General features: G+C 41.0%; 5 protein-coding genes across 16 annotated transcripts in view; 3 read left to right on the top strand and 2 right to left on the bottom strand.

Annotated features, from left to right (window-relative positions):
- Positions 1-41,472, top strand: part of ESPL1 (extra spindle pole bodies like 1, separase) — a gene marked incomplete at its 5' end in the record, with an annotated part of 44,497 nt that extends 3,025 nt beyond the window's left edge. Inside the window, 28 exon segments of the mRNA XM_083356603.1 lie at positions 29-64; positions 66-160; positions 163-227; positions 2,017-2,210; positions 4,670-4,912; positions 5,475-5,619; positions 7,247-7,403; positions 8,769-8,908; positions 12,275-12,409; positions 14,340-14,459; positions 16,222-16,393; positions 17,487-17,615; positions 18,476-18,632; positions 19,191-19,300; positions 20,723-21,873; positions 24,114-24,516; positions 25,645-25,797; positions 27,055-27,268; positions 28,023-28,210; positions 30,443-30,570; positions 30,664-30,786; positions 31,389-31,544; positions 31,777-31,950; positions 32,205-32,309; positions 33,261-33,376; positions 33,553-33,636; positions 40,446-40,604; positions 40,947-41,472. Coding sequence (XP_083212729.1) covers positions 29-64; positions 66-160; positions 163-227; positions 2,017-2,210; positions 4,670-4,912; positions 5,475-5,619; positions 7,247-7,403; positions 8,769-8,908; positions 12,275-12,409; positions 14,340-14,459; positions 16,222-16,393; positions 17,487-17,615; positions 18,476-18,632; positions 19,191-19,300; positions 20,723-21,873; positions 24,114-24,516; positions 25,645-25,797; positions 27,055-27,268; positions 28,023-28,210; positions 30,443-30,570; positions 30,664-30,786; positions 31,389-31,544; positions 31,777-31,950; positions 32,205-32,309; positions 33,261-33,376; positions 33,553-33,636; positions 40,446-40,604; positions 40,947-41,148 — 5,254 coding nt within the window. The 3' untranslated portion in view covers positions 41,149-41,472.
- Positions 41,473-46,577: 5,105 nt separating this feature from the next.
- On the top strand, positions 46,578-58,785 carry PFDN5 (prefoldin subunit 5). Of its 2 annotated transcripts, XM_083356711.1 has the most exons (6): positions 46,578-46,761; positions 53,750-53,852; positions 55,374-55,405; positions 57,244-57,318; positions 58,158-58,263; positions 58,392-58,785. In XM_083356711.1, exons 1-6 carry the CDS (start codon positions 46,690-46,692, stop codon positions 58,469-58,471), a joined length of 468 nt encoding a protein of 155 aa, XP_083212837.1. In that variant the 5' UTR covers positions 46,578-46,689; the 3' UTR covers positions 58,472-58,785. The 2 variants fall into 2 exon arrangements, with proteins under 2 accessions (XP_083212837.1, XP_083212838.1); XM_083356712.1 differs by lacking the exon at positions 57,244-57,318 and having other exon boundaries at positions 55,374-55,465.
- A 204-nt stretch (positions 58,786-58,989) lies between these two features.
- On the bottom strand, positions 58,990-66,805 carry LOC310636677 (zinc finger protein 589-like). Of its 3 annotated transcripts, XM_083356703.1 has the most exons (4): positions 65,023-65,179; positions 64,596-64,704; positions 63,227-63,682; positions 58,990-62,259 (listed from the first exon to the last, which is right to left on the bottom strand). In XM_083356703.1, exons 1-4 carry the CDS (start codon positions 65,089-65,091, stop codon positions 62,249-62,251), a joined length of 645 nt encoding a protein of 214 aa, XP_083212829.1. In that variant the 5' UTR covers positions 65,092-65,179; the 3' UTR covers positions 58,990-62,248. The 3 variants fall into 3 exon arrangements, with proteins under 3 accessions (XP_083212829.1, XP_083212828.1, XP_083212827.1); XM_083356702.1 differs by lacking the exons at positions 58,990-62,259; positions 65,023-65,179 and adding an exon at positions 66,637-66,805 and having other exon boundaries at positions 62,292-63,682; XM_083356701.1 differs by lacking the exon at positions 58,990-62,259 and having other exon boundaries at positions 62,292-63,682.
- A 48-nt stretch (positions 66,806-66,853) lies between these two features.
- Positions 66,854-88,158, top strand: ASB8 (ankyrin repeat and SOCS box containing 8). Of its 8 annotated transcripts, XR_014491764.1 has the most exons (5): positions 72,672-72,764; positions 77,096-77,256; positions 83,086-83,190; positions 84,219-87,765; positions 87,842-88,158. XR_014491764.1 is itself a non-coding variant. In XM_083356706.1 (4 exons), exons 2-4 carry the CDS (start codon positions 77,140-77,142, stop codon positions 84,846-84,848), a joined length of 852 nt encoding a protein of 283 aa, XP_083212832.1. In that variant the 5' UTR covers positions 66,854-66,974; positions 77,096-77,139; the 3' UTR covers positions 84,849-88,158. The 8 variants fall into 8 exon arrangements, 7 of the variants coding, with proteins under 7 accessions (XP_083212832.1, XP_083212831.1, XP_083212833.1 ...); XM_083356706.1 differs by lacking the exon at positions 72,672-72,764 and adding an exon at positions 66,854-66,974 and having other exon boundaries at positions 84,219-88,158; XM_083356705.1 differs by lacking the exon at positions 72,672-72,764 and adding an exon at positions 72,141-72,310 and having other exon boundaries at positions 84,219-88,158.
- Positions 88,159-89,153: 995 nt separating this feature from the next.
- PFKM (phosphofructokinase, muscle) lies at positions 89,154-125,483 on the bottom strand. 2 transcript variants are annotated; one of them, XM_083356671.1, is made up of 23 exons: positions 125,265-125,483; positions 119,547-119,620; positions 117,429-117,506; positions 112,943-113,132; positions 111,940-112,105; positions 107,602-107,646; positions 106,336-106,444; positions 105,836-105,931; positions 104,558-104,650; positions 102,523-102,648; positions 101,143-101,207; positions 100,438-100,501; positions 99,463-99,609; positions 98,333-98,403; positions 97,569-97,656; positions 96,366-96,518; positions 95,126-95,290; positions 93,293-93,354; positions 91,787-91,898; positions 91,458-91,557; positions 90,975-91,080; positions 89,706-89,869; positions 89,154-89,377 (listed from the first exon to the last, which is right to left on the bottom strand). In XM_083356671.1, the coding sequence occupies exons 1-22, from the start codon at positions 125,347-125,349 to the stop codon at positions 89,722-89,724; spliced, it is 2,343 nt and encodes a 780-aa protein (XP_083212797.1). In that variant the 5' UTR covers positions 125,350-125,483; the 3' UTR covers positions 89,154-89,377; positions 89,706-89,721. The 2 variants fall into 2 exon arrangements, with proteins under 2 accessions (XP_083212797.1, XP_083212796.1); XM_083356670.1 differs by having other exon boundaries at positions 89,154-89,869.
- Positions 125,484-137,137: the final 11,654 nt, after the last annotated feature.

Genomic DNA, 137,137 nt, shown 5'->3' with positions numbered 1-137,137 from the left:
GTTTAATGAGGTTTATTACAACATACAGTTTCCTTGAGGAAATACTAGTTAAAGTAGATTTATTAATCATTACAAATGTTTTTTGTTCTTCTTACAGCATACTGTGTATCCCGATTGGCCTATAGATTCTATTCTCATAAGATGTATATAGAATCTAACTCATAATGGGGCAATTCTGTGGATGGCTAGTCAAAAAGGCCAAATGTACAGACCTGCCCCCAGAAAAGGTAATTTAAGTATCCTTATAGTCTGAATGAAGGCTATAGCATGAAATGAGAGTGGTGTGTTGGGCACAGGAACTACCTTATGAAATAAGACTGTTGATTTGTATTTTTGAGACAGGCTCTAATTTTATATCTTAACCCTACTATTTTACTAAAGAAATGAATCCTAGGTTTTCAACTTAGTGAAGGGTTTTAGGAAATCACTCTTTTCTAGGCAGAACCTGTGGATGCTTACTTAAAATGTAAGTCATATTGCTGTCCCCGCATATACCAAAACAAATTCGAATGAATTTATTTAGAGAATTTTTAATTTTATCTTAAATATATAACTCTATATTTATATGGCTAACAAGATGTTTTAACTATTTTTACTGTTAAAACTGTTAAGTGAATAATCACGGTCGCTAAGCAAATCCAGCTTTCTCAAGTGATTTTGCTTGTTGGAAGCTGACTGAGAAAGTTACAAATTGCAGTCACGTGACCACAACTGCAACTGTTGTAAATATGAGTCCAATGCCAAGCAGCAGAATTGTGATCATGTGATTGTGGGGGTGGAGCAGCAGTTGTAATGTTGAGGACCCACCACCCCTCACTTTTTGTGAGGCTGTTGTAACTTCAAACCATTGTTAAACGAATGATCGTAAGTTGAGGGCTACCTGTACTGAGAAAAATGCTTCTAGGAGGCCTCTGATTATTTTCCAGTCATAATCAGTTTGGTTAACCATATCCCTCTTCAATACACTGTCCATTACTTTCCTGGATAATTTTCTTGATTTCATTTCCCTGGACTAATTTCATGGGTCTGCCATTGCATTATATCTATATCTAGTCATTCCCTTCACTCTTGTATTTGGATTCGTTCGCTTGCCTGGAATTCAGTGATTTAACTAATACGGTAATATCCAAAGATCTTTTGGCCAAGACGGAAACTCTGACATAGTTGCTTAAAGTCTAATCACCATAAAGAGCTTGAAATTCCTTAGGGCTTATTAATTATTGTTTTTAGTATGGCTAAATGATTTTTATTACGTTTTTAGTTTTGTTTTATTGTGATTTTATGTTAACTGTGTGCACTGCTCAGAATCATGCATGTGAGATGGTCAGTTATGTAAATTTACCAAGTAAATACATAAAAATTGGCATAGCTACCTCTGCCTGACATCCCAATCCCATTTCCCTACATGGCTTAGGCCCGGGATACTTGCAGGACCATCTGCTGCCGGGAACGACTTCCCATTGCCCAGTGCGCTCACACAGAGAAGGCCTCCTCAGGGTACCGTCGGCTAGACAATGTCAGCTGGCGACCCCCCAGGGGGAAGGCCTTCTCTGTGGAAGCGCCAGCCCTATGGAACCAGCTCCCCCCTAAGCTTCGGATGGCCCCAGATCTACAGTCCTTTTGCCGCGGCCTCAAAACACTCCTTTTCCACCTGGCTGACCTGGACTGACAGGGATTTTAATTATGTTTTTAATTTTTAACTGTAATTTTTAACTTATTTTAATTTTAATTTTAATTTATTCTACAGGGGCCATTACTTTAATTTTCTTTTAACTTCTGTATTATTGTATGTTATTGTTAGCCGCCCTGAGTCCTTCGGGAGATAGGGCGGCATATAAGTCCCAATAATAAATAAATAAATTAAATTTCATTGAGCACTGAATTCCTAGAGCAGCTTAGCAATTTAAACAAAGGCTTATAATTCACAGTTGTTTGATATGCGGGGAGCTTCTAATGTTCTGGGCAGCTGGAGGAGTCTCTCTTTGCCACCCTGAATGTTTGTCTTTCTCTTTCCAGCTACATAACTGCTTTAAGCTGCAAGTAGAAAACTACAGGAAGCTGGACTTACTAGAGGAGGGTCTTCAAACTGTGGTCCTATGGTTGGTTTCTCATCACAGCAAGATCACAGAACAGGTGGTGGAGCCTGTCTGTTCCTGGGTCAAAGTCAAGATGGATGCCAGTAAAAATGGGGCTGATAATTTGAGGCTGAAGTAAGAAATGATTTAAAGATTAGGTCTCTTATTCAGAACTGGCAATATCGGAATAGTTTATATATATATTTTATTAGGAATTGTTATTTTTTGTTTCCTGCCATCCTAGTAAACTGAAAGTAATGAGGCTGATGTTTCCCTCTCTTGCCATTTAAAGTTTTGTTCTGTGGGAAGAGTCTCTTGTTTTCCTTTTTTAATAATTAAAAATATACTTTATTTATTTTGCACACTTCTGTACCATCCATCTCCCTCAAAAAGAGGGAGATTTTTTATCATTCAAAATTGGCCATGAGCTGTGCACAAAACAAGATTCATTTTGTTTTCAAACCCAGGATAAATCACTATGTTTTGAAAATTCAGCAGACCTTTTTCAAGTCCATCATGTTTTCCTGAAATAAAACTTGGGAATGTTTTGGTGGTTCCAGATTTCAGTCTTATGAAAACTTAGAAGGGATCCTGGAGTGATTTTACAGGTCAGGTAGGGCAAGGCTGATATGTGCTTCCCCTCCTCCTTTCAGCAGCTTCCAGTGTAACATTCCACTAACTTATCAGCCTCCTAATTTTTCCAGCATTTTCCCTCCCTTGTCTCTCCTCAGCTGCTGACTTTCCAACATGGCATATTTCAGACTTCCTTAGCCCCAAGTCTTCTGATATCTCTTCTTCCTTTCTCCTCGTTAGCTCCATGCTGCCACTTTCAATGTCCCAGCATAGTAGAGCTGACTGTCTTGTTCCCATAACTTTCTCACTGCCGTCCTCCCTTCAGTTGCAAATAATATCTGGCTCCCTCACCCTCTTTCCCCCCCCACAAAAAGCATTTCTGCCACAAATAACAGCTTTTTGAGTGTCAAAGAAATACCTTTGTTTTGTTCTACGTATGAACCCAATACATTCAAAATATATGTGCACAGTCCATCTGATACTAATATTCCATGTTTGGGATGTTTTGCATTTTTAGAATGAGTCATTCTCCCTTCAGGGCCTATCCAGCAAAAAGAAGCCGCCTATTCATGGAAATGCCATAGGACTGAGGAAGTTATACTTGAAAGGTCCCAGATTCCAGTGTCCTTCAGCACTGGCCATTTCAGTTGAGGCAAATGCGAGCTGGCAAGATAAATTTGGAAAGAGTGCTATTTGGTGCCTTAACTAGCCAGATATTTTTATGGTGGATTGCTATTTAATAAGGCTACTTAAGAGTAGACCATTCTTTCTATTTGTTGTGGGTAGAGAGCCATGCAAATAAATTCATGTTTGGTGGAAGAAGATCCCTTCCCAGTACTTTTTAACAATGGAGTGTTCAGAACTGATTGCCTTTTGCATCAAAAAGAGCAAGAAGTGGGAACATGGGACAGGTGGTTTAATGCAGTGTCAAATGCCTCCTTGCAATTGATTCCCAAGACTTTCACCACTTTTTTTTTCTTGCCTTTTCCATTTCTCTTCCAGAATTCCCTTACTTCTCCAACATTTGCTTATCATGTCTTTTCATTACTTTTTTGCCTTCTAACCATCTAGTCTTCCCAAGTTTTCTTCTTCCTGTGATTTCTTATACGTTTTTTTTCTGTAGCCACGCAGAATCATTAAAGTCAGGCAACCTCAAAATTGGATAAATAAATATTGCCTTTCCGGAATCCACACATGCTTATTGACCTGGTCACAGAGTGAAGCTTTTCTTTTGTTTTCAAAAATTAAACAAGGGAAAATTGCAGCTTTAATTATTAGTACCCTAGGAGTATGACATTAGGATTATTTTGCATGTCATAACCTCTCCTGTGTCTGAATCTGTCCTTTTGAGCATGAAGCAAACTCGGTCTCTGTTCCCTTTTTGAACCTCTAGGCAAGAGTTCAAGAGGGAGTCGTAGTTGCCAACTTCTGGAACATCAGTGTAACCTATAACCCTATGTTTTTCTGAGGGCTTTCCATCCAATTACTAGTGAGATCCAAGTCTACTTGGCTTTTTCAAAGTCTGCCAAGATTGGCTAGAGTCACTGCTATCTTCTGTCACTATAGGGAGGGGACCCTAAACTGAAAGTTTTTATCAGTAGAAAAAGCTGATACTGAAAAGTATCAGTTTTAAAGCACTCTCTTGATGAAGAAAGCTTGTATCTTAAAAAAATAAGTGTTATAAAAAAATCCATAAAACAAACCAAACGGACAAAAAATGTTTTACAGCAGGGGTCTTCAAACGCGGCCCTTTTATGACTTGTGGACTTCAACTTCCAGAATTCCTCAGCCAGGCACGCTGGCTGAGGAATTCTGGGAGTTGAAGTCCACTAGTCATAAAAGGGCCAAGTTTGAAGACCCCTGTTTTACAGTGAAATGAGTATCCCTGTCCATTTATGACATGAGGCCCTCAAAATGTTGCGTGAAGCACAGTGTAACTGTGCAGTTGACAGAAGCTGCATGTCTTTGCTTTTTACACCTTTTTAATTTCTGTTCTTGTTTGGTTTGTATATTCATTATAGGACTCTGAAGGAAGGTCTTGAAGAGTATCACTTAGATGATGAGATCCTTGTGAAAGTCCTGTTGGAGGAACTAAAGACATACAAAACTCTGCGAGTTGACACTGGCCAAGAGCGTTTCAATGTGATCTGTGACCTCCTAGATATATGTTCAGAAGGGAGCCAATGGGTCCATGAAAGAGCTTTTATCCTAGTAGAATTGGCACAGGTGCTGTGTTATCATGATTATAATGAGCAGACAGAATGGTGAGTATTTAGTATGATTTGATGGTAGCTTTATAATTTACCTCAAGTCTTACTTTGGATACCTCTTTATTGAAGTGTTGCTCAGTTTTAAAAACTGCCAGAGCTGCAGTATCTTGTTTCTCCCATCCTGTCATTACTGGAGATGAGTTGGGAGAGAATCAACCTTGCTTGCTAATTAAGGATTGCTGACTGATGCTCCAAAACTGATAAATGTAAGGATCCATTGCCACTTCAAAAATACTAATAATTAGGGTACTGTATGGACCCTTACATATTTTAAGTGCTGCTGTTGCCATACTTTCTGACTAAAGTACTTGAATCTCTAATGAAAAAAGGGAGAAGGATTTTATCAGTTATTTATGTAGGGATTGGATGATTTAGATACAATAATCTACAAGTGATGAGAATGCTGGCTAAGCTAATTAGAAATGAACAAGCAATCTTCTGACCGTATCATTTATGTTTTCTGAGTATATGAGAGCCCAGTTACAAAAAGAATTCTCAGCAATTGTCTGTAATTATGTCTGAAATGATTGTTAAATTTAGGTCTTCTCTCTTGTAGTTCTGCTCTGGACTCTATAAATGAAGCCCTGCAGTTGTTAGAATATGTGCCAAAGAGCCCACAGAATGAGGAACAGCTCCAGGATGATAAGGCCCAGGCTTTACTCTGGCTTTATATCTGCACAATTGAGGACAAAATGCGTGAGGTATGTGACTAAAAGCAAAATAGCACAGAACTAAAAGAGCTAAATACTGATTTGTGTGTATTCTGTACTCCAGAGAGAGGGGGAAAATAGCTAAGAAAGCCGCTGGAAGGAACATAAGCTTATTTAATTGAAAACGAGAATGCAGAAATATTTACTTCACTATATCACTATATAATTTAAGGTTATCCCAAAATATACAAATTCAATATACATTATATAACAGGAAACAGTGATAACCTTTTAGAAGCAGCTACAGTCAGTGATCATTCAGATTTCCCCAGAGAATCAAATTTCCAAATTTTGATTCCCCCCCCCCAGTCATGTGATCACATTTTGGGCGCATGGCAACCAGACTGCATTTATGACTATTTGCAGTGTCCTGCAATCAAATGGCCACAATTTATAACTTTTTGCCAGAAACTGGCATTTACTTTTGGTTTCTGGCAAAAACACCCATTGGCTCAAGGGGTTTGCTTAACAATGTTTGCATTTTGTTTGAACTGTCTCATTTATCGGAACCATGACGCACAGTGTATGTTTAATAACTGCGGCATTCACTGAATATCCTCTGCAAAATTGTTAAAATTGGACAGTGTTACATGGTGACCTGCTTAACGACAAGCATGACTTATGGCCATAATTCTAGGCTCAGTTATGGTCGAGGACTATCAGTATAAGAAATCACAAAGCAAAGAGCCCAGTGAAATTAGAATAGGTCATTTAAAGGCCTGGCAACTTATTTACTGGCTAACTTTCAAACTAGTACAGTTCTCCAAGGATTTCAGCAAAGGTGTTTTACATCATTGCTTAACCTTTCATGATTGGAAATGTTGATTACAGTAACAAGTAGATGCTCCATGCGAGGGGTATACGCGGTCCCCAGAGCTGTTTTCCATCTTCTGTAAACATTGAACTATTTCAATGGAGTGGTCAATGTAAGAACTTGTTTCCATGGTACCAAAATCATATATACTATATAGTAATGGTCTAAATTCTAAAAGTTTGTTAAAGGATGAAAACAATAACTTTGGTGTAGTGCAGGGGTGTCAAACTGCTGGCCGCTGGGCCGGTTTCATCAGACCGAAGCGATGCCCACCCTATTGCCGGCAATGCAAAAAGAGTCTCAATACTTCGTGACTACGTCACGTGACGTGCCAAGTTTGACACCCGTGGTGTAGTGGGTTCAGCTGCTGGCCTAGAAAGCAGGAGGCTGTGAGAACCTATGACAGCTGCCTATCCCAGGTTCTTGGGAAGGACTCGATGTATAAAAATGCCAAATCCAATTTAAACATCTGGCTGACTGTGTGACCAACCATAATAACAATAACCACCATTAAAAGCGGACTAACCACTACATTGTTATTTTGTATTAATTGATGGTAGGAAATGATATGTCTCAAGAGTTCATTCACAGGTGGTTACATGAAATCCCCGCTATCGTATAAAATAATGCATATTGCAGGATGGGCTCAATGAAATCTCTCTCAGATAGTTTTGAAGTTCTCTTATCTAAAATTGTGGCATAAGGGATGGAACAGAGACAGTAAGAACAGTGTCTGGCTTACATACTAAGGATGCTGTTTGCAATACTTGGTTCGTTTAATGTTAGTTCTCCTCTCTCAAACAGAGTATCAAGCAAGAGCAGAGAACCAGAAATACTCAGGGTCAAAAAGACACAGAAGTTCTTCAGAGCTTTGAAACCAATGATCTCGCTTATGAGGATAAATCCCACGATGACAAGTTCCTGTATCTTGGCATTGCATTTAATCTACATGCAGATTCTGGTGAGGATATTTATATTGCTATTGGACTGAATGGAACTGTTAAATTGAAAGAGATATTAGTCTTCTTGGACTACTTTACCAAATATAATTTTTCATTTTAGTTTGAAAACAATGTCATAAAGCAGGGCTGGTCCCAGAACACAGCCTGTTGGGAACCAGGCCATGCAAGATGCGAGCGAGCACCTGGAATCATCCCTTATTGGTTTATTATTTGCTCAAAGTTAAGATAAGACATTATGTTGTAATAGTCTGGCAACCCTTTTTCTTCTTTTTCTTTAGTTCTTTTTTCCCCATTCTCTTATTTCTCTAGTTTGGGTTACTTTTAACTACGGTACTGTAATTATAACAACTTTGCATATCCAGTCAAGATTAAAATCAGTGATGCTTTTTAGAGCACTTCAATATCATTCTGAACCTTTATAACTAAGCAAAATAGTTAATCTTGCTTGGGAATTTTCTATTGGAAACACTTAAATAGCAAACAGGAAGTCTAAATCTAGGCTCCATAAACAAGTTCTTCCAGTTTACACAATATTACAATTGTTTCATTTCTTAATTTCAGTTTTTGCTCTTTGTAGGAGTTCTTTTGCGGGAAAGAATTAAAAACAAATGAGCATAATATAAAAGCATGCAATTTGTAGCAACAATAACAATAAACACAACATTTTTTTTAAAGAAAGGTGTTTGATACTGCAGATTCAGGGCATTTGCCAAGGAACAGCATTCCATGCTATAATTAAGAAGTACATTGCTTCAGCTGTTAACCCTGTTACCTTACACAAGGGTATTAAAGGAGAGTTTGTTACTACCCTAGTGTTTTTATCCATCTGATATCCAGGTTGGAAAACACCCAAAATAATTGAATTTCAAGCTGTGTCCAGTGGACATATATCTTGTTTCCCTGTGTCTTGCAGTTGAGGACATTAGACAAATGTCTTTAGCAGTTCTATGCTGCTCAAGGAACGATTTTACCTGTGCTTTCTCAGATTGCTTAGGATGCAGCAGATGAGCTCCTCAGAAAGATAAAAGTAGGGTTGGGTCTGGCTGTTTGTAGAAATGCACATATTCTGGCACTTAACCTGTCATTACTTGATTAGCAAAAAACAAATATAGTCTTGTAATTGTTCCAAGCTTTCCTCTCCTTAGACTACTTTACCAAAATTTAGGGATAGAATTGTAATAGATATCAGACATGACTCGGTCTCTTTCAAAACAGTTTCTCTTCTGTTGAGATGGGACATGTTTTAATAATAATATACTCTTGAAGGTAGGCTGGGTCCTGTACAGGCTGAAGGCACAATTGAGCTAAAATAATCCTATTAAATTTGCAAACTGTCTTTGCCTAATCCTTTGCTTTCTTTGTAGTGCAATCCAGATGTTTGGATGATGCCCTGGCCTTATGGAAACAGCTCCTATCAAAAGGCAGGACTCCAGCAGTACGGAGCATTGAGCAAACAGCAGCATCCATGCATATCATGGCAGCTTTATACAGAATGATGGGGAAGGTATATTAAATGCTGGACATTCTGTTCTGGGAATTTTGTATAACTTGATTTTGCTTCTTTAGCTTCCTTGATGCTTGCTCTTTTTTTTCCCCTTCCTATTCCAACCCTCTCTTGCCTGTCTGGGATACTTATGTAAAGCCTTGTGCCTCAGGAATTAGAGAAGATGAGAGATGACAACTGTTTATGCACCTCGCAAATGTGATGTATCTTTTCTGCTCTTCTAACTACAAATGTTAACTTTCTTCCCAATCAGATTATAAGAGAAAGAGTGGCCTTCAACTGTTGCTGCTTATAGTAATTCATGTTTGTTCTCAAGCATGTAGTGTTAGCAAGTAGAAAATTTCTAAGCAAGATTAACTATTTTGCTCAGTTACAATAACCAAGTTGGAATGATATTGGATTGAGGTGCTCTAAAAAGAATCACTGATTTTAACCGTGAGTGGATATGAATTGCTAGGTTAGTGAAGGAGTGGAGAATCCCTGGCCTTCCATCATAATCATTGGGGGAAGGACTGGGAGTTATAAATAGGAGAACAGTTGAAGCTCTGCAGGTTTCCCAAATGTATGCATGGTGGAAATGTTAATGCTGGTTGCAAGAACTAAGTCAAAATGTACAAAAGGGTTTGGTGAGGTATATTAATGAAGTACAGGTAGTCCTCATTTAAGCAACTTCAATTGGCTTTGGTGAAATGGCCGCTAAGCAACATGTTTGTTACTCTTCAGCATACGTTGTTGTGAGGCACAGAAATTTGGGCATAAATGCGGGTATTGGTCAGAAAATTATTTTTTTACTATTGTTTATTACCACTCTATTTGTAAACAAGGCAGTTGCGAAACAAGGATTACCTGTAGTTTTATTTGTAGCATCCACCTCTACTTTTTCACCCACTGGCTGTCATAAAAGGATGCTAATTGGCAGTGTGGTATCTCTAAGTAGCTCCTCTTGATCTCCAGGCTTTTTAAAATAAAAATGTCTTGAATTTCTGTAGCATTCCATGAGGTATTTTTTGAGATTGTAGTCTGTCAGTATATTCATTTTTTTTTTAAAAAAACCCACAGTGGGAACATTACCGTATTTTCCAGTGTATAAGACTGAGCATAAAAGACGACCTCCTACATTTCCTGTTAAATTATAGGGTTTGGGCTTTACTCGCCGTATAAGACTAACCCTCTTCCAATGCACACCAAATAAAAATTAAAAAACATCAGATTTGTTTTTAATATGGTAATTTTAATTCAAATGCTTATGACATGCAGGTACTTAGTAGGAAAAGTATCACTTATAAACATAAGGCTGTTTGTTATCAAACATGTAAATATAAAACAGTGCAAGTGGATTAAACTTCGTAATTCACTCTAAAGCTTTCCCTGCGCAGACCAAATGGGAGATCCGCTCCAGGTTTTCCAGCCAGCCTGCCCAGTTCCTGAGTCAAATGTGTCCCTAGAACTTAGCAGCTGCTCTGGCTGCTGCATTCCCCACCTGCCTTTCAAGTTGGGATAGACTGCAGCTGCTCTTCAACTTTAGAAGGAAAAACTCCCAGACCCCAGCCTGTAAAAAATCACAGACTGCAGCTTCTTCTCCAATTGGTCCCGCTTTCCCTGCGCAGACCAAATGGGAGATCCGCTCCAGGTTTTCCAGCCAGCCCTGTCCCTAAAGTTTCAGCATTCGGCATATAAGATGACCCCTGACTTTTGAGAAGATTTTCATGGGTTAAAAAGTCGTCTTATACACCAGAAAATACGGTAGTCATAAAGATTTTAAAGCCCTGTAAAAGTGAGTAGCAGATGCTTAGAATTATGGTTTTCCAATTTCTTGCTACTGTTCCTTTTTCTTGCTCTTCTATAATTTTCAGTGCAGGAACAATAGAAAAAAAGAGCCTTGGTGGAGCAGTGGGCTGATGCCTCCTTAAGTAACACCAGCTGCCTGCAATTAGTGCAGGTTCGCATCCCACCAGGCTCAAGGTTGACTCAGCCTTCCATCCTTCCGAGGTAGGTAAAATGAGGACCCAGATTGTTGGGGGCAATAAGCTGACTTTGTAATAATGCCGCTTGGGGTGTGTGTGAAAGCCCTAACAAGCAGGCATATACATAGAATGAAGGCTACTGCTAAGCTTGTAAGCCGCCCTGAGTCTTTGGAGAAGGGCGGGATATAAATGTAATAAAAATAAAATAAAAATAAATAAATAAAAAATAGGTGATGCAGCTTTCTCAAAGAAAGTACCATCATACATATGTATTTCAAAATGGAACACCTTTCCAAAACGTTGAATCAGCATTTTGAATGAATTCTTGCAATTGAATAAAATATGATACGCAGAATGTATGATAGTTCTCTTTACGATTTCTGTTTTGTCCAGGTTTATGTTTGAAAGTTTTTCTCCGATCAGAAAGAAAGCAAAGTAGATGGCCAGCTGGTGACCAATGGCTATGGCAGCTTTATTTGGAAGATAATGGCCATAAAATTGTTAATAAAGTAGAGTTTCAGTTTTTGTTCAGTTTTAGTGAAATGAGAGTCTCCAGCAATACACTGTATGCTTTGCTTGCTTTGTAAGCTTATGCACTGGCTAAATTTATTTATTTATTTATTTATTTTAATACTATTTCTATACCGCCCTTCTCCCGAAGGACTCAGGGCGGTGAACAGGGCAAGAATAAAAATACAGATTACAAAAGTTAAAACAAGATTAAATAAATGCCCACATACTAAAATACATCTTTAAAACCCAATAAAATAGCCATAACAACCCCCCCCCCCCAATCCCTTCATCAGGCCAGGCCAGCTTGTTCAAAAAAGTATGTTTTTAGGTTGCGGCGAAAGGAGCGAAGGTCGGGCGCCGTCCGGAGCTCAACCGGTAGCTGATTCCATAGCTCTGGGGCGCCCACAGAGAAGGATCTCCCCCTGGGGGCCACCAATCGACATTCTCTGACCGGTGGCACCCTGAGGAGGCCCTCTCTGTGGGAACGCACAGGGCGGAGGGAAGTCGATGCCGGCAGCAGGTGTTCCCTCAGGTACTCCGGACCCCTGCCATGTAGGGCTTTGAATACCATTACTAGTACCTTGCAGCTTCGGTTTGTTCCTGTTCAGGGAAAAATGGGAAGAGTAGATTATTCAACTCCAGGAATAATTTCCAAACTGCATATTGTTTTTAGTTTATGAATCTAGGACCATCTTTCTGTTTAAACATTAGCAACTTTTACTACAGTACCTCAGTTCTACAGGAACAGGTTTGGGCCATCAGAGTTTTCCAGAATGTTATAGTGCTGTCTCTATTCCACATATCATATTATCATCCTCTACATTTCCTGTTGTACCTTTCCCTTTCAAAGTTATATATCTAAATGTTTTATTCTGCTTTTATTTTGCAGCCGCTAGAGGCTATAGAGAGCTTCTTCCTCATAACAGCTCTTTCTGATGCACTTAAAGATTTTGTTGGGAAAACCAGTGCCTTGTGCCAAATAGTTAAGCTCCTTCTCCAGCTGGAGTGTCCCAGTTATGCTGAGGTGAGTATGAGGTGTGGTCGCAATGCAAATATGAGCACATCACAAGCCCATATCTTTGTTTATAGCCCATTGTTATGTCCCAAAGGTGCATTTTCAGGAGGCAGCTGGACTTTCCTGTTTTTCTTTGAAGACATTTCGCTTCTCATCCAAGAAGCTTCTTCAGCTCTGACTGGATGGTGGGGAACGGAAGGATTTATATTCCTTGCAGAGTATAAATGGATTTCCAGAAAACATTGCAGGCGACAGGAACTATTTGCACTTCAGTTTGAGATGCATACAACACAGACTCATCCACAACTGCCTGCGCCTGTCTTCCACTGAAACGACACAAGGCAAAAAACATCCTGCAGCCTAGAAGGCTCCACACACACTTGCACTACTCAGGTGACCTTGAGGACACAGGTAAACCTCCTAATGGCCTCAACGACTCTCTAAAAGAATGCAAACGACCAGCTCTCTGCAAGCAATATAAATCTTTCCATTCCCTACCATCCAGTCAGAGCTGAAGAAGCTCTCTTTTGGATGAGAAGCAAAACATCTTCAAAGAAAAACAAGAAAGTCCAGTTGTTTCTTGAAAAAGCACTTTGGGGACAACCATAACCTGGATGACAGAGAATCTCCATAGATATTCAGCCCATTATTATTCTGTTGGTCCACTTAGGTCTGCCCCTGCATACAACTAAAATTCGGCAACAGGAGAATTCTGGAATTGGATCTTGAACTTTATGCACCCAAAATACATAGTTTGCTAAAATGACATCCAGTATAACAAACATGGAGTTTAATGGATTTCTCCTGATGTTATCACATGCTGGTTTACTATTTTTTATTTTCTTTAAAATAATACAAAATAACATCGAAAGTGTAAAAAAATCAAATCAAATCATAGTATAGCAAAAAGCCAGATTCAGAAGTCATAAAGGAATATTTCCTGTCTTTCATGAAGGGAGGAATAAGGAGGAGGAAAGTAGACTATAAATGCCGGATTTTGTTTGTTCATATTAAACTAGGACAGCCATGAAAGCAATAGATTGCCATATGTCTCCCAGTGATCCTGAGCGGTTCACAACAATCAATAAAGAAATTAAGATATGATCAATAAGATGTAAAAGATAAGAGATGGTAAGTGGAAAGAAGCAAAAGGTGTCATTCTTCCTTGCCAAAGGCCTGGTGAAGAGTTAGGTCCTGTTTGCTCTTCTAAACAAAAGCTGAGTGGAGGCCACCCAGATTTCACAGGGAACCTCATTCCAGAGGGCAGCTGCTATTATAGAGAAGGTGCAGTTCTTGGTCCTGAGAGATGATGATGTTTAATTAAGAAACCCAGCACACACCAACCCTGCCAGACTGGATTGACTGGGCAAAGGCTATGGAAAGCAGGTGGTGGTAAGAAACAAGGTTCTGTGCCATGTAAGGGTTTATAGGTGGCACTCTGAATCACATCTGGAAGCAAACTGACAACCAGTACAGATTGCAAAGCATAGGTGTTACAAGTGCATACCAAGACATGCCCGTTACTGCTCGTGCCGCTGCATTCTGGACCAGGTGAAGGTTCTGGGGGGTGTCTTCAAAGGCAGGACCACATAGAGCGCGTTGTAGCATCACCTTTGCTTCTATTATATAAGCTTCTCGAGAGGAAAAGTCTACCTTACGTTCTAGAGGGGAAGGTATATGGAGGAACAGTCTCCTCCTTTTAAAGGATTTTTCACAACTTAAGAGTCTTTGTGACTTCATGCAATGTATCAGAGCTTTTTCCCCATTGCCGGCAATGGGGTGGGCGTGGTTTCCTGGTGATGCATCCGGCCGGCAATTTGACACCCCTGCTTTAGGCTGTTGAGATGAATTGCTAATGCTCAATCATTAGCTACATTCTCTTATTAAATGCTAGTGGCCTACCTGTTCCAACAATGTCCTTTTCCCCCTTTTATTTTAGACTCTTTTAAGGGAAGCTGAACTATGCCTGAAAAACGTGGATGGAAATAATAGCTCCTACTCGCTGATGAATCAAACATTGGCTGTGCTCCATAGCAAGCTGTATTTAGCAAACTGCAAGGTATTTGCTGTAGAATACCTTTTTTATTGAAAAGTTTTACAATACATTTTTAAATACAAAACCCCAGCCCTCCCTCTCACCTCTCCCCAAACCTCCCCAACTCTCCCCTCCCCTCCCCCCCTCCCCTCCCTGACTTCCCAGAGCTAAATACAGGGTATAAAAATACAAACAAACATCTAAAATATGCAAACAACAATAAAATTCTATCGCACTTTAACTCTTAATAAAATAACTACAAGCTAATTATACATCATATAAATCCGCTACTTATTCAAATGCTAAGTGAAACTTTTTAGTCCCATATTTATTCTGAATATAATCTGTCCATCTCTTCCACTCCACAGTATATCTCTGTTGCGATTGATCTTTCAAATACGCTGAAATCTTTGCCATCTCCGCCAAGTTAGAAACTTTTAAAGTCCATTCTTCTATAGTCGGCAGTTCTTCCTTCTTCCAATATTGCGCTACTAAAAGTCTCGCTGCCGTAATTAAATTCAACATCAATTTAATATCTACAACGGTGGTATCTGTGATAATACCCAATAAAAACAATTGCGGAGAAAACTTTATCCTTTTCTTGAATATTTTTTGCATATTCCACCAAATTTTAATCCAGAAAGCTTTAACCTTTTTACATGAATGCCTTTTTATATGTGTTGGATTAATAAGCTGGTGTGCTAAAAAAAAAGTTGAAGTACCTTGGCCTTCATCGATGTTAGATCTAGCCTCTGTTGGCTGAGTTCACCTCTAGTCAAGGATAATCATTGATTCTAGTTGTATCTCATATGACATACTAGAAAGCAACATGGATATCTTGCTTCTGTAGAGTCCCAAAGGGAGGCTGTTGTAATAGTTACTATTTGGCTCTGCTATCGAAAGTTAGTTAACCTTCTCGTTTAGTTACCCTTCTTGCCTAGATATTACTTCTTCAGCTATGCTTATGGCAAGGAGATTCATCATAGCTAGACTATCATCTTGTTGTCTTCAAGACATACAGTACCCAATTGACTCCCTATACAGTAAATAGCAGTGGCACCTTCCATACCTAGAATGACCATAATTCTACTACAAATGGTGCACCCTGTCCCTACAGATGCTGCTGAATTACCTCCCGGTGCGTTGAGCAGAGGTGAGGGATACTTGGAATTTTTGTGCAGTAACAACTAGAAATTAAATCATGAAAAAACATTATTCTTTAGGACTGTACAGTAGTCATTGTAAGCTTGTAATTGTAAATTTAGTGATAATTGTTAGTAAACCTTGTTAGTATTTTCATGGTCACGTTATTCTATTTTTAACATTTTATCCTTTAGAAAGATTGTTGGCATACTTTTGTGAAAAGATTATTAAAAATATTTTCAAGCCGGCAATGATATATAAGGTTTTCCTCCAGAATAACAAGAAGTATCATTCACTAGATGATAGAACTGGTGTAGAAGAGAGTCATCTGCCTTAGCAGAAAAATAAGGAACCAATCTCTTTGGCCCCATGAGCTTGGTACTTCGAAGGCCCCAAGTGACCAACTTTCTGGGAACCAAACTATTGCAGAAAGCAAGAAATTGACCCAGTCCCCTTTCTTATTCAATCTACTAACAAATATTGGATGCAATCTGCACTTTGTGATTCTCAAGAAATTTCTCTGGAGTTGGCAAATCATCTGCAATCTGAACAATGAATTACTGAAAACGGCTGGCTAGTTTCCAGAATAGAGAACTATCTTCTTAGCAACTGATGTTTCTTCCTCTTTTCTTTTGATGAACAGACTGAAGAAGGCCTCAATCTATTAGTAGAAATCCTTCAAAATCCAGCTTTGCAAAGATCCTCCAAGGTCTGGTATCTGCTGCGAGCCAGTGCTCTCCAGCTAACTGCTGCTTATCTTATCTTACCTTCTTCCACTCTCCCACTGACACTCCGGCAAAAGCTCTCTGTTCAAGGTGAGTGTGAAAATCTGTGTTCCCCTTTTTCTTTCACATGCAATATGCTTCATCCTTTATAGGTACCACACTGTAAAATGGCAGTGCAATCCATCCAAGGAGAAAGTTTTACCCTATGGTTTTTAAGTTCCTCAATTGGTCCAGAAATTGACTTTCAAATCTAGAGACCTGACTTTCAAACCTAGAGCATATGGAGCAAAAAGCAGAATTATAGATGACTGCTCTACGTTCTTAGAGAAGCTGCATCAGTAGTGGCCATTTGGAAATTCCATCTTGCAGGGGAAGATAGATAATTAAAGAGTAAGAAATGGGTCTTGCCTCCTGGAAGCTTTCAGCTCCCATTGTCATCCATCAAATGTTAAAAACTGGGGTATTTGGGAAGGGGTTTACAAATAATTTCATTCTTTCCTATAAAATTCAAAAAAAAATTGCTTCTAGAATGCTTCACTGTTTCATTGAATGGCCTTTTTGATTCTCAGAAGGTTGGAAAACTGTAGTGGTGGATTTACCACTGTGAAAACCAGCTTATATCTTAAATGTGCAATCTTGGAAAATATTGTAGATTGCATTCTTGTGACTAAGGTTTAGTGTGTGGATTTCATATGTGCCTGTGGACAGTGTTGTATGGATCACTATGTTATGATGTAAAGGCAGACACTGTTCTCCCAGATAAAATATAAATTAAATACATTACTAAAAGGAAGAATACTTTTGTGGGATTTTGTTTATTTGTGTTCTTAATTTTAGCGCTTGCAGAAATTAAAGAGTGTCTGCAGCTATGGTCCCAAGCCACAGGTTGGGAAGAACGGTCCTCCACAATACTTATAACCAGTGCTTTTTTTGTAAAAAAAAAAAAAAAAAAAGTGCCGGAACTCACACACATCATACAACCTGCCTTGCCTACCCTACAAAGTTCCATCCAAAAAAGGTGCCGGAACTCCGTTCTGGGCGTTCTATGACAAAAAAAGCCCTGCTTATAACACTCCTCAGAAATATCAACAACACAAAGATCCCATTACATGGATTTCTTGAGAAAAGTTTCTCCAAGCCAAAGTGTTTGAACAATGTAATATTTTTGTCTTCTACCATGCAGGATGGAAGACCCCTGAAACGGCTCTAAGTGATGCACACAGACTGTACCGTAGCATCCTCTTGAACTTTTCACTCATTACCAGTGATGCATCAACAAAAGAGTCTCTTGAGCATCCATTTATCGATCAGGGTAAATTATTGTTGCTTTTCTATGTGTATAAGAACTCTTGCTATGGCTAAAAGCCTGTGATCTTAACGCTATTAGCTATCTATGGCTTTTTAATTAAATTTGCATAGTATAAAGGCTGAAAAAAATATTTTTGTACACTGTAAGTTTGGCGACTCCTTAGTGATGAAATTCCCGTTTCTAAGGATTTGAATAAAGGGTCAACAATCACTTTGCTTGCTTCTTTGTTCTCTTGCTCCATTTGCATATTTAAAAATGTAGGCTTAAGAATGTGTGGGTAATGCTCACCTAATTTTTAGAAATCTGAAAAGTCATTGTGAAAAATCAAGATACCGCTATATTCCAGAGGGAGCCTGCCCTGTTTCACATTTAACTATGATTACTTTATATTTAGTAATTGCCTTGTATGTCTGTTTTGGTTAAACCAATAATTATTGGGTAAACTTAACATTTAGGGAAAAATAAATTACCAGAGTAGGTTTGGAGATGATGCAAAGTGGAAGGACTACATATCCAGGCAACTATTTCCTCTCTTTTTCTTAGCTTTGGGGAACGGTTTGGTGGTTTTGGAGTTTCATTTAGTATGTTAACCTATCTATCTGTAAAGTATGTACCATAATTATAGCATATATTGGCTTCAAAATGGCACAAACTTATTTTTGATAATGATTGGAAGAGACTTTATGGAATTTCAAAATGGGTATTATGTGACCCAACTGTGAGCTAAGTGGAATTTTGCTCATGTTCCAGAATGCTTTATATTTTTCACCGACAGGACCACTTAATATCCCAGCTTATGCTCATCTTTGCCACCTCCACCTAAAGTGTTTCCTTTCCCTTTTTGTTTCTCTCTTCCTTCTCAGGTGATAACCTGGTGCAGAAATGGGAAGTGCTGGCAGATATGTTTGTTTGTTCAGAGCGTTTTGTGTCTCTCCTTAGCAAGATTGAGACTGTAAGTGAAGCCAAAGCTTTCTGCCTGGAAACACTCAAAATTTCCATGAAGGTGCAATCCATTCGATGGTAAGAAACATGCAGATAAAGCAAAAGGGGCAGAATTATGGGAAATTACAGACTTCGAATTAAAATGAACTTCTAACCCTTCACTAAAACATAAGACGATTTCTGGGTCCCCGGTTTGCCTTGACATATAGAACTAATCATTTAAAATACATTGGGATTCATAAAACATTATACTTGTTATTGTTGCTGTTGCTCTTATTACAGCAAGAATAACGCTAACGAGAGGACTATGAATGATTTCAAAGGAATTGTGGGTGGTGTATATAAGATCCGGTGCATCCAGTGCTTTTTTTTAAAAAAAGAAAAAGGTGCCGGAACTCACACATGTCATACAACCTGCCTTGCCTACCCTACAAGTTTCCATCCAAAAAAGGTGCCGGAACTCCGTTCTGAGCGTTCTATGAGAAAAAAAGCCCTGGGTGCATCTATTAGTGAATTCCAGTTGCAAGTCAAAAAATTTGAAATATTGACTAAGTGGGCCGCTAAGCCCACTGAAACAATGGAGGATGCCATCTTGTTACAGAGGATAACCAGGTGGCTTTTTACTTTTCCTCTTAGGTGTGCTCGCTTTCTGGTTCTGAAGAGCGAGCTGGAGCTCCAGCGCAACAATCTGGATCTTTGTGGCTCAGATCTTGAGCAGGTCTTCTTTCTTCTCGAATCGGGCACAGGTGATAAATCTAAGCAGGGTTGAACTTTGTTTATTTTATTTATTTATTTATTATTTTATTTTATTTTAATTCCATTTATATCCCGCCCTTCTCCGAACACTCAGGGCGGCTTACAAGCTTAGCAGTAGCCTTCATTCTATGTATATGCCTGCTTATTAGGGCTTTCACACACACACACCCCCAAGCGGCATTATTACAAAGTCAGCTTGATTGCCCCCAACAATCTGGGTCCTCATTTTACCTACCTCGGAAGGATGGAAGGCTGAGTCAACCTTGAGCCTGGTGGGATGCGAACCTGCACTAATTGCAGGCAGCTTACTTAAGATATTTAAATACCTGCCCATTTTCTAACCGACTCTTGGCAGCTCCCAATCAAAAGTTAAAACAACACATAAAGCCATATTAAAACTATTAAACTAAACACATCAAAGCATTAAAAACAACCATAATCCTGGCAGAGCAGAGGGCTTTTTGTTGCAAGCAGCATGTCGGTTTGAACGGGTCGATCAACCACTCTATTAAAAATTCAGTCTTACTTGGAGCAACCGAGGTTCCAGGGCGATAGACTGTTATTTCATTTCAGGCTGCAGTTTATTTAAGCTGTGTTTCAGGAATAATGAAGGGTTAAAAAAAGTGTTGGTGAGGGAAGAACTATGTTATGTTACCCTCCTGATGAGCAGTGCCATATTGCATCAGCTCATATTGTGCAAAGGAATCCGGAATTTGCAGGACAGGATTCATTGTCAAATTATGAAGCAATAAATTGAGAGCCTGTTCTTAAGATTTGTGTTCAAATTTCAGTAATCTTCACAACAGAAATAAATATCAGGAAGCAAAACTCTCCCATGACGAAACCGAGTTGTTTGATCAAAAATTACAGATTTTTTTTTTCCTGTCTTGCTTCTACCAGCATTTCATTACTTAAGTTATTTCTGAAAAAAGGTACCTTGGTCAGTTTTTGAGGACCGTATGCATGGCATTTCAGACTTTAGACCTGAACTTAGTTTCTTTAGAAACATAGTTTTTCAGTGAAATGATTTTGTTTTTTAGGACTAGCCAAAGAAGTTAAATGTGGTTGAGTCTTGACTTTTTTTCCTCACTCCCTTCTCTCTTTCAGGGCTTAAGTTGCTGTTTACATAATTGCTCTTTGTACTTCTCTACATCTGGAGCCCAAATAATTGGGCTAGGCATCTCTTGACACAAACTTGGACAATGGGTTCTACTCAGAGTCTGTTTCTGAAAAGGTCTTCCCTAGAGTAGGAGAATCTTTGCAAGCCTGTCAAGATTCGTGGGAGGAAATACATTAGAATAGTAGCAAACGTGTTAAGCATTTAAGGAAAGGTTGTAGATTTTTTTCATTTTGTTCAGTTCGTTGCAAGGGGGAGAAATTACTAAATGAACCTTTTTCTCTTTTGTTGCTAGTGTTTGAAACCAAAGAAGGAAAGGGGAAGGTGAAAATCAAGCCCAAGAAAGGAAGCCCTAAGGGCAGGAAGCCCCAAAGCCCGCACTTGGAGTCTCCCGAGGAAGAACAGTCATTCTTGAAAAAAGCCTGCCTTGAATTCATTGATACGGTCCCTGTGCAAAAGACTTTAACTACCTCACCAGTACTGAGGCCAAAGCTGAAGAAACAGCTCAGCTTCCTGAGCCACTCAGATAAGTGCTGCTGTCTGCTGTGTTCCGACGTGTTCCTCTCCACCGTCTGCCTCCGCTGGCTGATCACCTCTGTGGATGGAGAGCTGACCTTTGGGAAAAGAGTGGAAGGATTTCGTCTCCTTGAGGCTATTCTGCAACGGTGCGCCAGTGTGGCTCAGCGGATCGCCCACGTGGTAGCACGTGTATCTCAGCAGGAAGAGAAGAAAGTTGTTGGTCCATGTCAGTCCACCGTTGGGCTCCTTGATGGTCTCGTGGCCCACACCTACGTGCTACTGACGAAGCAAAGCATGAACAGCAGGACACAAGGGAAGAAATTCTGGCAGTTTCTTGAGAAGGGGTTGACCTTTCTTTCCTCCAGGGGGCCTCAGCTGCTTGAACTTGAATACTGCAGGGCCCAACTACTACTTGCCAGAGCTGTGGCTGCAATTTCTGTTCTCGCCTCCAGACAAGACAGTTATACAGAAAATATCCTGTCTAGTACTTGGTCGTGGAAGTCCCCATTGCCTCTTACTGGAGACCAAGAAATCAAGCAGGGAACAACAACAGAAGAGACTTTCAATACAGTTTATGCAATGTCTCAGAAAAGCAGAACGAAGAAGCAGCCAGGACATGTCTCAAAATCAAAGTCTAAGAGAATCCAAGGGACCAAACCTCGGCCTGTGATGAACCCAAATGACCCCTTTGCCCTTGGAGACTCTGATTCAGACACTCCTTTCATTGTTCTTAAGCCCCCTACTGAATCCTTCTGTACCCCAGCACAAAAATCCCTTCCAGTCTCCAAGAAAAACCTGTCCTTAAGTGCCAGGTCCGTCATTACTCACAAGGCTTCGTTTGTGGTGTTTGAGGAATCCTCTCCAAAACTGAACACTGAACTTCCAAAAGCTCCCAAAGTAACCAGGAGAATGAAAGCCCGAATTAAGGTAACTTAATTAACATAAGGGTTGGGGTACTATGCAGTTAAAAGGATGTTTGACCTTGTAAATGAATAAAGATGTTATTCTAATAAAACAAAATGATATTTTGCTTAGCTGTGGATGTCTTGATACAAGCTTGTTTTAGAGATAATATCCTCCATACAAGGATGAAAAAAGAGTTTCTACTTCATGCAAATATAGATCATGTATGTGCTTCTTGCGGGTTACCTTGATAAAAATGTAAGAGTTATTAATTGCAAATGCATTACATTGGTAATCCTTATGCGTATTGATATAGTGGTGGTCTCAAAATCTCCAAGAACCTTAACCAGTGGTTGGGCAGGATGACAAGTTAATGGCCCATTGCATTGTTTAGATTAAATATGGCATTTTTATCAACCTATCGAGCCCTTGCCAAGGACCTGGGATAGGCAAATGTTGATGTTTGTTATATTCTCTAGTTCTTTCTCTTCTGTTGTCCCCAGGTACTGCCACGTCGGCTTTCCCCCCCCCTCTTTCTGATCAACAGTTTTTAAATCTGAGGTGCCTGTCTGTTGAATTCTAAAGTCCCAGAGCACTTTAACTTCTTCCATTTTCAATTATTTTCTCTATTTTGTGCTTCCATCAGTTCTTGCTTGCAGAGCAATGATATTTCTTGCATATTGTCCAATGCATCATTGCTGCTACTTTGTCATGCTGTTGCCTGTAGTCCAGGGGTGTCAAACTCAATTTCACTGAGGGCCGCATCAGCATTGCGGTTGCCCTTAGGGGGCTGGGTGGTTATGGCCAGGGTGGGCGTGGCCTACTGGGTGGGCGTGGCTAGAGTGCATATGGCCTACTGGCTGGGTGTGGCCAGCTCTACATCGTTCGCATCAAGGGTTCCTATGGGGGCCTGGGCAGGAGTGGGGCAGATCTGAGGGTCTCTGGCAGAAGGAGGGTCTCTGGGCCAGGGCCAAGGCAGCGGGGGCCGTTCCCTCACTGTTTCCAGGATGGCTTCGGGGGCCACATGAAACCACTTCGTGGGCCGGATCTGGCCCCCGGGCCTTGTGTTTGACATGTCTGCTGTAGTCAGTCTGTGTGATCTTGTAGCAGCTAAACTAGGTGGTCTACTGTTTCTTCAGGTTCTTTGCAGAAGTGGCACTTACTGTCTGTCACTGTCTTCTCAATTTCAGCTTTGTATGCATTTGTCCTTAAGGCTTGGTCTTGTGCAGCCAGAATTAGCACCTCTGAGACTTTTTCTTCAGCTTTCCTACTCTTAGCCATTGCCAGGTCTTATTATCTGCTTTGCCTGCTTTTTTTTTAACGTACTGACCATGTAGTCCTTTGTCTTCCCATGTCCCTTTTCAGTTATTATTTTAAGATATTTGCCCCAACATTTAAAAATATATTTTGGTCAACTCAAGGCACTTAACGTACCTAATATTCCAGCCTCCTATTTTCTCCACACCAACAGTCCAATGAAGTAGGTTGGGCTGAGAGAGAGAGAGCAACTGGTTCAAAGTCTTCTAGCTGGCTTTCATGCCTAGGTGAGGCCAAGAACGCAAAATTGCTAAGCACATTGGTTTGTGCTTAAATTGTAAGCCGCCCTGAGTTGTCGGAGAAGGGCAGGATATAAATGGAATTAAAATAAATAAAAAATAAATAAATTTCTATTCCAATTCTATTGTGTTTCCCCGAAAATAAGATGCAACTGAAAAATGAGCCCTAGCATGATTTTTCAAGATGCTCGTAATATAAGCCCTACCCCCAAAATAAGCCCCAGTTAAAAATCATCAGCCAGACGGATGCATGTAGTACCTTATTTCCCCCCAAATAAGACCTAACCGGAAAATAAGCCCTAATGTGTCTTTTGGAGCAAAAATTAATATAAGACCCGGTCTTATTTTCGGGGAAACACGGTACTTGAAAAGCGTACAAATCTCTTTGTTTCTAAATTTTTTAAAACGCAGGCACTTCTTGCTTAACAATCCTAATTGGGACCAGAATATCCATCACTAATATCCATGAAATCATTAGGCAAAACATCAAATGACTACATTGCTTGGTGATGGTGGTTTTGACAGTCATTAGGTGAAGACCTCATGCTTCTCCTACCTTGCAGCCCTCGCCTCCCCTTCAAACCCACCCGCCCACCTAACTCCCTCCATCTCTGACTCTTTTGGCCACCCTGTACTATACCATCCCTGCTGCTCCCTTTGCCTTCTTTTCCAAGAAAATGAGAAATCCCATCCCTTTGTTATCCCCAGATTCCCTTCAGCGATGACAGCGATGCTGAAGGCCATCCGGAAGCAGGGCCAGAATCCCAGCTCCGTGTTGAGAATGAACCAATGTCTGCTCCTCGCAGGACGGGACGGAGGGTAGCATCTAACAGAAAACCAGCTAAGGCAAACTTTGCTAAAATGGAGACGTGCAGTGCTGGCTCTTCACAGGAGTGCTCCAAAATGGTAAATCCCCAGCTTGGGAGGCCAAGAACTAGGAGATGCGCTAGACAAGAAAAGCAAGAAGAAACCCAGAAAGCTTCCAAGGAGAAAATTCATCAGGAAGATGAAGGAGGAAGAGAAAAGAAAGAGATTCTAAAGACAAACAAGAAGAGTTCAGAAGACAACATTGAAGTCTTGCGAGGTTCAGATGAGGAGAAAGCTATTAAAGGTAGGCTTTATGTTATGAAAATAGCAAGCAAAAATCAAGGGCTGAGCAGACTGTAGATTCATATTAATATCAACAAAAATGCAGAACACTGAGAAAATAAGAAATAGAGCTGAGACTGTAGGGATATAAATAAGCCCTATCTGACCTAAGGAACTGGAGGACACGTCGTTTCTGTCAGTCTCTTCTTCTCCCCATTGGCTTCCTTCTCTCCCTTCTTGTCTTTCATGCTTTGAAGCACAGCACATACTGTGGGGAGATCTGTTAAACGCAAATTCTTAAGGTATTTCGAAAAACGTAAAGGCAACGAGAAAGGGAAGAAGTCAACAGAAAAAAAATCTGTTGACTTACACCCAAAGTTTACCATTGGAAGTAGTATTGATTCCTGATTCCAACTTCCTGCTTACTTTAAATTCTTCTTGTCTGCCTGGCCAAACAATTTGCGGTAGCCAAGTAAGAAAGGAAATGTTCTAAATATTCTAAAATGTCTATTTGGGATTTGTAAAAAACTGATTTTTATGAGGCTCAGCATTATCACCTCTGTCCATTGAGATTGGATCATAATATCATGTAGCTGAATATTTCAGCTTGCCTGAGCAGCAGCTGAGAATGGAGCTCAGGCCTGCATTTCACCATCAGGCCTTTCCGGAACCGAGAACCGACCCATAGATCGATCCATGGCAGGCCTGACTGCAATGGTAAGCTCCACCCGCCCCCTAGCTTGATTTTTAGGCTTGCGCCTCACCTCAAAACTAGGGCTTATTTTTGGGGTAGGGCTTATATTAAGCCCACCCAAAAATCAAGCTAGGGCTTATTTTGGGGGTAGGTCTTACTTTTGGGAAAACATGGTATATTTACTGTGGATTTGCAGCAACAGGCTGAAGTCAGTTATAGCCCACATAGATGATGCACAGTAAATCCAAAAATCAACTGTTTCTAGATGTTTACTGTCCAGGTTAACAGCAGCAGCAGCCCTGACTTAACACCAGTAGGCATCAACTGTTGAATTTGCAGTCTTTGTGGAGTTACAACGAAGGCATAGATTATGATCATAGTCTCAAAGGCAATATTTCACATCTGATTTGGACAAGATGGAAAAGTTTTGGTGTTCTGTTTCTTTATCCTCTGCAGAAACCCAAGGACAACCAAGCACAGAAGATCAGGAGGTCCTCCGGAGAGATTTTGGCACTGTCTTACAGGGAGGATTTTCAGCTACAGAGAATAAAGTTTTGGAAGATCCCTTCAACTTCCATGCACTTGCCTCTTCACTAGATGCACCGTCTGGTAAAGAGCCATTCAAATCTGTTTTCTCTCAGTTCTTCCTTTAAAACCACTATTGTTGGAAAGATTTACCTAACTATGGCTTCCACAATATACTGCATGAAAACCCTTGCAATTTTTTTGACAGAGAAGTTTGAATTCTGATATTTTTCTGGATCATTTATTTTTAAATTTCTATCCCAGTTTTCACTGCTATAGTTGACCAAATTCAATCTATTGCCTAGGGATCTTTTTTAGAAGAGTGCCCTTAGCTGTAATTTCTTGTGGTCCCGTAGCCATTAGTTGTACTGACTATGGCTGATGAGAAACTAAGCATCATTCCAAGGCACTGGCTGGGAAAGGCTGAGTTAGAATATCAGCAATCCTTTGTGCAAGCTGGCTTCACTCAGAAGTTTCCCCAAGGAAAAATCCATAGAATTTCAGCCTATACTTGCTATGCTCTTGACTCAGAATTCTTAGATTACTAAGAAATTATCTGCTTTCTTGGTATCGACTTAGTAATGCTGAGATATAAATAAATTTTCTGGGTGTCAAAAGTATAGATTGTAGGGCTGTAAGACAGGATGATTGAAACAAAAAGAGATGGCTTATAAGTCTACCCAGTTCAGCCTTATATTTAATGATTTGCTTGGTTAGCAAAGGGCACTACAGATATCCTAATGGCCCCACGTGGTTAGGGAAGTTTCCATGATAGCCATAGGCAAACTAGCTAAGGAGCGATGACTCGGTCAAAATGGGTTTCATTCTAGCAAGAGAAAAAGTAAAATTTGTTTCCCCATGACAAACACAGGAATAGAGTTGGTTACTTGAGAAAAAGTATTTAAAATTTACTGAAATGCCAGTTTCCTGCCTTCAGGGGGTGTACTTTAAATTACCTTGTAGAGTTTTGTAATGTTAAAAACGGGAAATGAATAATTATCTATCCTGGCTTGAGCTACTAGAAGGAGGTGGAATGCAGATATAAAAATGGAGCTTTATGAAATTAGAACTTATTTCTGAATGCATTCTGGCTGGTGTAGTCCAGATGTGTTGCCTTCAGTTCCGACCATGCCGACATGGAATCAGGACAGTTGAATTCCAGCACATTTGGAGAGGGAACCGTGGCTAGAGGAATTGAGTAAATAGATGAATATTGCAAATTCAAAAAGAGAACTAACACTGCTTGATTATGAAATAGACTGACTAATCTTAACATAACTGCATTCAGGTTTTCACTGACTTTTAGGTTTTATTTTTCTTCCCTAACTTGCATTATTACAGACATCTTGTCCATGGACTCAGTCTATGGCTCCCTGCAAGCCGCTTTTCATTCAATTGCCCATTATCCACTGGGTGCCCTCTACCACCATCTCTGCCAACTCATGGCACTGTGTATTGGGAACCGGGACCCCATTGCTACTGCCTATCTGGTTTCTGAGTCAGTCTCTATCACTCTTCGTCATCAGAAGATGGCCATGATTCATAAAAAGCTCAAGTAAGTTCATAGTGGTGGAGGGGGGAAATGGGAACATGTTATCTATCAGTTTGATGAGCATGGCAAGTGCAAAAATGTAAAAACGCCCCCCAAACAATCCTATTCTTATTCACCATGCTGGTGGATCTGAACAAGGCTCCTCATTGGAAGGAGATAATCCCAGAACAGGAGTTCGTGAAAGTACTATCAGACAGCCTCTTTCAGGGGTTTTGCTGTGATTTTAAACCAAAGGGAAGAAAAGTTGCAAGAGATGCAGCAGAACTGTCTATTACTGTGAATCTTCTGGAAAGTAGATTAGTAAATCATGCAGAGATACAGTGGGTAGCCTCCCTGTGGATATATATATATTTGAAGTTCCCCTGATGCTTGAATGCACTTGTTTCCCATCACAGCTTTTAGTTGAACTTTAAATGAACCGGAAGCTTGCAAAACTTCATGGCCTAGAATTCAAAACAAAACTTGCACGGTCCAAACTGTAAATGAAATAGTTAATACTTCATTAAATAAGGCCACTGGAAATGGGCGGGTAATGCATTCAAATAAATAAATAGACATTCCAATCAGGTTCGTCAAGGTGGAGTAGACTTCTCTGACTAACATGAATTTTAGAACCGTCTTTAAGAATATTGTCTTCATCAGTAATAGTGTGTCACATCTACCGAAGGGAACACATCTGAAAAGCATATTTTTGCAATAAAGCAGAGACATATTTTAAGAATGTCTTCATGATCTTAGTGTTCCATTTCCTCCTTAGCAAAATGAAAAAAACATCAGTGGCCAATGCTTCTAAGCAACTGGAGGCACTCACCCTGCAAGAAGGAAAAGCAGATTCTCAGCTTCAGCACCTCTTGGAACTTCAGAAGGCCTTTGAGTTCAGTTGCCCCAACTCAGCAGAGTTGGAAACTAACAAATTCAGAGAAGGCCTGCAGGAAATCCCCTCTGGTATGTGATTGATCTGTAAGAGGGAATCGTATTTTGATTGTGGTTGGCAAGTACCACCATTCTGAAAAGGAAGACAGTTCTCAGTCATAAAGAGGCCTTCTCAGGGATGTGTGTTAATATTGTGTGTGTGTGTGCGTGTGCGTGTGCGTGCACACGTGTGTGCCTTCAAGTCAGTTTTGAATGGTCGTGACTGGCCTGGCCCCTCCAATTCTCTTGGCAAGCTTTTTGGTTTTTTTAAGTGCTGTGCCCTTATTTGCTTTCCAGGGCTAAGAGATAGTAACTGGCCCAAGGTCACCCAGCTGCCTTCATGCCTAAGGCTGGACTAGAACTCATGGTCTCCTGGTTTCAAGCCTGGTACACCACACCAAACTGGTTCTTGTGCATTAATAATACCATGGCACAAAAATATTGTGTTTTCCCAAAAATAAGACCTACGCAGAAAATAAGCCCTAGCCCGATATTTTTTGCATGCTCCTAATATAAGCCCATAAGGGACGTGGTGGCTCAGTGGGTTAGGATGCTGAGCTTGTCGATCAGAAGGTCGGCAGTTTGGCGGGTTGAATCCCGAGTGCTGTGTAACAGAGTGAGCGCCTGTTACTCGTCCCAGCTTCTGCCAACCTAGCAGTTCGAAAGCACGTAAAAATGCAAGTAGAAAAATAGGGACCACTACAGTGGGAAGGTAACAGCGTTCCGTGCGCCTTTGGCGTCTAGTCATGCCGGTCACATGACCACAGAGACGTCCTCGGACAAGCACTGGCTCTTCGGCTTTGAAACAGAGATGAGCACCGGCCCCTAGAGTTGGGAACGACTGGCACGCATGTGTGGGGGAAACTTTACCTTTACTAATATAAGCCCTACTCCAAAAATAAGCCTGGGGGGGGGAGGGTGGGCATGGCCAGCACAGGAGGTGGTGAGCGCACAGGGGCCGAGGTGTCTGGCAGTAGCCACAGCTCACACAGCACAGGTAAATCCAAGCACTGAGACAGGGGAAGGCAGGCGATCTGGTCGCACTGTGCAGCCACCTGGCTCATGGGAGGCTCACGCGGCTGCAGCAGGTGGAGGCTGGCGATCCCGGCGCACCACCCACTCCGTCCCACTGTCTTGGCTTGCCCACGGCTGCGCTGGAGCAGGCAGCTGTGTGGTGGGATTGTCTGCCTCCCCCTGTTCCTCTGCCTCCACCTGCTGTTAGTGCCACCACGTGAATCTGCTGTGTGCCAGTTGGCTGCATAGCACATTTAGATCACCTGTCTCCCCCTCCGCTTCTGCCTCCATGCTCGGACTTACCTGTGCTGCTGCAAAGGCTGTGGCTCCTGCTGGACACCGTCGGCCCCTGCGTGCTCACCGCCTCTTCGTGCGCCGGGGAGGTGGGGGTGCCTGGCCACGCTGATCACCCTAATACGGTGTTTTCCTGAAAATAAGCCCTAATGTGTCTTTTGGAGCAAAAAAATAAATAAATAAATAGAAGACTGGATCTTATTTTGTAGGAAACACAGTAAGTTTTGTTGCCAGAGTACCAGGATGAGACCCTGAGATTCTGCATATATTCTCACTAGCTGTCATCACTGGCAAATGCTAAATGGAGCTATTGAGATTTGTAGTTCAGCAACGACTACTGTACCACTTGTTTCCAATCTCTGTTTTAACTGTACATTAAATGAATTGGCAGATTGGTCTAGAATCTAGAAGGAAACATCTGCAGAAAAGACTGGATGAAATATTTAATACTGTCTAGATTTGTTAAAAAAAGAGTGCTCTTAGCATTTTTTTTAAGCAGCAATCTGATGCACTGCAAATGTTTTGCCTTACTTTCCATCTGCCCAGTCAGCAAGACCAATAGAAGAAATCTGGGGAAATTATAATAAAAAAGTGTACGGACACTATTAGGCTGCCCACCCACCAGTCGAGGGTATTCAATTCTCTTGGATGTATTCCATTAGGAATTTGGAGCTTGGAAGTAGGAATTGGAAAATAGCTAAGTGATCAGAGGGTCAGGTGAGCTGAGTTCTGCCCTGCCCTCTTTTCTCAACCATTACTTGACATTTTTTTTATTACTCTGACTTTTGGAGGCTAAAAAGTACAGGGCTTAAAGGTGTAGAGCGATGAGCAGGGATGATGGCTTGAAGGGCTGTTATGCTTTGGCAAACAAAGTCTTGTTTTAATACAATACTATTTTCTCGTTACATTTTCTCTTTTCAATTGACCTATTTAAGAGACTTCCTGTCTCCTCCTTAGGAGTCACAGTGTGCATAATGACACTGGTGAGCACCCAGCCAGAGACCATTGGGGACATCCTCTTATTGACAAGGTTAGAGAAAGGTGCTATCCCTGTGAACATCCAGATACAGACTCTGCATGCCAAGGTAAGAGCGAGAAGGAGAATTCGAATGCTAAGTTTCTGGATTTAGGCCATGTTTTGCTTCATAATATTCCTTTTGATTTTTTTTCCCCCCCAGGTCTCCTTAAGTGCAGCTCTAAGTGAATTTGAAGCCATCCTGCAAAAACAAAAAGAGATCTCAAATTTTACACAGAAAGAGGATTGGTGGGCTGGCCGGATAGCACTGGACAAAAGAATGATGGTGCGATCTGCTTTCCTGCAGCATGTGTTTCTCTTTCAGATCCGCCCTTAATTTAGTAGACTAAATTAATCCAATTCAGTACATTTATTATGCATATATTAAAACTATTTTCCTCCTTCAGTCAAATTAAAATTTGCGGTTTGAGGTCCTTTTGGTGGCTTCATCTCTGCTCTATAGTTTTCAAGGTATATAATGCTGACCTTTATGTCCACGATCCTCTGGATACAGATGGTGCTGACAAGATGATGAGATTGGTCATTTAAGCACATGTAAAAGGCATGCATTGTACAAAGCTGAGCTCGTGAGAAGCTTGAAACTTTCTGAGTTGGCCTCAACAGAAAGAATGGGAAGAGGAGATCAAGATTATCAGAATGGCTTGTTGTCCTGATTGTGCAATCACGTTTGATTCCTTCATGCTCTGTTCTTTCAAGTTCTTCGCCCTCCCCAATAGTGCCCACACACACACGTAATGCACTCTTACAGCTCTCTGCCTTTGGTGGGAATCAGAATCAGGTCAAAGGTGGCATCCTCCAAACCACACTGTTGTTGTGCTGTTCTGCGCTCCCCCCCCCCTTGTTAAAAGGACTCTTCTGACTTCACAGGCTTTAATGGATTCTCTGGAGATGCATGTGCTGAGCTGCTGGAAGATTGCACTACTAGCAACCTGTGAAAATGACAGCTTGAGGGAAGAAGCCTCCCATCTTCTAACACACCTCAGGGAATGTGGTTGTGAAAAGATTGATATAGCTTTGCTCAAGGTGAGGAGGTGGTCAGGCTTCGACTTTAGAAAGTGAGGTTAGCCAGGTATGACTTGTCTTCAACAGGATGGTCCCTTTTATATATATATACCCTGCAATGTTTTCTGTCTCAAATGAGAAATCTGCCATGTTTTTAATTCCAATTGCCTTTTTTGTTTTCTACTGTTGTTATCGGCTCAGGTTATTATATCAGGCAGCCCCAGATATGGGAATTTCTTTTCTCTTTTGACAGGTCATACTGGCTGGATCCCATCTGTTAACTCCACAACTTGTAGAGCACTTGGTGCGGGGCCTTCACCCAGCTCAACCTGAGAGAGCCCTGAGCCTTCTACAGGAGACAGTGGACAAACTGAAATTATACACTGGCCAGGCGCCAAGTGGCCACTTGGTGCTTGTGCTGGATAAAGTGAGTAATGATGGAGCCATGCTGTTTTACCACAGGGATGAGCAAATGGCAACCTCGGGACAGCATTCTTGTATTGTGCCAGAGGCTGCTGCCTGGATTCTCTTCCCATAGAAACAGGTAGAAAGAATGGTCATGAAATATCTCAATCTTCTAAGCATTCCAGGACTGGCCCAGTAACTTACCATATTATTGACTTGCTTCAACCAATAAATGTTTTATGGAAGGGGAACTGAACACTTGATCTTTCTTTACAGCATCTCCAGAAGCTTCCCTGGGAAAACATACCGTGTTTAAGAAACCAGTCAATAACCCGATTACCATCTCTACACTTTCTGCTTAGCTACTCACTTATGAAAAAGGTGAGGTATCTGGAAGCTGAGAGCATGACTCAGATATGTTCTTTTCCAGCACCCTTTATTGATGCATTTAATAGCAACTTGTAACACTCTCGTAACTAAATAACAGTTCTTTGGCATCTTAGATTTTTGCCTCATCCCTGGAGTGCAGAGGGAAAAGGAGTGCTTAACAAATGCTAGGAGACACTATTTTGCAAGAATCTGGGGAGCTCTTTAGGAGATAGTACTCATTTCTTTGCTTCCTCTGTGACAAGGAAGATCAATTTCACTTAAGCTGGCCAGCGCTATTAGCATCAAAACCTCAGTCTCTGCTTTGTATTAGTTCTGATGGACGAACAACAATTGAGAGTCTCTTAGTTCTGCCAGCCTAAGTAGAGCTATTGGGCTGTTTTGAGTTCAGAAAGCTAGCATAATTTCTGTAACTGAGAAAGCCAGCGTGCAAACTAAAAAGGATTAATGTAGGCTGCTCTTAACCACAAGAAGGAACAATCACCTTTCCATGAAAGTGAAATATTGCTTATAAGGAGCAATATTTGTTTAAAGAATTTGTATGCATTCCCCATTAAACAGAATTTTAAAAGACTGAACAATATTAAGGGAGACCAAAGATGGATGGGTAGATAGATAGATAGGATATAGACAGAGAAACAAAAATATGGCCGCACTAGGGCTTGGTATGCTGTGTGCAAGACATCATTGCAAAGCATAGTAGAGTTTGTGGAAGAAACCCAGAAGCAATGTGCTAGCTACAGCACAAAGCCCACAGTGGCCAATTTTTCATTGGTGCTTTTCCAGCTGATAATAGAAGACACACACACACACACACACACACACTTTCTTCTCATGGACTTTGGGTAATCAAGCGAAAATCCTCACATGCTAAAGTTAGTGCCTGATTTCATGGTGCTTTGTCCCCATTTAATGGAGCAACTATTCTGATCTCCCTCAAAACAGTATCAGGAAGAGACTATCCTCAACCACGGAGTCAGTAGCAGCAGCACCTTCTACGTTCTGAACCCACACAAAAATCTTCCTGGCACAGAGATGATGTTCAAAGAATGGTTTCAAAGGTAGGAATTTGCACTCTATATTGCACAGACTTTTGGATCCTTCAGGGGAGCCATAGCATCGCAATCGGTCAGCAGGAGGCTTCCTTTTGGATCAAGGTTGCTTACCATGTTGACACAACTAAACTCATTCAATTGATAACTATCTTTTCCTCCCCCCTCTGCTTATTACATGATAGTGAACCTGGATGGGCAGGAGTGGTGGGAGAGGTTCCCAGTACAGACCAAGTACCACTGGCCCTCGAAGAACGTGATCTCTACATGTGAGTACGAGGCAGAGCTGCATATCCTATACTAGTGCCAGCAAAAAGTGAGAATGCTTGAATGAATTGCAGATAGAAAACTTGCATAATGAAAGCTATTAAAGCATAGAGGAAGTGGATTCTGGGTCTGATGTGATTGCTCCGAGAGAACACATTTTTCTGGATTAGGCTCTTTATTGTAAGTGTTCTTGCGTTTAAAAATGTTTTTAATACAGTAGATCTCGGCTACAGAGGCTCATTAGAGCAATGCTATTCATAGGTGAGCAGAGCCATAGAGAAAGCAGGAAAATAGAAATGTTAAAAAAAGTTGCTCAGGAATACAATATTTTTCTCTGAATGTATTTAACACTGTTTTCTTCTCAAGTATTTATATAAAGTCTCAGAAAATAGTTATGCAAAACCAAGGTATCACAGAGAAGTAAGAACTGGCTTATGGGGAAAGAAAAAAGTTTTTATGCCATAACTATATTTTGGGCTACTTACCAGGACAAGCAGTACTGGAAATTCCTTGATTTCCTCCCCACCCCTCTGTTTCCCATTTCTATAACATTTATTAGTGTCTTTTATGACCCTATATTAAATAACAAGCAGCAAGCTTATCCTGAAGGTTATAATCCAAGCCTAGTGTTTTCCAAGAATCTCATCAGCAAGCCATGTTGAAAAATATATTTAATAAATGTGTTCAGTTCAGCTGGGAGGTTTTGGCTCCTTGTAGCCAACTTCTAAATGAGGAGAGAAGATCTTTTAGCAAACCTAATTATTTTGCCAGAATTAAGCAAGAATGCCAGAGGAAAAGAATGGTCTCTTTGGGTGGTAAACTAAGCAGGCAATACCCTGCTGCTTATCAGACCATATATCATATCCTATATATCATATGTCATGTCATATATATATCACATATTTCATATATCAAAAACACAATACGAATGTAGCAGTGCTAATAAAATCAGAAGAGAATATACAGAATAGTGATTAAATGAATGGCATTTTAAGAAATTAAAAATACATCCATAAAGTGTTAATATAAAAATAGCTCACTTTCACATATTATTAAATCTAGTCATATAGACCAGGGCTTTTCAACTGGTGGTACGTGTTCCACCTGTGGTACTTTCCCTCGTGGCAGGTGGTACGTCAATGCTAGCCAAGTGTAGGAGGGGAGGGGAATGAGCCAAAGCGACCCAAGCCTGAGGGAGAGGCAGGTGCAGCTGCAGGACTGTCTGGGCTTGGCAGAATCCGCAGGAGCAGGCAGGGCTCCAGCTGATTGGCACTTCCAGAAGCAGCTCAGAGCTGGAGGTGAACTGAAGAAAAGGATGGGGAAGAGAAGAGAGTTTAGTTTAGTTTTATTTGATTTCTATACCGCCCTTCTCCCTAGGGACTCAGGGCGGTTCACAGGGCATATATAAATAACAATACAAAAGTTAAAAGGAAATTAAACCAGTGCCCGATTAAAAACAACAATAATAAATACTAAAAATCAATTTAAAAACCCATATTCCCCCATCAGGCCAGACCAGCTAATTCAAATAAGTGGGTCTTCAACCCGCGACGGAAGGATCGGAGGTCTGATGCCATCCGGAGCTCAACCGGCAGTTGGTTCCATAATGCCGGAGCGCCCACAGAGAAGGCCCTCCCCCTGGGGGCCACCAGTCGACATTCCCTGACTGGAGGCACCCTGAGGAGGCCCTCTCTGTGGGCACGTACTGGGCGGAGGGAAGTTGACGCCGGCAGCAGGTGGTCCCTGAGGTAACCCGGACCCATGCCATGTAAGGACTTAAAGATCATGACTAGGACCTTGAACCTCACCCGGAAGACAACTGGTAGCCAATGCAGCTCGCGGAGCAAAGGTGTAACATGGGAGTACCGGGAAACTCCCAGGACAACTCTCGCGGCCGCATTCTGTACCAGTTGGAGCCTCCGAGTGGTCTTCAAGGGAAGCCCCATGTAGAGAGCGTTACAGTAGTCAAGGCGAGAGGTCACGAGCGCATGAGTGACCATACACAGAGCATCCCGGTCCAGATAGGGCCGCAACTGGCGCACCAGGCGAACCTGGGCGAAAGCCCCCCTAGTCACGGCCACTATATGGTCTTCCAGAGTAAGCCGTGAATCTAGGAGGACTCCCAAGTTGCGAGCCCTATCCACGGGGGGTAAAAGCTCACCCCCCATAGAAAGAGATGGAACATTTTGAATGTCCCGGGATGCCGGAATGTACAGCCACTCAGTCTTGTCAGGGTTGAGTTGAAGTCTGTTCCTCCCCATCCAGACCCGAACCGCCTCCAGGTAACGGGACATCACAGCGAGGGCATCACTGGGGTGGTTTGGGGTCGAAATGAAAAGTTGGGTATCATCAGCGTATTGATGATACCCAACTCCAAAACCACGAATGATCTCACCCAGCGGTTTCATGTAGATGTTGAACAGGAGAGGCGAGAGAACTGACCCCTGAGGAACTCCACAAACGAGAGACCTAGGGGCCGATCTCTGCCCCTCTGCCAACACCGACTGCGAGCGTCCCAGGAGATAGGAGGAGAACCACTGAAGAACTGTGCCTCCCACTCCCAATCCCCTGAGACGCCGCAGCAAGATACCATGGTCGATGGTATCGAAAGCCGCCGAGAGGTCTAATAGGACTAGGACAGAGGAATATCCCCTATCCCGAGCCCTCCAGAGATCATTCACCAGAGCGACCAATGCCGTCTCCGTGCTGTACCCGGGCCTGAAACCCGATTGGTAGGGGTCCAAATAATCCGCTTCATCCAGGACCAGAGGGAGCTGATGCGCCACCACACTCTCAACAACCTTCGCAAGAAAGCGAAGGTTGGAGACTGGACGAAAGTTGTTCAAGACAGCTGGGTCCAAGGCAGGCTTCTTGAGGAGAGGTCTCACCACAGCCTCCTTCAAGACGGTGGGGAAATAACCCTCACTCAAAGAAGCAGATATAACTGCCTGAAGCCAGCCTCGTGTCCTCTCCCTGGCTGCATAAACCAGCCAGGAAGGGCACGGATCCAATAAACATGTGGTGGAGCTCAACCTCTCCATAATCCTGTCCACTTCATCAGGGGTCACAGAATCAAACTCCTCCCAGATAACATTGACAAGACCGCCCGTGTCCTGATCGCCAGACTCTGCCCAGCTGGAGTCCAAACCGGTCCGAATCCGAGCGATTTTATCCGACAGATGTTGACTAAATTCCTCGGCACGACCCTGCAAGGGATCCTCCCTCACCTCCTGATTAAGAAGTGAGCGAGTCACCCTAAACAGGGCAGCCGGGCGATTATCTGCGGACACGATGAGGGTGGAGAAGTAATTACACCTCGCCACCCTCATCGCTGCGAGATAAGACCTAATATGGGTTCTTAACCGCAACCGGTCGGGTTCGGATCGGCTAGACCTCCAGCAGCTCTCTAGGCCCCGTTTCCGACGCTTCATCTCCCGGAGCTCCGCGGAGAACCATGGAGCTCGCTGGGATCTGCACCAGGTCAGGGGCCGCAAGGGTACAACCCGGTCAAGTGCCTCAGTGGCTGCCCTTTCCCAGGCTTCCACTAAGGCATCCGCCGAGTTGTGAGCAGTGGAGGCAGGTGGGGACCCCAGCGCCGCTTGGAATCTATCAGGATCCATTAAGCGTCTGGGGCGGTACCATCTAATTGGCTCCGTACCCCCACGGCGGGGGGTGGCAAAACGGAAGACCAGCCGCAGGAGATGATGATCGGTCCATGACAGGGGCATAATAAATGGAGAGCCCCCACCAAGATCATCCAACCACCGTCCAGATAAAAAGATCAGGTCAAGGGTGTGGCCTCCCTCATGAGTTGGTTCAGAAATTACTTGCGGCAGGTCCATGGCCGTCATGGAAGCCATGAACTCCCGAGCTAGCTCAGATGAGCCTCCCAGGGATGGTAGATTGAAGTCTCCCAAAACAATAAGTTTGGGAAACTCAACCACCAACCCCGAGAGGATATCGAGCAGCTCGGGCAGGGCTGCCGCTGTGCGACTAGGCGAAATGTACACCAGCAGCAAGCCCAACTGTGCCTCAGAACCAAATCTCACAAAGAGAGACTCACACCCGACTATCTGAGGAACGGTGGTCTCCCGCGGACATAAGGTCTCCCTCATAGTCACCGCCACACCCTCACCCCTACCATGAGCTCGTGGCCGATGTAGCACCCGGAAGCCTGGTGGGCAGAGGTCAACCAAAGGGACCCCACCCTCTGGGCCCAACCAAGTCTCCGTGATGCAAGCCAGGTCCGCGTGCTCACCCTCAACTAAATCCCTGACGAGGGGAGCTTTGTTAACCACGGACCTGGCATTCAGGTACACCAGCCGGAGCTCAGGAGGCTGCACATCCTCGCCCCCGGAACCTCGAGGAAGAGGCAGAGGGTCGGAGCGCCTCACCGCTTGCAAATAGCGGAGACGGCCCTCCCGGTAACGATACGGCCCTCTGTCTATCCACCTGCTGCCATTCCCCGTCGTGGGAATCGGTAATCCCACGACCCGCTCATGAGCCCCGGAGACAACCACACCCCGTTCTCCACCCGAGCGGTCGGACCCAAGTCTGGCCTGAGCCATGGTTGATTGGCCACCCCCCAAAGCCAGACAACCCCTATCACCCACCCCTCTCCCTAACCCCGTAAAAAATTTAGATAAAAAAATGATCAGAGGCCTTCTATTAAATTTATGTTGACGGCCCCTGCCCCTGCCCAGCCATCTCTCAGGGTCCCAAAACTCGGGCCCGTCATCGAGGTTAAGAGTGTTTAAGGAGGCGGGTCGCACCCAGGAGAGGGGGGCTCCCCTGAGGGCATATAAGTCCGTGCTAGTATATTGTCGCATGAGTCTAGCAAGTCCAGGATAGGCGTCCCATTAGTTATGTAGGCTATAAAAGAATGTGGTTTGGGTGGGGGAAGGGCAAAAAAAGACAACAGGAAAGGTGTAAACAAATGTAATTAGTTTTAACCCCTTTAATTGAGTCTGTCTGTGGCTTTTAGAAAGTTTTCTTTGAAGGTAAACTGGCTTAAAGCTAAAGCTTTTCGCAATTGCCAGAGCCTTTCAGTCTAGAATTGCAACATTGTGATATGCCTGAGGCAGCTTAAAGAGAAAAAAAACGGAGTTTGTATTGTTTTGTTTTCTTGCTTTGCAGTTGATTCCTGTGTCTTAAAGACAAGTACAGGGAAGGAAGGGTTTTGTGTGTGTGGGGGGGGGTACATTATTACTACACTGTGGAAGAGCTCAGAAGGGAGAGAGGAAGAAGGGCCAACCAGCTAGCTCAGGAATCTACAAATTTAGCAACTTTTAAGACCTGTGGACTTCAATTCCCAAAATTCCTCAACCAGCCATGAGGGCTGAGGAATTCTGGGAGTTGAAGTCCACAAGTCTTAAAAGTGCCAAGTTTGAAGACCCCTGAACTAGCTAGTAGTGGTGCATATTAATAAACATGGATAAATTCATCGTACATTTGTCAGTGCAAAGGGAAAGTGATTCAGCAAAGGAACAGCCACCGAAGAAATTAAAACTGGTACTTTTTTCTGTTTTTCTACAGTTTGTAATATTTTATTAGATTATAGAATAAAATACATAAATACAAAAGGAAATATAGGACACAGTGGGGAGGAAAAAGGGGGGGAGGTGAGGGGGAGAAGGGAAAAAGAACAGACTTCCTCTGTTGCAGCAGAAGGAAGCGTTAACATTGAACCTCAACTTTTTACTGTTCCATAATATCATAAACTAGCCATTTCTATAACAAATGAATCTTGAAGACCCATCTATTTGAACAAGCTGGCCTGGCCTGATGGGGATATGTTGGGGTTATAATGGGGATTTTTATATTGTTATCGACTGCTTTAGCTGGGCTACTATTTAATTCTTTTTAATTTTTGTATCCTGTATTTTTTATGTATGCCCTGTTCACCGCCCTGAGTCCTTCGGGAGAAGGGCGGTATACAAATACAATAAAACTAAACTAAACTAAACTAATCAGTAAAACTCAAAATCCCCCCCTTCTTTTTTTTTAGTCATCAAGTTTTTGACACCTTGCTAAGCACTGGTGGTCCTCAAATACTGTCATGTCCTAAAAGTGGTACAATCTGTGAAAAGGTTGAAAAGCCCTGATATAGACCATCTATTGTTCCATCTTTTTGATACAATATCTTATTTCAATACAATAGTGTTGAATAGTATACAATACTAATATAATAGTATTTTTATAATAAATTCTTAATATTCTATTATTTATGCACCTATTAAATGTAGTATTAAATGTAGATAACAGAAAGGAAAAGTAGATACTCTTATCAGCATTAATCAGTTTTGAATATTAATATTGCAAGCATGATTATTTGAGTTTTTCTTCAAAATTAAATATAACATTGAAAATAAAATGAAACTCTCAAGAAAGAACACCTGTTGAAAGTATTTGTTTTATAGCACAGGTTTCAGCCTTAGGCTAAATTAATTGATATTAAAATTTCCAATGTATTGTTCCATTGTGTGTGTGCGTGAATATGGATAAATGTATTTTTATATATGTTAATAAAGGAAAAATAAAAACAAACCCTGCTGCTTTAACTTGCTGAAACCAAACTTCTCGCTCCCTTTTGCCACGGATAAGTTGAGCAAAAGAGGGGATGCAGCCTTCTGACGATGTGACTGAGAGCCCAGCCACTTTAAAAGATTTCCTGTTTTAGTTTCTGGTGAAGGTATATTATTTAACATTCAGATCTGCAAATGAACAGGAAACTGAGACAATCAAGAAATTGTACAATGGGAATCTTGGCAGATTTTTTTGAGGTGTCCGTCATTTTTTTCCCTTCTTTTAGCTACGCTGGTCATGGGGCAGGTGCACGCTTTGTGGATTCCATCTTAAAAATGGATTGCAGAGCTGTGGCTCTTCTTTTTGGCTGCAGCAGTGCTGCTCTAGCAGTACAGAGCAACCTGGAGGGAACTGGTGCTATCCTCAAGTTCATCATGGCAGGATGGTAAGTTGCTAAAATCTAGTCAGTCATCTTGGTAATTGCCCAGAATCAGTTCCTAAATCCTGATATACTGGCTTCCAAACTATGAAGTCAATACTTGGGAAATTCCTGAGTCAGGAATTCTAGGAGTTGAAGTCCACGAGTCATAAAAGAGCCAAGGTTGCCTACCCCTGTCCTAAGGCTTCAGGAGCAAGGAGATATCATCCAACATGAAATGCTTGTGCAAGCCTAAGTATTACTCAGCCAAACCTTTTGCTCTGTTTTGCCTACCAATTGATAGATCCATGATTCTTTTATAAACATGACTTGTGCTCTCATACTTCTTTCCCCTCCCTTGTTTTCCAGTCCCCTAGTGCTGGGTAATCTCTGGGATGTAACAGATCGAGATATTGATCGCTATATGCAGGCACTTCTGAACAACTGGCTCAAGGCAAGTTCTGGAGCCCCTTTGCTGCAGTACGTCATTGAATCCCGCCAGGCTCCCAAGCTCAGATACATGATTGGAGCTGCTCCCATTGCATATGGCTTACCAGTATTCCTGAAATAGAAAACTCAACAAAACACGAGATCTATTTCATGGGGAAAAATTGAAGGGAGTTGAATGAATTTATTACTACATTTTGAATTCCCTTAAGTATAAATTGTCTAACTGCGTTTCAAGGGAAAGGATAAACATTTAATTTATGCTAGTATGTTTGGTCATAGTCTGCCTTGCCCTTTTGATCTAACAAGCCTGCATTGCTCTTATAGAACCTATGTAAGCTGCTATCTTTTGGAATATGTATCAAATTTGTATAGAGTAAATGCTCAATAATTATTGTAAGTTATTCTTAAATCTATTTGTATTTTAATGTTTCAAAACCTCAATAAAGTTAAAAGCAAATAACTTCTGTGTATACATGCAGTCAATCCTGAACCTGGGACAGGGTATATGTTCTAGTCTTAACTGAGGATGTTTGAGCTGACTTGTCTAGGGTTAGGAGACTGGAATAATATGGGAAATAGGTAACAGTCCTGCCAGACTTTGTACAGGTGGCCAACTTATGACCACAGTTGTGCCCAAAATTTCTGTTGAGACATTTGTTAAGTGAGTTGTGCCCCATTTTACAACCTTTCTTGCTACAGTTGTTAAGTGAATCACAGCAGTTGATAAGTTAGTAACATGGTTATTAAGTGAATCAGGATTCCCTGTTGACTGCTTGTCAAAAGGTTGCAGAACATGATCACATGACCTTGGGACATAGTAACTGTCATAAATATGAACCAGTTGCCAGGCGTCTGAAGTTTGATCACACAATTACGGGGATGCTGCAAAGGTTGTAACTGAAAAATAGTCATGTCATCTTTTTCAGTGCCCTTGTAACTTTGAATGGTCACTTAATGAACATGTGTAAGTCAAGGACTACCTGTATTACAACTTTCAGCAGCCTCAGCCAGTATAAGCAGTCATTAGGGATGCTTGGGAAGGCATGCAATTTAAAATATTTGTATTCTACTAGACCAGGGGTCAGCAACCTGAAATGGTGAAAGAGCCACTCGGAACCGGTTCCCTCACAAAAGAAAAAAGTGGGAGCTGCAAAATGCGTGCACGCATGCGCACAACAGGCTTCATTGAAGAGTGGAGCCTAAGGCGAGGTGAGACAGGCACTGGCCCTGCCCCCCCTCCCCCCCCCCCGGTCCAGCTCTCTGCAGCTCAATCCGAGGGTTGCCTCTGGCTTAGCATCTTCTGCGACTTCACACGTGCAACCACTTGCTCTTTCACACCCTGCCATCCCCCAGCAAATGGGGCAAGGTGGGAATCTCCCTGGTGTTCGCCTGCCTCCCCTCCCTTGCCTGCAAACTCCTGCTGCCCCTGCCTCTCCACCAGGCAACACCCGCCAGCTCCCACACACCTCGTGAATTGCCCTCCAGACTTGGTCAGCTCAGGAACGGTGCAAACCTGCCGCCCCTCCCTTGGTCCCCTTTTCTCTGCTATCCTCCCGGCCATCGCTTTGGCACGTGCCCAGCCCGCCTGGCTCCCTTTTCCACAGCGCTCCCTTTGTTCCCCGCTGAACTGCCAACTCCCACCCACGCCCGGCTCTTGAGGCACCGCTCACAGCAGAGCAGCCACCCAGCACCTCTTGCCATGTGGTGCCTCCCATGGACAGCCCCCTCTGCTTTTCTCTGGCCGGGCAGAGCGGTTTCCCAGGATCACCACCTTTCAGTAGCACACAAACGGCATTGCCCAGCAGCAGCTCCAAGGCCAACCGAGCGCAGGGGGAGAAGGGTAGTAGTGGGGGGGGGGAAGGAAAGGGTGGGTTACTGCAAGGCAGGTGGGCTGAGCAATAAAGAGCCCGCAATAAAGACACCGCAACTACAAATGGAGCGCGTGGGTTCTAAACATACAACAGCGTAAGCATGCGTCCTGGGCACCTTTTATTTTGCTTCTCGGGCGGAGGAAAAGGCATTGGAGGTGCTTTTGCTAAGCTCGGCTCCTCGCGTGGCTTCAATTATGGTACTATGACACGTGTCCTGCTTTGGCATGAACATTGCCAAATGTATGTGAAATTTAATTCACGAATAAAAACAAGTAATGAAAGTCCCTCTCTGGGAAGAATCGGAGTGCGAAGAGTTTTTCTTCACAGCTCGCACCTCCTGCTGCTGCCGGCAACATCACCCACGCCCGCTTGAGTACTGCCTGCCCTGTCGCCGTTTGTGCAGGGGCCTGGAGGTATCCCCACCCCCGTATGGGGATCCACCTGCCTCTGCTGCAGAGCTGCTGCCTTCGGCTCCTCTTCATTCGGGCCAGGCAGCTGAGAGATGGGGGCGGCGGAGGCTTTCAGAGCTGCTGCCTTCAACAGCTGAGAAAAGGGAATAGCCAAAAGGTGGAGGCCAACGGGAAGATTCTGAGACCCCCGGTGGGACACCTTCCCCGGACTAGCAGAGGTAGCGGCGGAGCAGGGCAAGGGGAGACCTGCCGGGCAGGGAAGAGGCAGGCCCGGGGCACCCCAAGACTGGCCGCCCCCATCCACACAGCAGGTAGAAAAAGGACTCACCTTTCCAGTCCTCCCGTCTCTTCCTCCGCTGCCACCACGTGCAGTCCGAAGAAGCAAAGAGGTTTGTGGGCAGTCCCACAAAGCAAAGAAGTTCAACCAATCAATTCAAAGTTCAGGATTTTTTTTTGTGTGTGTGTGTGAACAGTTTGAATTGATTGATTGAACTTTTTTAGTCCCACTTTTTTTTTCGGAACTGCACATGGCGGAGGAGGACTGGGAGCCGCAGGAGATGGCTTAAAGAGCCGCATGTGGCTCTGGAGCTGCGGGTTGCCGGCCTGTGTCTAGACTGAGGCTTTTCAACCGGTGGTATGCGTACCACCTGTGGTACATTAGCATGTGGCAGGTGGTACGTGGCCCTGCCCAGCCAAGTGTAATGGGGGAGGGAATGAGCCAGTGCAGCGCAGGACTTACTGTGAGAGAGTCCTCCGGAGCTGCAGAGTGGCTGGGGTGAGGCAAAGGCCCCAGGCTCACTTCCGGCTCACCCGTAAGAAAAATGAGAAGAAGGAGGGGAGCAGAGACAGGGAGATGCTATAAAAAGAGGCAGTTTAGGCGGGAGAGGCAGAGAGAAAAAAAGAGGCAGCCTTGGGAGGAGGTGGAATCAGCTCTAGTTGCACTGAAGGGAAAGAGGAGGAGGAGGGGGTGGGGGTGGGGGGAGAGGAGAGGAGAGGAGATCAAGGAGGCCGGCCATGAGCTGATCTACAACAGGCAAGAAACGCAGCCGTGGGTCACCCTCCACGAGAAATGAAGAAAGGCAGCATCGGAGGTGAGGCACAGGGAAGGAGATTCTTATGTCCTTTTGTGACTTTGAAGTTCTGGGATTTGTGCAATGTGGGCTTTGTGTTCTTAAGGAGTATTTGGCAATTTCTATTTGGCTGATGTCTGATGTCTCACGTTAGCTTCTATAGCTCTGCTATTGTTAGCTGTCAGTTTTGTTGAAAGGGATTTTGAAGTATTTTTCTCCTGAATGGATTTTGCCTGTAGCATTCCTTTACTTATGAATGGAGCCATTTGGGAGACTGCCTTAGCCGGCAGCCAGTACTTACTACATTTAAGTGCCGGCTCCTTAACTTTCCTTTCTAGCCAGTAGCTTATTCTTAAAGTGGAATGCACCTTTTTAAGCTAGTTCCCTCAGCGGCCTGTCTTTTGTCTCTAGAGGGTTTTCTTTGTTTGATGAATATATGGATGAGGGAAAATATGGTTTGTTTGTTTTTCAAATTCTGGGAATGAGAAAGATGGGAATGAGAAAGACAGAGGCAGGGAGGGAGGGAAGTCCCGCCTTAGCACTTGGCCACCAGCAGCCCTGCCATTGACTTTGCTTGTCAAAAGGTTGCAAAAGGGGATCACATGACCCTGGAACACTGTGACCATCATAAATATGAATCAGTTGCCAAGCATCCAAATATAAATCACATGATCCTGGGCATGCTGCAATAGTCATAAGTGTGAAAAATGGTCATAAGTCATTTCAGTGCAATTGCAACTTTGGTCATCATGTTTTTGACACCTTGCTAGCTGATACTGAAATATTGCCATATCCTAAAAGTGGTACAATCAGTGAAAAGGTTGAAAAGCCCTGTACTAGACAACTTATACACCCTTCCTTGGAATTTTAGTTCTACCTTTATTATAGCTTTTAAAAATTATAAATTTGGTAAGAGCTTGTTGGTGGCATAGACTTGAAAATGACTGCTAATAAATTACTTGGTAACAAAGGTACACAATTGTATTAATATGTACAGCTTCTACATTTTGTTTTGGCATTTCTTTTGGCTTACCTTGGCACAAAAATGTCCTTTTTATGTGCTGATTGAGCAAGGTCTTGAGTATATGAGCAACAGCCCAGAGCTGGATAAATTGGAAATTAACTCTTTCCTGTTTGATCTCCAGATCCCTAACTCTGTGTCAGAGCCTCTGATTTAAATTTCCAGAGGCTATGACATGGAATGTGGTGAGCAACCTTGATCATTATGAAGTCCTATTTTTGCACTGAGAAACTTGTTTTGATCTTAGGGAGCCTTCAGGTCCAGGGATATCAATAGATGTAATCTCTGTGCATAGGCAGTAGGAGAGAAAAACCTCTCAAATCCAAATAAGCTGCATTCTTGAATCAATTGTTTCCTCTACAGATCCTCAGATTCAAAAAGGAGAGATATTCAGTAAGGATATCGGATTATTTTGTATTCACTTTTAGTCAGCACTTCAAAGGCACAGGTTACTTTCTAAAACAATCTTAATCAGTTTTACCCATTCAGCTGCATTGGATTAGATGAGTTACTTGGTCGACCAGGAGAACAGTAGTTGAAGTTATGCATCTGGAGGGGATTATACAGGATGTATAATTCTGGGAGTTGAAGTCCACACACCTTCAAGTTGTCAAAAGTTGAGAAGCACTAATCTAACCAATAAACGGGTAAGCAGACTGAGGCTGCGGTTAGACGCCGAGATGCAACGAAGACCTCAGATACCCTCCGGATGCTTGGGACTGCCCTTCGCGTCATCCCCAACCAACGGGGATGATGTTTGAGATCTTCCATCAATAGATCTAAGACAGGGGTAGGCAACCTCGGCTCTTTTATGACTCATGGACTTCAACTCCCAGAATTCTGGGAGTTGAAGTCCATGAGTCATAAAAGAGCCGAGGTTGCCTACCCCAGATCTAAGATCTTCCATCAATAGCTTTGGAAGGGGCAGCAGCGGGCTAAGTTTGCTTGATGGGGGAGATTCAAATACATAAGCGAACGCAAATCATTTGCATGGTCCAAAGAATCCGTCCCGATTTTTTATTTTTTTTACACGCTTCAATATAGATTTGCCTCTCTGGACGCGTGTAAGTGCGGGTTTTTTCCCCCTTCTTCTTACTTCTGTAACAGCGCTTCCGCCCTCTAAGAAGAAGTGGGGGCGTGGCGTCCCGGTCCTTAAGCGTCTTTCTATTGGCTGGGCAGGGCGGCCTTTTCGGCTGGCCGTGAGTCACAAAGGGCGGCCTCGATCATAGACTCCAGCAGCTAGAGCGAGCGTCACTACCTTGCCGCGGAGGGATCTCTCCGCCTTCTAAGATGGCGCAGCAGGTGAACATCGCGGAGCTCTCCCTGCCGCAACTGGAAGTGTTGAAAACCCAGCTGGATCAGGTGAGAAAGCGGAGGGTGGGCGGAGGTGGATAGGGTTGCTTGTCATCCGGCACAGAAGGAGAGGGCGCTTGGTCAGCTCGCGGGTGGAATTAGGTGGTCCTTTTCGAGACCTAACCCGGGGGTTCCTCCACTCGGCCTTCAGAAGCTCCCATCTCCCCCAGGGATGGGGGAAGGAGGTGAGAGTTGGGAGCCAAACGTCCTGGAGGGCACCCGGTTGGGGTGGATGTTCATGCCGAGCCCAATTATTCGAAAGAAAGAAAGAAAGGAGGACAGACCCATTGGACTCAGTATTATCCCCAGATAAGTGTGAATGAGACTGCAGCCGTCACGACTTTCCCTGAGTCTCCTTTGAATAAAAGAAGGGGAGGCAAGCTTTTAACCGGATAATAGGATTTTGTCTATGGCCATAGAGATCTTTGTCTTCTAACGTTCATTGTGATGCCACGACCCCCTGTGACTTTCCAGGGGCTGCTAATACAGGTAGTCCTCAACTTCATTTAGTGACCGTTCAAAGTTACAATGGCCCTGAAAAGAGTGGTTTATTGACCATTTTTCACACTTATGGCCGTTGCAGCATCTCCATGGTCAGCTGATTTACATTTGGATGCTTAACAACTGACATTTATGACGGTTGCAGTGTCCCAGGGAGTCATGTGATCCCCTTTTGCAATCTGACAAGCAAAATCAATGGGGAAATCAGATTCACTTTAACAACCTAATTTAAGAACTGCAGTGATTCACTTAAGAAATGTGGCAAGAAAAGTCGTAAAATGGGGGCAAAACTCACTTAACAAATTTCTCACTCCGCAACAGAAATGATGGGCTCAACTGTGGTTGTAAGTTGAGGACTACCTGTACCTCTGAGTCTTGAGGTTGTATCTTGAAGTCTGAACCTCAGGACTTTGGGCAACTCGCAGATAGGTAGTTTTTAAATGGAAATGTGTATTGAGTATTGAACATGAAAGTGACTTACCTAGATGTTCACCAGCTTTGGGTTTTATATAGTGTGCTAGACAACTCTTTATCCCATCAGTCCTTCAAAAAAACAGTATGTTCTCTTGGGAACGCCTTGCTTAATTCAACTGTTTGGGGTCATTATGCTTTGCCTTCCCCTCTTTCCCCTCAAAATGTACATGAAATTGTGGATTTTTTGGTAAGTTTATTGCTTAATTCCAGATGCCATAGGAAAATCAGGTAAAAATCATGTCTCTCCTCTTCTCAAAATGAGTATTCTAAATAATTTCACTGCTCCATAAATATTAGTTTTACATAACACTTTAATATTTGGAGTGCTTTACTCTGAATATTTTCTCCATCATTCCTGCAATATTTTAATAGGCCAGACACATTATCTCTTTCTGTTACTGTATAAATTAAGCGAGGAGGGTCAGTGCTTAGAATTATAGAAATAAGAGGTTGCTTTGTTAATGGCTTTCTAAATGAAGTTAGATCTGAATTCAAAAGGTATGGTCACTCTTATTTTAAGAGACTGATGTAATTCACAATCTCCTGTTTGTCTATTCACTCTTGTTAATGTGAAAAATTCATTCAAAAATAATTTTTAACATTGAACTTGAAGACAGAGATGGTGTTTTATTTACCAATGTCACTGACTTAAATGACATTCACAAATACAGCATGGCAAACTGGAACTCTTAAGCCTTCTCTCTCAGCAGCCTTTTTGTTTTTTAAATGCTGGTTCTTTCTCCTTTGGATTAGCAGTTTGACAGTTGGTTTGCTGGTTGGTTTCATTCTTTTCCAAGGGGGGAGGGGGAGGGGGCGTGGTTCACATAGTATCCTTCCTCCAATCCTTTGTGTGTGAGACGGGACTCTTTGCTGCATTTCTAGATATTAAAAGATTTTTAAAAATCAAGGGGAATTAAGTTTCATAAACTGGGGCATGTAGTTTAGAGACTTATGACTAGAGTTTTCAGCACTACCTCCCATCCTTACACAATAGACCAGGGGTAGGCAACCTTGGCTCTTTTATGACTCATGGACTTCAATTCCCAGAATTCCTGAGCCAGCCATGCTGAGGGGAAAGAGAGAGGTTTCCAAGCTGAGCCATGCTGGCTCAGGAATTCTGGGAGTTGAAGTCCACGAGTCATAAAAGAGCCAAGATCGCCTACCCCTGTGATAGATCAAACTCATCAAGCAGGAAAGGAAGGGCAAAGGGAATGGGAAAACTATAATAATTCTTTTTAACTTGAGATATTAACATACAAAGCTTCCCTACTAAAGATGTAAGTATGGAGTTCCCTTGATCAGGATCAGCAACCAAACAGACAGCAAGCCAAACAAAATGAATAAGTTTGAAATAATACAAAATATTTGTAGTTTGGGTGTAGATTTTGGCAGTGGTTTGTTCTTCGAGCTTGCCGTTTAACTCCTGAACATTTTGTTACTAGATTAGGTAACATCTTCAGCAGGACTTCGGTTGAAGTGTCTTGTTCCGTTCCTCTTTAGTTTATATAGGTCTTGTGGTGTGGTCAGTTGGTCACGTGACTGGCTGTTTGCATTTTGTGAAAATCAACTGGTGAGGTGGTTGGTTCTGTCATTGAACTGGACCATTTGAACGACCAATCTCACCATTTGATTTTCGCGCAATGCGAACAGCCAGTCACATGACCAACTGACTACACCACCATACAAGACCTATATAAACTAAAGAGAAACAGGACAAGATACTTCACCCAGAGTCCCACTGAAGATGTTACCTAGTTTGGTAATGAAACATTTGGGAGCTAAACAGCAAGCTCAGAGAACAAACCACTGCCAAAATGAACAGGTTTTAAGCAGACCACAGGATGGTGCTGGTCTACTACAAATACAAAAAAAAGAAAGAAATTGGAATGAAATTCAACATTACTTCAGACTACAAGGCTTTATAGTAATATTCATAGGTACAAAATTCCAGACCATGTACTAAAGTAGCAAAAGACTAGCACAGCACAATAAAAGTAATTAAATTTAGCACAGTATTCCTAGCTAAAAGTTTATATCTGTCAGTTTATGTAAAACATCTACAGATTATAACAAAATAACAAGATTATTTTGAAGTACCCAATATTATGTAAATTTCCTTAATCATAATCCTAAATATATCTATAGGAATTAAAATCAAATTGCTAGCTTATCCAAATAACCCTAGTTAAAATTTTTGCCACAGCAATGAAGAATTTGATCACAAAGAAGAAATTTAATATAAAATTGATTAGAATGTCCAAGAAAGGATTGTAAAACTGGATTAATCAAATCATTATACGAGCTAAGATAAAAGCTACAGTACAGGACTATTTCTTCCATTGATTTTAGATCATGGTTCTTGAAGTAGTCCTCAAGTTATGACAGCAATTGGGACCAGAATTTCTGTGACTAAGTTCAACATTATGGGACTTCATTACTTAGTCCTCACTGCTGTTGTTAAGAAAGGATTGTGGGTTATTAAGAGAGGACCTCCTAACAACTTCCTGCCAACTTCGTCAAAGTCGGTGGGGAAGCTGGCAGTTGCAAGTCCCAGGTAGTTCACAACCAAGCTAGCAGACAGGTAAATGGCTACTGCCGCATGGGAAATGGGGGTGGATGGCTGGGGAGGTGTGTTGCACAACAAGGCTTGGACTGGCTGCTGCCAGCTTGTGTGGGTGCATGAATGGTGGCGGGTGCAAGCATAGCAAGATTTGGTGTATTTGCTGCCAGATGGGAAGGGATGCCTAAGTGGCAGGGGAGGTGTGGCGTGGGTGCAGCAAGGCTTGGGGAGGGTGCACAAGTGACTGAGGAGGCATGGCGCAAGGCCCTCAAGGTTTGGGATGCTGCAACTGACATAAGTGCAAGCTGGTTGCTAAGTGCCCAAATTGGGATGATATGACTGGGTATTTCAATGGCTACAACTTTGAGGGCTGGTCATAAGTACCACTTGTTCAGTGCTGTCGCAACTTGAAACAGTTTCTGAATGAGTGGACATTAACTGAGGAATACATGTAGATCAGACCAAGAAATCAACTCCACAGAAAGGCTAAAACTACTTTGAGATTGGTTGTAATAAGAAAGCTATGCTGTTCCTCCTCCTCCTTCCTGTATCCAGTGAATTAAGGAAGTGTCTAAGTTGCTTCTGAATGTTATCTCATTATTCTGGACCTAAGAACCTAAGAATTTCTGCAAATTTCTGTCAAGCTCATGTTACTGTTTACGCCATATCCCTGTCTGACAGGTATATACTGTATCTTGCTATGCATGTTAACTGTTGCTTTCATTTACAACAGGCATCTTTCAGTATTAGGTATTTGGGGAGGCAGCAGTGGGGGAGAGGGTATTGTTATTTCCTAATTTAAAGCCTATGTGGAATATGGAGGAGGGCAGGAAAGAGAAATCCATGCAAGATTAAAATGAGTGGGGTGATTCTATTGTTAGGCCATTATTCTAAGTGTGTTCTTATGTTGAGGATCTAGCTGGAAAAGATCTAGCTGAAAAATATGTTTTAACTGAATATGTTAATATTAGTGAATGAACTCAATTTAATTCCTGGGATTAATTTTCCTAGGAATCCCAGGATTATCATTTTGATATTTAAAATCTATGTTCTCCTACTTTTTTTAAAAAAAAATGATACTTGCTTTATGTGATAATCTTACATAGTTTATTGTCCACTAGACTGGTTATAGAAGATTATATGGCAAGGATTTATGCAATTAGAATTTGAGCCAACTCTTGTCACTCATTCTCTGTGGGTCCTGTTATTCTTAAATTCCACATTTCCATTCACTAATGGAGTTGTTAAGGAACCAGATCTCCGATTTTCATTGGTCAATATTAAGGTAAGCTTAGTATAAACATATGTTTTTGTAATCCCTTTCACATGTTGCTGAATTACAGCTCACAACATTCTTCAACATCGTGTTTGGAAATTTTAACAACTTCAGAAAAGCCACAGATTTTCCTCCCTGATTTGGACATTATGCTGCCACACATGGAAATGCTTGTAGTTCAGTCTTCCCACATGTTCATATGTGCAATAAGCCAAAATATTCCATTGGGAGCAAGAGGAAATTGTGGTTAATGGGCACATTTGTGAACTATATAGCCACAACAACATCTCCATCATTTTCTTGCAGTGTATCTGTTGTTGTTGTTGTTGGGATGCAAATATAGGAGCAAGCGTCTTTTAATTTCTTGGCTACAGTCCCCTTCTGCAGTGATCTTGGAGCCCAGGAAAATAAAATCTGTCACTACCTCCATTTCTTCCCCATCTATTTGCCAGGAATTGAGAGGGCCAGATGCCATGATCTTGGTTTTCTTAATGTTTAGTTTCAACCCAAGTTTTGCACTCTCCTTCTTCACCCGCAACACGAGGCTCTTTAGTTCTTCTTCACTTTCTGCCATTACTGTAGAGTGGTATCATCTGCATGTCTTAGGTTGTTGATGTTTCTTCCGGCAATCTTAATTCCAACTTTTGATTCATCTAGCCCTACCTTTCTCATGATGTGCTCTGCATATAAGTTAAATAGGCAAGGCGACAGTATACAGCCTTGCCGGACTCCTTTCCCAATTTTGAACCAATCAGTGGTTCCGTGTCCAGTTCTCACTGTTGCTTTTTGGCCCGCATATAGACTTCTCAAGAGACAAATAAGATGGTCTGGTATGCCCATCTCTTTAAGGACTTGCCACAGTTTGTTATGATCCACACAATCAAAGGCTTTAGCATAGTCAATGAAGCAGAAGTAGATGTTTTTCTGGAACTCTCTAGCTTTCTCCATGATCCAGCGTATATTAGCAATTTGATCTCTAGTTCCTCTGCCTCTTCGAAATCCTGCCTGTACTTCTGGTAGTTCTCGATCCACATACTGCTGGAGTCTAGCTTGTAGAATTTTACGCATAACTTTACTAGCATGAGAAATGAGTGCAATGGTGCGATAGTTTGAACATTCTTTGGCACTGCCTTTCTTTGGAATTGGAATGTAAACTGATCTTTTCCAATCCTGTGGCCACTGTTGAGTTTTCCAAATTTGCTGGCAAATTGAGTGTAGCACTTTTACTGCATTGTCTTTTAAGATTTTGAATAGCTCAGCTGGAATACTGTCACCTCCACTAGCTTTGTTGTTGCTCAGCTTTTCTAAGGCCCACTTCACTTCACATTCTAGGATGTCTGGCTCGAGGTCAGTGACCACCTCATTGTGATTATCAGGGACCTTAAGCTCATTCTTGTATAGTTCTTCTGTGTAATTTTGCCACCTCTTCTTAATCTCTTCTGCCTCTGTTAGGTCCCTGCCATTTTGGTCCTTTATCATGCCCATTTTTGCATGAAACGTTCCTTTCATCTCTCCAATTTTCTTGAAAAGATCTCTGGTCCTCCCTATTCTATTGTTTTCTTCTATTTCTTTGCATTGTTCATTTAAGAAGGCATTCTTATCTCTTCTAGCTATTCTTTGGAATTCTGCATTTAATTGGGCATATCTTTCTTTTTCTCCCTTGCCTTTCGCTTCCCTCCTTTCCTCAGCTATTTGCAAAGCTTCCTCAGACAGCCATTTTGCTTTCTTGCATTTCTTTTTCTTTGGGATGGTTTTGGTTGCTACCTGTTGTACAATGTTGCGAACCTCTGTCCATAGTTCTTCAGGCACTCTGTCTATCAGATCTAATTCCTTAAATCTATTTGTCACCTCTACTGTATATTCAACAGGGATATGATTTAATTCATACCTAACTGGCCTAGCGCTTTTCCCTACTTTCTTTAATTTAAGCCTAAACTTTGCAACTTTGTTTAAGTTTAAGCCTAAACTTTGTATCTGTTACATGGTGTCATTTTGTCATAGAAAGCAAGATAAACCTTGATGAGAACAGGCACATTTAAATAATTGCCACATCTCTCAATGCACTAAATAGCACAGTGATGAATTTTTCTAAGAGTGTTTTAGAATGTCTAATCCAATAATTGTTTGGAAGCTGAGAGTATGGCCTTCATTGCTGAACTCTTGGGTTTTGTATGTTTTTTCTCCAGGAAGTTGAATTCCTTTCTTCATCCATTGCACAACTTAAGGTGGTACAGACAAAATATGTGGAAGCAAAGGACTGTCTGAATGTGTTAAATAAAAGCAACGAAGGCAAGTAGTAATTCCCTTTTTAAAATCTCTCTCTTTTGTAGCCTCAGCTCAATCTCGAAAATGTGCTTGAGATTTTTATGGGAAACCTCTGGTTTTGCTGAACTTTAGCTCCTAACATTCCTCCTCATTGGCTGTGCTGGGTGATGCTGGGATGAGTTTTACATCTGCCAAACCAGAGTTTCCCACCTGTTTTATGACCTTATGCCTCATCTCCTTGTGCCTAGAAGAGTCTTCTCTGTTTTGATTATAATACATGGTTACATGGTTGGCTGAAGTTTCATTGGTACATTTTAGTGGTCAGTTTGAGATTATTCATCTGTGGTTTAACTGAAGACTGGAAAAATATTATAAAACTTGCTAAAGCAATGTTTCTTAAAGGGTTTCTCTCTCTCTCAGGAGCCTTTCCCATTTTTAAAAATTATGAAGGACCTCAAAAAGAGCTTTTGTTTGTATGCATTACATTTAACAATATCATATTAAAAATTAAAATTGATGCATTTGCTGCCATCGTTGCTTCTCATGATTGTGTGGGATTTTAATATAGCATAGGCTGGGAAATGTGATTTTTTGGACCTCTTGAGATTCCAGTACCACACCTTAAGAAACACTACTCAATAGGAACTCAACAATAGTTTCTGTGTGTCAGATTCAAAAAATGGTCCTGTATTGAACTCTGTTTCTGAATTACTATTAAATATTCTGCAGATTGGGAGAATAGTTCTGGGCATTTTCCTCTTTATTTTTTTTTTCTGTTCTATATTAAAGCTTCACAGTGCAATTAGTAAAATGAATAGCATGGTGGGCTAGTGTTGAAGACATTCGCCTCATACTCGGAAGTTTGAGAGTTCAATCCTAAGTAGCAACAGATGTTTCTCGGTGTGCAAAGAGAAAATATCTGCTGTGAACTCTGCATAGGCATGAGGAAGGGCATCCGTCCAGTAAACACTCAGCTCCATTGAGTCACCCCAAGTGTACCCAGAATTAAGGGATTATAGGGTCATAAAAAGAAAAAAAAGTGCAATTAGTAAAATAAATGTAAAACAAATAACAGAAAGGGGAAAAGATGCACTTAACATGGCTCAAAGATTCTCCAAAATATTCAGATCTTAAGATACTGCTGAAATGACACTAATATCTTTGTTAGCTTAATGTCTAAGACTAGACCATTTTGTATGGGGGCTACATAGGTGAGATGGCATTTCTGTGCACTTTCCACATGATGGATAGTTGATCTCAGCAGTAGAAGCTAAGGAAGACATTCCTTAGCAGACCTTAATATCTATATTAATAAATCTTGCAAGTTGTCCTTCCTCGAGTATTATGGTCCTAAACCAATTACAATCATTATGCAACATTCACTAACAGTTCAGATCATATTGTAACTACTGTTGCCAGCTAGTATGATTTGTTTAACATGGTATATGGGCTAGCTGCTATATTCTGTATTAGTTATAATTTATCCTTTTGTAGGGTAGCCTTATCTAGAACATATTGCAAAACCTATTTTTCTCCTCTGCTTAGGTAAAGAGCTACTGGTTCCACTCTCCAGCTCTGTATCCTTTTTACAAAATAATATCATGGAAGATCTTCAACTTTTTTACTTTTTCTTCCTCGTAAGTATAGTAATTTCTAGTAATTCTAATAATTTGGCACTGGGATTAATCTACAGTCAAACAGTTTACTGAATTACTATTATTTCAGCGAGCCCAAATGTGTTTTACCACTTCTAAAAAAGAAACACTGTTTGCACAGGCTAGCTATTCTGCCATCATTTCTCATGGGAATAAATCTAGAGGCAAGTTACCTTGGAAGCTGTAGATTTCTATATGTTGTACTTAGTTAGAAGCTTTGTAAGGGCTGGGAAGGAAGGAAGGAAGGAAGGAAGGAAGGAAGGAAGGAAGGAAGGAAGGAAGGAAGGAAGGATCTAATCAGTAAGAAATCAGAATCCCTTCTAATGCCATACTTTTCAGCAGAAGCAGTTGGCACATTTGTATGACATATTAATTACAGTTTATGATGAAGCATAATGTGCGAACCAGTGCTGGCTGGCTCTGTATTATGCTTTCTGTTGTGACTTCCACCAGTTGCTCAACTGAGAAACAAAAATGCTTCCATGGCAACCCAAAGTGTAGCCTGATGACACACTAATCGTACTTGCAGAAGTCTCAGAACCTTGTAGAAGTTCTGTTTTAAGTATTGATAAACAGTGTTTTTCTACAAGAAACTGCAGCACTTTGAAGCCATCAACTACCAGCACAAAAAAAAAACTATACCAAGAGAAGAGGAGGAGAAAGCATCTTAGGGTGGTCTGTTGTAGTTCAACCTCTAATTCCTATATTAGAACAAACTTTCCATTGAAAAAACAATAGAAAATAGCTGAGAACTGTCTCTTATTTCTGTGTTTCTAATTCAAACTCTCCAAGAGAAAACACTCCTTTTTAAAAGGGGGAGAGGGATCTTTTCATTTAGCTCATTTTGAATTTGTGTAAATGAATTTCCTCCAGCCGTTGTCAAATGATATTTTTCCAAATTAATGTTGTACCTATAATAGGACCTCTGTAACTTAGCATGATTATAACATTTGGGATTTTTAAGACACTAGAGAAGGCAAAAGAAACTTTAAATATGGAGCTACATTGATTATACAAATATAAACCCTCAAAAATCTCCTGTTTTCTAATCTTGGAGACCACAGGAATTGTGTCCTTTACTTAGAGAGCTACAAAGATATGCTTTATTTTAGGTTTTCTCAATGCATAGCCTACAGGTGGGAAGGTGTATTTTGTTGTGAGTATATTTTTAGATACAATGGCAACCTCTGGCTCAATTAAAAAACAACAACTGAGCTTAAATTTGCCGAGTACTTGAATGGGAGACAACTACGAAACCCCAGGCTAGTGTAAAGTGGTCCCAAGGAACTGTGTTAACGTAAATCAGCCAAAAGTAAAGCTATTCTAATGTCTACAGTTATAGCTTGGATGTTTTGTAAAACTAAGCAGAGTTTGCAAGCCAGTTCCTAAAAGGTACTGATGATGAGATGGTTGTACATTCTGTCACTCTTTGGATTGCCTGAAGCAGTTTACGTCTAGTGTTATATTTGCATCCCACAAGCTCCAAAAATACTCATAACTCTACTATTTTGCAATTTTTATATTATTTCGTGGAGAAATACTGATGCCAAGCTTTATAATATTACCTCAGTTATTATAACTCTTCTTTCCAGTATTGTTTCTTTATCAGCATGAGAGTTATGACCTAGCAACACTTGTGTCTTTTTTACTTACTCCACTGGGGGACTTCCTCTTTGGACTAAAAACTTAATTCTTTTTTCCTCTTGATTGTGCTTGATTCCTCCTGGATCTTCTTGCTTTTCCTTAACCTTTCTTTACAGATGTATGTTCCTGGGAAGCTTTCTGATGTGAGCCATGTATTGTTAGACGTAGGTACAGGTTATTATGTAGAAAAGGTAAGACATTTATCATTTCTGTGAGGTTGATGTTAAAGGAGCATCACAATTCCAAGGAGGCAACAGTACGTAATTTAACATCATAGGAAATGCAGAGTTCTGGTCTTCTACCATGCAGGCACAGTTGTACAGAAAATCCTCGACTTACAACTGTAATTGAGCCTTGAATTACTATCGTAAATCGGACCTCATTTTTTTTGCAGTGGTCATTAATGTTAAGCAAACACCACCATTTGTTAACCAAATCCATTTTCCTCAATGGGTATTTATGTGCAGCTATGACTCCCCTCTCCCTGGCTGGCCTTTGAGCCAGAGGCTTTAAAAGAAAGGGTCCCTACTTGTGTGTACCCCAAACAAGGCTCTTAGGAAGCCTTCCTGGTCTGATTTTTACACCAGGTTGTGAAAAAAGGCACATTTCCTGACAAAGTATAAGGTGCAACAAAGGGGATCTTCGAAAGAGTTAACAGAGAATTCTAATCTTGACAGAAATAACCAAATTCAAAGTGTTTTTATTTCATTCATTTTATATGACTCTCTATGCCACCAAAGTATTTTGCTGCTGCTTACCTCAGCTGATCCCATCCAATTTCCACTATATACAGGGGTAGATTGTAAAAGGGATTGAAGATGGGCCATTTAGTGTTCTCTGAATCTTCCAGAAAACACCCAGTTCTGCCCACTGTTGATTGAAAAATACAAGCCAAAATCTGTTTGGGAAAAATCATCCAATTAATTTGGATTTACCACATTAGCAGTTGCAAGGTGCTAGCTGGGTATTCTTTGTTGATAAAGCCATTTGATTGTAAACAGTGGAGTAACAATGCCGTTGATCTTGGCAGAGAGTGGATGAGGCTAGAGACTTCTTCAAGAGGAAGATTGATTTCCTGACAAAGCAAATAGAGAAAATCCAGCCAGCATTGCAGGACAAGCATGCAATGAAGCAAGGTAGGCCTTAGCAGCAGGGAAAAACTGAGGAACGCAAAAACTGTAAATGTAACTCTTATCTTATTCTGATTGTAGCCATTACTGCTACAATGCCTTCTTGACTCATTTTGATTTCTTTTCTTTCACAGCTGTAATAGAAATGATGAACCAAAAGATTCAGCAACTGTCAGCAGCAGGTGCCTCACAAATGTTGCCAACAAAGGCCTAGCAAAGATGACTCCCTTGCCCACCTGTTATGTGATAGTCAAAACATCTGGAGGGAAGCAGCATTCCTGCTGCATGCAGCTTAAAGGGAGGGTGGGAGGGTAAGGGGATGATAATTTTCTGTTCTGTTAAAATGAATGTGGGAGTGTTTCTGTTTTTGGGAATGATAACATCTTGAGGACCTCATCTGCTCAACTCGTTGAGTTTTCAGATGTTACATTTTGCTAGTTATGGCACCTGGATGCCATCTTTCATAAGATGCCCAGTGAAATGCAGTGCTTGTAAATGGAACTGTACAAAATAAATAGAACAAAGTAATAATTGCATATTGACTAATGCATTGCTGCCCAGAAAGCTCCATGGCCCACCTGATTTTATTTTGTTTAGGTTCTTTTGATTTTTTAAAAAAGGGATGTAATCAATTTGAGTTACAAATTGTAGTTTGAAGAATACTGTATTTGGTGTGTATCCTGAAGGTACTCTTGGAAAATAATTAAGTGAGACCTGCAGATCACAGCATTGTTTAGAAGCATTTCACTTGTCAAGAAAAAAGGGACAAGTATCCTTCCATGATGAAGGACTAGAGAGGAGTGAGGCAGTGGTTATCAACCTGTGGTCTGCAGACCCCTGGGGGGCTGTGATGTCACAGAGGGTCCACAAAGGCTTGAAAAAATGTTGATTTAAATCTTAAGTCTTGGTGGTCCGTAGCCACAAAAGGTATTTAAAGGGGGTCTATGGTTAAGAAAAGGTTGAGAACCACTAGAGTGGAGAACACATGAGTTTGCTTTTGAGGAAACAGACGTTTGTGGAGTACAAAGTAGCAAATGGTTTTATATACTAGTACAGTCATTTGCATGAATAGAGTGAAGCACAGCAGAAATTCGGACCATGTTATAGTTAGATGCCTATTGTACCGAGGTGTAGTAAAATGAGATTTTGCTGTACTTACATGTGCACATACTTGAGATAATATAAAGAAGCCTAGATCTAGGTGCCAGGGCCAAGCAGTCCTTAACACTAGGATCCTCAGCAGGGTTGAACTGGCCAGTATAGTGGAAACATAGTTAAGCATACTTTAAGTGAACCATGAAGTGCGAAGTGTGTATGATTTCTCTATTGCTTCCACTTAATTTTCACGATAAAAGGTACACTACTTACATAGGATTGGTCGCTTAGTGAGTGTTCAAAATTATGTAGGACCTCCCTGGAGGTAATCTAGTTCCAAAGGTCTGATGGCTGAGCCCTCTCAGTGATCACATGACTGTATATCATGCAACTCAGCCATTTGCAGTGTCCTGCAGCCATATATATTTATTTTGTATCCTGCCTTTAATTTTATTTTTACACATAACTCAAAGCAATAAACACATCCAGCACACCTTCCTCCTCCTCTTTTCCGCACAACAACCCTGTGAGGTAGGTTGGACTGAGAGAAGACAGACTGACCCAAAGTCATTCAGCTGGCTTTCATGCCTAAGGCTGGTTTAGAATTCACGGTTTCTAGTCTGATGCCTTAACCACTAGGCCAAACTGGCTCTATGACATAATCTATATAAAACATAAAGTTTATATTATTTAAATTTTAATATACATAAAACAACTGTTTACAATAGATTTGCCAAAACACAGCATTTACTTCCAGTTTTTGGCAAAACTGGCTCGTAGCAAACCATTGGTTCGCTTAATGAATGCTGCAAAAAAGATCATAAAATCAGATCAATAACATGGGTGGCCCATTTTATGACAGACTTACAATTGTAATGGAAGGTCTTCCATTGTGGTTGTATGTCAAGGACTACCTGTAATGATTTATATTTTCAAGTATTTGTGCACATGTAAATCAGATGCAAAAGAATTTAAAACTATCCCTTTTCTGAAGTACTGTATTACCATAATTCCTAAACTGTTTTTAAATTTTTCTAATGACATTCTAATGTGATTTTGCAAATATTGAAGAGTATGTTAAAACCAAGACAAACATTGCAATTTTACAAATACGCATTTTTTTTAGTTTCCTTTTACTATCTGAATGATTCTTTCATGGGTTTACAAATTCTGCTGCCAAAGAAGAGCCTTTCCTCTGTCAGATCTAAGTCAGGTTTTAATGCTGTCGGGTTGTTAAGAGTTAATTTCTCACAGCAAACATTCTTCTGTTTCTGGCTGAGATAGGTCATCGCCACTGGTAGTCCAAGCTAGTCTGCTTCTGTTTTTAGAATTATTATCCCATACTCAAAAGATAGAATACCTCAATTAGCAGATGCTTGTCAAAAATGGAACACCACGCCACGCTTATAAGCTTTCTTGGAATTTCTCGATTGGGCACTGTTAAAATGGGAATAAAGATAGTTTTGATTCCTGAGAGGCCAATCCAGGCCAGTATTCTATTCCAGAGGTGTGATGGATGTTTATTAAAAACCCCACAAGCAGAAAATAAGTGCATCAACAACTCCATGAGCTGAAGAACCTGCTGTCATTTGTACATCTCACAATAGCTTTTGCTAATATTCCCCAGTTCTTTTTGAGTTATTGTTTCTTAGTCTCATTTTATGAGTATTTTTTCTATTTTACCTTTATTACTTTATAAATGATTCAAGGCATACGTACATACATAACACCCCTTCCTCCTATTTTCCACAGAACAACCCTGTGTAGTAGGATGGGCTGTGAGTGAGTGGCCCAAAGTCATTCAGCTGGCTTTCATGCCTAAGTCAGGACTAGAACTTACAGGACAAATGGAAACAGGTAATAGTGCCAGCCACTTAGACAAACCTATATTAGCTGAAATGAGCCAGTCTGAAAGTATTTCCTTCCTCAGAATTAAACTATATCTCTTTCCCTGGTCATCTTGTTTTACTACCAGACTATTTATTTCACCCTGCCTTTTTTCAAAAAGCGTTCCACTTTTGTCTGGAACTCTACTGTCTGAGGCACTCTACTGCCTCTCAAATCCAGACATGGGGTCTCGCTACAGCAAAATATTTAGAATACAAACAGTTTGAGTTCAGGGTGGGCTATTTTCACTCTGGCGGATGCTTTTCCAAACAGGATCCTGGGGTTTGAACATCAGGTTTTGGACACTGTTTTTTAAGAGCCACCAGTTTTGATATTTCATCATTTCAAAAGGGAAATCATAGCTCTATTTTGCAATTTTCCTCTGAATTTGAGCAACATGGGTTCTGAAGTCTGCAAAAAAATGTTTCAAGGGTGATAAGCAGGGGAAATGGTTGCTTTTTCCCTAGATTAGAACATCCATTCTAAACATATACCTCTAAACTTTATAAACACATCTATAGGCAAGAACCTTTGATTTACTAATGCTGACAATTTCCATCAAAGCTTATATATTATTGCCAATTGCTCAGGTTATCTACTTATTTCCTCTCACTAATTTTTTTGCTCAATAGCAAACTGCCAAACTCTAGACACATGATTTCCTGAGGGAAAGAAAAACACAAAGGCGTTTTAAGCTTTAGGTTAAAGTCATTTGAAACTGGGAAATTATTGAGAAAATGTAGAGAGCTCATCACCATCCAATTATAATATGTGGCATCAAAACCCCCACTCTTTACCAATAATAATAATAGACCATTCCTGCTCTTGAGGAAACTTCTTTTTAAAAGCCCAAATATTTTGTAGTTCGTGTCTGTTTAATATGTTTACTTCATATAGTAGCTCCCACAATCATAATCTATTCTTTTGCTGTGTGCCTCCACCTTTACAGCAGTGCAGATCTATTGTCTATTCAATGTTTGGTCCATATTCCATTTCTGACACCCTTTGCCTAGTTTTCTACTGAAAAGACAATCATAAGAAAACAAAGTAAAAGTGAAAGCAACTAAGATTAGGGGATACAAAACACTTTATTGCACAAACTGGGTTTCTGTCCTCTTATTCCTCCACTCTTCAGTGCCCTCACTTTTTCCCCACTTCACATCCATACCTTTTCAAAGAAAAATAACTCAAAGGTACTTCCTTATCCATTTTTTCCCTTTGAAGTCCCAATAAATCTTAGTCTGACTGAAGATCAGATCTCCTGCTTCTCAAAAATTCTTATAGCTTCTAACTAAAAACTTTATTTACAGTCACAGCCTTCTAGTTCTCCGATGGTGAGAACTATTTTTTGATCCTGCCTCACGAGGCAGATCAAGATCTGGACACAAAAACAGTTTTTCTTCCAACAAATGACCAGAATCCTGAGCTCCAAGCTGAATTTCCTGCCTCCTCCCATTCTTGCTGCTACCTAGTTTGATACACTGGCTCATTCGGGGCCTTTGATCTGTGCAAGCAAGATCCAGGATGCGGAGTCACTGGACCGAAACTATCCTCGGGCTCCAGGCTACTAACCTGGACATCACTTAGAATTCACATCCCACCAGGGAGAGAAACCCTCAACGTACAAATATTGGTTTGTGCACTCGCTTGTGGCGGATAAGGGTTGTGCTCTTGGTGAAACATTCTCCACATTCCACACAGATGAAGGGCTCTGATGGGGTGGCCCCATGATGGGCAATGCGGTGGCGTTCCACTTCTGAAGGAGCACGGAAGCGCTGTCCACATTCTGGACACGGGTGGCCAATGGGGGAGTCCGTGTCATGGCGCAAACGCTGGTGCTTGATCAGGCCAGCACTATGTGCAAAGCCACGGCCACACTCGGGACAACAGAACGGTCGGGCCCCTGTATGTGTTCGCCGGTGCTTGGCCAGGTTCTTGCTTTGTGTGAAGCTGCGACCACAGTCCCCACATGTGTAAGGGCGCTCACCTGTGTGGATGCGCTGGTGCTGGATCAGGTTGGAACTCCAGCTGAAGCTCTTGCCACAGTCACGGCAGACGTAAGGCTTCTCACCTGTGTGGGTGCGCCGGTGCTGCACCAGGTGTGAGTTCTGAGAGAAGCTTTTGCCGCAGTCAGTGCAAGTGCTGGGACGCTCACCGGTGTGCGTGCGCTGATGCCGTAGCAGTTTTGACCAGTGGCTGAAACTCTTGCCACACTCGTTGCAAATAAAAGGGCGCTGCTTGCTGGACCGGGAGACAACATTGGTTGCTACAGCCATGTCACCCTCACCGTAGTTGCCAGGGACTAACAGATTCCCCTGCCGTTCTGTGGAAGAGATTTCCTGCTGTGAACTTGCCCTCCAGGTGGGTTGTCTGTTCTGCATTGTGGATTGGATGGCCTCATGCTTCAAATCATCTTCACTCTTGCGCACCACACCTCTGTCCGCTATTGGAGGGAAGAAGCGCTTTGCTCAGAAAGATACATCTGGGTTTTACAAAAAAAGAATTGATTGCCTCTTCTGCACAGGGTTAGGAATGAGGAGTCTCTGGCCCTTCAGGTACTATAATTGCTTCTATCTTGTCTACCCATTGTCCACACTGCCTGGTGTTGACTGAAAGAGCAGGAACACCTGGAAAACTAAAGGATGCCTATCTCTGCTATGCACAAAAGACTTTAAAAGTCTTTTAAAATCACTTTTAGAAGATCAGGACAAAAAATACATTACATAACTGAAATGTTGATTCAGTTGAATTTAAAGGTAATATGTTCAGGTAATATGCCCTCTACATTATACTTGACAGTCCTCTTGTCAATGGCAGTTTTTGAAAGGATACTGTGCCACTTCTAAGAGACGAGATGAAGATTTCATCCCCAGACACTCGTCTAAAAAGCTAAATTAGGATTAGTGAACTCTGGATTCAAATCTTTATTCAAATCGCAGAACTTGCATGGAATCTTAATCTAATCTTATTTATCTCTTGGGGTTTGCTCTGAAAAAAGGAAAAATAAGAGAACTTCGTATGCCACTTCTTGGAGGAAAAGTAAAATAAAATATTTACAGTTCAACATGGCTATATATATATATATATCTGACAGCCCCATTAGGTAGAGCAGACCATGAAATCAACTTCACAGAAAGGCTAAAATTTCTTGGCTGGAATAACAGAAACTAGCAAGACTAATTGTGCTGTCCATGCTCCCTCTTCTTCCTTTTTACAATTCAGTGAATTTAGGGGGCATCTGCCTAAGTTCCTTGTTCTGGACCTAAAACATGCTTTAGCGTTCCCCCTCCCCCCAGCATTGGCAATGGAGTTTGCACATCTCTATCAGATCACTCTACAATGCCCCAGTTTCTCACCTATGTAGATTCTCCTTATGGTCCCACTTTTATCTGAGCCACGGATCTCTGCAATGCCAGGATCTTCATGCTCCATTTCAATTTGAGAATTTTTTAAGACAGAATGTATCTGAGAGAGAGAAAGAAAGAATCAGAAAAGCCACCCTGTATTTGTGGGTAAGGTAAACATTTGTCTTTTGGTGGCTTTCTGGACACTTCTAGTACATTTTCTCAGTTGCAGTATGAAACTGGTTGGTTGCTGCCTTCTTCAAAGATGATTTTTTTCAATTCTCAGTCTAAACATAAATTTCTGGGATTCTGTAATAAATTCCTATCCAAGTAATAACCAGATCTGATCTTGCTTTGCATTCTGAGGTCAACCAATTGGCTTGTCCCTTTTTTGCCTTGCAAATAGGGGAACCAATTTAACTTAATCTTATATGCATACCTGACATTGATTTGAAAATCCTGGACCAATATGTTGGAGTTCAAAACAAGTGCATGCTCTTATCAGCATCCTGCCATTAGTTTGGTGTTCCAAAGACCAGGGATATTACAAGTATCAGGATCCCAACAGCTATCTCTTCTCCAACTCAGGGATACTTGACTATAAAGCCACCAAGTATAACCTTTGCCCACTGCCCAGAGCAATAAGGTCCTTTCCAATTTTGTTATTCTCTTCTGTTATTCTGCCCTTTTTTATGACCTAACCCACAGAGACTGTGGCTTCCAAAATAATTAATGCAGTAAGACTGAGGAGTGTTCTCATTTTAACTTCCATGTATGCATAGTTGAGTTTTTGTTATCTCAACTTCTATACAAATTGTCAGCTTTAAGAGCTACTTTCAGCATGCTAACGAGAGAAAACGTATATTTAGTTCCAAAAGATTGTGATTTCCCCAATGTAGTTGTTTACATTATTAACAAGAAGACAAACATTAACCTGGTAAACAATCTGGCTCCCACCTCTACATAAGTGTTTCTTAACCTCAGCCACTTGAAGACTTGTGGGGATTTGGCTGGGGAATTATGGGAGTTGAAGGCCACGTGTCTTACAATTGCTGAGATTGAGAAACACTGCTCCACAGTATCTCTGAACTGAGAAAACATTTCCCATTTATTTTAGTTATATATGCAGCAGTAAAAGGCACAGAAGCTGTGCTAGAAAAGGATGAGATGAGAGACAATGAAAGCAATCTGGATTCTACTGGAAACCTTTTAGTTTTTAAGGTGCCAAAGAACACTTTACCAGGTTCAGGAGTTGCAGTAAGCCTTGGATTATTGGGTGAGAATTACGGGTGACAATAACTAAGACAGAGTTAGCTGGGTTTAGTGTTATATCATAAACCATAAATTTTTAATCTCAATGGCTGTGTTTGCACAGGACGTAAATCAATTTTATTATAGCTCAGGATACTATACATTTTCTCTGTCAGTTTCATATCTTTTGATCTCCATCCCCATTACCACACTTCCTTCTCCTAGTGCACTGCTCCGAGATTGCCCTGGGGAAAAAACAAGCATTCATTTTCGCTTTCGTTACTCTAAGCTAGCAACCCCTAATTTGGTGGAGATGGGCCCTGGGGTTTGCTTCCTCAACTGCAACTTTTAAATGACAGCTTTCTCGGGGTGGCCATCTTGCGAGGAAGTCTCGCTTGGGGCAGCCAGCAAAACAAGCCCGCAGGCAGTGCGAGGGAAACGGGTCAGAGCGTCGCCTAAACTGAGTGTCAACCAGGGGCTTCATCGCTGGAAAAGAATAACCGTTTTCCCCCTGGTCGAGGAAGAAAAGGAGTGGGGAAATAAGGAAACTCTTCGTTCAAGCTCGCAGCAGAAACAATCTGATCCCAACAAATAATGCGGTCTTTTGCTACGCGAAGGGGTCCTGCGTTTGGTCGTGCAGACAGACCCACGTTAGGACTTGTCGGGGAGCAGAGAAGGAGGTCATTTCAAAATCTGCAATCTTGCCCCAAATGTTTTCCTACAGGCGATGCTTCAACCCCCCCCCCCCTTCTGTCTAACCCACCCGCGCGGATCCCCCCCCCCCCCCCCGATTAAAACTCACTTGCCCGGGATGAAGGAATCCCCAGTTACGTCCCCGGGGCGCCTAAGCACCACGGGAGGATCCAGCCACCGCAGCGACTTCGCTAAAGCCCAACTCTCGGCTCTGGGGGCTGCTGGGAACAGGAAGGTTCCCCGATTAATTTAACCCCCTATTTCTCCACCTCCTCCTCCTCGCTGCATTTCCTGGTGATCGCTAGGAACCGAGAGGAACTAGGAGCTCTATGGTTTAAGGGTGAGCGTGTTGCTTGCCCGCTCTTGAGAGGCGAGGGTAGAAATGAAGAGGTGGTCCAGCTCCCGGAGTTCGAGTTAATGGTTCAAGGAAGTCAAGAAAAGGGTTGGGTGAGTTTCCGCTTTTCTCAGGCTGGATGCAAATTTGCAGGGCTTGGTCTATGCATCCAAATTACATGTCGAAGAGGATTATCTCAGATTCCAGGCTTGCAAATAGCAGGTTTGGGGCGTTGGTAGCAAATGGTATCGATTCCAGAGGGGGAAACGAGGGTGCAGGCTGCATGAATCTTATAGGTTCAGAAGTTGTTGTGCGGCTCGCTGGAATGAACGTCGGTGAACGCAAGGTGTAGCAAGCAGCTAGAAATCAATATAGATCTTCCTTCTCTGATTGCAACGGTCATGTAGGTAGAAAGCAAAAAGAAGGGCCAAAGATGGAACAGCTTGTTGCACTTGCGTTTTTGTCTGTTATTCTAGCATAGCTAAATCGATTTACCGTTTGATATAACTTTCTGGAATCTGTGTCCTCTAGATCAACCCTGGATTAAGCATTAACCTAGATAAGCATCTGCTTAGGGAACTAAGGGAAGGGGGGCAGTATTATGCTCAGCTTCTCCCCCCCCCAGCTATCATGCTCTTAACTCTTTCATTGTCAAGCTTGACTTTAGTTTTCAATATTTTTGTATGTTTGCATTTTCTCCTATAGTATAACAGTCTTACTAGCCATGCTTTGAAAGTATTGAAAATGTGCAGTTTTTATTCTGGTTATTAAATAATTTGCTTATTTTGCTTATTGCTATTTGATGTTAAATATTTTTTTTAAAAGTTTATATTTAATATACTGTAGTTCTGGGGTTCAACCTGAGGGGAAGGCCTCTTTTTTCACCTTTGGCACTTACTGAGACTTAATGTTTTGTCATTTAGCATTGGAAGGGCCAGGGGCCCTGTTGTTGGACTGTGCTTGGAGCATCAATTCACCTTAATCTGGCCCTGCTCCATATGGGTAGAATTCCATTGTCATATTTGCCGGGCTAGTCTGGCCACTGGAGTAGAAATGTGACACAATTTACCAAAGCAGTGGAAAATTTGGACCTTCAAAGTTTTGCATACATTACAGGTACAATAGTCCTTGACTTACAACCATAATTGAGCCCAAAATTTCCTATCTAAGCAAGACAGGTTGTTAAGTGAATTTTGCCTCATTTTATGACCTTTCTTGCCACAGTTAAGTAAATCACTGCGGCTAACTTAGTAACATATTTGTTAAGTGAATCTGGCTTCCCCATTGACTTTGCTTGTCAAAAATTCACAAAAAGTGATCACATGACCCCTGGACATTGCAATCATCATAAATATTGCCAGTTGCCAAGCATCCAGATTTTGATCATGTGAATATGGGGATGCTGCAATGGTCATAAATGTGAAAAATAGTCATACGCCATTTTTAAAGGGCCATTGTAACTTCAAATAGTCACTAAACAAATGGCTGTAAGACAAGGATTCCCTCTGACTTTTTTTATTTCTTTAATTAAGGGTTGGCAGATTTCTAGTTTATTTTGTTTTTTACAGGAATTCTGTAACCAACTAACCTGAACCTGATTTAAAAACAAGCAAACATCTACTTTATGTCTCCCCTCTCCTCTCTTGTTCTAAATCACATGTGTTAAACTTGCCACATCATGTGACATGTCGTGACGTATCGCAACTCTTTTTGCATTGCCGGAGCTGGGGTGGGCAAAGCCTCCGTATGATGCAACCGGCCCGCAGGCCGGCAGTTTGACACCCTGTTCTAAATAATGTAGCTGACCAATTAGATCTGACCTTTGATTTTCCAGTAGCTACTTTCCCTCCGTACTGTACAGATAGTCCTTGACTTACAACAATTCATTTAGTGACCATTCAGTTACAACAGCACTGAAAAAAGTGACTTAAGACCATTTTTCATAGAACCATTGTAGTATCCTTGTGGTCAGGTGATCAAAATTCAGACACTTGGCAACTGACTCATGATGGTTGCAGTGTCCTGGGGTCATGTGATCACCTTTGCAACCTTCTGACAAACAAAGTCAATAGGGAAACCAGAATCACTTAACAACTGTGTGACTAACTTAACAACTGCAGTGATTCATTTAACAACTGTAGTAAATAACATCGTAAAATGGGGCAAAATTCACTTAAGTGTCTCAGCAACAGAAATTTTGGGCTCAACTGTGATCGTAAGTCGAGCACTACTATATTGCATTTCATGAACAGAGTATCTGTAACCCTCCTGCTGTTTTTTAATCTACCAATTTTTATTACTATGGCCTAAATTTGCTTGCCACTAATATCATTCTAAATTAATTTTTCACAATCAGAGCCATGTCCCAGTTAATGTCAACTGCTGGGAAACAAAGATGTGAGTAGATGTCAGCTAATATCTTTCAGGCTGATTATAGGCTTCATGAAAAGGATGCAGCCAGTCATTGGGGTTAATGTTAGGTTAGACAAAATGGATCCTTTTGTCCAATAGATTTTGTCTGATCTAGCAGGACTATTCTGATCTCCTAAACATTACTGTAATTGTAGTTCTAATTTCCATTATACTGATCTTAAGCTATGCTCATTAGGGATGATGCGTGTTGTAGTCTAATGCCTGAAGTATATTTTCACTAGATTGAGAGAGGCTGCTTCAGTAAGAAATAAGTCATTTGTAAGCTGCTGTTCTGACTTGCAGGTTTGCAGGTTATAATCTTTCTGTCTCATAGTGATTTGTTTGAGCTGCTCTCTCTTATTTGGCATCCTATTCATGTGTTTTAATTAATTCTCATGAAATCTAAGCTGCTATTCTTATGACATAAACATTATTAGCAGGTTAGAGTTCCGAGGTAATGATATTGTTACCTAATTGGGTGATAATTTGCAAACAACCAGCCAAGCTCGGAGAGCACCAAGGATTTCACAGTGCTAAGAGTTGCTAACTGTCAGAAGAGGAATAAAAAGTTGGAACTTCTTGCTGCTTAATGGGTGGATACCTGAATGAGAATGAATGGCAAAAGAAGTTAAAAAGTAAAAAAAAACTAAGCTAATTCTCTTTTAATTCATTATAGATTTCTAATCAACAGGAAACAGTAATTTTTGAATGGAGTGTCAATAAATCTTGTCATTTTCTGATCTTTTTTTTGTTCCTTGTTCCAACACACAAACTTTTTGTGGACAGCTCCCTCTGCATATAATGAAATGGGCTGAAATGTATGAAATCTAACATAATAAATTAGCCAGTTTTTAAGGTGCCTCAGGACTTTTTCAATCTACAAAGATGGGCAAATTTACTACTTACATGTAAAAAGAAAAAAATTGATAACACTATTCCTTCCCCTATTCATCTTATATGGCAGTTTTCAGTTTTAAGATTTTCCATCAATTTTTCAATTTGCAGCCATTCTATTAGATAAGAACTGAAAGAAGTGAAGTAGAGCAATTAGGATTAAACTAGGATTTTTTTCCCATAATAGTTTATAGTGGCTTTGTTTACACAAAAAACTAAACCTTTAGTCCCTATTCTTTTCCTTTATAGAAATGTTTATATCATCATTGAATACATTGTGTGAACAAGAAAATTGGGGGGGGGGATGATCACACTCTTGGGTTCCCACCCTCAAAAGTAATAACGTATTGGTGTGGTTGTAGAATATGCTTGTGATCTCAATCTAGAGAACTACTATGCCCATGGATATTTTTCTTGGTGGACATCAGGATTTCCACCTCCCTTGATTTTTGGTGTTAAAAAATATCAGGCATGAAAGAGCAGATCTTACCCCACACAGAATTCGGGGTGGTGGTACTTGACTTAATCCACTTGGGATCACGTAGGTCGTAGGGAATTCTAGGCTAATCCCTCTTTTAACTCCACTCCAGGGTTCTGTCATTCTCCTCCCTCAAATAGTAAACTAAGAAACTGGTACTTTGCTAGAATCCAATATTGTCTGATTTTGAAAAATACTGAAGTAATCCTGATAACATTTTACACAAAAACAGGACATCTCTGAAATTAAATGGTTTAGTTCAAAGTGTAGTCACCTCCCCCCTCCACAAAAAAAACCCCAAGATGGGGGAATATGGATGACTTGTTGGTGGAATCTCTATTCTGATGATGATGCTCCATTCTGATAAACCAGGCATGTAACGGTGTGGCAACCATTTGCAAATGGGTAACCTCTTAGTTTTGTGAGACTGAACACATGTTCTCAAAATGCTAGATATCTCCACCTGTGCAAGAAGCTGGGGGCTCTGATCTGAAATATTTGTTTCACTGCCTCTTATTGAAGCATCATGGAGCAGAAAGAGTATCAGAACTCATTTAACAATTGTCTAGAAGTTGCAGTTTAGCTATGCCATAAACTACAGTTGAGAAACCAAATGTTTGGGTTGTTGTAAGATGGGCAAGCTAATAAATTTTACAAAATATAGTTGATTGATAGACAGACAATAGAACCAAATGACTGGGATAAACCAAAATACTGAATTGCTTGGTTTAATCTTAGCAGGTTTGGTGAATTGTACCTTATTTTGCTTGTTCAGCCCGACTCTAAAAATTAAGCCAGAAGAGAGGTCCATTGAATCCAATGCCACTTCTAAACCAGCATTTCTTAAAATGTATTTCTAGAATCCCTGGGGCTTCTCCAACATTCTCACAGGTCCTTAAAATCAACATTTGCCAGCATATTTTGAAAAATAATGTAAGATTAAATTCCGATCAAACAATTGTGAGAAGCAGTAGTGGCACCACCAAAAGCATCAATTTTAAATTTTATTACAGTTAAGTATCAATATAACACATGCAAACGAAAGCTCTTTTGGAAATCCTTCAATATAACGCATGCAAACAAAAGTGTTTTGGAGAGTCGTCCGTAATTTTCCAAAATCGGAAGATAATTTTTTTTATTTAAAGAAACTACTTTTAGGCAGACCCATCTCGCGTTTGACTCCCGCCACAACAGCGAAAAAAAAAACACCTCGCTCTTCCCCCGCGAATTAAGAAGCTTGGCTGAGCGGTGAAGGGCGGGACTTACGTACCATTCGCTGAAACCATTGGGAGATATTTGTGAAAAGCAGGGGTCTTCAAACTTGGCCCTTTTATGACTTGTGGACTTCAACTCCCAGAATTCCTCAGCAAAGCTGGCTGAGGAATTCTGGGAGTTGAAGTCCACAAGTCATAAAAGGGCCAAGTTTGAAGACCCCTGGTGAAAAGGGTCGGCTTTAGCTAGATGGGGAGTGGAAGTGGCGGGGCGGGGCGGGGGGGGGGGGAAGGAGGAAGGGATTGAGCGGCGCGACAACTTGTTGGCTTGTGTTGGGGGTTTCGGGAAAGTCGGGAAAGTCGGCCTCTAGCTGTCATCGTCCGGGATTTCCGGTCGTTGAAGGGACCAACTTCCGAGCAGCGGAGGGCGCGCGGTCAAGTGGGCGCCAAGTCGGTGAGTGCGGGGGGGGGGAGTGACGTGGTGGCCAGGCTGTTGTTGCGCTCTCCGGGGTCATTTGCTCGACGGAAAAAAGCCGCCCGGGCGATAGGTGAGGCGACCGTGTGGAAGAGCGACGAGAGAGCGGGGTCCGTCTCTTTGCGGCGACCTCGCATTGAGAGGGGTCCCTCTCCTCTCTCTCTCTCGCCCCCTTCCCCGCCCCCCCCCCCCCCGCAGCCAAGCTCTCTCCACACGTGCTGGATTACAGCTGTTCTCATCTCCGGCCGTTCTGGCACGGGAGTAATACGTCGTGTCTGCGCCTGGAGAGCGTCGGGTTGGGAGGATCCTCCTCCGGATCACGATTTTTTCCTGACGCGTAAGCTTGTTTCTTGTACGTACATTGATCCAAATGGTGGCATGAAAAACATGTTCCCGCGTTTAGTTGTTCTTGGATGCCTGTCGTCTGTGTCAGGTAAAATATATCTATCTATCGATCTCTATCGATCTATCGATTCTCTCTCTCTCTCTCGTGTGTGTGTGTGTGTGTGTGTGGTGTGTTTCTGTGTGTGTGCCAATAAGGTAAAGATAGATACACACAGACACGATTAGGTTGCTGGCACCTGTTTGAGAAGCAAGAGACTCCTGTTCTCTTGCAGAATGACCCTCTGCGGAATTGCGGAGATAATTCCCTCTAAAATGTAAAAGATGTGCTCTCTGTTGTTTTCTTTGTAGGTGGAAAAAAGCCCTTTAGTCTGTGGTAACCAAAAACCAGGAGTCTGATAGTACCCTTTCAGTCTAATGCATTTGTTAGATGCTAAGGTGTTACAGGAGACTTGCTTCTTGGTTACTGTGTAGACTAACATCACTCTTCCTGTGGTTACAGTAAGAAGCACCAATTTTGGATGAAATGAAAATGCATAAAATTCAGGAAGCTAACATAGATACAAATGGGCATCCTTTATCCAACCAAATGCCAACAACATGACATTTTGAAAAGATGTCTACAGCCTACATATTGCAGAGACTGCGGCCAAAAATTATGCTGTATCTTTTCCAAGAAATTCCTTGACCGTCGTGTTTAGAACAAGCAAAAGTTAATTGCCACTATTTTAAAATGGTTAGTCTGAAAAGCTGCCCCCAGAATTCTGATTGGTTTATTATTGTTGCTTTCTGGGATATTTTTTTCTACTTTTTAATCTGTTTTATAGCCCTGGGATTTCCTTGTGCTCTCCCATCCAAATAACAGATGTGATGCTGGTAAGCTTATTTGCTAGATGATGCTAAGTTGTTTTAGAACTGGATTCCGTGGAAATAACTGTTATCCTAACTCTATTCTTGCCAATTTGTTTGTCTTGTCACCCAAGGCTACTAAGGTACTTCTTAAATGAGAACTGTCAGTGTCATTTCACAAAACAATGGTATTAAACCAAACTGCACCTGGAAAATTAATTAATACTGTTCTTAGAGGTAAGATACAACATGTTCCAAAAAGCTTCCTCAAGTTAGAAGTTAACTGAAATGTTTGCTTACTGGCCATGTGGCTTGGAATGTCAGATGTTGTATTCAAAACACTGCAGGCTACCTTTTTTTTATAGAAAGTTCTACTTTTAAAAAGTTTTCTACTTTTATTTTTGGGAGGTGGGCTGATTCTGATAGACCAGCAGAACCCACAAATCATCTTGTACTAAGGTTACTCAGCTAATACAATATTAAAAATGCAAAAATACAGTGATTTTAGTAGAGGTGCAGCTTGTTATGTAACAACTTGTGATTGGCATGGCTGTGTGACAGATAAGGACAGCCTCGTATATTGAGGCTGAAGAAATATTTTTCCTTAAGAGTATCTTGGAACCATTTTGTTGATGTGTGTAGGAACACAGCTATCCTGGAGACGGTTCAGATTTCTTCTTGTGTATTAATTTCTCAAGGGCTTGCTAACGGTTGTCTTGCAGCACAGCAAGTTTTCTTTCAGCTCATTCCTAATTGGTGGCGATGGCAATCTCCTGAATGTGAATGTTTACCAGGCATATGCATTAATACTCTTTCCCTCCCCCTATCTTGTTTATCATATTGTACCATCTTTGTTATTCTGTTCTTAGTATGGTTTGCTCTTTTCTGATACTATTGCAATGATCTGGATTGCAGCATCAAACTGAATTTAAAGATGATCTGGAGCTACCAAATATTTTGCCTTCCTTGCAGCATTAAAAAGAAAAAAAAACTGAGGTGGTTGCTGCATTATGACGGTTATAATTACGGTACATAGCCTCAAGGATTGTTTATGTATAAATTGCCAATTTGTGAACATAATTTGTTCCTCAAGTCTCCAAATAGAAGAATTAAATTGTTTATTTGCATGCTTTATTATAAGGAGTTTTCTTTAGAATTTGGAATTTAAAATCAAGAATGGAATCAGAAGTACAATATGCTTTAAAATGTAGTCAAAACAGTAACTCTGCAACTTAAGGGGACACTTGCATTTTAACTGATAGGCTTGAGTCCAAATTTCAAAAATTCCAATAGAAACAAGAAGTTTAAAATGTAAAAGTTTATGAAACCAATGTTAATCATAGAATATAAATAGACTCTAATGAAGTATTATTGTTTTCAGGAGGAACAAATAACCTAAATCACAAGTTTTCAAACTTTGCCAGATCTGTTGATCATGCTGGCTAAAAATTCTAGAAATCCAATGCATTTATTGTAAAATTTTGTTTAAAAAAGCTTAAAATACCATTGATTCCTAGTGTTTATATGAATAGTTATGGTTTGTCGGTGCCTTTTTTATTAGGATGTTTTGCAACCTTTTTGCCTAGTTTACAATCTTGATAATCCATAATGATGTCCTGTCCTACTAGCCTTCAAGCAGAGTTTTTCTAGAGAAATTTACAGTAGTAAAAAAATCACACTTTAGCCCATAGTAATAATTAAAATGCAATATATTAACAATAAAAGCATAGTCAGTAAATGTGCATTTAAAATATTGCAGTACACAGTAAACATATTAATATATTAAAATATTAAAAGGCTTGGGAAAGTAAAATAGTTTTGCTTGGTGCTAGAAAGATTCTAAAGTTAGATCCAGGTATGCTTCACTGTGATGGAGTTATTCTTACCATTGAGAAGATCCACTACTAGGCAACCAGTTGTCAGATTTTGGTCTAAGAAGGCAACTGGAGCAGGACTTCGAAAATGACTCTAAGTTGCTGATAGGAATATATGTGAAAAGGTTCAGAGTTGGGAAGACTTTTATACGTTAGTTTGAGGACCTTGAATCAAGACTGGAAAAGAGTTGGCAGCCTGTGAAGGTCATGCCAAAGGGTGTCATGCAAAGAGTTATACTCCCGTGGCTATATTTTGTACTAATTAATGCTTCAGAATTGTCTCTAAAGATAGTCCCAATGCAGTAATCTAACCAACTCTCTGTTGAGTTGAGCTCATCTCCTGGTGTCTTTAGAGAGACCTTTCTTAGCAACAGTTTGTAAATAATTTTCCAATGTCATCTACTAGGATTTATTTATTTTCTCAATCTACATCTGAGGTTTCTTTTCGGTCTCCTATGGATTCTGTCTGTCTGCCTACATGCAGCTGTGAGATTAGTGATAACCAAATCTGATCCTACATTGCATCAATAGTGTGTGTGTGTATTGTTGTTAGTTGCAAAGTTGTGTCCGACCCATCGTGACCTCATGGACAATGTTCCTCCAGGCCTTCCTGTCCTCTACCATCTTCTGGAGTCCATTTAAGCTCACGCCTACTGCTTCAGTGACTCCATCCAGCCACCTCATTCTCTGTCGTCCCCTTCTTTTGCCCTCAACCTTTCCCAGCATGAGGCTCTTCTCCAGTGAGTCCTTCCTTCTCATTAGGTGGCCAAAGTATTTGAGTTTCAACTTCAGGATCTGGCCTTCTAAAGAGCAGTCATGGTTGATCTCCTCTAGGACTGACCGGTTTGATTGCCTTGCAGTCCAAACACACACACACACACACACACACACACACACACACACACACGGTGGCTTAGTGGGTTAGGACGCTGAGCTTGTCGATCAGAAGGTCGGCAGTTTGGCGGGTCGAATCCTGAGTGCCGCGTAACCGAGTGAGTGCCTGTTACTCGTCCCAGCTTCTGCCAATCTAGCAGTTCGAAAGCACGTAAAAATGCAAGTAGAAAAATAGGGACCACTACAGTGGGAATGTAACACCAGTCTAAATTGATAGGAGAGGCTTCATTTGTATATTTGATAGTGGAGCTCTAGAAGGACCCTCAAGGTGCAGACTTCATCCATTTTAGGAATGATCCAACAAAGGCTGTTGGAAATGTGGCAGAGATAATTGTTTTCCTAATAGCCTAGTAAATAAAATGTAACAGTGAAAATAAATACATAATCCAACCAAATTACTTGGATTAATTATCTTATTTTCATAATGTTCCAGACGTTATTCTCAAGGTGTTTTCATAAGTTTGCTCTTTTTATTTCTTGATTTCAATGCAGTTAATCCATTTTGCATGGTATAGAACATCTTTATCATCTCTTAATAATTCTCTAATGTCTGCCGATACCAGTTGATTTTTCTGAATGGATTAATTTGGAAGATATGTTTTAGTTGTACATGTACTGTCCAGGTACATGTACCTCCTAAACCTCAGGTTGTTCTTTATTAATTTTTCCTCACCATCATAGGTTAATGAATGCAAAAATCTGATGATATTTTTTAATGCTACTACTATACATCTTGCTGGGATTTCTATGTAGTTTTTAAAATAAATTGTGCTTTTAAAAAGTTCTTTTGTTTGTGCTTCTTCAGGCAACTTGGAGCATGTAAAGTAACCAAGGAAACTGAATTCCAGTATGTGGTATATTATGCAGAGCATCCAGAGTAAATATTCTTTGTCAGAGCGCTTGATCCGGACTATAGCAGCCATCCGATCCTTCCCGCATGATAATGTTGAAGACCTAATAAGAAGGGTAGGTGAAAAAAGCTAAGGAAAAGGTTTTATTTGCTTTTTAAAAAGTTTCTGGGAATGTTTATAAAGTCTAGGAGAGCGAATCTGACTTTGCTCCTCTTGGTTGCAGTTTTAAGTAGTGATTTCTTTGGAGTCAGTTAAAACCTCCAGTTCCTTTCTCCTAAATTAAATTTTCAGGTTTGATAGAGAATATAGACCAGTCCTCTTCAAATGCAGTTCATATTACTTACAATCCTTTGTTTAGCAGGGCTAGGCAACCTCGGCTCTTTTATGACTCGTGGACTTCAACTTCCAGAATTCCTGAGCCAGCTGGGAGTTGAAGACCACAAGTCATAAAAGAGCCAAGGTTGCCTAGCCCTGATTTAGGGACTGTTCAAAGTTACAACAGCACTGAAAAAGGCAATGACTGTCACTCATCCTGGACTTTCTCTTGATCATATCATATATGAGAAGGACACAATGATGGAAACAAGGTTTTGTATTTCAGAGATTGCCTAGATTTTTTTTCATATAGTGTTAGCTAAATTCTAGGATCAGTTAATTTCTGTTGAGGCTGAGATCATAATAACATATGACTCTTTTATGATTATTTAACTCATACCCCTGAACTTGTTTCTCCATCTTAAAATCTTAGGAAGTTAGAGAAAGTTAAGGATTAAAAGAAAATTTTAAAACTTATGTGGTGTTCATAGCAATTAGCTGTTAGTACACTGTCCTCCTTTATATTGGTATTCCCTAATGGTATTAGATTTCTGGAAGATGCTAAGGTGTTTTTTTTAATAATAACAAAGTAAAACACAAAAGGAACAAAACACAAATATACATACATTATAAAAATATAACAAATGCTTAAAAAGTGAAAAAGTATAACAGAAAAAAATACATAGTATATTGTTGCAACAGTAAAAGTTACAATTCTATGTATAATCTAATAAAACATTATGCAAATAAGTATACACACACATATACTTATAGTAAATATGTGTATGTGTCTGAGAGTAAAATTTCTGTCTATGTCTTCCTATATCTATTTCTATAGTTATATAAGTCTATTCTATTTCTAATACACTTATATAACATTTTAACCTATGGTATTTTGTATAAACCAGTGTCATATTTCATTATATCTATTCATAGAAAGTTTATGTCTATATGGAATCCATAAGTAGCAAGTGTAATCAGGACTTTGTTCTTTCAGTAAATGGGGCCATAAATTTATCATTCCATTGTTGTAATATCAGTCTGGTCACAGAAAATCCATTTCTATTGTCCAGTTGTCAAACTCCATGTATTAGATATATAATTCAAGAGAATATTTATCCTCTGAAAACTTGAGCTTCTGGAAGCCAATGATTAGTGTTAACTTTCCAAATTGGGCAATTTGGAGTAGACATATATGACAGTTTTGGTTTGATGGATAGTATTAGGATCTAAATACAGTAGACCTCTACTACCTCTGGAAAACATTATATCAGAAAGCTGTGGAATGGAATGTATATAAACAAAAAAAATTAATTCTTTTCCCCATTGACTTTATGGGGAAACCCATCATTAAAAATTGAGAAAAAGGTGATGATATGGAAAAATAGGATGAAATTAGAGATATTGATTTTACACCAATTGATACATGATAAGAATGATTTTTTAAGATACTCTGTGCTAAGAAATAAATATCATCTATCAAATGTAATTCAATGGCAGTATTTACAACTACTGTACAACATTTGTTAACATTGTTTGGACTAGCATTTTCAGCTTCTGAGACCTCCGAGTTACTAGAACAACTAGTTAAATCTTTTAACATTAAAAAACCCCACAGTGGACTGTAAAGCACTGTGAAGTGTATGTAAGTCTTATTGCTATTGCTGCAACATACATACATACATACATACATACATATATATATTTCTTAATAATTTTAAAAATACGAATCCCAGGCATATTTACTTAAAAGTATAAAATCTTCAAACACCGGGATGGATAAAACAGTCGTTTATTGCTAAAAGATCATAATAAGCAATAAAAAGTAACTGTAAGTATATCTACCTAATGTAAGCTTTCGCTGGTCCTCTGCCAGCGTCATCAGAGAAAAAACATTGAAGGTTTGAAAAAAAACCGTTGGTAAGCCTGTTTAGTTCCGTGCTCTGCTCATTGGCCATGTGATGGACCTTGCTCTAGCCAATTGCGATTGTTCTGACTGTCTCACGTCGCTTCCCTTGCAATCCGCAATCCGGTCTTACTGTCCCCTTTTAAAAAAAATCTCCTCCCTACCTTTACTGGTCTTGTTTTCTTTTGCTGTTCCTCATCCAATGTCATAGCTGTTGGTATTTGTATTTCCTTGTTCTCTGCGTCCTCCTTCTGTACCCTCCTTGCCTGTAATTGGCCATTCTGTGCTATGCCTGGGTTTCCCTCTTGACTCCCTTCCGTGATTTCTGCAAACAGCTCCCCGCCCCGATTCACCTGCACATATGACTTTTTTTCAGTCCTTATCCACTGATCTTTATCTGATCCCTGGACTAGCCACCCCAATGTTTTTTTGTTTATTTATATGCCGCCCTTGCTTTCTGCTCTCTGATTTAGTTGATCTTGCTGTATTTAGACGTTCTTTGTGTGTTGGTGTGTATGTGTGTTGCAGCGCTCTCTTTCCTTGGTTCGCCCATATCTGTTCAATTGGGGTTGTCTTCAGATCATTCCTTGTCTTCTCGGCTAGTTGTTGCATGATCGGTATCTTCTTTTTTGTATGAGTCGGTTATCCTGTGTTTGCTGTATTTCTTTCGATGGGTCACACATTCGCTGGTTATTTTCCTGGCCTTGGGATGGTCGCTTTCTTCTGTTCATTGTGCCTGTCCGTCCATCCATTCCTGTTAAGCTCCTGTCTTCTGGGTGTTCTCCATCTGTTTGTGCATGTGCGTGACTTTGTCTTCTCTTCCCTCGCTCTATCCACCTCCGATCTTCGGGAGTTATTGCATGATTGTTTGTCCTCTGTTCCTGTTCTTCGGGCTCGGTGGGTTGTTGTGTTTTTGATATCTCTTCTGGTGTCCTGGTTGTCCAACTTTGATTTCTTTTGGTTTCTCTCCTTTTCGTGGGTAGACCTTTCTGTTGCTGTTGATGTGCTTTTAATGCCTGGTAGGTGGGTGGCAATTCTATGTGGCGATTAATTGTAAATTTATCTGATAAACGACTGTTTTTTATCCATCCCGGTGTTCGAAGATTTTATACTTTAAGTAAATATGCCTGGGATTCGTATTTTTAAAATTATTAAGGTTATCAATAAATCAATTTAATATACAGATATTAAGAGATGAGTGGAACAAACGCTTAGAGATTCCCTATTATCTTAGATAGAGAATGTCTTCATAGCAAGAACGTTAGCAGACGTTAAACTACCATTTATATACCAAAGTATAATACTGAGAATTTATTAGAAGACACTAAGTTGAGATAACAGCAATTTTTTTTACCAGCAATTGATTTCAGGACAGTGTGCCTCGGATAGTCCATGGGAATTTCTGGGGATTGTGGTCTCAATACTGGAAGACACTGTGATGGAAGTTCAAGTTAGGAGGAGGATGGCCTTGCCCCTCTTGTGAGAGAAAGATGTTACCTTGGATTGTGAAGAATGGAATTCGAGGGAAGAAGTGTGAATAAATTGAGAACTGAGTGAGAGACACAGCAGCAGATAAGACAATGGATAACTGTAACATTTAATAGCTGTTATCTAATAGCATATCTTAAATTTGATAGATCTTTAAGAAGTTGCTAGATTTCTAGCATCGTGTGTGTCGTAGTTCAGGAAACTGGAAAACAATCTAAAAATAATACCACTTTAATAGTTTTCTGAATTGATTTGCATAATGCCTAATATTGTAAAGTTTGGATTTTAACATTCTCTTGTGGGGGGGGGGAAATCCTGAAGATTTTGTCATGGAATTGGCAACTCCAGAATTGGCATGGAAACCACTTCCCTCTGTATCGTGGTCTGAACTCTGCTCTTATTTCCTACTGCAGTATAATACCACTTAGCAGTAGGAAACCATTGTCATTACTCTTCCTTCCTCTGCCTCTGTGTAAGATAAAAGGGAATACAGTAGATGTTGCCTCAGAAAAGGCAGCAGCTATGTAATGGAGACATTATATGATCTTTCTCAAGCGAGAAGAAATGCACTCTGAGCATGCAAAATTTTTTGAAAAGAAAATACTTGTTAGAAATGTATACTATTACTATGATCTGTGTAACTATATTTTTTTAGGGTTTTTAAAAAATTCCTATACATATTAACAGATGTTCTAAGAATTATTCCAATTGCGGAGATCATATTGGCTGTTTTTTCTGCTGGTCCACATCTTATTACTTTTTTGTCACAAATCCAGCTACAATAGTATTTCTAACCTACCTTTTGATCTACCAAGGTCCCCAAAAAGAAACTACAGTTTAATTCAACAATGCAAAGTACACTTTAAAATGATCTAGAATGAAATTAAAATCTGTCAGAAGCCTAGTCAGAAGCCTAGTCAGAAGCCTAGAAGTCTAGTCAGTCACCTAAAACTAATTGGAGATGAACTCACTCCCTCAGAAATTTTGCATTTGAAAAACTACTATAGAAAAGGTATCATCTTATATTCTCATGGATGTTCTCCAGTTGAATAACTTCCAGGACACCCTCCCCTAATTTGCTGTCTTCCATATACACTTAGAACTGTTTCCTGCCTGCATTGCCTTTCCAAGTTGCAGTCCTCACATCTTGAAGATTATCTTGTTGGGAAAAGATTTTGCACTGAAGAATGGTTGGGAAGGGTTTTTAAAGAATGTCCATAATGCTTCTTGTCATATGTTCAGGGTTCTATAAAACAGGGAGTTAAAGGAACATGACTTATTCCAGTTAGAAAGGGAGACAGTTTGTAGTATTTTTGTCAGTGTTTCTCAAGCTTCTATAAGCCTGATATATATTTTTTTCTTCAAAAGGTCTGAATACTCCTCAGTGCCAAATTGCAATAGTCAAGCAGTTTCCAATTACACAGCTCTTAGAGAGGATGAGATGCTTGATTGAAACTGTCAGCTGCTTTGCTATATAAGTTGTTTAGTATCTTGTCTGCAGCCAGGAAGTTCTGGGGAGACAAGATGGACTCAAAGGTACCAAAAAAAGAAAAGACCTTTCCTACCCTGGCGCTGTCTAAATTTAGTATACTCAGGGCTTTTTTTGTCATAGAACGCTCAGAACGGAGTTCTGGCACCTTTTTTGGATGGAACCTTGTAGGGTAGGCAAGGTGGGTTGTATGACATGTGTGAGTTCCGGCACCTTTTTCTTTTACAAAAAAAGCACTGAGTATACTATTATAGTTTCCAGAATATGTGCGGGTTAGCTCCGAATTGCTGCGTTGCTCAGTTCATTCTAGAGCAAAGTTGAAAAAGGCTGGTTTAATATATTCAAGTATTTTTCACCAATTTGTATGCCCCCCCCCCAAATGCATGGACACTTAGAATTCTTATCAAAAGCAAAGGGATTCTAGAAGCCAGAAGTCGGCACATCTCGAGAAATACTTCAGAGAGTTGAATATCGGAAAATCATTATCTTGTCCTAAGAACCTCTACACTGTATTTCTCTACTAATTCTTGTTTGTCTTGTATAAGTAGAAGAAGAAGAAGAAAAGCTTTAGGTTTACAATTCCTGCAGATCTTCATGCAAAACCTTCTGCTCGTTTCCTAAAAAGTTTGCTGGCTCAGGAATTCTGGGAGTTGAAGTCCACGAGTCATAAAAGAGCCAAGGTTGCCTATCCCTGGACTAGAAGTACATGATGAGTATCCTTCATTTTTTCTCCTCTGTTCTTCCAGGGAGCAGATGTCAACTGTATGCATGGTACTCTGAAACCATTGCACTGTGCTTGCATGGTGGCTGATGCTGATTGCATTGAGCTGCTGTTGGAAAAAGGAGCCCAGGTAAGAAGAGGCACAAGCATTTTGAAAAACAAATTTAAAAAACCAATTAAGCCAGTGGTTATAAATAGATTTATCAAACATTTTAATGGGATACAAGGGTGATGTAAGATTGGATAATATTTTATAATGCTATTTCAGGTTTTGAGATTGATAAATATTACGTATTCTCAAAGGCAAAAACTGGGAAGAAAGATGTTCTAATGTAAAAAAAAATCCTTTTGAATAACAATACTTTCCCTGTTGTACCTAAGAAGGATGTATATTTCAGAATCTCATATTCTCTTGAGATTTGTATCGTTTGTACCCTTGCCATTATTTTCAAATAGTGCTTTTATTTTTTGTCACTTAATTCTGTTGCCACAGTTTTGTTGTGTTTCAGTTTTCTCATCTGTTGTAATATGAATTACGGTGATTTTTGTTTCATAAATAAAGAACAAGAGAAAGCTTAATTCAGCATTGGTTATTAAAACTAGAACATTTCTTCACAGTAAGAGAAAACGACATTCGAATGTGCAAAAAAAAATCATTGGCTTCAGGATACGTTATAAAAATCTTATAATGGGACATATCTCAGCCTCTTAAGAGATTGCTTATATCACACAAATCACCATCCTGTTGTGGAGACAGAGACAGGGAATTTAAGAACAGTTTATGCTAGATTAAGGCAAGGATTAATCCGGCATTAATAGCTAGTCAGGTGCCCCTACATAGAGCAATAAGGAGGTAGGGATAAATAATAGAGACCTATCAGAAAGATCCTATTTCTAAAACATATAGACAGGATTTTCTTTGCAGATTTTTGAGTTTGATCCAGATTAAGTAGTCAAGAAAGAATTTGTATTTTGAGAAGGATTGCTGTAGTGTACAAAGTGCTTTGCCTGATGCTCAGTCCTAATGGAAGCTTGAACTGAATGAAGGATTCCTCTACCCCCCCCCCCCATTCTTTGAGTTTATTGGTCATTTTTTCTATGGTTAATTCTCTTAATCATACTGAAAATACTTTCCGCCGCCTCCTTCTGTTTTTTCAGGTCAATGCCCTTGATGGCTACAATCGAACAGCTCTTCATTATGCAGCTGAGAAGGATGAGACCTGTGTGGAGATCCTTTTGGAATACGGAGCAAATCCCAATGCACTGGATGGCAATAAGGACACCCCACTGCACTGGGCTGCTTTTAAAAACAATGCTGAATGTGTCCGAACACTTTTGGAAAGCGGTGCCTTTGTCAATGCTCTGGATTATAACAACGACACTCCTCTGAGCTGGGCAGCAATGAAGGGCAACCTGGAGAGCGTCAGCATCCTCCTAGAGTATGGAGCTGAGGTCCGGATGGTCAATATGAAGGGGCAGACCCCAATTTCAAGGTTGGTTGCCCTGCTGGTCAGAGGACTTGGCACTGAGAGAGAAGATTCCTGCTTTGATCTCCTTCACAGAGCCGTTGGACACTTTGAATTGAGGAAAAATGGTGCTATGCCACGTGAGGTTCTGCGAGATCAGCAGCTTTGTGAGAAGCTTACCACGTTATGCTCTGTCCCGGGCACATTAAAGACGCTTTCGCGCTATGCTGTGCGCCACAGCTTGGGTATGCAGTTCCTACCAGATGCAGTGAAGGAACTGCCTCTGCCAGAATCTTTGAAAGAATATGTCTTGCTTAAATGATGGCTTCCTCTTTTTTCCCCCCCCACAGGATTGTATTAACCAGCAGATTGGTGTGCCACAGTGGGCGTGGCATTTTGTCTTTGTGGCAGTAGCAGCAGCACAGAATAGGTTTTACAGATGTAGCTCCAGGATACAGCTGGCGACATGGCGGTTTTGTCCAGTGTTTGCCCTTAGTCTCTCCATTTGCTGTAGTATCCTTCTGACCTTACTTTAGCGAAGGAGGCTAGGAAAGGACTTCTGGCTTCTTAAGACCAGGAGGCCCAAGTGAAACAAGCCTGTGTTCTACCTCCTGAAGAACACTCTTCTTAAATTCAGGATTTGACGTCTGTTGTCTGTGAAACATTCGCAGAGTCAGTTGTCTCCTGGTACTGCAAAACAAGCCGAGGTGGCTGAAGAATGGCGACATTTCTTTCATTTAAACTCATTCCATGCATCAAATCATTTGAGCAATCCAGCCTTCCTCTTAGTTTCAGGCTCTCCTAAGACAGACCGTCCATGCATTTCATATATTTTTTGTCTATTGATAAACGATTTCCTTTCAGGAATGTAACGGCTTAATGAATCTGAATAAAGAAATCTGGTGAGCTGATCGGCTCCTGTAGAGCTTAAGGGCTGTTCTCTTTTACATTAGCTCCTTTGAGATTCTCACATCCAGCTGCAGAGATGCTCAGAAAGGCAAGAGCTCTTTTTTGAAGACCAAGAACAGAGCATCCCAGCAATTTAGGAAACGAAGCCAAAAAGCTTCTTCAGAGTGAGTGTGAGTATGCAGTTGACCTTTTCTACATCTTAAAACGGCCACACAATTCTAGAGAGTACCAATTTGCATCAAGAAGATGCCTGCCAGGTGCTCTAAGTGCACAGTTGATGCCTCTTTAACTCAAATGCATAATTCTTAGGCTTGCTTGACTAGGGTGAGACCAGGAAAAGACACTGCTTCGTTAAGGAGGCGCTACCAAGAGTCATGTATGCCCACCCTTGCTCCAGGGCATCATTTGGTTTAGGATCTTGAGTGCTGCACTTCGTTAATTTGGACCATCTTTTGTTGCTTTAGACCAGGGGTGTTAAACTACTGGCCCGCAGGCTGGACGTGTCATCCAGAAGCCACGCCTACCTCATTGCCGGCAATGCTATTGCTAAGCACCTTGATTTGTGCTTCTTAGATTGTAAGCCGCCCTGAGTCTTCGGAGGAGGGCGGGATATAAATGGGATTAAAAAAAAAAGGCAAAACCATCCCGATATGTTGTGTGACGTCGCGAGTTTGACATGTCTGCTTTAGACCATCTCTGTGTGTAACAGAACAAAGTGACAGAAATCTGAGGAGATGGTGAAGCGTGTTGCTTTGGCCTGGGTGAGGAATTTGTGACAAGATAATGAGATGGGCTGGGGAGGAAGGAACAAACATTCTATAACGAAAAAAGTTTTTTTTTTAAACTCGGCCTTTTGTTTACAGTACTGGGTTGTATGTGTAATCATCATAAAAAGTTAATATTCAGGATCAAGCTGACAGAAACCTCTAGCCAGACTAGCTTACCATACTCATGGCCATCTGTAGAAACTATTGCCTTACCTGAGCAATTGAAAAAAGTTAACTCAGTGGGGTTTGTTCTGGAGGCATACTAATGATAATGGCAGGTTTGCATCTTGCATAGGTATGAGGAGATCTTTTCTGCCTGTGGTGCATGCATTTACATATTTTATTCACTGCTTTAAAGCTTTTCAGAATGTTATTTCACTTCCTGTACATTGCAGCTCCAGACAATACTACTAGGCTCTTATTGAGCCTAGCAACAATGGAACTATTTAGTATAGTCAGCTTCGAGCTTGCCAGCACATTCATTATTGTACAGTTCTAGTGTGCCCAGGCGAAGAAATGGCAAAGTATTCATTTTTGAAGAAGTTAAGGCATTTTTCAAATGTTTCAAGGGGTTTCCCCATTGTGTTCAATGGGGAATATATTTTTCTTGCCATACAATTATGATTGTAATTCTGTTTTTCTGGCAGATTTCTGTTGCTTCCATTGCCTTGATTTGTCTTAACCAAAATGAAAAACTGGGGGTGACGAGTATAATTTATTAAGTCCTGTATCTGTTGATCACTGTAAAGTTGTAGACGTGTAAAATGATAGATGTTTCTTTCAAAAATATTTCCCTTGGTTCAGAAAAAGAAGTAGCATCCTTATGAATGCAGGGGAGCTGAGATAGGAGTCCCAACTGCCCCCTTTAGACATTTGGTATTTTAAGTGCTGTGAACCTCATTAAGCAAGTCTAACGGCCTGTGTTTGTGGGCATTGTAATTACAATCACTGTTTTATCTGCTATTCAGTTTCAGAAAGAGTTGTAATTTCTGACAATAAGCCTTTTTTGGCTATTCCCCCAAGATTGGAGTATTGGCGCTCACATTGATTCCCGAAGTGGCTCCTATCTGCTCGGGATAATATTCTTGTTTCTGTTTTGAAGAGGGGGAGATGGGAATTAGAACCCTAAACAGCCATCTTGAAAATTAGACAATGTGGCAATAGTTATATTAATTGTTGAAATAATCAGTGTTACATGCTACAATTCTGGACTGTGGAATCTACTTGATGTGAACAGAGCCATCATTCTCTTCAGATGTGTTTCCTTTCTTGTTGCTCAGGCAAATTAACAATACTAGAATGCCACAACCTACACTGTTCATACAGAAATAGGGAAGTGAAAAAAATATTCTCTACGTAGACCATCTGCATTTGGATAGTCGGGCACCACAGCTGAAATATGCGTTTTTGGAGTTTAGGTCTATATACTGAACAGAATGGGCCTGTTTTATTCAATACAAGAGTTGGGACACAGCCACTTGTAGGAGAGGAGAAAAGAAACAGTGTAATTATCTTGCCTTCTTTGCCTCAGGAAATCATTCTAGGATTCAGATTTTGTTTTAGGCAAAAAGAAACAAAGTGTAATTATCTTGCCTTCTTTGCCTCAGGAAATCATTCTAGGATTCAGATTTTGTTTTAGCCAAAACCCAGAAGCACCACTTTTCAGATTTTCTGCTGAACTGCAGCTGGACTAAGGTGATTTGGGAAAAATTTCAAAACAATTTTGTTCTTTGTTTCATGCATACGCCAATTTCCAAAGGAATAATTAAGTATGAGATGGTTTTGTTTCCCCCTGCTATGTCTTCTCCTCCATATTGACCTGGACCTGCTTACAAGAAAAACGTTGTAAGCTCAAAGTACTCTTTGAAGTGCTTGGTTGTGGAAGAACGCTTGTTCAGTGCACAGGCGACTTGGATATTATTAAAAGCTTGCTGATTAAATGTACATTGTACCGGAGAGTTTTTATTCTGTTGTTTATGTCTTCGTAAGAATGCTTCATATGATTATTTTTCTTCTTCTTGACTATTTGCAGTAGAAAGTTGAGTGATTTCTTCCTGCTTCATTCCTTATTTTTATATTCATAAGGTAGACCAGCTCACATTCAGGGAATGGGACAACTTGCCACAGTCAGCTCGCTGTGGCCAACTCACCACAGCCAACTTGCCACAGGACAACTCACTGCAGAACAATTTAACAATTCTGTTTAATTATTTAAAATAAATAAAAAATACTTTAATTTTTGTCAACCACATTTCATTTTGTCCCTCCTCTTGCATCCTTTTTTTAATGATTCTATTCCACATTTGTTATTAGTGTAACTTTTGTCTGGCAACAATTTGTCCTGTGGAGAGTTGGCCGTGGCGAATTCTCATAGACCCCACACTCACCAGACGTGTGAATCCACAGATTTCTCAATAGTGATAATTCTGACTATGGAATTTTGAGAATTGAAATCTAAACCTGGGGATAGATGAACTGGGTGAACTAATGATGATGATGTGGATTTCACCAAAGCAAAAAGTCATATGAATGAGCCACGTTGTGAGTGGAGTAGCTTTAGTGAAAGGCATTAAATTCATCAAATGAATAGGGAAATCCTTAACAGAAAAAGTACCAATCAACAGCTTGATTTTGTTTCTAAGAGCAAAATTCCTATCCTTGTAGACACACAAAGTGGCTGGTGCTTCTTTGTGGGTTTGTTTTTCTGTCATATGTAAAAAATGCAGAGATGATTTTATATAGCTTGCACAGTGTTCCCTTTAAGTCAAACTCAATGAATCTTGCTCTGGATAAAGAAGGAAAAATGTGACTGGGGATGGGAGAGACACAGCAATGAGTAGATATAGTATTCAGCAATGACTAGACAGGCTGGGTCTATCACTTGCAGTACGGAGGTTGGTGATACAATTAAAATGATGTCGGGAGCAGAGATATTACAACTTCTAGTCAAATAGTTACGGTTTTTTTTTTTATTTCGAGCACTTGGATGAGTTGAATCTATTTTGAGAATTGGCATTTAGATGACAAAAGTTTTAATAACCGTAATTCTGTCCAGTTCAAATGACGACAGGATGGAAGAATATTCTATTGAAGTACATTCCTGGTGCAGCAAATAGCCTTGGCTAATTTTTCCGACATTGGCTAGGAAAATCTGGCAGCAGTAGTCCATTCCACTCTGGAGAAAGAGGCCCCCCAGAAGCATATGATTATATAATACTGATAAACCTAAGAGTGACCCTAGCTAATATCCCAATGGAAAGGCCAGCAGCGAGCCTATTTAAGCTGCCTTGAGTTTTCCAAGAAAGTAAACGGTAGAAAGTTTTGCAAGTATTAGGTATGGCACGATGTAATGATATGCCATATGTAATAGGCACATGGCTCCAGTTACAGTACATAACACTAGATGGAAAGTTGCATGCTAAACTGGGGGAGGAACTGAGGATTTGTAATTTATTTAGAAGTCTCCTTCCATGCCATGATTGAAAGGGGAGGGACAGCTGCACCTGGCTTGCTAAATGTTCACAGGGCACCTTCCCCAGATACTCTCTTGTGAGTGATATGCTCCAGGTGGGCTTTCTCTGAGGTGTCAAGCTCAATCTTGTACTTGGCTAGAATCTTCAAGATGGGACGAAGCTTCAGCCACCACTGCGTTTTGGGGATGCGATGTCTGTCGAAGAAGAAAGGTAAGGTCAGGATCTTCATGGCAGGGTTATCCCATTCCACTCCAACATACTATGTGGCTACAGCTACTATGCCTTTGAGACATATTTACCCAAGCTTGGGAAACTTGTAGGAAGTTGTAACAATGGGCATGTTCACAAAGTTAAACTGTAGTGGTCTAGCCGTTAAGGCATCAGGCTAGAAACCAGACCATGAGTTCAAATCCCACCTTGGCCATGAAAGCCAGCTGGGTGATCTTGGGCCAGTCGCACACACTCAGTCCAACCCACCTCAGAGTTACTGTGGGAAAAACGAGGAAGGAGTATTACGTATGTTCACCACCTTGAGTTAATTTATAAAAATAATAAAAAGGTGGGATACCCACATGATCAAAGAAAGAACAAAGAATTCAATTTCATTCCAGAAGGGGCCTGCTTTGTTTAAAGTGAGTTATGAGTTATTTAACAATTGACGTTTTAAAAACACATGCCTAAAACACCGAATTCTGTGCTTGCTTAACAAATTAGAATTTTATTTTAAATCAGCATTCGTGTAACAAACTAGGAATCTACTAAACTGGAACTTGGGAGGAGGAAACCCTATCCCCAAATTGTGCTTGGGTATGTAATGTATAGCTTAGCATTACACATAAAATGAGCCAGGTTCAATGAATCACTATCACGTTATTTAAGCCATTCCGTTATAAGCTTAACTGCATATTATTAATTAGACACACATCCTCTTCTCAAGGAATTCAAAGCAGCTCATGCACACAAACCAGCTTTGTGAATATGTTGGGCTGGATGTATGGCTGAAGTTGCATTAGAATCTGGATTTTCCTAGTCTTCCCCTACCTCCTTATCCACTACAGTGCCTCGCTGCAGATTTAAGTCAAACGTAACGTTCCGTTCTCAGAGAAATTTCCAACTTTAGACTTCCCTGTCCTCTGCCATTTTTTTAGATTTCTGAATCTATGTTCACCACAAAAAGACCAGAAAATTAGCTGGCACAGTAAATGCCTATGGCAGCTGCATGTAAGTTGTATTAGACTTGAGTCAAACAAAGAATTTTCCATGCCACACTTTCTGATGAATCCTACAGAGAAGACTTACTCAAAATCTGTTTCTTCTTTGAGTTCCGTAAGGGGCTGGAATACCAGGGCGCGTCTGCGCATACCCAGCAGGCAAGCTGAATCAGCAGTGTTGGCAAAAATACGACCTGCAAAAGAAGCATTACAAAATGTTGACACTTTAATGGAAGCTTGAATTCCTATTCTTCTACTGAAAGCTCCAATGGAAAGCCTTTATTTTGAAACATTGGGTGTAAAGTGATATATTGGGATTTAGCAGAAAAGTCTTCCATTAAAAACAAAACCCTAGAATTAAGTATCAGGCTTTGAATATATGGAAAGATCTTAAGCACTGACTTTGAACTATAGACCCCAAGATTCAAGAACACCATAGATAGTATCAAACCTCTGGCACAGATACTCCTTTGCCTACTGTAATTGATTTCTTTCCTACCCTATTTATTACCAATACAGGTCTGGCTGCCCACCAATCTAAGAGGCAATCTAATGGTAAGGTCCTATGTACCATGTCTGGAGCACTCTTTGATCTTGCCAGACATCCATGCCATAGCTTTGGCACCCATTTTTGTTCCAAAGTTCCGGTCAAATGGAGTCGGTGACCCACCCTGTGAAGGTAGAAGAAAAGTTATATTAAATTATATGTTAAACCTTAGCATTATGGAAATGTGATGAGGACAGTAGCTTGAAAGTCTTTGGATAGAAAGATCTGCAGTGATGGCGTTGAGACAGGTAAGGAAACAGGGTTCAATGGACTACTGGGGCTTTTCTGCCCAATGACACTTATTATAATAGCAGAGTTCACACATAGTACCAAGTCTGATCTTTCTGATGTACCTGCTGCATATGTCCCAAAACGTTCTTTCTGGCATCAAATATACCTTTTCCTTCCTCTGAATACAAATTATATATGAAGTCTGTGGTGTAGTTTTCATTGCATTTTTCATTCCTGGAAGTGAAGAAAAGAAGCATACATGCAGCAGGAAAACACAGAATTGGCTAAATAAATAGTCCATAAAATGGAAAATGTTTTGGCATAATACTGTACAAAGGGCATTTTATTTCAGAATGTTATTGACAAGTCTTGCATATACTTCTGACTTCTGTCTATTCTATTCCCACGGTCTTCCTGCTTCACTGATTAAAATCTTGCCTTCATTTTATAGCCTATAATTTGTAGTTATTAATGCTGCAAGTTAGGAGTACCAACACTCAATCCACCTGGAAAACATCTTGTTGAGGAAGGTGGATTTCAAAGAGCAGCCTAAGATTATTCTTCAACCTTTGTGAAAAATCTGGCTCTTTTGAGCATCCCATACTTATTTTCATCAAATGCAAACTTGACCTCCAAACTTGACCCTTTGCACAGAAATCACATGAGCTGAAAAGCTGCTGCACTTGTTTTGATGTATGCCTCAGCATGAGGCTAAAGCATGCATATATTATATAGGTATTGAAATAAAGGAGAATATTGGTAGCTCCAGTGCTTTTTTTGTAAAAGAAAAAGGTGCCGGAACTCACACATGTCATACAACCCGCCTTGCCTACCCTACAAGGTTCCATCCAAAAAAGGTGCCGGAACTCCGTTCTGAGCGTTCTATGAGAAAAAAAGCCCTGGGTAGCTCAGAGTTGAAATGAGGGGTCCTTGATGCTTTCTGAGCTTTTTTGGTTTCCTGCGGATGTTTCATTACCCAAACCAGGTAACACACCAGTGCTAGTTTGGGTAATGAAATGTCTGCAAGAAAACAAGCAAGCTCAGAGAGCACCAAGGACCCCTCAGGTATTAAAATGCTTGTGCTGTTTTCCACAATACTCCACTGAACGGAAAACTTATGACCTTCCTGGGCTATAGCTAGTTGAGAAGGATGCTGAGAGCTGCCTGTCTATACTATCTAAATCAGTATTTCTCAACTTTAGCAACTTTAAGACAGATAGACTTCAACTTCCAGAAGCGTGGCTGGCTGGGGAGTTACGAGCTGAAGTCCATATGCTTTAAAGTTGCCAAAGTTCAGAAGATATCTAAAGAAATCTGCCAGGAGATCAAATACTTTTTCCCCCCGTTTCATTTCTCATGGCGCTTATTGGCCAAAGAAAGTGAAAAAGCAAGCAAATATGTAAAATGCCTGTTTTTCATTCGGGACATGGGATTATGAGAAGAGAAGGATCTTCTCAAACTACATTCCTGCTTTGAACTCAGATAGTTGTCTAGGCTGCAGCTCTTCCTCCTGTTTCTCAAGGTTATTTTCATAACCCATTCCAAAAAAGGAATCTCTTTCATCACACTTACAAAGAACTGAATGACTTCTAAACTTTTAATCCCCTCTAATAAGTTTAGTCGGGTACCTCAATACTAGGCCTCTTTTCACTGTGGTTTTCATTTTCTCAGTCAGATGTTCCACGTTCATCTGTAAACCAAAGAAAGAACAGAACCACTTGTTTTTATCCCTCAAATTGTATATTAATACATTTCAAATACAACACTGTAGATTTTATTAAACTAGTGAAGCCACTAAATTTACCACACCCATATTACAGAATCAAAATGTAACCCCCGCATGGGAATACTTTTCCATGTTATGTTTATTAGGTAGTATGTTGTGTGTTGTATGTATTTGTGGATATACGCACACTAAATAATTCTGAGAAAACTGTATTATGCCTGTATTTTTATTAATGAAGGCAGAACCAGCACCCACAGTGAACAATGTCTTAAAGTTCTGAATTAGTTTGAGCTCTCTTCTCAAATGTCTGATTGCTTCTGACTGAAGACAAACCCAAGGAAATAAGTATTAAGAGATGTAACCAGCATCCTCCCCTGGAGGGAGACAGGAAATTATATTGCATCTCTCTAAATAAAAGGCAATAGCCAACATCTTCTGCCCCATTCATTTCTCTAATAAAGTGGTGCTGCAATTATAATTACACTTATGTTAGAGGTTTAATACCCACAGCAAAATCTATTGATAAGTGTACATGTTTGTTGAGGGGAAGGGATTGAGAAGGTGAAAGAGAATCTGATAGCGCATCAGAACAGAAGTGGAGATGGGGCTGATAATCTATTTTGATACCTTGGAAGTTGTGATGGGTGGGATATGAAAGAGCAGGCTTAGGCCAGTCCCAACAGTGGCTTTGGGAGCAAAAGCCCACCAATTCCAGAGATATTCTATTTTGCCCCTGTGTGCTTCCCCAGGCTGAACTGGTCTGTCATCTGGGGATTCTCATAGACTGCTTCAAGATCAGTAATAGGAGGAACGGAGAGGACCTTTGAATAGATCCCTTTGGTGTACCCAGCCTGAATCAGGCACTTATACGATGGTCACTTCTTGTCTGGATTACTGAAATGCACTCTACAAAACCTCTACACGAGGCTGCCCTTGAAGATCAGAAACTGCAACAGAATGCAACCAATTATAGGTGCAAGGTGATTTTGCTCATGTAACACTAGCACTGGTTATCAGTTTTTTTACCAGGTACAGGTCAAGGTGTTGGCTGTCACCTTTAAAGCCCTTCATGGTACCAGACTTGGGATATCTGTTGACTAACTTCTCCCTTTGCTCTCTGCCCATCTTTAAGATTTAAAGCAGAAGGCTTCTTCCTGATCTTACCTGAAGGATCTTCAGGGACCCTTAAGTTCAACCTTCTCAGTCATTGCCCCCATCCCTCTGCAACAGGCAGCTGGGCTCCAGCCCTGTTATACTTTGACAAAACTATTAAGATTTGGCTGTTTGGACAAGCCTTAAAGATCTGAAGGGTTGTTCATACACCTCCTGGGGGGAGGGGATGATTAAATTTATGAGGTAGGGCTGTTCCTTTACAGTGGGAAATTATCGGTGTGTTTTCATTTGTATTATAGTTGTGAAAATGTATAAGCCACTTAAGAGTCAGACATGGCAGGGGTGCCATATTAGCCTAGTAAAATAATCATAGCAGCAACGAAAAAGATAATCTTTCTCCTGTAGCAGTATGTTTCTGATAGCATGCATTCCCTCTAGTTTCTAACTGGTATTTTTCCCAGCTCTACCAAGAAATTCAGGGCTCTTCTAAGATGCAATAGAACTCATTTGTCCAAATACTGGGTCCAGCTCTTCCCCTCTAGATTATATCAACACATGCAATTCTCCTAGGGCCAGTAATGCGGTTATAGAGCAAACATTTGCCTCTGCAAAAGACGTTCACCTCCAAGTCATGGATGGTGAAAGGATCTTCATAAATGTAGGCAGCATCTGCTCCAGCTGCTAAGCCTGCCATAGTAGCCAGGTAGCCACAATAGCCTCCCATGGTTTCAATGATGAAAACCCGCCGCTTGGTGCCAGCTGCAGACTGTTTGATGCGGTCACAAGTCTACGAATGAAACAAACCAGGCAAAAATGGAAAGCTTTGAATGTCAGCTGGAAAAATATTGTTTTGGAGCCATCTGAAGAGAGTTAGCTATTATAAAAAAGGGAGAAAACTCCATTCCCTATTAGCACTGATGATGTTACCTAGTTGGGTGATGAAACATTTGTAAGCAAACAACCAAGCTTCACTAAGACTCCACAGTCTTTGTTTGTATTTCAAAAGTCAAGTTCATTTAAACGTGCAATGATCATATTGAAGGATGGGGATATAAAAAGAGAGAGAATGGGGGTGGAGGTATCTAGACAAGTGCAAGGTAGAAATATATAACACAGAAAATCTTTCTTATATATATTGTGACAGGAATCAATGCCTGCACTGTCTAAGGAACAACTTTCCAACTGACCTAAGTGGGGCTCTGTGTGCAAAGCTACCACACTGCCACTGAGCAATACCCCCTCATTAATTTTAATTGCATGAAATTGCCTAAGACTGTTCATTGTTTATTGATCATTTAGTTTGGCCTAGGATTACTAGATTTAGTACTCTCCAGATTTAGGAACAGCTTTCTTTCAAAAGTATTAAGAATCCTGGTGGCGCAGGGGTTAGAATGCAATATAGCAGGCTAACTCTGCCCACTGCCAGCAGTTTGATCCTAACCAGCTCAAGGTTGACTCAGCCTTCCATCCTTCCATCCTTCCGAGGTAGGTAAAATGAGGACCCAGATTACTGGGGGCAATAGGCTGACTCTGTAAACAGCTTAGAGAGGACTGTAAAGCACTGTGAAGCGGCATATACCGTAGGTTTATTGTTATTTGCAAATTCTGACAGCCTATTTAAAACTTGCAGATGGTAAATCCTAAACCTATGTCCTCTATGATTAAAAACTCAAAATAAAATAATATTAATGTCTTTTGAACTGTCAGGTCTTTTGCTTTCTTCAGAATCTATTCCAGCTCCTGTGCGCAGGAAATAATTGTTGCTACTGCGAACCTATTCCTCACTTCAGAAACGCAAACTTAAGATTCTGCCCTTGGTGAATTTTCCTGAACTGGAACTGGGATGCTAAGCAACCACTTACTGCTGTTATGGTGTTGAGGGCAGTATCTGCACCGATGCTGAAGTCAGAACCAGGAACATTGTTAGAAACGGTCGCAGGAATCACACAGATGGGGATGCAGAGCTCTTCATATTTGCACCGGCCTTCAATTATTTCCAGACTGCCAGTAAAAGCCTACCAAAGAGGGGAAAGAGGAGGAGGAATTCACTTCTATGGTAGTGGCTGAAATTGTGGAAACCTTTTGGGAAAAGTGCACAGTTAGAAATGCCACCTTTGGTTAAGTTTCCACCCATTTTTCTTCTAATTTCTTTATAACTGTAGCCTTGTTCACTTAATAATACTATTTTACATCACTTTCTGGGCGACCAGTCAACTCTTTGCACCATTACTTTAATTTTATTACGTTTTACAAGCTCACTAAATGAAAGAAGACAAAAAACCCAACCAACTTGATAGCCATCACATAAGACACTGACAAATGACCTCCTCTCAGCTTCAATACATGACATCGATAACTGAATCCTACTGTGATCTGATTGGCTCTGTGCCAAAACAAGATGACACCCGATTGGCTCTCTAAACACTCGTGCTCCTTGGCTACAATCAGATGAAGGAAAGCTACCTGATATCAACCAAAGCAAGTTGTGCTTCCTCTTTCTGGTTATTTGGCTATAACTTTTCATAGACTACAGTACAGATAATTGAACAAACTATGTTGCATTACATTCTTGGTTAAATTATCTTTCCATTGATTTATAATTTTATGGTACTACTCCAAAAAAAAGTGGTGTTATTAGCCATCAAAGCTCAAAAATACACTTTTCCCAAAAGGTTTCCACAATTTTGGCCACTACTGTATAATCCAGCCGGGAATCCAACTTGTTCAGATGCTGCATTCAAACCCCAAGATTATAAGCATCAGCCTCTTGCAGCTTCCTGCTCCTCCCTTTCCTTCTCTGTTGACGACAAAGGAACATCACTCCCATTATCATTCTGCCCTAGAATCACATTTGCACCAAAATAAACTCTGAACATGTTCTCCTTTTTTCAGCTGGCTTGAGATGCAGACGTCAGACAGAAGGGGCTTTATTCCAACCATCAGTGAAACACATTTTGCCTGAGGAAACTTATCTGTGCAATATGATCTCACTTAGCTATGTCTTCCTATGGATCCTACGTATGATCAGTGAGTTGATCTAACGGCTAAACTCTCCACAGACCTACCTCAAAACCACCAATGATAACCAGCCCGTGGATGTTAAAACTGGCAATGGTGTTACTGATTGCCTCAAAGTGTTTCTTGGGTAGAGTCCTGTGATCAAACAGACAAAATCAATAAAAAATACCAATGGTCCTGCTGCACACAGTCCCTTTAATTCACTCACGGAAAGTTCCAGAAAGTACTCCATTAACCCGGAAGCTCCCAGTTCTTAGTCACCCCCATCTGAGAACTGACCAATCTGACTCGGCATACGATGTGTTTAGAGCATTTCAGTTATTCCCAGTGATGATAGTCCTTGCCACAACTGGGCTGGAATCTTGGTTGTTAAACAAAGCGGTCAATAAGTGAGATGTCATGTGACTGTTTTGTCCAATGACCCAAATCCTGGCACTCCTGGGTGTGGCTGTTAAGGGATCTTAGGGGTCGTTAAGTGGAGAGAGTCCCAGATAAGAAGCATTGGTGCTTCAGAATAGGGGAGGTGCTGGGAAGTTCTTCTCAGGAGCTGAAAATCCTCCCTGCCCAAATTCACACAGGATTTTCAGCCTCTGAGAGGAGAGACACTTGTATGAACCTTGTGCTGGGCTTTCCTCTCCCACCTGAGGTATCCCACACTCCTTATCTTATCACATTGCCTCTCTTTTGATTCTATTTTAAATTTGGGCCTTTCAGCAATATGTGCAAGTTATATCAGAAGAAAGCATTTCATAATGTTGATTTATTTTTAAGTATGTTTATTTATTCTGAAGCCTCTGTCCCCTCATAATACCTTTTTGTTCCAAGGTTTGATCCACCTTTTCCAGTCCAACCACCAACTCCTGCCCATCCTATTTCTTCAATCTGAAAAAAGAAAACAGGGTGGGGAAGAATTTCTTAGCTCAGCAACACAGTTGTTGTGATCTTCTGCTCATTAACCACACACTGTTATACAGAAGAAGTAATGATTCAAGATGCATGATGAACTTGTGAAAAAGCAAAAACATATGGGACATAAATACAATACAAATGGTGATGCAGAGAGTATTTAAAAAATAATATTAAGGTGAAATTACAATTTTTCCTAGTAGGATTTGTGGACAGTCAGCTAAAAAAGGCTCATGGACTATTAATTTTATATATGGTAACTGCAGTGAGGCTATTATATGCACTAATAAGGAATACAAAAAAATCCATAATGAAGGAATGGATTGTGAAAATGTCAAACCTTGCATAAATGGCTAAAGTGACAATTCTGATTGAGGGCGGAACAATAATTTATAAACAACAATTAAAGACTGGAAACCCTTGTGGAATTTTTGCTGAAAATGAGAAATATCAATTGGTGATTTTGGAATTTATTGATTAAAAAGGTTAGTTTATGGGAAGAAGGTACCTATTCATGATGAAATGGTAATTACATGCTTCTAACTACTACAAAAAGATTAGTAGCATTTCTTTAGATATCTTTTTCCTTTTCTTTTGTTAGTGTTTTTCTTTTATTTTTTCATATTCCTTTTTTTCTACTTTTCTTCTTTCTATAATTGTTAAATTTTATGTAAATTTTTCCTTTAACAAAAATATATTTTTAAAAAAGGAATGCTTTAAGAAAAGAACATACTTCCATGGTTTTTTGATGGAAACTGATTTTTAGCTTATTTGTGCCTAAGGTGAAATGTCTGATTTTTGTTGCTTTGGAAGGGATTGGGACATTTTAAAACTATAAATATGTGGGTTTTTTACTCTTATTTTTGGGAAAAACATAATTAGAAATGGTGATGCTGAAAACTGGCCTGCTGCAGAATTCAGAATACCCACTGGGGACTGGTTTGGGGCTGTAAAACAAAGACCTGAAATCACATGTGGCTCACAGGTGGTCCACCCCATTCTAAGAGAAATGGGTGGACAGATTAAATGAATTACCTTTCCTTCAGCAAGGCCCTCAAACCCATCATGCACAGCCAGCATCTTATGTCCATGGATCAAGCCAATTCTGACGGTGGACCTCACTGCTGCATTCATGCCTGCGGCTGGTGCACCTACGTTCATCACTGCCAAATTGTAGCCACTCTGGAAGAAAGAAAAGGATCAAGCTAAAGTCAGAAATGGTTTCCAATATATACATACATCCTACCTGCCTTCAAAGTTGTGTTTCTCTTAGATTCCTTTGTAGGAAACAACCCAGAGTCCATATATACCCAGCCAGGCTGCTCAGTTTAGGATCAAATTTTAGCGTCATCAGTTTGGAATGGCTGCAGTTGTCCAAGCTCGCAGAGGGGAGCAGCAAATACCTATGTTCCCTCCTAGTATGATACATCATTCTGTTTGTCAAACAGGAAGAATACTTAGTGGAAGGAGAGAGGGGTCTATCTCTCCATTTCTCTCTTCCATCCAAACACCAAGTAAATGGGGGCATATTCAGCCATTCTAAACAGGACATTTCATACTCCAAAAGGAAATATGAAACCCCTTTTTCTAGAACCCCAGCTTTATTCTAGATCATATTATGAGCCATGGGGGTGCAGTGCTTAGAATGCAGTATTGCAGGTTAATCCTGCCCACAGCCTAGACTTTGATGCTGACTGGCTCATGGTTGACTCAGCCTTCCGAGGTCAGTAAAATGAGGACCCAGATTGTTAGGGGCAATAGGCTGACTCTTAGGGAGGGCTGTAAAGCAATGTGAAGCAGTATATAAGTCTAAGTGCTACTGCTATTGTTATTATTTGTTTTCTCTCACTAGGAGCAGTTCTCCAGATTCTCAGGCAGAGAAAGGACTTATACATCATCTGGTACCCAATCTTTCTAACTTCCGCCTCTAGAATGCCAATTTTGGGTTCTGCCATTGAGCAGTAGTTTTTTCCCCCTGTCATGCATTCTCCTCCCATCCCAACCCATTACCTTGGCTGAGGGTGGATGCACGTGAGCCAAAATCTTGTACACATTCCAGTTATTCATAAAACTCCTGTGGGCAACAAGAGAATTAGGATGGATGTTTTCTCAGCTATGAGGTTTGCAGCTGAAAGAAGAATTCTGAACATTTGAAAGAATGATAAAAGTGCTCACTGTTGTCTCCCATTCCCACACAATCCCCTCTTGGATAGCTATGCCCTAACTTCATGGGAACAGTAGCAAATAATGAAAAAAGGATTGGGAATGGCTTGTAGCCAAACATAGCTAACTTCATAAAGCAAACAGGGTGGTCCTGACTCAGTCTTGGTCAGGGGACCAACGCTACACTGAAAGATTGAAAGATATCCCTAAAAAGGCAACAGTAAATCCTGTTGGACACCAAATGAAATTACAGAGATGCGTCCATGCAGCCACCAGGAACTCAGGGTGGTGGTGGCTTGAAACTTTACTCTTCACGGTTAATCTGAAATATAAATATATAAAAAATATAAATATAGAAAGTGCTTCAGATATCTTGTGACAGTAGCACTGCTTTAGGATAATCTTTCTGACACCACATGTCAGAGAATGGCAGGACCAAATCTAAAATAAATTGAGCCACCCTTCCTGTTTCTTCCTCCTTGTTGTCCCCTTTCTCCTTACCATCTTTTGGTTTCTCCACCTTCCTATCTCTCTCTTCAAACTAAGCCTCACCTTCCTCTGAGTTTGAGAGCATCATCGAATCGTCCTTCAGTCATTGCTGTTGTGACATCTTTGGTCTGTTGAAAGAAGTGGAAATGGTTGCCTGATTCATACCCACAGAGCTTGCCCATTGCCTGTAAAATATTCCATCATTTACTCAAACAAGAAGTTGGGGAAAGGATAATGTTTATCTTTTTAGAGGGCGATGGGCCATCTTGGCTTGGTGGCATAACTGCAGATAGTCCTCACTTAATGATGGTAATTGGGGCCAGAATTTTCATCACTAAGCAATGTGATTGTAAAGAGTGACATCACATGACCATACCACACCACTTGGAGACAGCAATCCAAGCGCTCCTATTGTTGTTAGTGAGGTTCACGGGTCATTAAATGAGGACTTCCTTTCAACTTCCTGCCAGCTTCCCACAAGCAAAGTCAATAACACGAAGTCCCAAGTCCCAAGTACTTGATAAGCAGGTCAGCAGGCAGACAGATGCTGCTGCTTCCGGGCAGGGAAGGGTGCAAATACATTCGAAGGGAAGGATGGTCAGTGAGGCAGCACAGCTGCAAAGTGGGGGAAAATGCAAGTACCCTGCCGGAATGACTTGCAACCTCCCCTACCAACTTCCCCGTTGATTTTGCTTGTGGGAAGCCAGCAAGGTAGGTCACAAATAGTGATTATGTGACCATGGGACCTGGCAACTACTGTAAGTGGAGGCTAGTTGCCAAATACTTCAATCACAGTCATGTGACTGCTGGGATGCAACTTCAGTGACCAGTCATAGTTCAGCACCTTCATAAATGATCCCTGAATGAATGGTCATTAATCAAGGACTACCTATATTTGAAAATTACATGTGGTCAAAGGGCAAAATTTCAACAGGCCGACCTGGACTGATGGAAGGGAGGTTTTCTTAATTTTGTTTTATTGTGTTTTTAATTGGACTATTTATGGGATAATTTGATTTAATACCTTTTAATGTTTGTATTTTGTGTTTTTATCATTGTTAGCTGCCCTGAGTCCTTTGGGAGATAGGGCGGCATACAAATCCCATAAATAATAAATAAATAAAATAACAGATAATATTAAATCTTGTTTTGTTGCTCTTCCACTACAAGGTAATAATGCCGATGATGCTTTTCTGCAAACAATTTTTCCTAGCTTTCTTTAATCAGGCTTTTTGAAGACTGGTAAAGATTCTGCTGATTATAGAAGTTGTTGAGCAGTTTTACTACACGATAGCCTAGGTCTTTCTTCCAAGCACATTAGAAGGTACCGTTTTTGGAGAAACTGGAAAGAGAAAGGGTTTGTTAAAACAACAGAACCTACTCATATATGAAGGAAGATAAAATAATCTCCCACGGATTAGTGAGATGGGAGAGAAAGCTTACCACTTGAACACACTCCATGAGAGGAAGGCGGATGGCTTGATTACCAGACAGGCTGACAACACATGCGGGGGTATCTGGAGTTCCTTCCATCAAAGCCATAACGGCTTCCACACCCATTCTGCTTCCCTGTGAGATTAAAAAAAATGAGGTTCTTTAAAAAATATATTAAGGAAATTGGGATTTCTCCCAGAATTTCATCCCAGGTTATCCTATAATTTTATTTTTTATTTATTTTATTTTAATTCCATTTATATCCCGCCCTTCTCCGAAGACTCAGGGCGGCTTACAAGCTTAGCAGTAATGGCCTGTAGCCACATCTAGGTGATGGAACAGCCTCAGGAAAGGCTGCTTATTCCAATATTTTCCTTTACTTAATTAAGTCACTGTGGTTCCTCAAGCAGACAGCCTATTCTTTCATACCAAGCCTGTAAGGGACTCATGTTGCTGCAGTTCTGTTTATCCTCCCCTAATTTGGTACATTATTTAAGGAGTAGGATCGTGGTTGTCTTTTGCTAGAATACCCCAAGCCTGCAGCTTCAATGGTAGTATGGAAAATAAGATTACTTAAATATCATACTGTATTTAATTATATCCTATAGCCCTGCACTTTCCAAACTGATATTGTTTTCACACCCCGGAAAAGGAGGAAATGAAATCAACCTCACAGCTCTTTGCCCCAAGAAGCTGAAGTATTTTTTTTAATTAATTACATTTTAGGAAGATACAGCTGAATTCATGTTCAGTGCCAAATTCAAGCATGAAATATAAGTAAGACTGAGCCTCTGAACATACCCAGGCAGTTTTTTCAGTAACTATGAAGAACTGCTGCCTATACCAAATGATCAAGAATTAGTCAGAACATATAATTTTGATAACATTTTTTAAAGGGGGTGGCACTAAAACCTCCTAAGTAGCTATACTTTTTCTCCAATCCTGTTGAGGAAAAACCTCTGTTATTAAAAGGCCGTTTGGTGATTAGCACCTACTTCATCAGGTTGATGAAGTCTTAACATTACTGAAATAAAACAACACAGCTTAGCTTTTCTTAGAACAGTGATGGTGAACCTATGACATGTGTGTTAAAGGTGACATGCCATGTCAGTGTGGGTGACAGCCAGCATTCACCAACACTCAACAACTATTAAAGAAAACATGTCCCATTCTTGTGTGATTTTTGGAGGCTGAGGAGGCTATGCAAGAACAGGGCCTCTGGACCCTCTGGAAGTTGTGAGAGAAAGCCATGATCTTGCATGGCCTCCCAAGCCTCCAAAAATTGCCTGAGAACAAGTTAGGTTTTCATGCGGGTATTGGAAGCTGCACATGGCCACCGAAGAGCGTTCTCCAAAGCTGCTTCAAGAATGAAAACTTTGTGTGACCTGGGGCAGCCTCAGGTAAGGCTGCAGCGACTTGACAACAGAAAGAAAACACGCGTCGGTGTAGCAGATTCTGGGGAATGCTGGGCCATGGGGACAATTGTGCCATTCCCCAAGGTTCACCTGTCTTGGGGAATGGCGTGAGGTGGCCTTTTTGAGTGGAGGCAGTGGGGCTAGGACTGAAGTCAAGGCCTGGGCCTCTACTTCAGGCCCAACCTCAGCACTGCTACCGAATGCCACTGGTCAGGGTGATCTAGATGGGTTGGAGGGGAGATAGAGAATTGTTTCTTTTTTCTTCGAGGGCTGTGGTGGTGATGACACACCAACTGAGTCAAGTTAGTTTTTTTTTCTGAATTTTTGACATGCTGAACCCAAAAGGTTTGCCGTCACTGTCCTAGAAAGAACACAGATCCTTCCTCTTTTTTTAGCGCCACTGTTTACAGTCTGAATGATTGAATGAGATGCTGCAAGAAACTTTCCTATTTTTGAAAATGCTCATTTGCTCATCTCCTGAAAATTTATGCCAGATATTTAGCAGCCTATGAGTGCAAGAGTCGAAAGGATTAAGAAGCTTAAATGCCTGCTTTGTGTTCCAAAACTTAATGAAGTTAAATACAGGATCGGGAAAACACCTCTAGAACAGAAGGGTTTGTTTTTTTTACCAGAACACGATCAAAGGCAGAGGGAGTCCCACCACGCTGCACATGTCCTAGGATAGTGACTCTTGTATCAAAACCCAGGTGTTTCACAACCAGCTGCAGAAGGAACAGAAATACAATAATTGATGCGTTTGACAAAATTCTACAATTACATGCAGTTCCAATTACAGTGGAATGCAGCCTCCAGAATTATGCGGATCTCAACTTTCATCCCCTCAAATCATATTTCTAGCTCTCCAGATTTTAAAGACTTTTGGACAGGCTGCATGCCGTTGCATGTGTTCAGGAGAGTTGCTTTAAGCGCCTGTTGGACTATGGGGAGCATCTGCATTCAGGGGGGAAAGGAATAAGGAAATAATGCCTGATTTTTGTGTGAAGGCACGTACAGCTATGGCAAGGTGGGAAGCTACAGGGAAGCTATGTTTGCTTCTTAAACATCATTCCTCTTTTATTCTTCTGCAAATTCTATATTATGCCCAGACTTCTATTTATTGGGAAAAGCGGGGGGAGGTATAACTGACTGTTCTTCAGTGACTAGTACTTCCATTAGAACCAATTTGTAGCAACTTCCATGAAATGTATCTACAAGTCCTTAACATTTGGAAACCCCAATGACTTAGTCCAGGGGGTCAGCAACCTGAAACAGTGAAAGAGCCACTCGGAAACGGTTCCCTCACAAAAGGAAAAACTGGGAGCCGCAAAAAATGTCTGTGCATGGGCGTACATGCGCCCATGCGCAGAACAGGGTTTGACTGAAGAGTGGAGCCAAGGCGAGATATGCACCTACCCTGCATATTTGAATTGATTGGTTGAACTTTTTTAGTCCCACTTTTTTTTTTTTGGACTGCACATGGCAGAGGACTGGGAGCCGCAGGAGACGGCTGAAAGAGCCGCATGCGGCTCCGGAGCCGTGGGTTGCAGACCTGTGACTTAGTCAATAGGTATCCAACTATATTTCATGTGCAATTAATTCCCCAGCTGGGAAACATGGAGGAAAGGGAGAGAAAAAACAAGCATGAAACCTTTCCTGGTTTGCTAAGAATTTTGGAATTGAGGAGGAAGCACTCAAATACTAGATCTTACACCCTTTAAGCACATCTTATAACAGCAGAAACTAATTAAAATTTCACTTCTTAATTTGCCCATTGGTCTGAACTGGATCTTTTAACTGCCCCGAAGCATAAGATTTCACACAGATGACTTCCCACAAAGCTTTACTTTGGCTCCCCTACAGTGCTAGGCAATGAATGGGTCAATTACAAACAGCCCTGAGTCACTCACAGCCTTAATGTCTTCAGATGTGATGGCTTTGCCATGTCTATCGATGGCTCCTTCAGCCACAATAATGATGTTCAGTCTTGAGCCTCGAGTTCTTGTCTGCAAGAAAAGGAAGGAAAACAGATCAATTTTAAAATGGGATTCAGTCTTGGGTTTTGAGAAATGGGATCTATCAACCTGTAGAAGACCTTGTTGAGAGAAAGACAGGGAAGAGCCATCCTGGGAATTCCCTATGATGCCTCAGTGACTGTGATAGAAAGCGATCATTATGTCTGCCTGACTAGTAGGGGCACAGGTTACTCTTACATTGTGTTTATATATATAAAAATTGTTCGACTCACTTTGTTGCGATATTTGCTTTGCTGCGGTGGTCTGAAACTGGATCCACAATATCTCTGAGGCATGCCTTTATTTACTAAGAAGCAAATTTCACTGCTGTTTCCAAGGAAGCTTTGGATATTAGTCACAAGTTTTCAAATTTGGATACTTCGTATTTTGTTTACCTCAGTTAGCCTTCTGCACAAGTGTTCCTCCCAGCCATCTTCTGGTGGGGATTCTGGAATGAAAACCCAGTCTGCACCACTTGCCAACGCTGTAATAAGGGCTAAATAACTAGGAGAGGAATGAAAAAATGGAATGTGACCTGTTACCACCCTGGTGCAAGACTTTACTAGCACAATGGCTGAAAATTCCAAGATAGGAAGGTGCTGTCTCAAAAAACAGCTGGATTATCTGTGGTCTCCCAGATATTGCTGGGGTGCTGTTCTTAGCAGCTGTAGTTAGAAAGGCCAGTAGTAAAAACATTCATAGACATTTAGAAAAAACAGTGTTGAGGGTGTCAAGGTTCTGATAGACAAGACCAAGCAAATCAGAACTCCGAGGCTTGAAATTTCCTCAAAGAACATGTTTATTGGCTACATAGTATCAGCAGGGTCAAACGTGAAACCAAGTCTAAAATCCCCTTCAAAGAGAAACAATATTAAAAAGTTGGAATTCCCACCCCAATGCTATTCAATCAGCTACGTTCCCCAATAGAAAAGTTTGGCGGGCTTTCTAACTAAATGCTCATGCCCTCATATCTAACAGATAGAAATGACCTTGGTTCCCATGGGACAGTAAAATGTTTTAGACTAGTAAAAATCCTCCACACCCCCTCCCATTCTTGTGGCAACCTAGAACGAGCAAAATGGCTGCAGCCAACTTCGTGGTAGAGTTGACAGAGGGATGCTCAGGTTTATTTAATAATATCTGGAAAACAACAAGTTATCCACTCTTGAACTGCACACTAAAGCAAGACTTGGCAAAAAATATAGTACTTCTTATCCTCTAGAGAAAACTGACAGCTTTCTGCTTTCAATACCCAATGACCTATTCTTTCAATGGTCTCCACAAGCAACAAAATTTCAATTCTATTTTTAATAAATTGAAGTTTTCATCCAGAAAAATTGTGATTAACTTTAACTATAATCAGTGAAAAAACCCTGATCTCAAAATTATAATTTAAAAAACTGCCTTGACTGTAATAACTGTAGTCAAGCTTAATCACATTTACACTTTGGTGACCCCCTAATCTGAAACTGAAAGAAGATATTCCAATTACCTTCTCATGCCAAGCTGAAGGAATTAATACTAGAACCCAGGGAGGTAGGAGCAAGAGGACTAGACCATTCTCACAACCATTACTCATATATTAGTAATTATGATTTAATAGTTTTAGGGTAATTTTTCCCACATTAAACCAATCCCAGTATAACAAAACAGTTTCCTACCCACAGTGTCGTCCCATCACTTCCAGCACAAATGTTCTCTGGTGGCTGTAAGACAAAACCAAAGTAAAAATACTGACAGTGTCCATAAAACACATTTACTTGCAAGTATTCATATATTCATAAAGCTCAAAGCAGGAATAGAACTAGGTAGTTTCTGCAGAAAGTTAAAATAAAAGCTAAGTTTGTAAAGCCGCCCTGAGTCTTCGGAGAAGGGCGGGATATAAATGGAATTAAAATAAATAAATAAATAAAAATAAATAAATAAAAAGAAAATTCAACTTCTGTGATTCGCACACTTTTGACTGATTCTTGACCTAATGTGCTGTTTCTTATTCTGAAAGTTTTCTTTGTTTTAATATGTTGGAATACAGATCTTTATAGGTACAGCAGTCTGAGAATGAGAATATTGACCAAGGAAAGTGAATAAAATAATAAAAAGGGTTAGAAAATCTTGTCAAAAGAAAAGAATAAGGCAGAAACAGTAGAAGGAATGGCAGACTTTAATGAGCCTTCCTTCCTCCCTCCCCCCTCCCCCTTCCCATATATGTCAGGATGTATAACAGGGGTCTTCAAACTTGGCCCTTTTATGACTTGTGGACTTCAACTCCCAGAATTCCTCAGCCAGCATGCCTGGCTGAGGAATTCTGGGAGTTGAAGACCACAAGTCATAAAAGGGCCAAGTTTGAAGACCCCTGGTGTATAACATCTGTTAGACGTCACTCATAACCCTGCCTAAAAATCAGTGACCTGTCATGTCTGGGAACTGGAGCAATGTATTGTGAGCCTGGAAGATGTGTGTATGAACTGTAAAACCTGAGAAGGAAAGAATGAAACTGAATGGATTTCTGCACATTTCAATGCATATTTAATATCATGGAAATTTATTTGTGTCATTCTCACACCGAAACCTGGTTGGGCCCAGAGGGTGGGGTCCCTTTGGTTGATCCTTGCCCACCAGGTTTCCGAGCGTTACACCGGCCCCGGGCTCATGGTAGGGGCGGGGGAGTGGCGGTAGTTATCAGGGAGACCTTATGCCCGCGGGAGACCACCGTCCCTCAGATAGTCGGGTGTGAGTCTCTCTTTTTGAGGTTTGGTTCGGGGGCGCAGTTGGGCTTGCTGCTGGTGTACGTTTCGCCTAGTCACACAGCGGCAGCCCTGCCTGAGCTACTCGATGTCCTCTCCGGTTTGGTGATTGAGTTCCCCAAACTTTTAGTTTTGGGTGACTTCAATCTACCATCCCTGGGAGGGTCATCTGAGTTGGCTCGGGAGTTCATGGCTTCCATGACGGCCATGGACCTGACGCAGGTAATTTCTGAACCAACTCATGAGGGAGGCCACACCCTGGACCTAGTTTTTTTATCTGGACGATGGCTGGATGATCTTGGTGGGGGCTCTCCATTTATCATGCCCCTGTCATGGACGGATCATCACCTCCTGCGGCTGGTCTTCCGTTTTACCACCCCACGCCGTGGGGATACGGAACCAATTAGATGGTACCGCCCCAGGCGCTTAATGGACCCTGATGGGTTCCAGGCAGTGCTGGGATCCCCACCTGCTTCCGTCGCTCACAACTCGGCGGATGCCTTAGTGGAAGCCTGGGAAAGGGCAGCCACTGAGGCACTGGACCGAGTTGTACCCTTGCGGCCCCTGACCCGGCGCAGATCCCATCGAGCTCCATGGTTCTCCGCGGAGCTCCGGGAGATGAAGCGTCGGAAACGGGGCCTAGAGAGCTGCTGGAGGTCCAGCCGATCCGAATCCGACCGATTGCGGTTAAGAACCTATATTAGGTCTTATCTCGCTGCGATGAGGGTGGCGAGGTGTAATTACTTCTCCACCCTCATCGCGTCCGCAGATAATCGCCCGGCCGCCCTGTTTAGGGTGACTCGCTCACTTCTTAATCAGGAGGTGAGGGGGGATCCCTTACAGGGTCGTGCCGAGGAGTTTGGTCAGCATCTGTCGGACAAAATCGCTCGGATTCGGACCGGTTTGGACTCCAGCTGGGCAGAGTCTGACGATCAGGACACGGGCGGTCTTGTCAATGTTATCTGGGAGGAGTTTGATTCTGTGACCCCTGATGAAGTGGACAGGATTATGGGGAGGCTGAGCTCCACCACATGTTTATTGGACCCGTGCCCTTCCTGGCTGGTTTATGCAGCTAGGGAGAGGACACGAGGCTGGTTCCAGGCTGTGATATCTGCTTCTTTGAGTGAGGGTAATTTCCCCACCGTCTTGAAGGAGGCGGTGGTGAGACCCCTCCTCAAGAAGCCTGCCTTGGACCCAGCTGTGTTGAACAACTTTCGTCCAGTCTCCAACCTTCGCTTTCTTGCGAAGGTTGTTGAGAGTGTGGTGGCGCACCAGCTCCCTCTGGTCCTGGATGAAGCGGATTATCTGGACCCGTACCAATCGGGTTTCAGGCCCGGGTACAGCACGGAGACGGCATTGGTCGCTCTGGTGAATGATCTCTGGAGGGCTCGGGATAGGGGATGTTCCTCTGTCCTAGTCCTATTAGACCTCTCAGCGGCTTTCGATACCATCGACCATGGTATCCTGCTGCGGCGTCTCAGGGGATTGGGAGTGGGAGGCACAGTTCTTCGGTGGTTCTCCTCCTATCTCCTGGGACGTTCGCAGTCGGTGTTGGCAGGGGGGCAGAGATCGGCCCCTAGGTCTCTCGTTTGTGGAGTTCCTCAGGGGTCGGTTCTCTCGCCTCTCCTGTTCAACATCTACATGAAACCGCTGGGTGAGATCATTCGTGGTTTTGGAGTTGGGTATCATCAATATGCTGATGATACCCAACTTTTTATTTCTACCCCAAACCACCCCAGTGATGCCCTCGCTGTGATGTCCCGTTGCCTGGAGGTGGTTCGGGTCTGGATGGGGAGGAACAGACTTCAACTCAACCCGGACAAGACTGAGTGGCTGTACATTCCGGCATCCCGGGACATTCAAATTGTTCCATCCCTTTCTATGGGGGGCGAGCTGTTACCCCCCGTGGATAGGGCTCGCAACTTGGGAGTCCTCCTAGATTCACGACTTACCTTGGAAGATCATGTAGCAGCTGTGACTAGGGGGGCTTTCGCCCAGGTTCGCCTGGTGCGCCAGTTGCGGCCCTATCTGGACCGGGATGCCCTGTGTACGGTCACTCATGCGCTCGTGACCTCTCGCCTTGACTACTGTAATGCTCTCTACATGGGGCTTCCCTTGAAGACCACTCGGAAGCTCCAACTGGTACAGAATGCGGCCGCGAGAGTTGTCTTGGGAGTTTCCCGGTACTCCCATGTTACACCTTTGCTCCGCGAGCTACATTGGTTACCAGTTGTCTTCCGGGTGAGGTTCAAGGTCTTAGTGACGGTTTTTAAGTCCCTACATGGCATGGGTCCGGAATACCTCGGGGACCACCTGCTGCCGGCGTCAACCCCCCTCCGCCCTGTGCGTTCCCACAGAGAGGGCCTCCTCAGGGTGCCTCCAGTCAGAGAATGCCGGCTGGTGGCCCCCAGGGGGAGGGCCTTCTCTGTGGGCGCCCCGGCCTTATGGAATGAACTGCCGGTGGAGCTCCGGATGGCACCGGATCTCCGCTCCTTCCGGCGCGGGTTAAAGACCCACCTGTTTGAACAAGCTGGCCTGGCCTGAGGGGGAGTTAATTTGGGTTTTTAAATATTTGTATATTTTACTGTTTTATCTTGGGCATTAATTTAATTCTATTTTAACTTTTGTAGTTTTGTACTTTTATTATCTGCCCTGTTCACCGCCCTGAGTCCCTAGGGAGAAGGGCGGTATAAAAAAAAAAAATTAATAAAAACAAAAAACAAACAAAAAAACACACCTATTTTTCATCCTGAAATACTCCAACTGTTGTACATATCCTACTTGAAATTTCATTCGGACACAACTTTTTCAAATTTTACTGTGACGCAATATAGCATTTCCCTTTCTAATAACCAATAAGTTCATATCCAGAAGTAGACATACATATGAGATAGAAAATAATGGTTTATATATATTTCTGGAATGCTATGTTTTTGGACAAGCCCATTCTTTGCCCTTTTTTGTGACTGCTTGTTACTCTATAATAGACTATTTGTCAGTCAAGTTGGCATGTGTATGTTCAGCCTATTACAGGACTGTTAGAGATTAATATTATTTTCTGCATGTTTTTTTCCTTTCTGGCCTTGTTTATTTTTCCCTTGCATAGCAAAGAGGAAAAAGTTTCTGTTTCTCATGGTTGATTTAATTCTGTTTCCCCTCCCCTCTTTTCATACTTAATTCCTGCCCAAATACCGTACTGTCATGTTTCTTGAGGAATATTACAAAATGGTGGGATATAATATCCACGGGCTTTACCTTTGGGCAGTGGTGGTGATGGCATCGACTATCTCCATTATCCTGTGGAGGGCAGAATCTGTACCGATGGTCATGTCAGTCCCACAAAAGTCATTGTCAATGGAACCAACCATCCCAACAATGTTCAGGTGGCTGGACTTCTTGGCTTCTTCTACTGTAATGGCCCCTTAACGAGAATGGAGAACCAGTTAATATCAGCAAAGATTCTAATAATGTCACTGTTGCAATTCGTTCTTCATTTGAGGAAAAAGAAAATGAGAAACCTCTGGAGGCCAGGTCTTAGAAAGGCAGCATTTTAGCCTGGTCCTTTTACACTAAGAGTTGCCAGAAAACAAAAGAAAAATCTAGCTTAGACGAACAAGCAAAACTATAAAGATATGGAAAGACGCTTTTAGCTGTCCCAGAATTGCAGTAAATCACATATTTTTGGACTATAACACAGCACACAAACTGTGGCTCTAGTGGGAACACTTCAGAGATGCAGAAATGTCCAGAAATGTGGGTTTGTAGAGCAAAATGTGATTCAGAGTCCATAAGGGTGCCTGCGAAATGTGTTGGAAACACAGTGTGACTCCAGGAAAAGAGACATTTGGCTTAAATTGTTCCTAAGAGATTGCTATGTGAACTCTGTTACATTTTGCATTTTGAATCTGCATCACTGCTAAGCTTTGATATTCACAATCAGGGCAGGGAAACTTGGGGATATTCCTAATCTGCCTTACTGAGACTCTGGTTCTAGCCACTGCCCATCTCTTGACCCAGACATCAGACTGTTTAGTAAACTTTTATCTTCCCATTAGAGAGTGGTAGTGAGAGCGTCAACATGATTTAAAGAGGACTTGTGAATCAGCGAGGCAAAGGCAGTGATGTTCAATTCTGCAACTAAGTGGATCAAGCAAGGGGGAAAAAAGATCCAATTGCAACAGATAGGTCACATTTTTGAATCTGGCCTGTATTTAATTTTGACCTCACTTCTTAACTTGCCTTTGCACAACTGTGGTACCTGTCTTAACCAGCTCCTGTAGCAAATTGCTCCATTCTGCTCGGAAAGTGTCTGCTCCAGTCAAACTTCCATCACCACCAATCACACATAGGTTGGTTATTCCTCTCTTTACCAGGTTGCAAGCAGCTTTCAGGCGTCCTTCCCGCTTGCGGAAGTCCATGCACCTAGCACTTCCGATTACTGTGCCTCCCTGAAAGAAGACAAGAAGAAGGATGAGCTTGGAGGCAACATGGAAGTCCCTCACATTTACTGGAAAATATTTGTATGTATTTCTATTTATTTTCTTGAGATCTTTGGTTTGGAGGCATATGAACACTATTGGATGTCTCTCCAGAAAGCTAACAGAAACTCAATACAAGGAACTCATTTGTCTTCCCCATTGTACTAAGACACGTCAGGTATATCTGTCAGTCCCACTACACAGACCAACGTAGGAGGACTGACACCATTTTTTATTGAGATTGGCTATAACAACACAATCTTGAAAGTCTGATTGTGTTGTACCTCTTCCTCCTTCTTATTGTTCCATGAATTAGGAAGAGGTCTGTCTAAAACACTTTCAAATGATATTTTATTATTTTTGCTTAAAACTGTTTCAGTTCCTGATGCCTAGGCAATGGTTCCTTATATCTCAACTAAAGCCATTTTCCTTACTCTCTACAATATCACTCAGTTTTCTCTCAATCCTATCCCATCCTACCAAGGGAGATTTTTTTTTGTATAGTTCACACCTATCCAGGTTTTTTCTTCCAACCATAGTTGTTAAATAATCCATAATGGTCTAATACAAATATAATGCTAATCTCTAACACCTCACTAAAGTTGAAATAATTTTAATAATAATACGTCTTGGTGTTAAGTATAAACCAAACCAACATCTTGCAAACTCTATATTACAATAGTATAATAAAATTAAAAAACCAATAATATTACCAATAGAAGAGAGTATTTGTAGCTCAGGGTTGAACTGTAGGGACCTTGGTGCTCTCTGAGCTAGGTTGTTTTCTTGCAGACGTTCATTATCCAATAAGTAACAGCATCAATATTAGAAGGGAGCACTGATAGTGCAAGCTATTTGCTTATAAATAGAGAGCAAACCCTACTCCCATCTAGCACTGATAATGTTAGTTGGGTAATGAAATGTCTGCAAGGAAATAACCAAGCTCAGAGAGCACCAAGGACCCCACAATAGCAATATAATAATAATAATAGTGGTAATGATAATGAAGATGATAATGATGGCCTGGTGTTAAGTGTAAACCAAACCAAGAGCTTACAAAATTCATAATAAGATTACCTTAATTTGCAATTCATACTTTTAAGGAAATGAAAAAAATAAGGCTTATCTTCACTCTGTATCAAAAGCTACACTTCTCTTGTTTGCAAATCAATTATATTGTCCTGATTAAAGCATCTTCATAATCACTAAAATCTTCATTGCAAATGGTGGAGCAGTGTCCAAGAGTGCACAAGAATGCTTGTAAATATCATTGCCTAAATGATCTGTGGACAAATTTATCTTCTGCTTCTCCAGCCACAGTACAGGGTCTGGATAGTGACCGAGAGACTTTAACGGGAACAGAATCCTCTCCAATTCTTGTTTATTAAATCCAAACAACCTTTCCTCCCCACCAATGCAAGTATGGCTGCAGGCAAAGGTTATCTCCAATTACAAGTTATTTTGGGCTTCAAGACATTCATTGTGACCCCAGCTGAGATGGTATCATTACATTTAAGAAACATGACCTGGCCAGCAATCCCAACCAAAGCAAAGGTCACGATGTTCTAATGATCTCAAGGCACCGATCCCTTTATAAGAGGTAGATCTAATTCTCTTCTGTTCGATTAAGTTTATTGAATATGAAATTATAAGATTAAAATTCATAAATTTATCAGAAGGTAAGGTAGAAATGGATAGGTTAGAACTTGATTTCTTAAAAATCACATGGGCACAATTGCTGAAATGATATTATATTGCATATTACTGTACTTTCTCTTTATCACTGTAAGGCAGACATGTCAAACACAAGGCCCGGGGGCCGGATCCGGCCCGCGAAGTGGTTTCATGTGGCTGGCGAAGCCATCCTGGAAACAGTGAGGGAACGGCCCCCACTGCCTTGGCCCTGGCCCAGAGACCCTCCTTCTGCCAGGGACCCTCAGATCTGTCCCACTCCTGCCCAGGCCCCCATAGGCACCCTTGATGTGAACGATGTAGAGCTGGCCATGCCCACCCAGTAGGTCATGCGCACTCTAGCCACGCCCACCCAGTAGGCCACACCCACCCAGTAGGCCACGCCCACTCGGCCCCCTGAGGGCAACCGCAATGCTGATGCGGCCCTCAATGAAATTGAGTTTGACACCCCTGCTGTAAGGGGTAGAATGTTAAAACAAACTGGGAGAAAGCTCTACAGGGACTTAATCATGTAAGGTCAAACAGGTATTTGTTGCCCTGGCTGATCAGCTTTCTACTAATCTCCAACAGAGTTGGACAGAGGCTTCCTTATCTACATGTAGAGCGTGTTTTTTATTTCAGCTTCAGCTCTATCGAGCTTCATTGTTAGCAACAATTGGCTTGAAAAACTACAATGCCATATATCTTTTAGGAGTTGGATTTTCCAGACTGTAGAAATAATTATAAAGAATTTTAGCAGCTAAAGTAAAACAGTTTAAGCCACTAAGTAATTTAACAAACATCAGCTCCCACCATAAGGAGGTTGTACATATTCAAGTCTTGCAGATAAATTAGAGTTTCAAAAGAAGTAGGGGACTGGAAATATATGAATATTTTAAAATGTGAATTGGTTTTTAGCAGATGCACACCTGCAAAGCGTATAGGATCTGGGAGCTTATCTATATTTTGAATATCTTAATAGTCACTGGTCTCTGTGATTCCTTTTATAATTAATAGATGGTCTTTTTCTTTCCTTAGTTTAATTGTTGGACTTTGCAGTAGTTTATTCTGACAATCAAATTATTTAGTTATATACTAAAATCTCCATAGCTTCCAAGCTTATAGTCAGGCTGGTTGGGATTATCAGGGCTGAAGCAATACATATAAAGAACCCTCAGACAGGGAAATCTGGACTGTTGCATTTAGTTGAAAAATCACTATCTGGCTTTCTTGTTGAGGTTTAGCCCAGTAACCAAAATGCTCCCTCCATGCCTAGAGGAAGTTGATATTTTGATACACTTGTGTCATATGGTACATCCATATTAACCCTAAAAGTAAAGGTAAAGGTTTCCCCGCACATGTGTGCTAGTCATTTCCAACTCTAGGGGCCGGTGTTCATCTCCGTTTCAAAGCCGAAGAGCCAGCGCTTGTCCGAGGACGTCTCCATGGTCATGTGGCTGGCATGACTAGACGCCAAAGGCGCACGGAACGCTGTTACCTTCCCACCGTAGTGGTCCCTATTTTTCTACTTGCATTTTTACGTGCTTTCGAACTGCTAGGTTGGCAGAAGTTGGGACGAGTAACAGGTGCTCACTCTGTTACACGGCACTTGGGATTCGACCCGCCAAACTGCCGACCTTCTGATCGACAAGCTCAGCATCCTAACCCACTGAGCCACTGCATCCCTTAACCCTAACCCTAAACCTAATCTTCTTTGTACCTTTTTTGATGGGCAGTGTAATAAACTTTTACCTTCAAACCACAACCAATTGAAACTGGATCTCAAATTCACTTGGAAATAAACTCACTAGTTGACTGTATCCATACAATTAGTGTGTAAGTTCATTAGCATGGTGTATCTTGCTACTCTTTGTTCCTCCTGATGGTGATAACTCACTAAAATAGCACAAACACTAAGAAGGAATAAGTAGAAATTGTAAGGGCAGATTCAGAATAAAATTAGGAAACATAATGGAGTAGAACAGGGGTGTCAAACTCAATTTCATTGAGGGCCGCATCAGCATTGCAGTTGCCCTTAGGGGGCCGGGTGGGTATGGCCAGGGTGGGCGTGGCCTACTGGGTGGGCGTGGACAGCTCTGCATCATTCGCATCAAGGGGGCCTATGGGGGCCTGGGCGGGAGTGGGACAGATCTGAGGGTCTCTGGCAGAAGGAGGGTCTCTGGCCCAGGGCCAAGGCAGTGGGGGCCGTTCCCTCACTGTTTCCAGGATGGCTTCGCGGGCCACATGAAACCACTTCGCGGGCCGGATCCGGCCCCCGGGCCTTGTGTTTGACATGTCTGGAGTAGAACCATGCAAATATACTTTGTTCTCCGGTGCTGTCAGAGACTATGCCCTTGGATCTCCTGGAACTACAACTCTCAAATACTCCAGTGAACATAACCAATGGGTATTTTGGGAGTTATAGTTCTAAATATCTGGAAGACATAAAAAACTATTTTATAGCTTCATTTCATTTGAGCTTCAAAGGCCTTTCTTGAAATCTTAGCTTGAACATCACTTATGATGGGGATGACAGCTCCTTGCCATTTGAAACATGAGTCTGGAAGACTGAAAAATCAAGGCAAACTGACTCACCAGCTGCAGCATCATAGATACACTTTCCCATGTTGCTTCCTTAATGTTATCACCACCATCCACAAGCCCTTGGTAACCCTGGAACAAAAGGCAGAATAGATTATGGAAAAAGGACTAGATAAAGTGAGATACTGTAAAGGAAGGCAGAGCTGACCTTGGGAATAGGGGAGGAATGAACAAGACATTAAGGATGACCTATAAAAGAGATTATCATGAGAAAAAAAACTGAAAATAAACTTGTCTTGATGCTATTTAGTAGAAGATGGGAGGAGAGAAACCTGGACAAGCTTTCAAGATTTTGTTACTATAGCTTAACACCATAAAGAGCATTTCTGCTACCCCAGCCAAGCGTTTTTCTTGACCTACCTCAAAGGACTGAGAGATACATATGACTTAATTGCATAAGGGGGAATGCTCAAGATAAAATGTCTTTTAAATACGGTACAAGGCAGCACCAGATTTGGCCAAGATGTGGAATTTCTGGAATGGTTCCAGGTTCTTTAGCAACTGAGAACATTGAACAAGAAGCAACGGAACAAGAGGCATTTTGAATCTGAGTTCTTGGCATTATTGTTAACGGGTTTGGCATAACCAACACTACAGTACGCTATTCATGCTGTCCCTTTCTATTCTGTTTTCCAGTAACCATTAGTGCAGGAATTAGGACAACATAAGCCAAGAGCATCGTTTCACCAATATGGACATGGCAATTTGATATAGTCTTCAAATATGCTCAGTGTTAAGCCAAACACAAGAAAGGCACGAATTCTACAGTGTCCTTAAAAGACCCCAAAGTGGGGAGTTTTCCAGAATATAACACAAATAACCCATCCATAGTTCCATAACTGTGGCCTCCAGATCCCCCAGGATACCAGTACCAAAATTTCACTGCAATCTATTAAATAATGGCAGTAGAATTTTTGGGGAATTTGGGGGGGTAAAATATGAGATGTAAAGCTTCTGAATCACTTCTCATTACCCTAAAATATTTTTTAAATGTAACAATTCCAACCATGCTCCAGCAGGGGTCCACAGCAAACCTAGTGAAGCAAAATCCACACACCTGTGTGTGCACACACACTGTCACCATATAAATGCTGCAATTATGTGTCCCAATGCAATTATGCAAATCAAAGAATTTGCATGATATGCATCATGCACGTTTCATCATCTGCCACACTCTCCATTTATGCCCCATTCTCTCTTGTGATATGGCCCCACCAAACTACATTCCTGTGGCCCTCGGTTCCGAAAACAAAAACTAAAGCATAAAAAAAGTCAGTGTTCCCTTTTGCAAATTCAAGAGCTTCTAAGGTCACCGAGCAAAATAGAGTGACATTATTCCATCTTTCCTCAGACTTTTCACACCAAAAAAACAGAGAAATGACCAGAAAATAAAAGATAATGTATTACATTGCTTGAATGTTCTCCCCATGAAAACGCAAAGGTTACAATTAAATTCTCATCTGGACCATTCCCATGTCAAAATGCTGAAATACTGCAATTACCAATGTAGAGACAGAATTATGGGGACAGAAGAGATTATTTTTAATAGTTTGGATTTAGAAGTATATGGGTTGGCCTATGGTACGAGGAAGAAGAAAAATACGAGTGCCATTTCAAAATGAAGATCACCCTATATAAAACCTCCATGCAGGTACAGAAAATTACACATCTTTTAGAAGAGATAAGTTATAACCTTTTCCCCTGTCTATGAATAGATGTATATTTGTGTCGGAATACTCTTGGCATACATGCAGATTTCCCATGTTATTTGAAAAATATTGGGAGAAGACAAGGGTTTTTTGAAAGGGCTTATTGTGCTTAAACAAAATTTCTGTACATAGGGAAAAAACTGGCATTCCTATCCCTCTTGATAGGCTAAAATGGTATGGCCGACTTCAGGATTGCCCCACTATCCCCTATTGTTTGAGTAGATTAAGCCAAAATTCAGGGGTGAGAGATATTGCTGCCATACTCCCTTATGCAGGTCAGGCTAGCTAGCAGGAATGTTAAACGCCAAGATGTCAAAGCCAGCAATGCCCCTTCTTTGCTCCAACTGCAGTGCTTAACAAAGCTAACCAAGACGTCATCGAGAGAACCATCCCATCTACTCACCTCATGAACAAAATATACTTTGGCACCAGTGTATATCCCCACTCGAACCACTGCTCGCACAGCAGCATTCATACCTATTCGGAAAGGGGAAAGAAGGAACAGAGGTGGCATTTATACCTGCAAATCATACGTGGAGTTACGTTTTTCCATTAACTTTGAGCCAGTCAACCACTCTCTCAGTCCAATCTGCCTCACAGGGTTGTTGTCATGGGGAAAGTAGAGGGAAGGTGTGTTGGATACATTTGCTGAATTGAGCTACTTGTAAAAATAGTAAAGGTAGGATACAAATAAATAAATAAATTAACACCAATACATTAATCATTCTGGGATCTGCAAGGTTTCCCCATACTTCTCCCAAAATTGAGCTGCAGAAACAAAAGATTCCTGGAAGCACTGATTTTTTTTAAAGGGTTATGCTTTCATTTCAACGGGATCTTCATTTCCTATTAAATCACAGAAGAAGCCCAGAGTAGAAATTTTCCATCTGTAGCTCTGAATAGGATTATACTTTCTTCTTTGGCCCAGGTGCACAATTTGGGAAAGTTCTTGGACTTATAGTTCCTGCTCAAGGAGCAGATAGCAGCTGTGGGCAGGAAAGCCTTCACAAAAAATCACTTAATGTGTCATCTGCATCCATACCTGTAGATCCTCTGCATTGATCAAGTTGTACAGTATGTAGACTATTGCAATGTGCTGTATCTGGGGCTGTTATTGAAAACCACTTGGAAGCTAGAACCTGTTCACACAGCTGCACAGGCAGTGCGTCCACATAACATTCCTGCTCTGTGAGCTGCACTAGTTCCCAGTAGGCTTCCAGACCTATTCAAGTTATGATACACTAGTTATCACTTAAGGCATAGTGCCTTGTTATCTGAGGGATATCTCTGTTATGTAGTTTTTAGCTGTCTTACACAATTGGTCAGAATTAGCATGCTTTGATCTCATCAGTTAAACAGTAGCATCTGATGGGACTCTGTTGCAGCACTGCTTTAGAAAATGTTCCCACACAACTTCAGATGGCCCCTACCCCAATCTTATTTAAACAAACCTTAAAATCTGATTCTTCATTCAGGCTTTGGATTAAAGTGAGTTACTCCTTCTGGGATGGTTGGTCTGGTAAAGTTTGCATTATATTGCCAGATGTGTACCTTTTCTTATTTTTGGTTTTGTATTATTTTATATATTATATTACATTGTTTTATATTTAAAACACCCAGAGCTAGGATGGAACTGAATACTTTTATTTAGTTATTTAAAAGGTACCAACCCCCCCCCCCCAACCCAGTACCAAAACTGTGCTAGCTGAATGCTTTGCTTACCAAGAAGATTGTCTGAGATTGTCCGCTGGGGCAGACTAAAGGAATTATAACTCAGGGGAAAGGGGGAGTAAGCAAAATTAGCATAGTAACAGAGAAGTGATGGTTTGAGCAGATAGTTCGGATCTGGATGCCCTGAAAATGTACAATGAATTTTGCAAGAGTAAATAAGGCTAAGGAGCAGAAAGATGGAACAGTGCTCCTTGGTGGGCAAAAAACATAGTTACTTATGAATATACATGACCTTAGATCAAATATTTTCCAATTTGTAATATGAAGCAGCCAGAACAAGGTAAAGACACCAACTTGAGGCCTGTAGCTTACAAATAGTCACAAAGTAGTAGCCTGATATTCTCTTGAGAATCTTCTAGCCTGCAACTATTTCTTCAGAAATCACTTAAAGGTAGGCCAGTAGTTCATTCATGGGCTTCTATTCTTTTAAATGGCTATTTTAAAAAGTTGCCTTCTATCAGGGTGACTAATAGAGAAGGAAGAAAGATCTTTCTCTAAGAATGAGTGCAGGTTCCAACTTTGTTACAATCACAATTCCATTCTAATGTACCAAATGAACATATAAGGAATGCTTGGGATCCTAAGTACAAAAACTAATTATTGTTACAATCTGAGTTTCCTAATGACTTTTTAATAACACAAGATCAATGTATCAAATGGGATCTCTGTAGAATGCACTTGTATTCTTCTTCAGATTAGAAAGAAAGAAAACCTCTTTGCTATGTCTCCTTCCTTCTTCATCCTGGAGTGATTGTAGTTTCTTGCTGCATCGGCTTACAAGTTACTCATATGCCTTAATCTACCCTAGGAAGGATTGCACATTTTATTTTTGAAATGCTGACATTTAAAGTCAAGTGACTTTAAATGTCTACTACCATGCCAACTTTCTGCTGGCTCCAAATATACCACACCAGGAGAGGGGATGTAATCCAATGCCAGCCATTATATACCCCCAAACTGTCTCCAGTGGGTGAAACAGGGATAACCTCTGCATATTCAAGGCAATAGGTGATGGTTAGCTACCATTTTAAAAAAGTCTGCTTTTGAGGCAGGATACAATCAGTCTTACAGAATCAATTAGAAGATATAAACTCAACATTACTAATGAATATTTTTATAGCAAAGAAAGAAAACAAAGCCCAGAACCTATTAATCATTTCCAAGAATTACTTTTCACTGCAAATTAGAGCATGGAAACGGTTTGCCGAAGGCTTGCCACAAATCAAACACCTCCTAGCTAATAAAAAAGCAGACCATGTTTGAAAATGCTATGTGACTTTTCTGGTTTTTTAATAGCCCCAATTAATCAAGGGGCACAGGAGCTTGGGAATTTTAGTAGCGTAGTGCCAAAAGCCCCATTTAGTATATTTTATCTATCCTGGGTGTCCTACCCATGGATATCAGGGCTCTAAAATTCCTAGACAACCTAATTATATTTGGGAATTCTGGGAATCAAAAGCCCACACATCTGGAAGGGGCCTTAAAGTTACAGAAAACTAATTTAGTGTTCAGCCCTAACAAAAACTGAATTGGAACTGTAAGATTTCAAATCCCTACAAATCAAAAGGATTTAACCTGTTACTGGAAAAAAATTAAGTCTAGGCTTCCAAATTGGGAAGTCACCCCAAAGACCTTCTTTTGAGCAGCAGACAAATTGCTTGATGATCTCAAAGCACAAGCAGTTGATATGGAAGAGGTGCTTATTCAGATACCAAGTGGTAAACCGCTTTGAGCAAGGCAAAGAAAACACATGAAGCAATGTCTCTTTTCCTTTAAGAGGATTTCCCTGGTATTGCCACTTATTTTAGAGCAGCTGTGCAGTTTTTGTGTATTTTGCACTTCCAAAACATAAGATAATTTGTTACACCTTTTTGGCAATTTTGGCTGAACAGTACTCTAGAGAAGTTGCACACACACAAAAGGAAGGGATGCATGCAACCAACCTATGCTTGAGCTTATCAACACCTGATTTAGTCTATGCATACATTTTCTCCCACAAATTTGGGAAAAGCTGGAGAATTCAAATCCAACCTACTTCCGGCCCAGGGCAGAACCATTGAATGATGTGTGCCAGGAGAAAACTGAACTGAAATCAAAACAGTCATAGGTGTGATGTGAAGGAGACCCCAAGGAATGTTGGTATACATGCTCTTTTTACCAACCGGGTACCCTCTATATTGGTGGGAGTGCAAATCCCTGTAAACAGCCATTGATCATGTGATCATTTTGAGAGCTGACCCAATACATCCTAAAGGTGGCAATTTGAGCCAATAAATAGTAAATAGCTTGCCAGTTGTTCAGCTTGTGAATACAAGCAGGAGCAGTGCGAGATATCCTTCCATAGTATCTTTCCCTACAAACTCCCCTACAATCAACTGCTCCTTCCTGCAGCCAATTATTGTGGGCAGGCTGGGCTCCAATTTATACCACAAATGAAGAGTTGTATAACTACCAGCTTGAGAGCTGCATGTATTCTTGCCAAAGATTTGGTTGTGTTCCAAAATTGTCCCTTAGTATTAATTTTAATGAAGTAAAAGGAAAAAAGAAAGAGGGATAAGTAAATTAACTGTGTTAAATACATTTAATGAAAACCTAGTTAAATCAAAAGAGTCCTAGTTTTTGTTTCAACCCCCACCTACTTTTAAGACTGCAACCTCTGATACGCCATATAAAGACCAAAAGAATTTCCAGTCTGAAAACACTTGCATAACTCTACTTTAAACCCATCAGTAAGATTTGACCCAGATACGATGGATCTGCCCCCATGAATTGCCATGGTTTCCCAGGCTATTCTTTTGGGTTTTCTATCCATCAATCAGGGATGACCTAGCCTAGCCACATAATGAATGAGTCATTCATAAGAGCTAAAAAATTTTGTCCTTGTACTGCTCACAATTTACAGCAATTTTTGTCTGGCTATTTTTCTTCCCTAAAAAGATTGTTTTTTCTAAGATGCACTGCATTTATTATTTTGTACCTGTTCAAAAGAATAATTACGACGAACATGGAAACTATGCAGAATTTTGCAAGGCAAACTGGTAGCCTAATTGTGTGTCCATGAGTGATGTTTCAGCTGAGGAACCAATAGGCTGGATTTTATGCTGAAGGTTTGATATTAAAGCAAAGACCTCAATGAATCATGATGTAAACTTCTGAAAGAATTATACAAAGGGTTTTCATGTTGGAGAAAAACAAGCCATTAAAGTCCTAATAGACTTTAGAATCAGAACAGAATCAGAAAGGGAGATCAGTCCAGTTTCTAGACTTAACTGCAGAAAACTTCAGCATGCTGACAAATGGTCACCTACCCTTTTTCTATTCATAAATCTCTGCTAAGATATATATTAATTAATGGTGCAACAAGAATTCTGAGAACGAACATTTTCAAAAAGGCTTCTGAAACAAAAAAAGTAAACATTAATTTATTTCAATATGAGATGTGTGGGTTTTAGAATATTTTGTGTGCTCACGTTACATATATAACATATATATATATATACACACACAGACACACACACACACAGACAGACGTGTGTGTATGTATATATATGTGTGTGTGTATACACACACACACACATACATACATTTATGTATATATACACAAAGAGTTGGGGTTTTTTCTGTCTTGTGCTATTTATAGTAAATTATGCTGGTCTATTGAATTGCTTTCTAATCCACTTAAACAACAACTAGCAACAGGAGGTGAACTGAAAGCTAAGATTTGGAAGGGGAAAGCTAAGGAAAAGGAAAAATTAATTGATAAAAGTCTGGAAACCATGTTTGTTGAAAAGTGCCCCATCAATCAATAGGCAGAAGGCAGTAAAGAATTTGATCCTGTGAGCAACTGACTCCAGAGGGAAAAGGAATAATAAAAGAATCAACCTGACTGATTTTAAAACACTTTTTAAGCAATACAAATAAGATAAGGGAGGGGATGCTGCAGCTGAGCAAAAGATTTCCAATTAAGAAGGCTGGGGGTTGTTGTGAAGAAAGAATGCCTTGCTAAATAGGATCAATCTCAGTATTCAGTTTCTAACAACTATATCCTCTTTTGAAATTCACAAGGGAGGATGATGGAGAAAGTTTCCACAATTGGGAAAAAAAACAAAACCCTCAGCGGGGCTGGGAGAACAACAGTAGGGATAGAGGCAGGGGAAAAGGGTCCTGTGTATCAAATAATTGCTTCGCACAAACGTTTTACTTTCAATAAATTTGCAGCGCACCTATTAGCAGCAGTTTGCAAATTAGCCTAGGGAAATTCCGATAGCCAGAATGAAAAAAACAATGCCGGAGTATTTGATCCCGATTCCATTGGGATTTTTGCCATTTGTTTTCCAGGCAAAGGTAATCCCAAAGCCACGAAAATTCAGAGAACAGGCAATCCACTTACCTTGGGCATCACCTCCGGATGTCAACACAGCAATGGCCTTGCCAATTCCCATCGTGTTACTATGCTCATGTTTTATTGGTGCCATTCTCCGAGCTGGAAGATCAACAAAAAGTTCTTAAAGAGGCTGATGGAGAAAAGGCCCGTTGTCTTCCCAGCCTCCCTGTTCCTCCTCCCCCAAGGAAGGGCCACGCTGCCTGTGAGGTCCAGAGTGCCCTTCACAGACCTCTGTTGTCGCTTTCAAAGTCTTTGTCCCGCCTCCTCTCTGATCAATGATAAGTGAGACTGTCACATGTAAGTGATCCTTGAAGCTGCGTCAGCCACACCTAATCCTAAAGGGTACATGGCCAGCTGTCCTGAGTACCCGTGAACAGGAACTCTGAAACGATGTTACATTATTAACTGTGTTTTGCTGAGGTACTTGTAAGGACTTACTAAAGCAATCTCTTCAGTTGTCTGATATGTTTATGCTTGACTAAAAGATGATCCTCATTAAATGACCACAATTTTTTTTAAAGAGAATACATCAGGCAGTTTAGGATAAACGACTATTTGTCTGGAATGGTATAGGGTTTCCTGCCTGAGCAGGGGGTTGGACTAGAAGACCTTTTAAGGTCCATACCAACTCTGTTATTCTAATTCTATTCTAACAAAAATACACACAAACAGATTAAAGTACAGCAAGGAGGGCACCAGAAGACTCTAAACCCCAATTTTGGGGCTTTCAGAGCAGATCCCCCACCCCCCCAAAAATTGTGCAATCAAATATAGCAGATGATCCATTTTGGGCGCGTTCTTCTCTGGTCTATTAAAGTTCAAAAAGCATGACTGTATGATATATATATAATAATAATAAACCTTTATTGTCAAAGTGTGTACATTGAGATTAGCTGAGCCTCCCCCCCCCCCCGCTCTCTCCCCCCAACACACAATGACAACAAACCCTCCATCCCACCACACTATGTGAACCAACTACACCACACACCAGCCTCCCAAGTCAATTCTGCATAAGATTATGTCCCATTTAAAAGCCTAACAGCCCACGGATAAAAGCTATTTTTCAGCCTGTTGGTACGGCTGGCTATACTCCTATATCTCCTACCGGATGGTAGGAGAGTAAAGAGATACCGTCCAGGGTGTGAGTCATCCCTGAGAATCTTCCTCGCTCTTCCAAGGCAACGAGCCCTGGCGGTCATCCAGTGGTGTCAGGTAACAGCCCACAATGTCTTGTGCTGTGCTCACTACCCTCTGTAATACTTTCCTATCCGCGGCTGTCAGACCAGCATACCAAACCACAATACCATACGAGAGGACGCTCTCTATAGTAGACCGGTAAAAGAGGGTCATTAGCTGTTGTTCTACCCTGTTCTTCCGCAAGACCCTAAGAAAGTGAAGCCTCTGTTGGGCCTTTCTAGCCACGTGAGTTGTGTTAACTTTCCAGGTCAGATCTTCACAGAGGTAGACTCCCAGAAATTTAAAGGAGGAAACTCTCTCTACACAGTTGTCTCCGATGTAAAGTGATACATTATTATATTAATTGCTGGATTTAAAGCCCACCTTTCCTCTATAGCTCAAATTGACATTAAAAATCTTTTAACCTCCAAAGTTCTGGATGGCGAAGTCCAATCTCATGACACATTTCTGTGGCTAATAAAACATTTGCTCACCCCTGCTGTACAAATTAGATTCAGAAACACAATGGTTGATTTCATATAACGTGCTAAGACAAAGCCAAACAGTCTGGCAGGTGTCTGTCTCAGCCTCCCTCTTCTGCATTTGACACTAAAGGTTATACCCATCAGTTGTAACCTTTATTCTTTAAGAATTTATCCAATTTTGTTTTAAAAACATCAGAATTGTGGACATTATAATCACGTGGAAAAATATTGTAGTGTGAAAATGTATTTCCTTTTTTCAGGCCAGAATTTCTTCCTGTTTACTGTCATTACAAAACAAAGTAGGAAAATATTTCTCCATTGTTATGTGTAACTGTATTCAACTCCAACGTTTTTCCCCTTTGTGCTACACTGTACCATGTATGGTCACGTGTATGTATATATGTATATGTATGTATATGTGTGTGTATGTACAGACTATGTATGCACGTTTCCATTATCAAAAAAAAAATCAATTTCCATTAGCTCACAAAACAGTGTGCCTTTTTGACAGCTGCTGCCGAGTGAGTTATAATCATCAGCCCTTTCTCCTGACACGTTTTCATTAGTCTATCATCATATATACTGTAAGGTAAGGCCTTTTTTAAAACATGCCTCCATTTGTTGTTGTGTTTTTAACATCCTTTGTCCAATCTGGAGAAATTTTTATGAAACTCCTTGTTGTTCCTTTTAATCCAGATGTTATGAGCTGTTATAAATCTCAAAATTCACGCTTTGTGCATGTATGGAAGAAAAGAAAATCTGTATATGAAGCTATGCAGCATTACAACATGAGCAGGCAAGATGTGTTTCAAATATTTTGAATTACAGTTCTTATAATCTTTTACCGTATACCTTGGTGGTTGGGGCAATGGGAAAATCCAAAACTACCCTTCCAATAGATCAGGGCTTTTCAACCTTTTCACCCATTGTACCACTTTTAGGATATGGCAACATCCGAGTACCACGTCGCCTAGCAAGGTGTCAAAAACTTGATGACCCCACAAAAAAGTGATGAGGTACAGGTAGTCCTCAACTTGCAACAGTTCGCTTAGTGACTGTTCAAAGTTACAATGGCACTGAAAAAAGTGCCCCCCAAACCCACAGCCAAGCAAGACACCTGCCTGCCCGCCCGGCGGCGCTCTTCCTCCTGTCCGAGGTTTTCATTGTGAGCATTTCTGTTGAGGATTGGCAGCAGAGGTTGGGTGGGGGTGTGTTTGGTTTTTATTTCCAACCCCCCTCTGCTGTCTAGTTGCACCAGGTTTTGGTCACTTCACATGACCCTGGGACACTGTGACCGTCATAAATATGAATCAGTTGCCAAACATCTGAATGTATATCACAAGACCCTGGAGATGCTGCAACATTCCAGCTGATTGGCGCTTCTTCTGGGCTCAGAAGCACCAGGATCAGTGCTGAGCTCCAGCTGGAGCCTGGTGCTGATCCTGGCGCTTCCACTGAGCCCTGACAGCCCTGCAGCTCCAGCCATCTCACGCTCTGCCACTGGTTCAGCTCATTCACCTCCCCCACTACCACTTTTCTAGGGTGGTCACGTACCACCTGCCAGGTGCCAATGTACACAGGTGGTACCTGTACCACTGATTGAAATGCCCTGTGATAAATACAGTCCTAGTTGCTTTGATAAATCAGCCTTGCAAGTGTTAAAAACTGCCAAGTGATACAAAGGTTTGGCAGAAGCTCCTGTATTTACAGCACAGCTATTTATTTCCCTGTTATAGTTATCTGTAACCTGACAGAAGTCTTGCTTATGATGCAGCTGTCTGCAGGCAACAAGATCAAGAACTCAGTCAATGCAAAAAAGAAAAAAACCCACAGGTATAACCTCTTTAAACTTATTGATAGTTTCAAACCTGTCACTTTCTGGTCAATAATCCACATTCACTAGGAATTCTGGGTGCTGTAGTCTCAACCCATCCAGAATGTCATTGCTCTTTCCATATTCAAAGTACTTCTAGTGCTGTTCTTGTTGTTTTCATCCATTACCTAGCACAGCCCATCTTTCTTCCCACGTGCCCGGCTGAGCTTCATTCAGATAAAAGAAGTTTGCATCAGAAGCCAAATCCATGATGCAGCAAACACCTCCTCTGCCTCTCTTAACTCTGCATGGTGTGAGCTAGGTGTTGCTAGGAAACCAAGGCAGCCTATTCCCATTTCCTAGGTCACAACCACCTGCTGATGAGCCCCATTGACAACATCACAGATTCAAGAACTGAAAACCTCTCTCTGCTCTTGAGCTTCAACACAGCAGTTACACCAGGCAGATGGCACCTCATTTTGAAAGGCCTTTAATATGAAGATTCTGGCTCAGAGTGCTCTGCTTCTGTTATTCCCTCTGCTAATTTTGTAAGATTTTGGCTTCTGGTGCATGAGGCAAACTCTTACCTTTCCATGTTTTCAAAGCTAAATTAGAGCAGGCTTCTAAAAGTCACATTTGCAGTGTGAAAAAAGGGAGAATGCTTGCTAAAGATCTGAAGTTTTTTTAAATTCTATCCCCTTCCTACTTCAAATTAGTTCCTCTCCTTTTATGCAATGACATGAAAGCCCATTCTTTTGTTCTTGCTATCGTTTTTAATACTCTTATGTAAAATTATTTACAAATCATATGCTGCCCAGAGTTGCTTTACAGAGTGAGATGGGCTGCATTACAACTTAATAAATAAACAAGTAAACGAAGGTATGGTAGAGGGCGTTTTACATAAATTTCTGTTCCGTGAAGATGGTTTCTAACAAATGTAACAGACTTGTGAGAACAAATCACAATAGCACTTAAAATTATATACAACCCTATGGTGCTTTACAGTAATCTCTGGGGAGTTTACAATGTGGGTCCTACGCACATTGCATTCCAACCTCAGAAAGATGGAAGATTGAGACTGTTGGAATGGGACAACTTGCCGTAGACAACTCATCTCGGCCACCTTGCGGCAGGACAAGTCGCCACAACCAGCTCAATACTGGTTAACTTGCCACGGGACAATTTAACAATTCAATTATTTAAAGTGAATAAAAAATATTTTTGTCATTCATATTTTATTTTGTCCCTCCTTTTGCATCCTTTCTTTGATGATTCTATTCCCCCATTTCTTTGATATTATTGTAACTCTTGTCCCGCAATGAGTTATCCCATGGCAAGTTGTCCCACAGCAAGTTGTCCAGAGCAAATTGTCATAGATGCAGCTGGAAGCAATTGCCTTAATTTGCATATAATTATACCTTTGAACAGTGCACATTTGAATAACGGGGACCACTTCATGATATTGAGACCTAGCTATATTATGCAAACATTATTTTGAGCCCTGGCGGTGCAGTGGCTAGAATGCAGTATTGCCAGTAAATTGTCATAGATCCTCAGACTGTGGGCAGACGTCTGCAATACTGCAGTCTAACTACTGCACCGCCAGGGCTCAAATTAATATTTGCATAGTATAGCTAGGTCTCAATATCAAGAAGTGTTCCCCATTATTCAAATGGGCAGCAGACTGACTGACTGACTAAATAAATAAATAAATGTTTCTATTTTCTAGCTAGAATTTAAACTGAATTTTGTGATTTAAGCTGAATAAGGCTAAGCATACCAAGGCTCCCAACCTTCTCCTACTGCTAAAATTGGCAGTTCACTAATTTATTTTGTATATTCAGTCTGCACCTATCAGCCATAATTCTACACACAGCCTTCTTCCATTTGACACTTGTGAGATGGATTGGATAACAAAGGACACGTTGGGAGTTGTAGTCCAAATTTCTAGAATACTAAATGCAGTCTGAGAAACAGGTACAAAGTAGACATAAACTGAGAGAAAAAAACCATTATAAACACAAGGTAAAATACTTCTTCAAACTTAATCCGTGGAGGACAAATGTTGCCGCAATCTTCTGGATGCAGTACAAAAATCAGATTACAGATATTTGAGCAGTCAAAAACTGTAACACCAGATTCCTGCTTTTTTTTTGCCACTAGACTAACAAGGTTCTTCTACAAATTGCAGCAGCTTGGGTGCTACACCAAACTCTTTAAATTCTTGTTCAGGACGTCCATGTAGCCCAGTGATTCCAAAATCATATTTCATGATATACTAAGGACTTACTTCCCAGATGTTAAACCACGGTCCGTGTATATAATAGTTTACTGAATAAAAAAGTGGGTACAGATATAATACTAAGCTATGAATATGGGACAGGCAGTCTGTGTGATATATGCAGCTTATTAACCCCATTTTTGTGGCCACTGCTCCCATAGTTGTACTGCTGAAATAGAATGTTGAAATCACATTATGACAGTATGTTTAGATAAAGAACAAGTACTGTATAAAAATCTAAAATAGGACAATTAAGCTGCCAATAAGATTAAAGTATCCATCAATTACAAAAGAGTGAACATTGGGGTCTTGGCCTATCTTTTCTGATAATGTAACAGGACCATTGTGTGTCCTGTCACAAAACCATTAAAAACATTAGCGTAGCCCATGACATTACAAATATTATCCATTTTTATATAAATCATTTTTTTACAAACCAGAATGGTTGGATCCATACATTATGAATCAGATAACAATTGTATTCCCAAGTGAGTGAATTATGTCTTATGTGGGATAAACTGTGCCTTAAAGAGCTGTTTTCATATAATCCAGGTTGATTGATATGATTAACGTTTTATCATTATTCCCATCTTGTTAAATTTATCTTCTGATTTTGCTTACGGAACTCAAGGTGACAAACACAGCATCCTGTTTTCCTATTTTCCCCCAATCATGCTTGTGAGACAGATTGGGCTCCAGGGAACAGTTGGTGAAATATTACCAAGCCCAGAATGGACACAAACCTAAAAGTTGAACTACAATCACAGCAGCTTTTCACCTAGGACTGATCTGTGAAACTGCTATAGCCGGAAATACGCTATCATTAAAAATCCTAACCTTAGCATTATGTATAAAGAAGCCCTATGTCAAAATGTAAAATGATCTGTCCATCACTCTGCCAAGATAGTGGATAGTGCCATTATATGAAGGGAAGTAGTACAGAATCCTTGATATTCCGTGATGCAGCTACAAATGATCAAGGGTAAGGAAATTCCACAAAATCATAATTTCTAAGAAAACCCAGTGCCTTCAATGACCAACTTTTAATTTTTAAATTGTCCCTTACTTGCTGCCTAATGCAAGCGAGAGTTCTCAGAAAGTGACATACTTCTATAAAGTAGGTGACAATTTCCTTCTCTGTTCAACCCTAAACATTCTGTCTTACAAATAATTAGGTTGAGCCCAAAGTTTGAGTGCATCTCTTGAGTGCCCCTTAAAAAGTTACAGGCAAATTGTAATTTTTAACATAACAAAAGGGGGAAAAGTAGATAGGAAGTTATATTAACTATATTTAATTGGATTTAAATTTATTTATGGGGGGCACAATGATTAAAAACGCTAAGCTTCAGCCCAGGTTCAAGACCCGAGCACAGCATGATGGGGTGAGGTCCCATTACTTGCCCCAGCTCCTGCCCACCTAGCAATTTTAGTACATAAATAGGTACCATTTCTGTAGGAAGGTAACAGCGTTCTCTGGTCCTTGGTGTATAGTCATGCTGGCTACATGACCATGGAAATGTCTTCAGGTAATGCTGCCTCCCTTAGCTAAGAAATGGAGATGAGCAACACCCCCTACATTGGACATGACTGGAGAGGAGAAACCTTTACAGTATCTTTAAACTTATTTATTGTTTAAATTCAAGATCCCCTAAGATTTGCCCAATTTTTGGTGTTATTACCATCTATTTTATTGAGTGTGACTGCTGGCATACCAATTCAAAAGCTACTAGAGGCCCTCAGCATAAAAAAAGTTAAGCCATCCTGATTTAAACTATATTCATCCATGTTCCTTACAAAGTTACATTTACTACAATACCAAGGGGTGGGGAAAGGCCATCCCAATTCATCAGTTTAGCTAACATTGACAGGACTTAACAAATCTGAAGTCTTCCCATTTCTGAAATAATACCGGATCCCTGCAAAACTGACCTAGAAATCAGTACTGTTATATATTTTATGGTGTAGATTGTAGAACATTGCCATTCTAAATTTATGATATAGAACTTTATAATTCAAAAAGACCTGATTATCCAAAAGCTCTTTCCTGCCCACTCTCTTCCCAATAATAAGCAAAGCAAATGAAGATAATAATGGGCAACACAAAACATAGTGGAGAAGCTAAAAGCAAATTGGGATTATTAGTTTTTGATTATTTCCTGTGAACGCTTCATTTTGGACCTCTTCAAACAGACAAGAAATTTCATCTCTTCATATCTGTTGGTTCCCCTTTATCTTCTCTTTTTTCAACATTGCTTTAGTAACCCATCCTGAACAAATAAAGGAGTTCTGCTCTTGGTCAGTGCTTTGCAGTTCATCCCTTTAAAAATACTGATTTTTGTTGGCAGGCATAACACAAGCACTGATGTTGAATCAATCAATCATTGACGCACCACTTAACATTAAACCTAAGGAATCTATTCAATCACATTTGTGTTCATAAATCTATTACAATGAAAAGCTAGTGAACTGCATTTTGTCTAGAGCAGTGTAATCCCAATATGAAGTGTAAATTTGGTTAATAGTTAATACACTGGACATTAAAAATACAACTTTGTGTTTATAATTTTCTGTTACAGCCAAAAACTGAAAGCAGTAATTGTATTAAATGTGAACAAATTAATATTTTTACCTATTATTCACCTATGCCTACCCCTATATCCAGTCTTATCCAATCTGCTAGCTTCCATTTATATTGGACTATAATCCTCATTATTTCCAAACAATGGCCATGTTTGTTTAGATAGATGTGGAATTCAGTCCAACATATTTGGAGAATATCAGATGTAAGAAGCTGAAGCATTTAGTAAACGAATGGCAAGCTCTTCCACAACTTAGTCCATTGCTGCAAATTCACTGGAGAAAGAACACAGGTGTAGTTGTGAGTTAAAGTACACACTTTGCACATTCTCAAATTGAGTCTTTGTGTAGAAAGCAAAGGTAGTTCTTGACTTACAACTGTTCATTTACAATAGTTCAAAGTTGCAATGGACTTGGGAGAAGTGACTTACAACCCATTCTCCAAGTTATGACCGTTCCTCCCCCCCACAGTGGTCATGTGATTGCAATTTAGGCATTTGGTAACTAGCTCACATCTTCCAACAAGGAAAGTCAATTGGGGAAGCTGGATTCACTTAGTGACCATGATTCAGTTAACAACCAATGTAAAATGGTCATAAAATCGGGTCTGGTGATGTGATTACTTGCTTAATAACTGTGTCACTAAGTGACTGAAATTCTAGTCCCAAATGGGGTTGTAAGTCGAGGACTACCTGACTTAGATGGAGATATGCAGGTGCTTCTGCCTAATAACAGGACTAAAGCATTTATTTAAGGCCAGAAAACTTTTGGAAGCAGATCAGATACATCAATTCATTGAATATGTTTTCTTCGCAAGGAGGAGGAGGTGGAAGTATAATGCAGTTAGAGTTGCAACATTCTATTAATATAGCCAATCCCAATAAAAATAGTCTCAGCTGTCTTGTAGACTTGATTTCATGATCTGGTCTACCTAGTGGGGCTGACACCTTGGGAAATTCTTTTCTTTGCTGTTTAGAACCACTGTCAGAGTAGCACTAGCACTTTACAGGCCTCTCTAAATGGTTTACAGAGTCAGCATATTGCCTCCACCAATCTAGATCCTCATTTTACCGGCCTCGGAAGGATGGAAGGCTGAGTCAACTTTGAGCCGGTCAGGATCGAACTGCTGGCAGTTGGCAGAATCAGCCTGCAATACTGCATTCTACCCCTGCACCACCAAGGAATCTTGGGTGAGAATGATGGGCCAAGCAATTTCACTTAATCCATCTTGCACTTTCAAGATTTGAGGTTCTGGGAGCCGAGATCCAAATAAATGTAGTAGGCACAAAGTAAAGGATGTGTCTTAGGGCAGACGAGATAGTGGATCTGTCCATATAGTACTTAATTAAAAAACCACACAACTCAATGTACGTAGAAATAAGGAATGTAATTTAAACAGTTTTCTCAATGATCGAAGGGGGGAATGAATACTAGGGTGCATCCCCTCTGAGCAGAGCTCACGTAACATAGCAAGTAACAGTCAAGCTGGAGTGAACCTCTTTACATTTTCTTATAAAGACTAGAATACACTATCTTCATCATAGATGTAGCTATGTTGGTAGAACTATTTTAGGAAGCAAAAAGGATTGCAGAAGTAGACTAAGGAACAAGATGAAAAGATACGCAACCTCTCCAATTGAAACAAGTCACAATATTAAGATTTATATTACTTTGCTAACTAAATATAAAATTCTCTCAACTGAATATGTTCATCAGCACTTCATCTATTTTAAAGTTTTCTTCTCCAGGGGTTTTAGCACCAACTTATACACCAGTCTTAATCAACTCATACAGCTAAGACATTTCACTGACTCAGTCTGGAGACCCATATGTGAACTCTGCAGACAGATACGTATTAAGTAGAATTGCCAAATCTGAAGCCTGAGAATTTTGGGCACAGATGCCAGATATTGTAATTGTTACAATATCAAGGGAAACTTACTGAGTGTGTGGAGAGAAATTAACCCCTGGTTTTAATTCATTCGATTCCGTTTGACAATTTAAACTGAATTGTTAAATTGAATCAAATGAACAATTTAACAAATTTAGTTTTTTTGATGTGATACCATCCACTGTTAAGACTGTGGCCATTAGCACATATTCAAGGATTAAATGGGGCTTTCAATCTTATATACAAGATGCACCTAAGTGTGGTAAAGAACCGTGATGGTGCAGTGGTTTCAATGCAGTATTGCAGGCTAATTCTGCTGACTGCCAGGAGTTCAGCCCTGATCAGCTCATGATTGACTCAGTCTTCCATCCTTCAGAGATAGATCCGTAAAATGAGGACCCAAATGTTGGGGGGCAATATGCTGGCTTTGTAAACCCCTTAAGAGACGGATGTAAAGCACTGTGAAATGGCATATAAGTCTAAGTGCTATTGCTATAAGTGGGAAAATATTCTATTACATTTTACCTTCTCTCTTTACCTCAACATATTTGCAGCACAGCATACTCATATAAAGTACCAGGTTGGAACCAGTTTTCTTTCAAAGTATTAATTAAGCTGCAGACTGTGGTAATTTATCCATCTTGAAAAATCATTACCTTTGGTCAAAGCAAACATGACTTCATGACCACTTTTTTCCTGTATTATTTTTTCCTCCTTCCAGTCTGCTAAAGCAGACAAAATAGCCCTGGAGTGAATTGCAAAAGGGGGGGGGGGGAGAATTGCCCATATCTCCTGCGGAAAAACTTCCCGAGATGAACCTACTGTATGTTAATATACTTATCACGAACAGAGCAAATGCTATTCAACATCTGATGCTCAGGCCTGAAAAATCCAGCACGTTTAAAACAGGAATGCTTACTAACCTGATTGTTCTTCTCTTTCTTCAGAGAACAAATAAGTTAAAAAGATAACAGCTGCAAACGTGAGAGAGACTGAAATGAAAAGGCTGGACCCTGCTACTGAGAGGTCCAGTGAAAACCACATAACCAGGGCACGAGTGCTCTCTTGTATGATATTTATAGCTACTATCCCAGCTCCAGACAGCTGCTTCTGTTACACATCTTTCTTATTGGTGGATATAAAAGTCATGTCCTTACACTGAAATTGTGATGCTGGCTTACAAGTGCATTCAGCTTTAAAGGACTACATTCAAAAGTAGGGTTTTTTTTCCAAAAGGAAGATCTATTTTACGGGGTACACCCAAACAAGATAATCTTAATCTATGAATTCTACTAGAGAAAGAAAAAAAATAAGTGTACTATAATCCAGGCAGCCCATATGTGTAGACTACCATTTTTAGATTTTTCTATGCTGACACGGAATCTTGAATCTCATGAATTCTTTTGAAATCTGGAAGTCTGGATGATTCATGGCATAAACATATATTTTTTCCAATGCATCTGGATGATGAAAGATAGTGGTTGTAAGCTTTTCTCCATACACATAGAAATAAAGTCAGACTGTACCCATTTGCAGCAAAATGAATTGTGTGTGTGCAGTTAGAGTCCTTCCATCTTAAACAGGAAATCAAGTTATATAAGAGTCACATAATAAGATGCCTTGAGTCACCATGTGCGAGTAGGCGGTAAATTTTCT

Source organism: Vipera ursinii, assembly GCF_947247035.1.
Source record: "Vipera ursinii genome assembly, chromosome: 2".
Lineage (NCBI taxonomy): Eukaryota > Metazoa > Chordata > Lepidosauria > Squamata > Viperidae > Vipera > Vipera ursinii.
This window is presented reverse-complemented; position numbering and strand designations above follow the sequence as displayed.

What these genes read in the sequence shown, in the direction of transcription:
- LOC310636677 (XM_083356701.1), bottom strand. Translation starts at nt 65,091, where the DNA reads ATGCTGATAAGAGCATGCACTTGTTTTGAACTCCAACATATTGGTCCA. An exon ending in GATTTTCAAATCAATGTCAG is followed by an intron (nt 64,705 to 65,022) that starts GTATGCATATAA and finishes TCTCTCTCTCAG; the next exon opens with ATACATTCTGTCTTAAAAAA. An exon ending in CATAAGGAGAATCTACATAG is followed by an intron (nt 63,683 to 64,595) that starts GTGAGAAACTGG and finishes TCCCTCCAATAG; the next exon opens with CGGACAGAGGTGTGGTGCGC.
- ASB8 (XM_083356706.1), top strand. Translation starts at nt 77,140, where the DNA reads ATGTGGTATATTATGCAGAGCATCCAGAGTAAATATTCTTTGTCAGAG. An exon ending in TTGAAGACCTAATAAGAAGG is followed by an intron (nt 77,257 to 83,085) that starts GTAGGTGAAAAA and finishes CTGTTCTTCCAG; the next exon opens with GGAGCAGATGTCAACTGTAT. An exon ending in TGTTGGAAAAAGGAGCCCAG is followed by an intron (nt 83,191 to 84,218) that starts GTAAGAAGAGGC and finishes CTGTTTTTTCAG; the next exon opens with GTCAATGCCCTTGATGGCTA.
- PFKM (XM_083356670.1), bottom strand. Translation starts at nt 125,349, where the DNA reads ATGGCACCAATAAAACATGAGCATAGTAACACGATGGGAATTGGCAAG. An exon ending in ACAGGAGCTGGTTAAGACAG is followed by an intron (nt 112,106 to 112,942) that starts GTACCACAGTTG and finishes ATTCTCGTTAAG; the next exon opens with GGGCCATTACAGTAGAAGAA. An exon ending in GCTCTCAAACTCAGAGGAAG is followed by an intron (nt 100,502 to 101,142) that starts GTGAGGCTTAGT and finishes TGTTGCCCACAG; the next exon opens with GAGTTTTATGAATAACTGGA.
- PFDN5 (XM_083356711.1), top strand. Translation starts at nt 46,690, where the DNA reads ATGGCGCAGCAGGTGAACATCGCGGAGCTCTCCCTGCCGCAACTGGAA. An exon ending in CAGGTTATTATGTAGAAAAG is followed by an intron (nt 57,319 to 58,157) that starts GTAAGACATTTA and finishes TGATCTTGGCAG; the next exon opens with AGAGTGGATGAGGCTAGAGA. An exon ending in CAAGCATGCAATGAAGCAAG is followed by an intron (nt 58,264 to 58,391) that starts GTAGGCCTTAGC and finishes TTTCTTTCACAG; the next exon opens with CTGTAATAGAAATGATGAAC.